This window comes from Moschus berezovskii, chromosome 9, assembly GCF_049115385.1.
Source record: "Moschus berezovskii isolate FMDL1 chromosome 9, NW_MosBer_1.0, whole genome shotgun sequence".
NCBI classification, from domain to species: Eukaryota; Metazoa; Chordata; class Mammalia; order Artiodactyla; family Moschidae; genus Moschus; species Moschus berezovskii.
This window is the reverse complement of record NC_142468.1, coordinates 16,665,114-16,808,918: the sequence shown is the minus strand read 5'-3', so window position 1 is coordinate 16,808,918 and position 143,805 is coordinate 16,665,114. Positions and strand designations below refer to the sequence as shown.

The 143,805-nt window shown below is 47.5% G+C and overlaps 1 protein-coding gene and 1 pseudogene across 2 annotated transcripts; one reads left to right on the top strand and one right to left on the bottom strand.

Annotated features, from left to right (window-relative positions):
- The window catches only part of LOC129563296 (glutamine synthetase-like), a 22,012-nt pseudogene extending 19,855 nt beyond the window's left edge, over positions 1-2,157 (bottom strand).
- Positions 2,158-63,897: 61,740 nt separating this feature from the next.
- JDP2 (Jun dimerization protein 2) lies at positions 63,898-107,355 on the top strand. 2 transcript variants are annotated; one of them, XM_055435902.2, is made up of 4 exons: positions 63,898-64,098; positions 75,472-75,695; positions 98,645-98,749; positions 106,314-107,355. In XM_055435902.2, the coding sequence occupies exons 2-4, from the start codon at positions 75,495-75,497 to the stop codon at positions 106,497-106,499; spliced, it is 492 nt and encodes a 163-aa protein (XP_055291877.1). In that variant the 5' UTR covers positions 63,898-64,098; positions 75,472-75,494; the 3' UTR covers positions 106,500-107,355. The 2 variants fall into 2 exon arrangements, with proteins under 2 accessions (XP_055291877.1, XP_055291876.1); XM_055435901.2 differs by lacking the exon at positions 63,898-64,098 and adding an exon at positions 65,024-65,249.
- Positions 107,356-143,805: the final 36,450 nt, after the last annotated feature.

Genomic DNA, 143,805 nt, shown 5'->3' with positions numbered 1-143,805 from the left:
AAGCAAACTGATATAAATATAAATAAATATAGAAGTTGGCCTTTTATATTTATATTCATTATAAATACATTCACTGTATATGCATTATATTTATTCTAGCTCAATAAAATTGGCGTTTTATTCTAAGGTGAATTAATTAATTAGTTTAATTAATTAACTGAATTTATTAAATTCTAAGGTGAATTTGTTCCCACTTCACATGAAATTAAGGAAGCCTTATGTATGGTATGGGGTGTTTGTAAGGGGGTGGGTCTAAAAGCGGGGTCTTTGAGGGAGCCAGGAGGGGCTTGCTCACCTTTGCTTGGAAACTCAGCCTGGAAACGCTTGGCAGCCACAGCATCTTGTTAGTAAGGACAGCTCTTAACTATGGATCGAGTTCCTGTTTGGAGTCCTGCTCTGGTTAGGGTGGGGTGGTGGGCAGGAGGAGAGACCAGTTAGAGGGATTCATTTTTATAGGTCCCTCTCCCTCACTCTCTCATCAGCAAATACAAACAGATCCGTGCAAGACCTGTGCGCTTCTGGGAGATGTCTGGGGTCCCCGGCAGAGGGAACATTCACCCAGCACCTACTTATTGATCTGCTGTTATATGTGAGGCACTGGGATTGAGTCTTCTTGGGGGCCACCTGTATGCCCTCTTTCCTCCCCGTCATGGGAGCAGAAGAAAGTGACAGAGAAGACACAATCACGGCTGTTTCCTGCCCTCTCACCCGATGACTTACACAGCCCTGCAGGTCACGTGGAGCAGGGCAATGGAGTTAAGACCTGGGTTTGGGAATCAGACAGACCTGGGTTCAAATCCTACTTCTGGCACTTGTGAGCTACATGATCTTGGGCAATTTATTTGGCTTTTCTAAGTCTCAAGCAAGTTAAGTCATTCTATAAATGCCAACAAAGCTCTGTATAGTCAAAGCTATGTGTTTTCCAGTAGTCATATATGGATGCGAGGGTTGGACCATAAAGAGGCTGAGCACAGAAGAGTTGATGCTTTTGAACTGTGGTGTTGGAGAAGACTCTTGAGAGTCCCTTGGACTGCAAGGAGATCCAACCAGTCAGTCCTAAAGGAAATCAACCCTGAATATTCATTGGAAGGACTGATGCTGAAGCTGAAGCTCTAATACTTTGGCCACCTGATGCGGAGAGCTGACTTATTAGAAAAGACCTTGATGATGGGAAAGATTGAGGGCAGGAGGAGAAGGGGATGACAGAGGATGCGATGGTTGGATGGCATCACTGACTCAATGGACATGAGTTTGAGCAGGCGCCGGGAGATGGTGAAGGACAGGAAGCCTGGCTGCTGCGGTCCACGGGGTCGCAAAGTTGGACATGACTGGGTGACTGAACAACAACGGCAATAAATGGGAAGTATACTTACTGAGCGCCTACTGTGTGCAAGGTGCGGGTTCTCTGCCCAAGAACCTTACAGTCTATGGGAAAGGCCAACATTCGCATATTTGTAAGCACAGACTGGGATAAGTTCTCCAAAGGGAAAGGAAGAGTCTTTCGAACTGGATAGCTGAGATCCTCATCGGGGTCATTTTCAGGGGAGAGAGCTCAGAAAAGTGCTCTTTGTGGAGCTGTTTTAAGTCAAGAACTGTGGGAGGAGAAGGTTTCAGGATCAGTGTGGGAGAGAGCACTCCTGCAGAGAGCAAAGCATCTGTCCCCCTCCAGCAGACGAAACCCACCCCCCAGTCCCCTTAGAGCAGAGGAAACCCTTCTGAGCTAAAAATAAACTTGCTGAGCCTCGGAAAATCCTGTCACTGCCCAGAGACCCCCCCCCATCCCCCCACCCTGAGAGACGACTCTGTGGCTTAAACCCTCTGGGCTGTGCCCCACACAGGATGTATGTGGCTGGTGGTCCTCAGACTGAAGCCCCTGACTTCCCTGGCTAATTTTGCCCCCCTGAGAGCGTGTCTCCAGCAAGGCTGGGCTCCCAAGCTGGGCGCCCGCCAGTCAGTCTGGCCAGGGAAGGAACTATTTTGGGAATTTTTATGATGGAACAATATTTTTTTGGTAAACAAACCGAGAGCTGTTAAACAGGGACGGTCACCCCCTAGCTTTTGGTTCACCTTTCTCCGTGTGGAGCTGTCACAGAGGCGGCCCTGTCCAGTGGGGAGAATGTCCCCAGGGCTGCCGACCTTCAGTGCCCACCTCGACATTTCTCTTGGATTAATCAGCTATGGCAATTGGGAACACTGCTCCCTCCCCAAGTCCTACATCAGATTCTTTGAAAACAAAAGCCCTTGGTGTGGTCTTGGTAGTGGAGGCGGGGCCCACCCTGATTAACCTCTTAGGGCTTGAGGATGGCCTGGACTCCAAAGTTAGCTTTGGAAGGGATCTCGGAGAACATCTGCCATTCCCCCATCCCACCCACATCAACAGGTGAAGGAACCAAGGCCCAGAGAGGGAAGACTGCTTCCCCAAGGTCACAGAGCTCATCAGCTGCAAATGAGGTGGGAGTCCCAGACTCCAGACTCTGAAGACTTATTCTCTTCCTTCAGGAACAATAAAGCAGAACAGTGGTCAAGAAAAGGAAAGGGTAGACTCCAAATTTGGTATTTTGTAGAGAGCCTACAAACTAATACATGCATCAGTTCAGTTCAGTCGCTCAGTCGTGTCCGACTCTCTGATACCCCATGAATCACAGCATGCCAGGCCTCCCTGTCCATCACCAACTCCCGGAGATGGACAAACTTATGAACATCGAGTTGGTGATGCCATCCAGCCATCTCATTCTCTGTCGTCCTCTTCTCCTCCTGGCCCCAACCCCTCCCAGCATCAGAGTCTTTTCCAATGAGTCAGTTCTTTGCATCAGGTGGCCAATGTATTGGAATTTCAGCTTTAGCATCAGTCCTTCCAATGAACACCCAGGATTGATCTCCTTTAGAATGGACTGGTTGGATCTCCTTGCAGTCCAAGGGACTCTCAAGAGTCTTCTCCAACACCACAGTTAAAAAGCATCAATTCTTCGGCAATCAGCTTTCTTCACAGTCCAACTCTCACATCCATATATGACCACTGGAAAAACCATAGCCTTGACTAGACAGACCTTGGTTGGCAAAGTAATGTCTATGCATTTTAAAATGCTATCTAGGTTGGTCATAACTTTCCTTCCAAGGAGTAAGCGTCTTTTAATTTCATGGCTGCAATCACCATCTGCAGTGATTTTGGAGCCCCAAAAAATAAAGTCTGACACTGTTTCCCCATCTATTTCCCATGAAGTGATGGGACCAGATGCCATGATCTTTGTTTTCTGAATGTTGAGCTTCAAGCCAACCTTTTCACTCTCCTCTTTTACTTTCATCAAGAGGCTTCTTAGTTCCTCTTTGCTTTCTGCCATACGTGTGGCGTCATCTGCGTATTTGAGGTTATTGGTATATCTCCCGGCAATCTTGATTCCAGCCTGTGCTTCTTCCAGCCCAGCGTTCCTCATGATGTACTCTGCATATAAGTTAAATAATCAGGGTGACAATATACAGCCTTGACGTATTCCTTTTCCTATTTGGAACCAGTCTGTTGTTCCATGTCCAGTTCTAACTGTTGCTTCCTGACCTGCATACAGGTTTCTCAAGAGGCAGGTCAGGTGGTCTGGTATTCCCATCTCTTGCAGAATTTTCCACATTTGATTATGATCCACACAGTAAAAGGCTTTGGCATAGTCAATAAAGCAGAAATAGATGTTTTTCTGGAATTCTCTTGCTTTTCTATGAAATGTACTAAGTTTCCAAGCACTGACCCCTACCCTCAATATCTCCTGGGAGAGGACTCTTCTTATTCCTGAGGACCATCCCTTTATTCCAACCCTGAACTCATCTGGGATGGCCTCTTCAGGCACTCATCTCTGATGGACTGCTTGGGGACTTCATCACTGAGGACCCTCTCCTTGATGCTGAGAGATTATCCCTGACGAACTGTCATTCCTCCAGCAGCTCCATCATCTCTTGCTCTGCCCTCGTCGCTCCCAAGCATCCATAGCTGCCTGGGTCCTATTTTCTCAGACTGGGCTATGGCCATTTTATTGTTACGGCTTTAATAGCTGTCTCTTATCTAGCCAGGCCCTGAGATGACTCTTGAGAGTCCCTTGGACTGAAAGGAGATCAAACCAGTCAATCCTAAAAGAAATCAACCCTGAATATTCATTGGAAGGACTGATGCTAAAGCTGAAGCTCCAATACTTTCATCACTAGATGCCAAGAGATGACTCTTTGGAAAAGACCCTGATGCTGGGAAAGATTGAGGGGAGGAGGAGAAGGGGGCAACAGAGGATGAGATGACTAGATGGCATCACCGACTCAATGGACATAAACTTGAGCAGACTCCAGGAGATGGTGAAGGATAGGGAAGCCTGGCGTGCTGTAGTCCATAGGGTTGCAAAGAGTCAGACATGACTTTTAGCAAGTGAACAACAGCAACATTTCATACAACAGCCATGCATGGTTTGGATTATTTGTCCCACTTTACAGAGGAAAACGCTGCGGTCCAGATAAACCCAAGATCACATGAATGATGAGTAAGTAATGCAGCCAGGACTCACCCTAGCTCTTTCTGACTCTAATCCTTCAGCTTTCCCCACCAGACCGCCTCCAGGTGTGAGACAGAGTCTGGCCCGGACAGTGGCAAAACCACGTGGCAGAAAGGACTATGTTTACAAGCTCTAGTAGATCAAATGCTGGAACTGGAAAAAAAAGGACAAATAGAACATATCACCTAAGTTTTGAGTCTTCAGTTTGTCAGAAGTCTTCCCCTTTTGAGTAGAAACTCAACTCAATCAGCTTATATAAAAGAGAGCTTACCTTCATTTGTGTGCCTAGCAAGTCTGGGGTTACTTCTGGCTTTAAGAACAGTTTGCTTCAGCATAGTCTTTCTCTGCTTGGCTTGTTCTTCAGACGAGCTTTCTCTGCATGATGTTATCAGTGGTTGCTGGAGCTCCAGAATCAGGTAATCTCAGCAGATAAGGGACCATTTCTTTCATAGCTTTGGGAAGAAAATCCCAGAAGGATTCCTACTGGCTGGCTTGGGTCACGTGCCCATTCTCTGAGCCAATCACTGTAGTCAGGGAGATGGAGAAAGAATGTGCTCTTTATAGGAAAACCAGTTGAGCTTTGGTGTCTGACTAAGGGGAGAAAAGGTTTTGAGAGACAGAAACAACAGGTAACCTTAGGCTAGGGGACGGGGAGAATGTTGACACCTTTTACAGTCAGCGGAAAAAATCAGGAGGAAGGATTACTTAGGAGTAACAATACTAATTGCTGCTGCTGCTAAGTCACTTCAGTCATGTCCGACTTTGTGTGACCCCAGAGATGGCAGCCCACCAGGCTCCCCCACCCCTGGGATTCTCCAAGCAAGAACACTGGAGTGGGTTGCCATTTCCTTCTCCAATGCATGAGAGTAAAAAGTGAAAGTGAAGTTGCTCAGTCATCCGACTCTTAGCGACCCCCGTGGACAGCAGTCTACCAGGCTCCTCTGTCCATGGGATTTTCCAGGCAACAGTACTGGAGTGGCTTGCCATTGCCTTCTCCGATACTAATTGCAGCAACAGTAATAAGCAACATTTATTATAGCTTAAGGCTTCCCTCGTGGCTCAGTGGTAAAGAATTTGCCTGCAGTGCAGAAGCTGCAGGAGACACGGGTTGGATCCCTGGTCAGAAAGATTCCCTGGAAGAGGGCATGGTAATCCACACCAGTATTCTTGCCCGGAGACTCCCCATGGACAGAGGAGCCTGGCGGGTTATAGTCCACGGGGTTGCAAAGAGTCGGACATGACTAAAGTGACTTAGCACACATGCATGCACACATTATAGCTTACAGAGCCCTTTCACATACCTCCTCTAACCCTGAAATGAAGGCAGAACAGCTGTTGTTCTTGACCTCATTTCACAGATGAGGGGACAGGTATGGAGAGGATAAAGGATGTGCTCAAGGCTGGCAGGAGGCAGGTCTGGGTCCGATGGTGGACTCATGCTCATGTTATCTGAATCTCAGCTCAGGAGGGGAGACAGGCCGAGTGTGAAGTGCTTGGTGTCCTGAAGACAGATGCTACACTCAAGGGGACAGGTACACCCGACCGTGTCACTTTGGGATCATTTAGCTTAGCTGATCCCCTGCTAGGTATTGCATGTCGTGTGGGCAGGGACCTTATCTGTCTAACTCACTGCTCTACCTTAGTGCCAAGCACTGTGCTTGGTACCCAAGATGCATTAAGGACAAAGTGATCCAGTAGCAGCCCTGCTGATAATTTGAGTCTCCCTGGGAATGGAGGATGGGGACCAGAGCTGCTGGTTAAGGACTGAGACTTGGGGAGTCAGTGAGAGGAGAAAAAAGGAGTGGGAGCCTAAAGTGTAGCATGGCTGGCCCCAGCTCCAGACAACCTTCGCCAAATGCATCACAAGCCTCCATCTGCTGGGCAGACCAAGCGGGACATATGGGACTTACAAACTCCGAAAATCCCGTTGGTGCAGCTGGACTGAATTGGCAACCATGTGTTGTGCCTTCTGGGGCATGTCTTTGCTGCACCTGATAGCATTTCTCCTTAATTAAGCTCTAGTTAAGTCAGTCAACTCCATGTATTGAGCACCAACTAAATGTCAGGCATTGTGCATACATTGTACGCCAGGTGTATGGTGGAAAATGACACAATTTTAAAAGTCATTTCAATTAAGTAATTAATTTTTCATTTATAGGCTGTGCCATGCAGCACGTGGGATCTTAGTTCCCCAACCAGGATTCGAATCCATACCCCCTACATTGGAAAGCAGAGTCAATCGCTGGATCACCACGGAAGTCTCAAGGGCTATTTTAAGGGCCACTCATTTGTTTAGCATCCATTATTTTCCAGGTACTATGTTAAGCACTGGGTATACAAGACTTGGTGAAATTTTTATTCTAGATAGGGTGGAGTGACACATTTATGCCCAACTGATCACAATACAAACAATGTAATAGAAGATGGGAAGGAGGCAAAGTTTGAGGACTAGTTCAGGGATCTCCACTTTATCCTTAGATGCCCTGCTCCCTTGGCAGGGAAATCCTTGCCTGGTATGTGTCTATATCTTGCCATTCAGTCATCTATTGGTTTCATGCTCTGTCCTCTGGTCAGCATGTCCTGTTTGTGTTTGTTGTCCTAGTGGGCAAGGCCAGTTTCGATGCATTTGTTGTGTGTGTGTGTGAGCCCATAGCTCCAGGATAATCAGCGTTGCTGAAACTTAGCCCTCCCTGAGCTTCCCTCATCTGCCACCTTTAGGGTTGCCCATAACATACGCACTGGAGTGTACTAGTTGTCAACTGATATCTGATCCCCTTTGTTCGTTATTAGAACTGAGTGTGAACCGGGCGCATGCTCCCTTTGCTACTTGGTATGTCCATTAAACTCTTGGCCATAAAAGGAATGCATGACCCTAAAAGGAATTCATGACCACTCCCCTGCCCTTTCTACCTTCCCTCAGCGGGGGTGAGTATACTGGAGAAGCCATCTTGGACTTGGACACAGCAATGGAAGTTGTGTTGAGGGTGGCAGGATCACCTAATGGCCTGGACCAGCTGTCTGTGTGCTGGGGCAGTTGTCAGCATCTTCATAGCAGCTTGTTGTTGTTTGTTGTTCAGTCACTCAGTCGTGTCTGACTCTTTGTGACCACATGAACTGCAGCACACCAGGTTTCCCTGTCCTTCACCATCTCCTGGAGCTTGCTCAAACCCATGTCCATTGAGTCAGTGATGCCATCCAACCATCTCACCCTCTGTTGCCCTCTTTTCCTCTTGCCTTCAGTCTTTGCTGGCATCAGGGTGTTTTCCAATGAGTCAGCTCTTTGCATCAGGTGGCCAAAGTATTGGAGCTTCAGCTTTGGCATCAGTCCTTCCAATGAATATTCAGGACTGATTTCCTTTAGGATAACAGCTTAGTCTGTACCTAAATACATTTAGTAGAAGGAACCTTGGACAACTAGTTTTCTTTGTGTTGTGGTCATGCACAATTCACCTTATGTTTCTAGGCCTCAGTTGCCACACTTGTCAGATGGGAATATTAAGAACCGCATCCAAGAGCCACAGATGTGGTTGTGATTTGGAAAGTGAAGGAGCAAGGCAAAGGTGGGTGGGGAGCATTCTCAGGGCAAGTGAGTGATCACAGTTTATCACTCAGTCATTTCCTCTTCAGGAGTTTTTGAGAAGCTCATTTAAACTTCTGATCCAACTACACAGAGCTGAGGAAGGCCCTGTAGGTGTTCATCATCTGCCTAGAATAATTCTCTCCAAACTTTAAACTGCTCAGAAAACACAAAGTTTGTCTTGGCTGAAATGGGCCAGACCTAAGGAAGTGATCTGGGTCAAAAAGCTTTTACACAATTGTAAGTAATAGGACATGCTGAACCCAGTTGAACCTCATTAAAATGCCATGGTGGGTTGAGTGTTTATGTTTCATGCTCATGATGTTCGAATGTTTAAACTCACATGAAAAGCGTCAGCACCGAGATGAAATAACTGGCAGGGCCTGGGCCACTATTTCAGAACGAAGGGTACTTGATGGTGACAGCAGTGTTGACAGAACTCACGGCCTCTGAAGTACATGGAGGGCCCCAGCTCAGATGGGACCCATGCTCCCCACTCCGCTAACCCAGCTATTAACACGATTTGCTTTTTCTCATGTAACCCACTGCTGGGCACCGCTGCTTGCTGCGCAAAGGCCGGTTGATTTATGATAAACGAAGGACAGAGTCTGTGTGATTTGGGATTGGCAGGCAAAGAGCAGAGTGTAGAGGTTGGTTGGAGAAATTGATTAAAAAAGGAAGGCTGTCCAGGAGAGAAATAAGACAGTGTGTTTGAAAAACTGGAATTCCTTCAATATCAACTCCTCACAGTAAGAGAATAGTATTCAGTTCAGTTCAGTTCAGCCGCTCAGTCGTGTCCGACTCTTTGCGACCCCATGAACCACAGCACGCCAGGCCTCCCTGTCCATCACCAACTCCCGGAGTTCACTCAAACTCATATCCACAGAGTCGGTGATGCCATCCAGCCATCTCATTCTCCGTCTTCCCCATCTCCTCCTACCCCCAATCCCTCCCAGCATCAGACTCTTTTCCAGTGAGTCAACTCGTTGCATGAGGTGGCCAAAGTATTGCAGTTTCAGCTTTAGCATCAGTCCTTCCAATGAACACCCAGGATTGATCTCCTTTAGAATGGACTGGTTGGATCTCCTTGCAGTCCAAGGGACTCTCAAGAGTCTTCTCCAGTACCACAGTTCAAAAGCATCAATTCTTCGGCTATCAGCTTTCTTCACCGTCCAACACATCCAAACATGACCACGGGAAAAACCATAACCTTGACTAGATGGACCTTTGTTGGAAAAGTAATGTCTCTGCTTTTTAATATACTATCTAGGCTGGTAATAACTTTCCTTCCAAGGAGTAAGCGTCTTTTAATTTCATGGCTGCAATCAGCATCTGCAGTGAGTTTGGAGCCCAAAAAAATAAAGTCTGACACTGTTTCCACTGTTTTTCCATCTATTTCCCATGAAGTGATGGGACCGGATGCCATGATCTTCGTTTTCTGAATGTTGAGCTTCAAGCCAAACTTTTCACTCTCCTCTTTCACTTTCATCAAGAGGCCTTTGAGTTCCTCTTCACTTTCTGCCATAAGGGTGGTGTCATCTGCATATCTGAGGTTATTAATATTTCTCCTGGCAATCTTGATTCCAGCTTGTGCTTCTTCCAGCCCAGCATTCCTCATGATGTATTCTGCATATAAGTTAAATAAGCAGGGTGACAATATACAACCTTGACGTATTAGGTTGGCCAAAAGGTTCTTTGGGGGTCGTAAAACAGATTATGGCCTGATCACGCATTCTGTTCCTGAAAAAAAGAGTATGAATTGTCCACTGTGCATCGGGATCCTGTGTTATTAGATTCTGGGATAAAATCCCTGGCCTTATCTTATGGAGCTATTTAAAATGATAGCTATGGGAACTTCTCTGGTGGTCCAGTGGTTAAGAATCTGCCTTGTAATGAAAAAAAAAAAAAAGAGAGAGAGAGAATCTGCCTTGTAATTCAGGGGATGTAGTTTCCATCTCTGGTTGCGGAACTAAGATTCTCACGTGTCGTGGGGCCACTAAGCCCGCGCCCCACAACAAGAGAGAAGCCTGTGAGCCACAACGAAGAGCCCAAGTGCCTCAACTAAGACCCAGTGCAGCCCAAAGAAATAAAGATACATAAATATTAAAGAACAAAATAATAGCTATGGAGCTTAGGTAACAACAGGGAGAATGCTTATGATGTAAATTTAGCGAAAAACGGAAGCATCGAAATTTATGTACAGTGGGATGACCACTAGGTTTGTTTTAAAAAGGTGGCTGCAGAGGAGAATGAGGTGAGAGGAAATACGGCAAGGAAGTAATGACTGCATGGGGGCGGGGTGGAGTTATGGCCAACCTGTCTTTATTTTCCTAACTTCCTATACAGTAGTCGTATTCCATTCATAAATTTAAAAGCGTTTTGTTTTTTAAATAAGAAGGGACATTCTCAGACCGAGTGATCCTCCCGCAGTAACCACAGGTCCAGCCAGCCTTAAGGAGTACTTCCCACCAGACCTATCGACTGACGTTCTCCAGGTGTCAGACTCTGCTCCTCGGAGTCTGAATCATAGACGTGAAAGTTTGGGAAGGGTCCGGACATGCAGAAGGGCACCCCTCTTCTCAGTGATGGCAATTTCAGCAGCTCTCCAGTGGAAACAGAGACGCCCCCAATCCAGCACCTCACGGGGGCTGGTCCTCGGCACCCGTCCACTCAGGGCACGAGATGAAGGACTTGGCTGGCTTCCTGCCTTGGGGATGATGGGCCAGGCACTGCCTGCCAAATCACAGCCAGGCACTCAAAGCCAGGCACTCACAGCTGTGCCTAGCCCCCTCCCCCCTCCAGAGAAAGTGAAGGTTCCCTGTGCCCTCTCCAAATAGGCCTGCCTGGGGCATGACTCTGGGATGTAGCGTAGAGTCAGACAACCCCAAATTTAAAAGAAAATTTACAAATATTTATTCCATGAACTATATGCACATGGTTAGAAAAATGAAATGGCACAGAGGGCTTCTAGTTAACAGCAGATCTCCATTCCACTGTGCCTTGGAGTCAGTCTTGTCCCTTGGAGGCGATGGCTTTTAACTGTTGTGGTTCTTGGTTCTGTCAGTTGCCTTCTATCTCTAAGTAACAGAATATACCAACCCTGCTGTATCCTGGCGGTTCTTGAGGGGACTTCACCTCTTGTCTCCCTGCTCGGATGAAGCAGGATTTAGCTCATCCATATGCATGGGTGGACACTGAGACAGGTCATCCAGATGCTGTATGATCCCTACAAAAACCAACTTGTAGGGACTTCCCTGGTGGTTCAGTGGTTAAGACTCTGTGCTCCCAGTGCAGGGGGCATGGGTTTGAATCCTGATCGGGGAACTAAGATCCCGCATGCCACATGGCCAACAAATAAATAAATAAATAATCACACACACACACACACACACAGAGGACCCACTTGCAGCCCAGCCACATGAATAGTGGTCCACCAGCTGCCAGCTCCTTTAGGATCAGTTTCAGAGGAACACAGCTGCCTTGCCCAGGCCACACCTTTCTGCAGCAGCCTGTATCCAGCACATCACATGAGAGAATAAGGCCAGGCCATTTCTGGTCAACGGATCAAACGCTGAATGCTCACTTCTGTGCTCTGAGTTGGTGGGAGGAGGCTTTGTAGGATTTGCATTGCAGTTTGACTTGTCCCTCTGCCCAACCTGCTTCCTTCCCACCTGGTTAGCTGACATTCGGTCCATGCCAAAAGGTCCTTGATATTTGATCCTGTCAAACCCCATGACATGGACCACATATGTTCATGGATGGTCTGGCTAGGACCAAATCCCAAGGACCTCATGGCATGGACCAGATGTCTGTGGATCAAACGTGCTATGGACGTTCTGGAGAAGGCCCAATGCCCTGCATGATCCCACTCTTTTTGCAGGTGTCTATCGTAATAAGCGTTGTGTGTCTCTGATTATCTCAGGGTCTATTTCCAGGGGCCTCTCCTGTGACAACTGTCCTTGTCCCTCTCTCGGATTTTCAGAGTATGTCAATTTGTATGTACAGTGTCAACTTAGCAGGAACTCTTAATATGTTTCTCCCAATTCCCTCCCCGCATCACGGTTCCAAATTAGGATTAGTCATGCAGGACGTTTGCGCAAAATTTTGGAAGGTGGAAGTGAGGCAACAGCCGTTTTTTACTCTCTGAAGGTTGGCACGGGGCCAGGTGCCATTGCAGCTCCCGCCTGTCACTGACAAGCGGCTTACTTCATTGGTCTGCTGCCTGAGGTTCCTCCCACTCCTTCCAGGCCTCCTTCAGCTCTTCTATGACCTGGGCTGGATGCAAGTGCAGCTCCATGGCTGGGGCACCCGCTTATCCAGAAAGTCACCCATATCATGGCGATGGGAGGTGGAGACAGAAACGGGCTCCAGTTTGTCCTTCTCCTTTGCGCCCATCTTTTCCTCTCCACCGCTAGTCCTGCTGACCTCAGGTCCAGCACCAGACACAGAGCCAACAGGTTTACACAGACTGTTTAGTCAGGTCCCATGACTGTGTTATCCCCATAACAGTTCCTTTTTTTTTTTCTTGAATTTTAACTCATGCAGTCACTAATTCTAGTTCCCCTGTTGATAACTTTGTTTCATTAGCTCTCAGTTGTATTGGACACATTACCCTACAAGGTAGGATGTTGGCATTACCATCCTAGTCTTCCCCCCTCACCTCTTCTATCAGCGAGTTTTAAATTTCTATATTTGTCAAGTGTGGTAACATTATGTCCTGTCCCCAAACCATAGTGGCCCTTTCCTTTTTTTCTTCATGGTCCATTGAAGACCAATAAACAGTGACTGGAATAGCATATTTTGTGTGGGTAAATGGGCCCAGGGCCTGGTGATTGTAAATGATCACATTTCTTTTCCTGTGTATCCAAGGGCGGACCCCTGTGCCACTCCAAGGGCAATATCCTTAGCCCCAAGATCAAATAGACTCTCCTATGTTATGTGCCATGTGCTCAAATGCATCTTACCTCTTACGTTGCTTTATTTTTGGACCATGACTTACTCTTCTTTAGTGGTTGGTTTTTCACTGAACTTTTGATTGCTTCCTTTTTTCTCTTTGGGTAAAGAAAGCTAGGTTTTTGCCATCTTGTTCCAATTTTATCATCTAGATTTTTACTAATTTTATGTGTTTCTTGGATCCATTCTATTCTTCTAGAAATCTTTCTCCTTGGGACTCCCTGACATTTTATTGAACACCGATTTCTTTTGAGTACTGCTAAACAGCTGACTTCTGGGCTCATTCCACCACTTCTGAATTCTCACATTATCCTTTTATTGTCTTGATATTCACTTCACTTTTCCTGGAGAACATTCTCGTTTAGTTTATCTGTAAGGTGCACAAGAAGGAAATATCAGGTATGATTGACCCTTGAACAACATGGGGAACAGGGACCTCAACCTTCCCTGTGGTTGAAAATCCACATATAATTTTACCATCAACCCCCTGCATCCACAAGTTCAACCAGCAGTTGTGTAGTACTACAGAACGTATTCGGTGAAAGAAATCTGCATTTTAGTGGACCTGCACATGTGAAGTCAAGTGGGCCTTAGAAAGCATCACTACGAACAAAGCTAGTGGAGGGGATGGAATTCCAGTTGAGCTATTTCAAATCTTGAAAGATGATGCTGTGAAAGTGCTGCACTCAATATGCCAGCAAATTTGGAAAACTCAGCAGTGGCCACAGGACTGGAAAAGATCAGTCTTCATTCCAATCCCAAAGAAAGGCAATGCCAAAGAATGCTCAAACTACCGCACAATTGCACTCATCTCACACGATAGTAAAGTTATGCTCAAAATTCTCCAAGCCAGGCTTCAGCAATATGTGAACCGTGAACTCCCAGATGTTCAAGCAGTTTTTAGAAAAGGCAGAGGCACCAGAGATCAAATTGCCAACATCCGCTGGATCATGGAGAAAGCAAGAGAGTTCCAGAAAAATATCTATTTCTGCTTTATTGACTATGCCAAAGCCTTTGACTGTGTGGATCACAATAAACTGTGGAAAATTCTGAAAGAGATGGGAATCCCAGACCACCTGACCTGCCTCTTGAGAAACCTGTATGCAGGTCAGGAAGCAACAGTCAGAACTGGACATGGAACAACAGACTGGTTCCAAATAGGAAAAGGAGTGCGTCAAGGCTGTATATTGTCACCTTGCTTATTTAACTTCTATGCAGAGTACATCATGAGGAACGCTGGGCTGGAAGAAGCACAGGCTGGAATCAAGATTGCCAGGAGAAATATCAATAATCTCAGATATGCAGATGACACTACCCTTATGGCAGAAAGTGAAGAGGAACTCAAAAGCCTCTTGATTAAAGTGAAAGAGGAGAGTGAAAAGTTGGCTTGAAGCTCAACATTCAGAAAACAAAGATCATGGCATCTGGTCCCATCACTTCATGGGAAATAGATGGAAAAACAGTGGAAACAGTGTCAGACTTTATTTTTTGGGGCTCCAAAATCACTGCAGATGCTGATTGCAGCCATGAAATTAAAAGACGCTTACTTCTTGGAAGGAAAGTTATGACCAACCTTGATAATATATTAAAAAGCAGAGACATTACTTTGCCAACAAAGGTCCGTCTAGTCAAGGCTATGGTTTTTCCCGTGGTCATGTATGGATGTGAGAGTTGGACTGTGAAGAAGGCTGATTGCCAAAGAATTGATGCTTTTGAACTGTGGTGCTGGAGAAGACTCTTGAGAGGCCCTTGTACCGCAAGGAGATCCAACCAGTCCATTCTAAGGGAGATTGATCCTGGGTGTTCATTGGAAGGACTGATGCTAAAGCTGAAACTCCAATACTTTGGCCACCTCATGCGATGAATTGACTCACTGGAAAAGACTCTGATGCTGGGAAAGGTTAGGGGCGGGAGGAGAAGGGGACGACGGAGAATGAGATGGCTGGATGGCATCACTGACTCTGTGGACATGAGTTTGAGTGAACTCCGGCAGTTGGTGATGGACAGGGAGGCCTGGCGTGCTGTGATTCATGTGGTCGTGGAGAGTCGTACACGACTGAGCGACTGAACTGAACTGAACTGCACAGTTCAAGCCCGTGTTGTTCAAAGGTCAACTGTACCCATGTGAGGATTTAAGTTTCCAACCTCTTTGTACTTCTTTCCTCAACTGCAACATGGGGATTATGTCACCTACCTCATGGGATCACTGTGGGATTATATGCGATAACATTGGTAAAGTGCCTGATCCTTGGTGCTGAGCAAATTTTGGTTTATTTCCCTAATTAAGCCACTTTTTGGCTAAGATCTTAAAAGGCTCCCATTGCCTGTGGAATACAGTCCAAATTTTTTAGCATGGCCCAAGGCCACCCTCCATAATTGGATCCCAATTGACCTTTTCAAATTTATTTCTTATTACTCCCTTCATGTGCCTTCCACCCTGCCAAACTCTTCTCCTAGCACCTGTGTCTTCCAGCCATCGAACCTTGACTTGTGTTCCCTGTGTCCAGAAAGCCTTTCCCATAACGTCTGTATGTCCAAGCCTATTTCTCTTTTCAACCACCCTGCCACCATACATCTTCCCCTGATCTCCAGCTACAAGCAATCCAATACTCTCCCCTGGCTTTTATCCCTTTCTACTGGATATTAGAGCTGTATGGCCACACACTTGGCTGGCTGCCCGTGGACAGACCAAACCCTTTCAATACTTCTCTGCAGCTGGGGCTGCCGCAGTGGTGAATGACCCTCTTTTTGCAGGCTGGGCAGAATCCAGGATGCCTCTAGGCAACATTTTTGGAGAGCCAAAAACTACTGCTTCCTTCCTCTCTCCTGCCAGTGAGCTTTCCTCCCCCATAAACAGCCTCTCCCCACCTTTACCCCATGGAAGGGCCAACTTTCCGTTAGGGAGACCACCTATTTGGTGACATCTTACAGCCACTGGGAAAGTACTCTGCCCTTGGGAGTTAACTCCACCAACTAGGTGGTTTCCCTAAAGTAAAAGGGTTAGGTACAAGAGAATCCACAGAGTAGGGGTGGGTACCTAAGACAGATTTTTCTCTATTTCACAGCTTAGCTCTTACGTATGATGGGGCTTCCCTGGTGGCTCAGCAATAAAGAATTCTCCTGCAATGCAGGAGACCCCGGGTTGATCCCTGGGTCGGGAAGATCCCCTGGAGAAGGAAATGGCAATGGACTCCAGTATTCTTGCTTGGGAAACGCCATGGACAAAGGAGCCTGGAGGGCTACAGTCCACGCGCTCGTGAAAATGTCAGACACGACTTAGCGACTCAACAACAGTGATGGAGTCCAGCTGGTTACCAGGTGAAGCAGGAGGCTGGGGAGACGGAGGAAGGAAAGGTGACATAGGCTCTGAATTAGGGTTCTACCCATCCCATTTATGCACCATACTCTCTCCTGACCCAGGTGAGACCCTGGACAGCTCCTTGCAATATTACCTTAGAGGGAACCACAGAGAAAGGGAAATCCTTGAACTCCTCCTGCCATTTCTGCTGAGTGCAACCCCCAGTCACTTTTGTCCATTTTCAGAATGGACTTGGAAACATGAGAAAAGAAGGATGGCCCAAGCTGGTGTGCAGCCCAGGTCCTTCTCTTCAGAGCCAGGCCAGACCCCACCTTATGGGCCGGATTGCTGTGGAGGGCAGCCAGCCCTGGAGGTGCAGAAGCTTGGAGTTGTATGTTTCTGAGCAGACATTGCAGTCTATTAAAGTCTGAATTCCGTCTGGTGGTCACATCCTGGACTGGCTTCCCCATGGCAGACAAAGCTCCTTTTGTAGCCAGTGGGACCAAAGGAAGGGGGACGCCGAGCTCTTAATGTGGCCAACCAACTTCCAGCTTATACCAATAAATTTCTCCTTGGACCTTTCTGAGACAGAGCTTTGCTAATGTAGAATTGCGGGGCTTCGGGAACTGGCTGAAGTCTGACAATGCCCATGGCCCCAGGTTCTCCTTGCCCTTGGTCAGATCCAGCTCTGGGGCAAACTAGGGCTCAGGCAACAGAGTCTTGGGATCCCAGCTTTCTAATTAGGCTTCTGTGCTATGTGCCTTATCTTGGAGGAAGGCTGTCCAGGGAGCCCATAAACATGTGAATCACGGACCACAGTTTCTTGTAGCAGGAAATGTCCTCAGAGATGGCAAGCCTAACCCTTTTATTTCACAGGGGATGGGCTGTGTGGATACTGGATCTCTGTTGTCTACAGAGATAGTGAGTGGCCTGGGGCCAGAGTCCAGGTCTCCCTACTCCATATTGAGATCTTTTTGCTTACATTATATAAGACTTTTCTTCTGGAAAAGCACATGCTTCAACAAAAGGACAAGAGGAACAGGGCAATGAGCTTTAAAGAACCAACTGATGATGGTGGGAGCTAACAGAGGTGATTGGTCTTTGGGGCAGGGCTGTCCTGCTGCTGCTGCTGCTAAGTCGTTTCAGTCGTGTCCGACTCTGTGCGACCCCATAGACGGCAGCCCACCAGGCTCCGCCGTCCCTGGGATTCTCCAGGCAAGAACACTGGAGTGGGTTGCCATTTCCTTCTCCAATGCATAAAAGTGAAAGTGAAGTCGCTCAGTCGTGTTCGACACTTTGCGATCGCATGGACTGCAGCCTACCAGGCTCCGCCGTCCCTGGGATTCTCCAGGCAAGAACACTGGAGTGGCTTGCCATTGCCTTCTCCGAGGGCTGTCCTGGTCCTCCCCAAATCATGCTATGGATCCCACACTGGAGACCCGAGGGAACTGTCCAGTTCAGTTCAATCGCTCAGCTGTGCCCGACTCTTTGTGACCCTATGGACTGCAGCACACAAGGCTTCCCTGTCCATTACCAACTCCTGGAGTTTACTCAAACTCATGTCCACTGAGTCAGTGATGCCATCCAACCATCTCATCCTCTGTCATCCCCTTCTCCTCCTGCCTTTAATCTTCCCCAGCATCAGGGTCTTCTCTAATGAGTTAGTTCTTTGCATCAGGTGGCCAAAGTATTTGAGCTTCAACTTTAGCATCAGTCCTTCCAATGTATATTCAGGACTGATTTCCTTTAGGATGGACTAGTTGGATCTCCTTGCTGTCCAAGGGACTCTCAAGAGTCTTCTCCAACACCACAGTTCAAAAACATCAATTCTTTGGCTCTCTGCTTTCTTTATAGTCCAACTCTCACATCCATACATGATCACTGGAAAAACCATAGCCTTGACAGGATGGACCTTTGTCGACCAATGTGCTGTCTAGTTTGTCATAACTTTTCTTCCAAGGAGCAAGCGTCTTTTTAATTTCATGGCTGCAGTCACCATCTGCAGTGATTTTGGAGCCCAAGAACATAGTCTGTCACTGTTTCCATTATTTCCCCATCTATTTGCCATGAAGTGATGGGACCAGATGCCATGATCTTAGTTTCTTGAATGTTGAGTTTTAAACCAGCTTTTTCACTCTCCTCTTTCACTTTCATCAAGAGGCTCTTTAGTTCCTCTTCACTTTCTGCCATCAGTGTGGCGTCATCTGCATATTTGAGGTTATTGGTATGTCTCCCGGCAATCTTGATTCCAGCTTGTGCTTCTTCAGCCCAGTGTTTCTCATGATATACTCTGCATGTAAATTAAATAAGCAGGGTGACAATATACAACCTTGATGGACTCCTTTTCCTATTTGGAACCAGTCTGTTGTTCCATGTCCAGTTCTAACTGTTGCTTCCTGACCTGCATACAGGTTTCTCAAGAGGCAGGTCAGGTGGTCTGGGATTCCCATCTCTTTCAGAATGTTCCACTGTTTGTTGTGATCCACACAGTCAAAGGCTTTGGCATGGTCAATGAAGCAGAGGTAGGTGGCAACTGTGGTGTATTATAACTCCAGTAGGAGTCCAAAGACCTGAGAGCCAGGGGAGCCGATGTTGTGAATCCCAGTCCAAGGGCAGGAAGAGACCACATCAAGAGGAATGTACCTGCTCAAACACCAGGTGGAAGGAAAGGGGCAAATTCCTCTTTCCTGCACCTGCCTTCAGTGACCGGGTGAGGCCCACCCACACCAGGAGAGCAATCTGCTTTATCAGAGCTCACTGACTCAAATGCTAGTCTCGTGTGGACACGCCTGCACAGACACACCCAGAAATAATGGTTAACCAGCTCCCTGGGCACCTCCCGGCCCTGCCAAGTTGATACACAGAATTAACCATCACAGTGTTCTTGCTTTTCACCCATGTTGTAAGTTTGTGTATCCTTCTTTCTTTTTAAAGAAACCTGGATCTCAAATTTGAAAAGGAGTCAACTACAGCTCCTCGTCCCCGTCCCCTTTGTACCTTCCGTTAATGCCTAGGGCTTCCCAGTGATGCAGAGACTACTTGACTGGGAGCAAAACCGTGCGCTCATTTATGATGCAATTACAGACTTCTGAAAAGTTAAACCCCAGGTAGTTCTGCTGCTATAATAGCAAATGACTAAATTGATCAATCGTTTCAGGGGTTTATGCACATTGGGGGAGGCAATATGGACAAGTCATTAAGAAGACAGTGGACGCAGATACAGACCTGGGTTCACATCTCAGGCCTGCCATGACTTGCTGGCTCTGTGGCCTGTGTACAGTTACTTAACAAACTTGTGAACTATTTCCCCCGTATGTCAAATGGGGATAATATTAGAGGTGTCTAGGAGGGTTCCCTGGTGGCTCAGCTGGTAAAGAATCCGCCTGCAGTGTGGGAGACCTGGGTTCGATCCCTGGGTCAGGAAGATCCCTTGGAGAAGGGAAAGGCTACCCACTCCAGTATTCTGGACTGGAGAATTCCATGGACTGTTCAGTCCATGGGGTTGCAAAGAGTCGGACACGACTGAGCGTCTTTCACTTAGGAGGGTTATGTGAATTCATCCATGTGAAGTACCCGAAACAGCGTCTGGTACCTAAGAAGTGCTCCATATGTGTTCGCTGTCACTATTACTGGAGGAGTGAATAACAATCATAAGTGCTCGTTGAGTGTTTGGGTGAGGTGTTGTCGATGCCAGGAACTTTGGGAGATACGAGGGTTTATTAGAAGAATAAGATGTAGGCTCAGCTCTTGAGGTTCTCTCAGTCAACAAGAAAGACACTAACATGTCTAACAGAAGGAACACCATGCAAGTGAGATCACTAGTAACAACTGAGTTTTAAGGAAGGGGACTGGATTTCAGAAGGGGAAGAACAGAAATCAGTGCAGAACCTGAACATTCTGAGATCTCAGAGATGGGAAAATTACCTTAAGTAATTTGGGGCAGTTGGAAACTGAAAGCTTTTCTGGGTTAGAGGCCTGGTGTATGTGTGTGTATACACCCACTCACACAAAGAAAGGCCATTTGTTTTGCTTTTTTTTTTTTTTTTTAAGAAAAGAGAGAAAGGAACATTTCCAACACCTCCTTGTAACTTCATTCCACTAGGCAGCTTCAAGAATTCATTAGCACATTGGCTATGGCACTGTTGTTTCAGCCATCCCAGCTCCCAGGATACCTGGGTTTTTTTTTTTTTTTGAGAGGCCAGCTGGATCCGTTAGAGAAAAAAGGAGCCAAGAAGAGATTTCCAGGTCAGAGCAAAGTTAGGGAGTGGACAGGGGACCCAACCTCCTGATGTAGGAGGACTATTGTCCAGGGGCCATTCACATGGAGCCTGATTTATGTCTAAATATCTATAGTATGGTTGTTTTCTTAAATAATAACCAAGGAAAGGAAAGAAGGACTTCAACCTGATTTAGAATCTCTTTACTCGGTTACTTTGAGCCTTATAACCTCAGCTATTTGGAACTCCAAAAGGGATAAGTTATTCTAAAGGGTTAAAATTTGGGTGCCCAAACAAATCATTTTGATGGGCTTTAAAAATGTATGCATGCTTCTTGTCTTTGCTTAGTAGAGCATCTGGAGCATGATTTAGCCTTTTCTTGGTGGCTTAGTATGCCTACCAGAGTACTCTGATGCTGTGTATTGGATAACTTGATCCACACTAAGTGGGCCCAGATTATTATATATTTTGAACTTTATATAATTTTATTAAAAAAAAAAGACCCAACAGACTTTTAGAATCAGCTCTGGCATGTAAAAATCTTAGAAGTTGTCATTCCTGTCTTAACAAGAAGAAGAAGCTATACAAATTGAAAATCAGTGACTTTCCTTGAATATACCAGAATTGGGGTTTCAGGGCAAATTACATCCTGAAATTTGTAAAGAGATGTGAATGCAGACGAACACAGCTGGGATCAGCTTACCTGGAACAGGTCTTTCTTGAGTCATAAACTTGTGGGAACACTTTAGTGATCATTAGGTGAACTACTGCAGATTGAATGTGGACTATCATGAGAGTAAGGCATTCTTGGGGGAAACAGGGACCCCCACACTCTTGTGGGTTTTCCCTCCAGGAACTCTACCAGATTCTCACAGTGAGGAGCCAAGAAGGACCCCCTTGTGGCCCTGGGAGCGAGAGGGGTAAAGTAATCATTTTGAGATACATTCAGAGCAAACAAAGGAGACTCTCCTGGGGAAAATACTTTGCTAGAGCCTTAGGCCACTCTAGTCCCCTTTAGCCTTCCCATCTCACCTGAAGGGAAGAGGAAAAGTCACAACCAGAGACACAGGTCCACTGAAAGACTGAGCTTAGGGACTTCCCTGCTGGTCTTGTCTTGAAAGAATCCGCCTGCCAGTGCAGGGGACTCGGGTTCAGCCCCACATGCTCTGGGGCAGCCAAGCCTGTGAGTCACAACTACCGAAGCCCGTGTGCCCTAGAGCACGTGCTTCAAAACGAGAGAAGCCACTGCAACCTGCGCACCACAATTAGACAGCAGCCCCGCTCGCTGCAAGTAGAGAAAACCCATGTGCAGCTATTAAGAGCCTGTGTGCTGCAGCAAAGACCCAGCACAGCCATAAACAAAGAAATAGAATTTTTCAAAAAGACGGGGATGAACTTATAAGGTTATGTAACACTTTCTCCCTTCACAGGTCGTCATCACAGCACCTGGGCTCCTGTGTGATGACAGTGAATCAGAGCTGGAAGAACTGTAAGCTGAAGACTGTTTAAGGAGGAGGTCTTACAGAAGCACAAAGACAGTGGGAGAGACAAAGCAAGGACACTAATGAAACCCGAAGCCTCTGGGACCCAAAGCTGGAGCCCAGCATTAAACGCAGCTCACCTCCTAGCCAGATCATATAAGACCCCACACTAAAGGCTTTTTACTCAGCTCCTGTTACTGTGAACTTCATGTGTAGTTTTCAACAAAAAATTATAAGGCAATATAAAATAGATTCAAAAACAAAGCAAGCATCAGAACCAGAATCAGATATAACAGATCCTGAAATTAGAGAATTTAAAATAACTCACGTGTTACGGGCTCTAATGGAAAATTAGACAACAAGCAGCAACATAAGCAGAGATCTGAAAACTCTATGAAAGACTCAAATGGAAATTCTGGAAAAAAATGTTTGCAACAGAAATGAAGAATGTTTCTAATGAACTCATTAGCAGACTGGATTGGCTGCGGAAAGAACCAGGGAACTTGAAGATATGTCAATAGAAATTTCCCAAACTGAAATAGTAAAATCTCTAGTCAAATCCATAGAGACGAGAATGGAATGATCGGTGGTTGCTACTGGCTGGGAGGAGAGAGAAATGAGGAGTTACTGATGAGAGAGCATAAAATTTCACTCTGGAAATCTGCTGCATAACACTGGACTTCTGGTCAACAACAATACATTGTACACTTAAAATTTTGTTAGGAAGTGGATCTCATGTTGTGCTTTTAAATAAACAAGGCCAAGCAAAATAAATTTCCCAAACTCAAATGCAAAGAGTTAAAAAAACAAAAAGCCAGAACATCCAAGAATCGTGGAACAATTTCCAAAGGTTTAACATACACAGAATGCCAGAGGGAAAAGAAAGAACAGAGCAGAAGAAATATTTTAAGTGATAGTGGCCAAGACTTTTCCAAAATTAATGACAGTCTTCAAACTTCACAAGCAGATCCAAGGAATTCAGAGAACACCAAGCAGGATAAATGCTAAACATATCTACACTTAGCCAAATCTGTATTCACACTGGAGAAAATTAATGACAGGGAGAATATCTTGAAGGAAGCTGGAGGAAATACACACTTTATCTACAGAGGAACAAAGATAATAATTACAGAGGATTTCTTGACAGAACCCATGCAAGCAAGAAGAGAGTGAGGTGAAATATTTAAAGTATCAGAAACCGCCACCCCACACATGCCAGCTTAGAATTCTATATTGAGTGAAATTATCTTTCAAAAGTGAAAAAGAAAGACTTTTTTGAACAAACAAAAACTGAGGCAAAATAATTCCAGCAGTTCAGTCTTGCAAGAGATGTTAGAAGTTCTTCAGGGAGAAAGAAAATGTTATATGATCAGAAGCACATAAAGAAATTAAGAGCGCCAGAGAAGGAAGGAATGAATGAGTGTAAAATAAAACTTTATTTTTCTTACTATCTATTGATATAAAATGTAACTGGGTGGCTACAGCCTATGGATAAGTGAAATGGATGACAACAATGTTATAAGGAATGGGAAGAGAAACTGGAGATACTGTGTTGTAAGGATCCTGTACTTTATGTTAAGCACCATAGCATTATTTGAAGATGGGCTTAGATAGTTGTAACTGTATACTGTAAACTCTAGGGCAACCACTAAAAGTTTTTTAAAGAGGTGTGATTGACATTCTAAGGGAAGAGAGAAGATGGAATCATGTAAAGCATTCATCTAAACACGAAGTGAAGGCAGAAAAAAAAGGTGGGGAGGAAGAAAAGATCAAGTGTAACAAGCAGAAAACAGTTACAAGCACGGTGGATTTAACCCAACTATATCAATAATCACTTAAAATGTAAATGTTACAAATATATAAGGGAAAGGCAGAGGCTGTCAGAGTGGATTAAAAAACACACAAAAATAACACAAGACACTCTATGTTTATCAACAACTGACCTTAAGTATCATGACTCAGATAAGTTAAAAGCAAGGGGACGGAGAAAGATACATCGTACTAACATTCATCAGAGAAAACTGGAATAGCTACACTAATTTCAGGCAAAACTGACATCAGAACAAAAAAATACATCAGGGATATAGAGACACACCAATTAAGGAACCAATTGTTCTAGAAGACTTAATAGTTTTTAATGTATGTGCACCTAAAAATAGTATCAAAATATGTGTTGCCAAACTGACAGGCCTACAAGAAGAAATAAATGAATCCACTGTCACAGCTGGAGACTTTAGAACTTTTCTTTCAGTAACTGATAGACCAAGCAGGGAGAATAGCAGTAAGGATATAGTTTACCTGAACAGCACAACCAACCAACTTGATTTAGTTGATGCTTATAAAATACTCAATCCAAAAACAACAGAATACACATTCTTCTCAAGCTGACATGGAACAGTCACCAAGACACTCACATTCTGAGCCATAAAACACACTTAATACGTTTCACAGAATGTAAATCATGCAAAGTATGTTCTCAACTCACAGTGGAATTAAAGTAGAAATAACAGAATAAGAGCTGCAAAATCCACATTTGGAAATTACGTGACACACTTCTAAATAGCACATAGGTCAAAGAACACTCAAGAGAAATTTGAAAATATTTGAAAATGGAGATACTACTTATTACAAATGTGTGCAGTGAAAGTAGAGCTTTGGAAGCAATTTATAGCATTAAATACATATATTAGAAAAGAAGAAATATCTAAAATCAACAGAGTAAGAAGAGCAAATTAAACCTAACACAAGGAGCAGAAAAATAATAAAAATGACAGAAGAAATAAAGGAAACTGAAAAATAGAACAACAACAGAGAACAATTAGTGAAACCAAAAACTAGTTCCTTGAGATCATAAAATGGATAAACCTCTAGCCAGGTTAAACAAGAAAAAAAATAGAGAAGATGGAAGTGATTAGGAATGAAAGAGGTGTGCCCCTGGACATAAAGGGATAATGAAGGGATATTAAAGGAACACCATGAACAACTCCATGCTCACAAATCTGGTAACTTTGATGAAATGGATCAATTCCTTGAAAGACAAAAACTACCAAAACCCACACAAGGAAAAATAGATAGTTGAGTAGATATATCTATTATAGATGGAAGCACTAGGTTTAGATGGACTCTACCAAACATTCAAGGAAGAAATGATACTGCTGTCTACAACCTCTTCCAGAAAATACAGGCAGAGAGAACATTTCCTAACTCATTCTATGAGGCCAGCATTACCCTAAAGCCAAAACAAGAAAAGACATTACAAGAAAGGACAATGCAAGACTATAATCTTTAATGTATATAAATGTAAACATCCTCAACAAAGTATTAGTAAATCAAATTCAGTTGAGTTCAGTTCAGTTCAGTCGCTCAGTCGTGTCCGACTCTCCGCGACCCCATGAATCACAGCACGCCAGGCCTCCCTGTCCATCACCAACTCCCGGAGTACACGCAAACTCATGTCTACAGAATCGGTGATGCCATCCAGCCATCTCATTCTCCGTCGTCCCCTTCTTCTCCCGCCCCCAACCTTTCCCAGCATTAGAGTCTTTTCCAGTGAGTCAACTCGTCGCATGAGGTGGCCAAAGTATTGCAGTTTCAGCTTTAGCATCAGTCCCTCCAATGAACATCCAGGATTGATCTCCTTTAGAATTACACAGCATGAGCAAGTGGGATTTAGTTCAGGTTCGTAGGGCTGATTCAACATTCCAAAATCAATCCATGTAATCCATCACATCAATAGGCTAAAGAAGAAAAACTATATATACCATTATATTGGCTAATGCAGACAAAGCATTTGACAAAATCCAACATCCATTCATGATAAAAACTCTTAGCAAACCAGGAATAGAGGGCAACTTCCTCAACTTGATGAAGCTGTCTTTTACATTTCCTAATCACCTCCTGTTTTCTCTTTTCATTTTAAGTTTAGCTATACTCTGTGCCAAGCTTTACAACTATTCTGGCTGCAGATAAGGTAGTTCAGCAAATAGGGTGAGGGGCTGCAGTGAGCAGAAGACAGATGACAGAGTCAGAGTTAGAGTTAGAGTTTGGATCCTGGGGAGTAAGCCTGGATCCAGTATCTGAGCATCTCTCAGCTTTACATGGTTAAATAGTTTGATATTATCAGTTCAAAGATGACAGAACCCAGAGAAGCACTGTCCAGTAAAAATATGCTGTGAGCCATAGTATAATTTAAAAATTTCTGGTGGCAATTTTTTAAAAAATGAAAATAATAATAGGTTAATGCAATATATATATATAAAATGTTACCATTCCAATATGTATGCAATATAAAAATTATTCATGAGATACTTTACATTCCTTTTTTGGGAACTAAATCAAAATTCAGTGTGGATTTCTCAGTTTGAACCAGCCACATTTCAAGTGCTCAATAGTCACATGTACGGAACAGTACAGCTGTTAGGCTAGAATTAGGTTTGGCTGCTAATGTCAAAAGAGGTTTAAATAAGACAGAAGTACATTTTCTCTTATATAATGTTCAAGTAGATGTTGAGGGCTGTCCTAGATGGCACTGTGGTAATATGCAACACATATTTTATCTTGTTGCTTCTGTCTTCTCTGTTGTTGCTTTACTCTGCATTGACTTCATTTCCAAATTTCTCAACAGTCCAGTATGACTGTTTCAGCTTTAGCCAACATACCCACATTCCAGCCAGCAGAAAGGGGAAAAGGAAAGAGAAGGAAACATTGCCCTCTTATAATAGCACTTCAGAGAAGTCACATATTACTTTGACTTACATGTCATTGGCTAGAATGTAGTCACATGATCCTACCTAGCTGCAAGGGAGGCTGAGAAATGTAATCTGTATTTTAGGTGACGATGTGGCCATCTAAAATCTGAGGGGGTGGGGTGCTATGACTAAGGAAGAAAAAGAGAAAAGATATTGGGAATCAACTGGTAGTGTTAGTCCAAGACCATCCACACTAAGGAAATATAGATTAGAATGCTAACCAGAAAGCCAATTTATGAGGGGTTTATGAGACTATAATCTCATAAAGTGGGTGGGTGTGCTTGGGTCTGCTGTTACAGTCTCCTCCCAGTAGGATAATGTGATGGGCTGTTGGGCTTCCCACATGGCTCAGTGGTAAAGAATCCACCTGCCAAAGCAGGAGATGTCGGTTCAATCCCTGGGTCAGGAAATGGCAACCTACTCCAGTATTCTTGCCTAGGAAATCCCATGGACAGAAGAGCCTGGTGGGCTACAGTCCATGGGGTCGCAAAGAGTCGGGCATGACTGAATGACTAAACAACAGCACCGTGATGGCCCAGTAGACCCCCTTCCATTTAAGGGTATACTGATCTACCAAGTGAACTAAATCATTCCTGCAAGACTGTGAGGGAGCTCTCTCTCTGGGATGATGCTGGAGACACTTGGACAAACCTCTGCCCGTCAATGTTCCTTTATCTGAACCTCCTGGGGGCTCCATCCTTGTCTCGTCATAGTTTTCCACATTACAACTCTGCTTACATTAGTTACGCCTTAGATTTTTGGAGGAGATTTTGAGGAGACTCTAGCTCCTTGCTGTAGGCTTTGGAAATACTATTGTCTCATCAGCAATATTCATTCACCGGACAAGTTTTTAATCAATCACCAACTGTGTGCCAGATAGCGTATTATGCCAAGAGTGAATAAGAACCTCCTTTCTGTCCTGCCAGTGATCACAATATCTAAAGAATAGGGAAGGTGATGTTGGGCAAGGGCTTGAAAAATGAATGGGTGCACACTGAGTCCCGGGAATGAACAGGCATCTGTGATGCTGTGATTTATAATAAGAAATCTATATTTGGTCTTTGTCCGTTTCTGGCACAGAGCTCCTAAAACCCTTGGAATTTCCTAAGTGATGAGGACAACAAAGGTGTTTTTGTTATGTTAATGAGGTGACTTTTGGACGAACCTTAGGATGGGGGCTGGGTGCCAAGAGAACCAACCTTGTAACTGGAGGGTTGTAACTTTCTGTCCCAGGCCTTGAGCTCCCGGGAAAGGAGAAGGGCTGGAGGTTGAATCAACCACAAATGGCCAATGATTTAAATGGCCGTGCCTATAAAATGAAGCCTCCATAAACACCCCAAAGGATGAGGTTTGGAGAGCTTCCAGGTTGGTATGCAGAGATGTGGATAGAATGTTGCACCTGGAGAGGGCATGGACATTCTCTGCTCCTTCCCACATACGCTGCCCTCTGCATCTCTTCTATCAGGCTCTTCCCTAGTTGTACACTTTTTTTTTTTTAAATGACAAATCACTAACCTAGTGAAAATTCTGTGAGCCACTCTAGCAAATGAATGGAACCTGAGGAGGAAGTCATGGGAACCTCTGACCTACAGCCAGTCAATCTGAAGTACCTGTAACAGTCTGGTCTTGAGACTGGCCTCTGAAGCAGAGGACAGTCTTGTAGGACTGAGCCATCAACCTGTGAAACTCATGCCGTCTCCAGATAGATAATGTCAGCATTGAGCTGAATTGTAGGACACCCCGCTGGTATGGAAACCCGCCCCTGCCCCTGCTTGCCCCGCTCCCAAACACACACATTGGAATTGGTGGCAGAGAATGCAGCATCCTAGGTGGAAGGGACAATGCGTGCAAAGGTTTAGAGACATCAAAGCACAGGATAGGTTTGGGAACAGGAAGTAGCTGAGTAGGGCTTGAGGGGAGCGGGTGGCACAAGGAAGCTGCAGTGGACTCGGTGGTGGCCTCCTCAACATCCATTCCCTTTTGGTAATTACCCCATTTTCCTTTGGGTATCCAGCCTCCCTCCACTTCTCACATACTCTGGAGGAAGTTGACTCCACCTTGACAGAGGGCTGGGGCACATAGATTTAATATTGACTCATCAGCAAAATCCCTTCTTGCCTGAGAATGAACAAGATATCTAGCTCTGACCAGAGAGACTGGAGACTTTGCTGGCAGCTTCGGGAAAAGACACCGTCTTTCTCCTTCAATAGGTCATGGCGTGTGGGTGTGAGGCCAGGAATTACTGCAGCCATTTTGCCACCATGAGAGAAGATTGCCCAAGGTTTAATACAGCACCATGGATGGCAGAGAGGAAATCCAGAAAAAAGCAAGCAGGGGTGTTGCTGACATATAGAGCCATTAAATCAAACCTACCCTGAAGCCCTCTCTACCCTCAGGACTTAGGCACATTTGAGCCATGATGTGAGGGACCTTGGTGCTTTTATTCTCGGGGCAGTGGAAGGTTTTCAACCAGGGGATGAGCTGATTGAACCTAACTGGAGGACAGTGACTCAGGGAGCTGAGTGCAAAGAGCCTAGACCAAGTCCAGAAATAAGAACCTGAGCCAAGACAGGAGAAGGGGGCAGTGTGAGGGTTGCTCAGATGAACAGAGCCTACTGACTGGATTAGAGGGTCTGAGGACAAATGTGTGTTTGAAAAAGACTCTAAAACTCTTGGCCTGGAGACATGTATGAAAAAAGTTCTGCCTCCCTCACTGTAACCCGGGAAAATCGTTTCCACCACCAGACTCTTAATTCTCCTTTTTTGTGGATCTGCGCATGTGATTACAGCTCCTCATGGGCATACCTGGTTCTCTGGAGCAATCTTCATATACCCAGGGACTGGCCTGACACAAGGTTGGCACTTAATCAACCTTGAATTGGACCAAGTTGAGAGCGTAGCAATACTTGCTGAGCTAGGTGTTAGCTGCACCCTCCTCCTGCCCCCAGGGCTTAGTCATCTCTTTCATAAGCAGCCTCCAAGAGCTGCAGCCATGATACCAGCTTCCTTGTTGTTGGCAGGTGTTGGCAGCTCCAGTGCCAGCATGCTGGGGAGCCAGCCACTGGGCAGAGATAGGGCGGTGGGAGGAGAGGGCCATCAGGACTTGTACACGTTCTTCTTCGGGAGAGGTGTGTGTGCTACCTGGGAGATCTGGAACGACACCTCCTCTCCAGGAAGCAGAAACCAGGCCTCTTTCCTCTTTTTTTTCTTACCTGTTGTGTCTTGTGGCCAGAAGTACATTCATTGGCTTCCTCTGCTTCTAAAATAAATCATTTTCAGGGCCACACCCTTCCAAGCTACCCCAGGTTGGAAGGTTTGCTCCCTGGGTGTGTTAACCCCTTCCCATCCCTCCAAGCATAAAATGCTGGGTTCCACTTCACAAAAATATTAACCCCGTAGCTCCTTTCAGAAGAGGGATCTTGGTATTCCTGAAGGTCTGCTCTCCACTGTTTCCCCCTCTGCTAACAGTTCACCCCATAGGATACTGACTGTATTTGGGGATGGTCACGGGCTGTGGAGCACTGGGGGAAAGTGCATTAATCTTTTACCAACATTGTTGAGCACCCTTTCTTATTCCTTTTATGTCAACCTCCGATGGGTTTTGGGGATGCCCCTTGTTCTTCCAGCTCCAAAGTTTTCCTCATCACCTCTCCAAGATTTCAAGCTTTTCCTCTGGTCTGTTTCACCATGGAAATTCCTGGCCCCCCGACTAGTTTATGCTTTTCAGAAGGGTTCTTGAAATCCAGCTCTCATCTGCCCAGTGTTATGTTGTTTTCCCTGTCGCTATGGCAGGCATTAAGACATGCCAGGGAAGGAGGGTGGAGGGAACAAAGTGAGCAGGGAAAAGCCAGACGACGTTGGGGGAAAGCTTGATGGGCGAGTGTTGGAGGATGAAACAGAAATACGCTGAGCGCATCAAGGAGGGAAGAGGGATTCCTCTTTCCTTTTCTTCTATTTTGTTTTTGTTTTTTTGGTTTGGGTTTGTATCTGGAAGTGAGGAGACAAACATTTAGCGCTGAATTCTGCCCCCAATGCAGTCACAGCAAAAGAAATCCTCTCCTGTAGTCAGTAATCCAGAGGCAATCTCCAGACCCCAGATCTGGTAGGGAAGACTGTCAAAAGAGCTTCCAGTTACTCTCAATTCACTGTATGCATAGGCCTGCCAGGTCAGTGCAACAATGTGATCCAGTGACACCCTGAGACCCAGGCAAGCAGGCCTTGACCTTTGGTGATCCCTGCCCTGGTCTCCCAGCATTCCTGGGGTGAAACGTGGTCAGGACCAAGGGAGAAGCCCAACCAGGGTCTACACCCATGCCCATGCTTACCCTTCTAGACTTCCCTCCTGGTACCCAGGACCGCTGACTCTGCCCAAATAGCCCAAGTTCACTTCCAGGGCCCATGGGGGCCTGTTTCCCCGGTCCACGGTGCCCTGTGCAGCCAGTGGTCAAGGGGTAGCTGCTTGGGGTACAGGTGGTGGGCAGAATGTGGAGGTACAGGCTGGTATTAGGAACATGCAGGTGGTCAAGAGCCCCTGCTGAGGGTTGAAACAAAAAGGGAACAGGCCCTGGCCTGAGCACCGGAATTTTAAAAAGTAAATATTCATTTATTTGTCTGCGTCGCATCTTAGTTGGAGCATGTGGGATCTTGCTGCTTCACGCAGGCTCTTCACTGTGGTGCACGGGCTCAGCAGTTGCGGCTGGCAGGCTTAGTTGCCCCATGGCATGTGAGACCTTAATTCCCTGACCAGGAACTGAACCCATGTTCCCTGCATTGGAAGGCAGGTTTTAAACCACTAGACCACCAGGAAGTTCCGAGCCTGAGAATTTAATATTCAGGCTTGGCCTTCCAAGCATGTTAGGAAGGTGCATTTTTGATGGTACCCGGAGAAGACATATTTTCTTTAACAAGTTGTTATCTTGACTAGTAGGTTTTAAATATTTAGATACCTGGCGTGTAGGTCTTTGGATTTTTTCCCTGGTCCCCAAACCCATGAAAAAACAAAGATTTGCCTGCTTTGGATGCCTCTATTTCCATTAGTGACTCCAAATCTCTTTTTCCTTCATGTCGCAGGCCTCTGGCAAATGTCTTCATTCAAAGGTTCCATACTATGTGAATCAGTTAACAAGCTTGCCTGACTTATAGTGAAGGCAGCAGTAATGGAATTTTGTGTTCTCTCATTATTTTTTTGTGGTTCTGTAGCTCAGAAGCCCCTTTCTGAGTCTGGGAAACATCTCATTCTGCATGCATACATTTTGATGTGTTTTGATAGGGAACAGAAACGAAAATGTTAGGAACTTGCTTTGGCAGACACCACCAGTTCCTGCTTTAGTAAGAGAACCTCTGATTTTTAGCTAGGTACACGGCTACCTGGATCAAAGACTACATTTCCCAGACTCTGTTATGTTAGATTTGGCCAAAAGATCAAGTTTCAACCATTGAGCTATGAGTAATGTGTGTGTTTCAGGAGTAAACAAAGAAATCATTCTTTTTTGCCCCTTTGTCTTTCCTGATGGTTGGGATGTGGACTTGATGGCAGATGCTCAAGCAGCCATATTGGTCCATAAAGCAGTACGCAAAGGCAGAGTTGAAGGAGCTTCGGAGCACCTTGTACTCACTCTTGCCTTAAACATTTTTACATAGGGAGAAATAAATTTTGATTTTGTTTTGTAGTTTATGTAAAACTGCAAGTATTTTGAGCTTTCTATTATGTAGTGTGGAACCCAAGCCTGAATAATGCATTTGTCTTCCCAATGTTTCTTGCAGCCATAGGGCAGCATATGACTAGACTCTACCAAGGCAGCCTCTCTGGTCAAGGTAGTCTCAGCAGGGAGCTTGAATTCCTATAGCAGTGTTTGCACCCAAGTTCCAGTGCTGGGGGTGGGGGCAAAGTAGGGTGAAGTGCCCAGTGCTTGGTGGTGGCAACAGGTCCTCACTAGGCCAGTTTTGCCTCATGATTTCCAGCCCCATTCTTGGCTGCATGATCTCAAACCCAGTCTGCCAGCCCATGTGATGATTCTATAATTTTTCAATACCTTGTCAATCAATCCCCTTTCTGCTCATATCTGCTAGAGTTGGTCAGTAACCCACAGTCAAAATACTTTTCAACAATAAGAATTCACCAAGATGGTTGGTTTTTGCCATCAAATAAGTTTAACTCAGACTCAACATAAGGCACAAACCTTATCTAATAAGAATCAGAATTTTCCAGTGCCCTTGTTTCTAAAGATGCTTCTGGTGGGGGCTGAATCAGGCTCCTTAGAATGTTTGCTGTCTCTTGTTACAGGGACATGTGCCATCTGCTAGTTGAAGCTCTGGTATTTTGGGAGGATACCAGCAACCAAAATTAAACAAGAATTTAATTAAATTTAATACAAAGTTAAATTATATGAGAAGAGCAGCAGCACTTCATTTATCCAGAGGCAGGGTACACAGCAATCTCAGTTATTTGAAATACTGTCAGGAGCCAAGAAAGAGGCAAAAATAAACAAAAACCAAAAAACAGGTAAGGAAATCACCAACCACTCTCAAAGCAAATAAACAAAAAAGACCACTCACTGTGAAGAAAGCTGATCGCTGAAGAATTGATGCTTTTGAACTGTGGTGTTGGAGAAGACTCTTGAGAGTCCCTTGGACTGCAAGGAGATCCAACCAGTCCATTCTAAAGGAGATCAACCCTGGGTGTTCATTGGAAGGACTGATGCTAAAGCTGAAACTCCAATTCTTTGGTCACCTCATGCGACGAGTTGACTCGCTAGAAAAGACTCTGATGCTGGGAGGGACTGGGGGCAGGAGGAGAAGGGGACGACAGAGAATGAGATGGTTGGATGGCATCACCGACTCAATGGACATGAGTTTGAGTGAACTGCGGGAGTTGGTGATGGACAGGGAGGCCTGGCGTGCTGTGATTCATGGGATTGCAAAGAGTCGGACAAGACTGAGCGACTGAACTGAACAGTCAAAATAAATGTCACAGGATTCATCCCCTACAGCTTACATACTTACTCACCCAAACCAAGCAGACCCTTCTCCATAGCCCATTCCCCTTTGTGCAGACACAATTCAAGGGAAAATCTGGGTGAAGAATTTCCCAGTCCACAGCAGATTGGAGAGGACCTTAGAAGGGCAGGCCAGGGGAAGGCTGCTGGAGACTTGACACTCTGATAGGAATGACAAGATGATTGTTCAGTTCAGTTCAGTTCAGTCACTCAGTCGTGTCCAACTCTTTGCCACCCCATAAATCACAGCACGCCAGGCCTCCCTGTCCATCACCAACTCCCGGAGTTCACTCAAACTTATGTCCATCGAGTTGGTGATGCCATCCAGCCATCTCATTCTCTGTCGTCCCCTTCTCCTCCTGCCCCCAATCCCTCCCAGCATCAGAGTCTTTTCTAGTGAGTCAACTCGTCACATGAGGTGGCCAAAGTATTGCAGTTTTAGCTTTAGCATCAGTCCTTCCAATGAACACCCAGGACTGATCTCCTTTAGAATGGACTGGTTGGATCTCCTTGCAGTTCAAGGGACTCTCAAGAGTCTTCTCCAGCACCACAGTTCAAAAAGCATCAATTCTTCGGTGCTCAGCTTTCTTCACAGTCCAACTCTCACATCCATACATGACCACGGGAAAAACCATAGCTTGACTAGATGGACCTTGGTTGGCAAAGTAATGTCTCTGCTTTCTAATATGCTATCTAGGTTGGTCATAACTTTCCTTCCAAGGAGTAAGTGTCTTTTAATTTCCTGGCTGCAATCAGCATCCGCAGTGATTTTGGAGCCCCCAAAAATAAAGTCTGACACTGTTTCCACTGTTTCCCCATCTATTTCCCATGAAGTGATGGGACCGGATGCCATGATCTTCGTTTTCTGAATGTTGAGCTTCAAGCCAACCTTTTCACTCTCCTCTTTCACTTTCATCAAGAGGCTTTTGAGTTCCTCTTCACTTTCTGCCATAAGGGTGGTGTCATCTGCATATCTGAGGTTATTGAGATTTCTCCTGGCAATCTTGATTCAAGCTTGTGCTTCTTCCAGCCCAGTGTTCCTCATGATGTACTCTGCATATAAGTTAAATAAGTAAGGTGACAATATACAGCCTTGACGTACTCCTTTTCCTATTTGAAAGCAGTCTGTTGTTCCATGTCCAGTTCTAACTGTTGCTTCCTGACCTGCATACAGGTTTCTCAAGAGGCAGGTCAGGTGGTCTGGGATTCCCATCTCTTTCAGAATTTTCCACAGTTTATTGTGATCCACACAGTCAAAGGCTTTGGCATAGTCAATGAAGCAGAAATAGATGTTTTTCTGGAACTCTCTTGCCTTCTCCATGATCCAGCGGATATTGGCAATTTGATCTCTGGTGCCTCTGCCTTTTCTAAAACCTGCTTGAACATCTGGGAGTTCACGGTTCACATATTGCTGAAGCCTGGCTTGGAGAATTTTGAGCATGACTTTACTAGCGTGTGAGATGAGGGCAATTGTCCAGTAGTTTGAGCATTCTTTGGCATTGCCTTTCTTTGGGATTGGAATGAAGACTGACCTTTTCCAGTCCTGTGGCCACTGCTGAGTTTTCCAAATTTGCTGGCATATTGAGTGCAGCACTTTCACAGCATCATCTTTCAGGATTTGAAATAGCTCAATTGGAATTCCATCACCTCCACTAGCTTTGTTCGTAGTGATGCTCTCTAAGGCCCACTTGACTTCACATTCCAAGATGTCTGGCTCCAGGTGAGTGATCATGCCATCGTGATTATCTTGGTCGTGAAGATCTTTTTTATACAGTTCTTCTGTGTATTCTTGCCACCTCTTCTTAATATCTTCTGCTTCTGTTAGGTCCATAACATGTCTGTCCTTTATCGAGCCCATCTTTGCATAAAATGTTCCCTTGATATCTCTAATTTTCTTGAAGAGATCTCTTGTTTTTCCTATTCTGTTGTTTTCCTCTATTTCTTATTTGATCACTGAGGAAGGCTTTCTTATCTCTCCTTTGGAACTCTGCATTCAGATACTTATATCTTTACTTTTTGCCCTTGCTTTTTGCTTCTCTCCTTTTCACAGCTATTTGTAAGGCCTCCTCAGACAGCCCTGTGGCTTTTTTGCATTTCTTTTCCATGGGGATGGTCTTCGTCCCTGTCTCCTGTACAATGTCAAGAACCTCCGTCCATAGTTCATCAGACTCTATCTATCAGATCTAGTCCCTTAAATCTATTTCTTACTTCCACTGTATAATCATAAGGAATTTGATTTAGGTCATATCTGAATGGTCTAGTGATTTTCCCTACTTTCTTCAATTTAAGTCTGAATTTGGCAATAAGGAGTTCATGATCTGAGCCACAGTCAGCTCCTGGTCTTGTTTTAGCTAACTGTATACAGCTTCTCCATCTTTGGCTGCAAAGAATGTAGTCAATCTGATTTCGGTGTTGACCATCTGGTGATGTCCATATGTAGAGTCTTCTCTTGTGTTGTTGGAAGAGGGTGTTTGCTATGACCAGTGCGTTCTCTTGGCAAAACTCTATTAGCCTTTGCCCTGCTTCATTTCGTGCTGCAAGGCCAAATTTGTGTGTTACTCCAGGTGTTTCTTGACTTCCTACTTTTGCATTCCAGTCCTCTATAATGAAAAGGACATCTTTTTTGGGTGTTAGTTCTAAAAGGTCTTGTAGGTCTTCATAGAACTGTTCAACTTCATCTTCTTCAGCATTACTGGTTGGGGCATAGGCTTGGATTACTGTAATATTGAATGGTTTGCCTTGGAAACGAACAGAAATCATTCTGTCATTTTTAAGATTGCATCCAAGTACTGCATTTCGGACTCTTTTGTTGACCATGATGGCTACTCTATTTCTTCTAAGGGATTCCTGCCCACAGTAGTAGATAAAATGGTCATCTGAGTTAAATTCACCCATTCCAGTCCATTTTAGTTCACTGATTCCTAGAATGTCTATGTTCACTCTTGCCATCTCCTGTTTGACCACTTCCAATTTGCCTTGATTCATGGACCTAACATTCCAGGTTCCTATGCAATATTGCTCTTTACAGCATCGGACCTTGCTTCTATCACCAGTCACATCCACAACTGGGTATTGGTTTTGCTTTGGCTCCATCCCTTCATTCTTTCTGGAGTCATTTCTCCACTGATCTCCAGTAGCATACTGGGCACCTACCGACCTGGGGAATTCCTCATTCAGTATCCTATAATTTTGTCTTTTGATACTGTTCATGGGGTTCTCAAGGCAGGTATACTGAAGTGGTCTGCCATTCCCTTCTCCAGTGGACCACATTCTGTCAGACCTCTCCACCATGACCTGTCCGTTTTGGGTGGCCTCACACGGCATGGCTTAGTTTCATTGAGTTAGACAGGGCTGTCGTCCATGTGATCAGATCAACTAGTTTTCTGTGATTATGATTTCAGTGTGTCTGCCCTCTGATGCCCCCTCGCAATACCTACCATCTTATTTGGGTTTCTCTTACCTTGGTCGTGGAATATCTCTAAACAGCTGCTCCAGCAAAGCGCAGCCGCTGTACCTTACCTTGTACTTTGGGTAGCTCCTCTTGGCCACGCTTCTTTGCGTGGTCGGTTGCGCAGCCGGAGCCAGCGTCTCTTGTTATTACTTTGTGTTTAAGGCAGAGACACACCTGTAAGAAAAAGTAGACAGGAGAGCACAGGACGGCCCCTGAGCCCATTTAGTACAACAGGAACAGTTCTGTGTTACAGTCTAGTCCAAGTACGGGGTGGTTGGTAGTGGGTGCTATGGACTAGTCGACTGTTTGTGTCCCCTTAAAATTCATATACTAAATCTTAAGGCCCAAGGCCATGGGGTTAGGAGGTGATTGGGTCATGAGGGCAGAGCCCTCAAGAATGAGATTAATGCCCTTATGAGAGAGGCTCCAGGGAGATCCCTGATACTTCCACCACATGAGGCTACCATGAGGGGGTCTGCAACCAGGAAAGAGTGCCCTCCCCGGCCATGTGAGCACCCTGGTCTTGGATTTCTAGTCTCCGGAACAGAGAAGCAACTTTCTATTGTTTATAAACCATTCAGTCCAAGGCATTTTGTTAGGCAACTTGAATGGACTGACACAGCACAATTCATGAAAACACTGGGCATTGTGAAGAGTCAGGGAAAGTTACAAAGTGGGCCAGTATCCAGTGTTGGTGAACATGTGGAGCAATAGGAATTCCCCCACCGCTGGTGGGAGAATGATCACTTTGGAAACTGGTTTGGCGGCACCTTGCAAAGCTAAGCACGGGTAGAACCCTTGACTCAGCAGTTTTCCTGAGTAGGTATAGAGGGAACCCTGGCACACAGTTGTGGGAGACACATGGCAGGAAATTCAAGGCAGCATTGTTTGTAATAGTATTCAGAATCCCTCACATGCCCATCAAACAGTAGAGTGAGTAAATGCATTGTGGTGTTGTCTGAAGTGGAATATTATACAGGAGGGAACACAAACTGCAGATGGTGATATGGGTGAATCTAAAAAACACAATGTTCAACAAAAGAAATAACCACGAGATAATACGTAAGTAAGGTTTAATTAATATGAAGTTCAAGCACAGGCAAAATCGATTATATTGTTTGAGGCTACATTCATATGTGATAAAACGATAAAGAAAAGCAAGGACATGATCAACACATAACTTGGTGTAGTGGTTGCTCTGATGGGGAAAGAGGAAGCCCTAATAGTAGTGTATTCTTTTCCTTATCATGATGGGTCCATTGGTATTCACTCAATTTAAATTCTTTAAACTGTACATGTGTGCTTTATTCACGTATGTGATATATTTCACCAATTTTTTTTTTAATAAGCAAGAAAAAAAGCAAGAATTAGGTTCTGTCCAATTTATTCTGTTGAAGAAGGCAAGATAGCATTTACTAAGATTAGAAACATTTCCACCAATAACTATTAAAAGAAAAACACTTTGGGGCCTTTGGAGGGCTACATTTCAGTGATCTGGAAAGTTCATTTACGTGTGACAACTGATCGGCTTCTTTTCCATACAATGAGGTACTCTGGTATTGACCTGGAGTCCCATCTCTTTTCAAGTGACTTTCTGATTTCCTATTGGCTGAGAAAGAAAAGAGAGGACAGCCTTAGTGGGGGCTCTTTAGTGGAACAAAGGCTCTTCACCAACCTGCTGTAAGGCTGCCTTTTGGCCTCCTTCCCTCTGGCCACCTCCCCATGGCGTCACCTGGGAGCCTGTTACAAATACAGAATCTCAGGCCCCACCCTAGACCTACTGAAGCAGAATCTTCTCATGAACAAGATCCCCAGGGGCTCCAAATGCATGTTGAAGTGTGAGAAGCACTGTTCAGGTCAAGACCATGACCCGGGACCAGATCCTCTGCTCTTCATAATTTTAGGAAAGCCTGCTCTTTAAGCAGTCCCAGCATGGACCCTCCCTGTACTGAATTCCATGCTGCAGTAAATAGTGTTCAGAAAAATTCGAATTCGTTCATTCCAGTAATATTAGGATGAGCCTTATGAAATTGCTATTCAAAATGGCTGAATATTGTCAGTTTGATATGGTCTAGCTCTTAATATGTATTGAACTCCTATTTTGTGCCAGGCACAAAAGCTAGATATTGGGGAAATGTTAATCAGTTCAGTCAGCATCAGTTTAGTCGCTCAGTCATGTCCGACTCTCTGTGACCCTACAGACCGCAGCACTCCAGGCTTCGCTGTCCATCACCAACTCCTAGAGCTTGCTCAAACTCATGTCCATTGAGTCAGTGATGCCATCCAACCATCTCATCCTCTGTCATCCCCTTCTCCTCCTGCCTTCAATCTTTTCTAGCATCAGGGTCTTTTTTAATGAGTCAGTTCTTTGCATCAGGTGCAAATATTAATATCTTCTGGCAAAACTAACCTTGGTCGCTGCCCTCATAGAGCTTACAGTCTACTGGGAGAGATGGTCTTTAATGTAAAAGTAATCCACTTGAATAGATGGAAAATCATTTTCACCTTGTAATCGTTACACAGTTGAGGTCCCCGGTGCATGCACTGTCATAAGTTGATATATTTCAGGGAGGGGGGTGGTCAGAAGAGGTCTCTCTGGGGAGGTGTGGCTGGAAGTGAAATCTGAAGGGTGAGGAGGGGATGAAAATGAGGAGCATGCAGACTCAGGGAAGATGATTCCAGGCCTGAGACACAGCGGGCCCAAAGGCCTTCTGTAAATGATGCGGTGGTAGGTAGAGTCTCCCCTGCCAGCAGGACCCAGCGGCCAGGGCTAGAGTCCCTCCTCTTCTAAATGATCTTGCCAGCAAGGTAGTGGAGTTTGTCCACAGCAGCCTCCTAGGCTTTCGGCCTCCTGCAGCCTCTGTGTTTCAAGAACCTGCCAGTGCTTTCTCTCCCCCGTGGGAAAGGACTGGTGGACCACGCTTTAATGGTCTTGCTAGTCAAATTTACTCACTCGCATCTGTGTGGGCTGCTTTTGATTCTTCTTGTTTGAATAACCTTTGGTGGCCTCGGGGAACTTTTTTCAGTTCCCTGAATGCCGGCGATGACCTGTCTTGCTGCCAGGACTTTGCACATGCTGTTCCCTCTGCCTGAAACTGCAAGAGCACTGCCCTGCCTCCCTCCACTCCAAATACCTGGTTCACTCCCAGTCATTTTCAGCACCACCCAGGAAGTCTTCTTCACCCCTCCCCCCCAAACTTGGTGCTATTCCCACAAAGCTTTGCACGTAGATGTGTGTCAACGGCTCGTCACCCCCAGCATCAAGTCTGATATGACTCATCAATCGTCTCCAGCCCCTAGCCTAGGGCATAGTAGGTGCTCAGCATTCACTTGTTGAATGAATAAATGGAAACATTGTATTTAATCTGATGTACAGCTGTGGCCTGTGGGTTGGCTTCCTCAACTGTCATCTCTTCAGTTCTTTCTTTCTTGCCTGCCTCTACTCTAGAGGCTGGTTTGCTTTCCCATCCTCCCTAGGACATAGAAATGACCTTGGGACAGTCATGCCAATAAGATACCTGATGGGGATTTCTGGGAATTTTCCCCCTTGTTTGTGAAAGGAACTCCCAGCTGGTGCTGGCTCCTTCTTCCTGCCTGGAATTGAGCTGTGATGTTTGGAGCTGCAGCAGCCATGTTTTAACCATGAGGGAAAGGCTAATAGATTCAAAGAGACAATAGTCTGGAAATTGCTGAGCCACAGTACCAGAACAGTGGCTACTTGTCTCTAGATTTCTCCATATTTAAGGAAAATGAATGCCTATTTAGTCCATTGTTAGATGGATTTTCTGATAGCTGATAGCATGCCTGATAAAATTTGTCCTGATGGCTGTCAGCAGGGATGGAGGGAGAAGAAAAAAACAGTGGGGAGAACTCTTTCAGCCATCTCAGACCCTGTGGAGGCCTGTTGGGAACAGGACTTCTAAATCAACAAATATGTCTGGAAGGGTGTGGTCCAAGTCCATTTGTGCTGGCTATTAGCAGGATCATCAATTCTGTATATTGTCACCCTGCTTATTTAACTTATATGCGGAGCAATGCTGCATATATGAGAAATGCTGGGCTGGAGGAAGCACAAGCTAGAATCAAGATTGCCAGGAGAAATATCAATAACCTCAGATATGCAGATGACACCACACTTATGGCAGAAAGTGAAGAACTAAAGAGCCTCTTGATGAAAGTGAAAGAGGAGAGTAAAAAAGTTGGCTTAAATCACAACATTCAGAAAACTAAGATCATGGCATCCGGTCCCATCACTTCATGGGAAATAGATGGGGAAACAGTGGCTGACTTTATATTTCTGGGCTCCAAAATCACTGCAGATGGTGACTGCAGCCATGAAATTAAAAGACGCTTGCTCCTTGGAAGGAAAGTTATGACCAAGCAAGACAGCATATTAAAAAGCAGAGACATTACTTTGCCAACCAAGGTCTGTCTAGTCAAGGCTATGGTTTTTCCAGTGGTCATGTATGGATGTGAGAGTTGGACTACAAAGAAAGCTGAACGCAGAAGAATTGATGCTTTTGAACTGTGGTGTTAGAGAAGACTCTTGAGAGTCCCTTGGACTGCAAGGAGATCCAACCAGTCCATCCTAAAGGAGATCAGTCCTGAGTGTTCATTGGAAGGACTGATGCTAAAGCTGAAACTCCAATACTTTGGTCACCTGATGCAAAGAACTGACTCACTGGAAAAGACTCTGATGCTGGGAGGGGTTGGGGGTGGGAGAAGGGGACAACAGAGAATGTGATGGCTGGATGGCATCACCAACTCGATGGACATGAGTTTGAGTGAACTCCAGCAGTTGGTGATGGACAGGGAGGCCTGGCGTGCTGCGGTTCATGGGGTCGCAAAGAGTCGGACACGACTGAGCGACTGAACAGAACTGAAGCAGGTTCTATGGAACAAGAGGGAGCACACGGCTCTCCTGAAAATTGAAGGGTGTATATGCTCTAGATGAAACTAAATTCTTTCTAGGCAAGAGATGTGCTTATGTATACAAAGCAAAGAACAACAAGTAACTCCTGGTGGAAAACCTAGCAAAACCAGAGTAATCTGCGGAAAGATACTTGAGCTCATAGAAGCAGTGGCATGGTTGGTGCCAAATTTTGAAGCAGCCTTCCTGGCTAAGGTCTTTGGACACAGAATCTGTGTGATGCTGTACCCTTCGAGGATTTAAACTTACTGAAAAGTGAATAAATATAAGTGTGGATTTGTAAAACAAAACCACAGTGGGAAGAGTGCAGTCTTTATTTTGTCAAAGAAGGAAGTTAACATTTGTTGAGTGCCTGTCAACAAATAACCAGTGATCTGTCCCTGGTTATTACACTAGTTGCTTCACATCTGTGACATTTAACCTCACAGTCCATCCAAGTAGAAGTATCCTCTCATTACAGAGATAAGACAATGAAGGCTCACGACCCATGAATCACCTTGGTTGACAGTGGTAGGTCTGGGGTGGGGCCAGGCTCTCTCCGCTTCATCCTGCTGCTGCCCTGAAGAGGAGGGTGATGGCCTTAACAAAGTCAGGCAAGTGTCACGGGGACTGGGGGTACCTGGGGGTTTGTCTCGACCTCCCCTCCAGTCGACTAGGATTCCTCTAGCTCAACATCCTCTGTGTCCAGCAGCAGCCCTAGCTTTATAAATGTCAGTCCATTTATGGTAGAGATGGTCATACCTCACTAATTTTAAAACAGTCACTGCCACTGCCAGAAACAGGTCCTTTGTGTACAGCTCCAGTGTTTCCCTCAGCAGGCCTTGGGTCTTGGAGGTCCTCAATGCCTGGGCAAGTGGTTCTGACTGCTTCCCCTTCTCTGTCCTCACAAGTACCTCTTCTTTCTCCCCAACTCTAAGGGCCTCGTGCTTTCCCAGTCACTCCTCCTGAGAAAAACAAACTTGAAAGCATAACGGCATCAAAATGTTGTCTGTTTAACTTGTTCCTTCTTTCAGGCCCCCCTTCCCCTCATTGCCTATCCCTGGTAGCTGGACATAGTGTTACCAATAAACACCCCAGCCCAGGCTTAGACTGTCAGAACTGGGCTTTGGCTGCACAACAGTCTCCTTTTCTGGTCCTACTTCAGGGTTTGAGACATTGTGCCAGGCTTTGTACTAACAGCCATATGACTTAAGATTATGACCCCATTTTACAGACCTGGGAACTGGGGCTCCTGCCCAAAGTCATATAAGTGAAAGTGAAAGTCACTCAGTTGTGTCTGACTCTTTGTGACCCCATGGACTATACAGTCCATGGAATTCTTCAGGCCAGAATACTGGAGTGGGTAGCCTTTCCCTTCTCCAGGGGATCTTCCCAACCCAGGGATCAAGTCCGACTCTTTGCAACTGGATTCTTGAACAGCTGAGCCACAGGTAAGTTCCAAGGTCATACAGGGAAGACTCAAATTCAAACCTGCTGGACATTAAAACCTCAGTGTAGTCTTCCTGGCAAGGGTGTTTCTCAGCTGGTCCCTTAACCAACTCCTTCCTACTTCCCACCACCACTCTCAGGGAGCTTGAAGACTCCTCATTAAGAGATTTATTCCTTAAGCCTGAAAGCATTTTGATTTTCAACGTGTGTGCGCTAAGTCGCTTCAATCATGTCCAACTTTTTGCAGCCTTAAAAATGGTACCCTACTAGGCTCCTCTGTTCATAGTCTTCATTAAAATGCAAAAGCCCCTGGAAATTATAGTCCCCTAAGCCTTTATTTTACAGCACTGGAGTAGGGAGCATTTCATGGACAGGTCCTGTGGGAGGACAAGGAAGGGAGGGCCTGGGGATGGGGAGGAGGGGGCAGGATCCAAGTGTCTAACTGGTTCAGGGTCCCTTTCCCCTGGGCCTTGGTGAGCCCGAGGTTAGCTTCCTTCTCCCCTGAGTCCCAGGGGCCCCAAGGGTGGTCAGTTCCAGCGAGCTCCTTAGTGAGACCAGTATGCTGAACACCTTCATTGCCTCTAGTAGTCTCTATGGTTTCCAGGAGCCCTGAGCTTGGAGTGCTGCACAGAGAGGCAGGGCTGAAGGTCCACGCTCTCTCTCCCAACTATGGGACCCAACTTGTGCAGCTCAGAGAGCCAAGGTTCCTGCAAGGTAGGTGTGAGTCTGTGGTGTGTGAACACCTCCCCCGTGGGGAGGGGTTCAAATGCTTCCAGCCCACTTGGCCCCTGGGTTGTCGTGGCAACCAATCTTGCCTTGGTCTGGGTGTTTCTGATGGCAAGTCTTCCTGGCTGACAGAGCTGATCCAGGCTGGGCTGAGAGCCCCTGAAGATGAAGGGACCATTGCATTTCTGGCTTTGACACCTCAGGCTTCCAGGACTGAGCCTCAAGAATCAATATTTTTATTTCTGGCTCAGCGCGGAAGTCTCTTCGCTGACCTGCAGAAATTAACCTGCCCCTCCGCATTCTGAGTCAGGACCTGAAAGCAAATGACAAATGTCCCCTGAACTGGGAATATCCCGTGGACTCCTCTTCACTGTCTCCCTCCCCTTGCTGCTGTGGTACTGGATCCACTGCTCTCTCTTCCTGCATATTTTCAGAAAACAGGAGGCAGGTTGTCCTAATAAGAACTGAGGAGTAGTTCATCAGCGTGCCAGGCATGGAGATCATACTTCACACGCCTCATTTACCCTCAGTATGGTCGCAGAAGGTGCAGACGAGGACTCATTTTACACTCGAGGGCACTGATGTGGGGGAGAGTAAGTGGCTTGCCTGGGGTCATGGAGCCAGGCTGTAACAGAGGCTGGATTGGAGCCCAGTTTGTCTGATTGTCAAGCCTGTGCTGGAACCCCGAGCATGCTACCTCCCAGTATCAGTCCTGAGAGCACACAGCGGGGAAGTACGGGCTACGGTGAGATGTATACACAGTGAAAGTGTTAGTCGCTCAGTCCTGTCTGATTCTTTGTGACCCCCTGGACTTTAGCCTGCCAGGTTCCTCTGTCCATGGAATTCTCCAGGAAGGAATACTGGAGTAGATTGCCATTCCCTTCTCTAGGGGATCTTCCCGACCCAGGGATCGAACCCAGGTCTCTCGCATTGAGGGCAGATTCTTTATCATTGGGGCTACCAGGGAAGCCCCAGAGCCGCAAAAAAATAAAAACGCGGCCCAGGATAGAGGGTCCCTCCCTGTCACTGCCATTGAAAATCATCATGTCTAAGTGTAAAAGAATCCCTCCTAGGATTCAATGATCTAGAAGAAATATCAAACTGACTCCTAAATTAAAAGTTCACATTTTGTTTAAAATAGCAACACAGTGATTTCCATGCTTTTCAGACTTGCAGTGCTCTGTTGCTTTTGTTTACTTATTTTATTATCTAAAATATTTTTAAATTTTATTTTTAGTTTCTTGCAAAAGCCCTCTTAGAACATCAAATCTGGGAGCTTTGTGGGTTGTTTTTTTCTTCCTGCATTGGCATCACTCACAAGATGAAAAAGAGGGGAAAAACTATCCATAGTTTTCTTTTGTGGAGGGGAGGGAAAAGACATGAGAAATTCATGCAATGTGCATTCGGCTGGAGAAAAAGGAAAACCTGAGTGAGCCTTGAGCCTTGCCAGGAGATACATTTACTGTCTCATTGCAGAGTGCCTGCCGAGGTCCCTGGAGAACCCAGCTCTCTGTCCCCAAATTCTGCGCCCCCTAGCTCCACAGTCAATGCTGCTGTCCACTTTATTATTGTAAATATTCCTTTTGTAAAAGGGCATTTTTCCAGTGGCTCAGTGGTAAAGAATCTGCCTGCCAATGCAGTAGACGTGGTTTTGATCCCTGGTCCGGGAAGATTCCCTGGAAAGGAAATGGCAACCCATTCCAGTATTCTTGCCTAGAAAGCCCTATGGACAGAAGAGCCTGCTGTGTTACAGTCCATGGGGTGGCAAAAGACTTAGTGACTTAGTGACAGCAAAAGGGCATTTATCTGTATATGAGATTCTGTTTTAAAATGTTTGCTTTGGAGTCTTCAATGAAACCCTTAAGATAACTGGAGATGCCTAAAGATGTTACCTAAAATAAGCAGAGCAGATTAGCCCACGTGTCTGCTTTGTGAACATTTATTGAGCTGTACTTAATATTTGTGTGCCTTTATTGTTCATGTGTTATGTATGTTAGCCGCTCAGTCATGTCCTACTCTTTGTGACCCCATGGACTATAGCCCGCCAGGCTCCTCTGTCCATGAAGTTCTCCAGGCAAGAATACTGGAGTGGGTTGCCAGTTCCTGCTCCAGAGCTGTGTGTTACAGTTCAATAAAAAATTCCCTTCAGTATCAGAAAAATAAAAGAGTGAGGGCTCTATCTGAATGGTGTGCAAATTAGAACAAGTGTGTGGGCGTCTGTGCGCTCTGGTTTTTGGTAGAGCTGATGGGTTCTAATTTGGGGCCTCACATACAGCTCTCAGGACCTCTACATGGTCCGCGCCACTGTCACACCCTGTGAAGAGCTTCCTCTTAGCAGCCTTCTTCTGGGGGGGCGTCCCACGTCTCTACCTTTTGGCTTCTGGGGGCTCAAAACACAGGGTTTGCACAGGGTCGAGCATAGAGACCTCGGTGCCTGTTGCATGCAGTTAGGTGGCTTTTATTTGCACAGTGGTTCCAGTATATACTAGCTGTGTGACCCTGGGTGAGTTTCTTAACCTTTCTGAACCATGTGCGTGCATGCTTAGTCATTCAGTTGTTATCTGACTCTTTGCGACCCTATGGACTATAGCCCACCAGGTTCCTTGGTCTAAGGGATTTTCTAGGCGAGACTACTGGAGTGGGTTGCCATTTCCTCCTCTAGAGGATCTTCCCTACCCAGGGATCAAACCTGTGTCTCCTGCTTCTCCTACATTGCAGGCAGATTCTTTACTGCTGAACCACCAGGGAAGCCCCTTCAGTTCAGTTCAGTTCAGTCGCTCAGTCGTGTCCGACTCTTTGCGACCCCATGAATCACAGCACGCCAGGCCTCCCTGTCCATCACCAACTCACGGAGTTCACTCAAACTTATGTCCATCGAGTCGGTGATGCCATCCAGCCATCTCATTCTCTGTTGTCCCCGTCTTCTCCCATCCCCAATCCTTCCTAGCATCAGACTCTTTTCCAGTGAGTCAACTCTTCGCATGAGGTGGCCAAAGTATTGGAGTTTCAGCTTTAGCATCAGTCCTTCCAATGAACACCCAGGATTGATCTCCTTTAGAATGGACTGGTTGGATCTCCTTGCAGTCCAAGGGACTCTCAAGAGTCTTCTCCAGTACCACAGTTCAAAAGCGTCAATTCTTCGGTGCTCAGCTTTCTTCACAGTCCAACTCTCACATCCATACATGACCACAGGAAAAACCATAGCCTTGACTAGACGGACCTTTGTTGGAAAAGTAATGTCTCTGCTTCTTAATATGCTATCTAGGTTGGTCATAACTTTCCTTCCAAGGAGTAAGTGTCTTTTAATTTCCTGGCTGCAATCAGCATCTGCAGTGATTTTGGAGCCCCAAAAAATAAAGTCCGACACTGTTTCCACTGTTTCCCCATCTATTTCCCATGAAGTGATGGGACCAGATGCCATGATCTTTGTTTTCTGAATGTTGAGCTTCAAGCCAACCTTTTCACTCTCCTCTTTCACTTTCATCAAAAGGTTTTTGAGTTCCTCTTCACTTTCTGCCATAAGGGTGGTGTCATCTGCATATCTGAGGTTATTGATATTTCTCCCGGCAATCTTGATTCCAGCTTGTGCTTCTTCCAGCCCAGCGTTCCTCATGATGTACTCTGCATAGAAGTTAAATAAGCAGGGTGACAATATACAACCTTGACGTACTCCTTTTCCTATTTGGAAGCAGTCTGTTGTTCCATGTCCAGTTCTAACTGTTGCTTCCTGACCGGCATACAGGTTTCTCAAGAGGCAGGTCAGGTGGTCTGGGATTCCCATCTCTTTCAGAATGTTCCACTGTTTATTGTGATCCACACAGTCAAAGGCTTTGGCATAGTCAATGAAGCAGAAATAGATGTTTTTCTGGAAAAACAGAGGAACCAGAGATCAAATTGCCAACATCCGCTGGATCATGGAGAAAGCAAGAGAGTTCCAGGCCTCCTACTTTCTTCTTTTACAGATGGAGGGGGGGAATACTGTCTGCATTGTAGGACTGCATAAGGAAAGATTAAATAGGATGCTGCACCTGAAGGGCTTAGCCCAGGGCTTGGTGTACAATGAACTAACACCAGGTATGGAATCCGTACATCTGGGGATGAGGCTCAGACATCCAGTTTGGTTTTTTTTAACCCTGCAGGTGATGTTTCTGTACAGTTAAGGTGAAGAATTACACTCTGGCATGGCCTCTGCCCTCACCTGTTGCACCATGGAAGATCCAAAACATTAATTCTCTTCACTGGCTCCAAAATCACTGCAGATGGTGACTGCAGCCATGAAATTAAAAGACGCTTACTCCTTGGAAGGAAATTTCTGACCAACCTAGATAGCATATTAAAAAGCAGAGACATTACTTTGCCAACAAAGGTCCATCTAGTCAAGGCTATGGTTTTTCCAGTGGTCATGTATGGATGTGAGAGTTGGACTGTGAAGAAATCTGAGTGCCGAAGAATTGATGCTTTTGAACTGTGGTGTTGGAGAAGACTCTTGAGAGTCCCTTGGACTGCAAGGAGATCCAACCAGTCCATCCTAAAGGAGATCAGTCCTGGGTGTTCATTGGAAGGACTGATGTTGAAGCTGAAACTCCAATACTTTGGCCACCTGATGCAAAGAGCTGACTCATTTGAAAAGACGCTGATGCTGGGAAAGATTGAGGGCAGGAGGAGAAGGGGATGACAGAGGATGAGATAGTTGGATGGCATCACCGACTCAATGGACATGGGTTTGGGTGAACTCCAGGAGCTGGTGATGGACAGGGAGGACTGGCATGCTATGGTTCATGGTGCTGCAAAGAGTTGGACACGACTGAGTGACTGAATTGAACTCTTTTTAGAGACTAGAGCAGAGGGCAGAGGGGCCTGCCCTTTGGAAAGGGTGTGGTGATGCCAGAAGAAAGTAATTTCTTTCTCTCCTACAGAAAGTCACTGACTGTGTGTCAGGTGAGGTTTGAGGGAAAGATAGATGCCCAGGAGTGACTCCTGTCTTTAGGGAGCTACCTGCTCACAGAGGAAATTGTCGGATGACACATACCATCAGTGAAGAGGCACTGAACTCTTGGGCTCTGGTTCCAGCTTTGCCCCATCTGAGTGCCTCTGGGACTCATTTGTTATGTCTGTAAAGTGAGGAGGATGGACTGGTTGATTTCTGAGGTCTTTCCATCCCTGACATTCTATGAATCGACACTTTCATCCTTAAAAATGCTATATGATAAAACTCAACAATAGAAAAGCAAACTTGATTATACAATAGCCAAAAGCTCTGAATAGACACTTCACCAAAGAAGTTATGTCACAATTAACAAAATAACACTACACATTTATTGTGTGTGTGTTAGCTGCTCAGTCGTGTCTGACTCTTTGTGACCCCCCTGAACTGTAGTCCACCATGCTCCTCTGTCCATGGAAATCTCCAGGCAAGAATCCTGGAGTGGGTAGCCATTCCCTTCTCCAGGGGATCTTCCCGACCCAGGGATCAAACATGGGTCTCCTGCATTGCAGGCAGATTGATTACTGCCTGAGCCACCAGGACACACTTATTAGAATGGCCAAAATCCAAAATACTGATGAACTCAAATGCTGGTGAGGACATGGAGAAATAGGAACTCCCATTCATGGCTGGTGGAAATCAAAATAGTACAGTTTGGTGATTTCTTACAAAGGTAAACCTACTTTTAGCGTATGATGCAGCGATTGTGCTTCTTGGTATTTACCCAAATGAGTTGAAAACATATCTGCATAAAATCCTGCAAGGGGGGGCTTCCCTGGTGGCTCAGTGGTAAAGAATCTGCCTGCCAATGCAGAAGACACAGTTCGATCCCTGATCTGGGAAGATCCCACGAGCTACTGAAAAACTAAGCCCATGAGCCACAACTATTGAACTCGTGCTCTGTAAAGTCCAGAAGCCACAATACTGAGCCCATGGGCTTCAGCTACTGAAGCCTGCTTGCCCCAAAGCCCATGCTCCACAATAAGAGAAGGCACCGCAATGAGAAGTCCACACCACACACTGCAACTAGGGAGTAACCCTTGCTCGACCCAACTAGAGAAAAGCCTGTGCAGCAACCCCAGCACAGCCAATAAATACATACATTTCTTAAAAGCCTGCAAGCAAATGTTTACAGCAGCTTTATCCATAATTGCCAAAATTAGGAAGCAATCAAGATGTCCTTCAGTAGGTGAATGGATAAACTGTGGTATATCCAGACATTGGACAGTTATTCAACATTCAAAAGAAATAAGCTATCAAGTCATGAAATGACATGAGGAAACTTAACCAGTCCATTCTAAAGGAGGTCAATCCTGAGTGCTCATTGGAAGGGCTGATGTTAAAGCTGAAACTCCAATTCTTTGGCCACCTCATGCAATGAGTTGACTCACTGAAAAAGACTCTGATGCTGGGAAGGATTGGGGGCAGGAGGAGACGGGGACGACAGAGAATGAGATGGCTGGATGGCATCACCGACTTGATGGACATGAGTTTGAGTGAACTCCGGGAGTTGGTGATGGACAGGGAGGCCTGGCGTGCTGTGATTCATGGGGTCGCAAAGAGTCGGACACGACTGAGTGACTGAACTGAACTATTAAAAATGTGAATCTTTTTTAAGAGTTGATTTCATTTCTTTGGCTGTTGCCACCACTGACCATAGCAATTCCTTGTACTCAGGAGAGACAATTAGATGTCTGACAGAATGGAACTTCTCTTTACTGTATGTTGGTATAGAAGATCTTTTTCAGAGCCAGAGCTTTCAAGCCCACACATGCTCTGAGGCCCAGAGAAGATGCTTCTTAATAGGCCCAAAGCAATGCATCAGTCAGGGAAAAACAGCAAGGTACCTACATTTCAGATCCCCTGGTGGCTCAGCTGGTAAAGAAACCACCTGCAATGCAGGAGACCTGGGTTCAATCTCTGGTTTGGGAAGATCCCCTGGAGAAGGGAACAGCTACCCACTCCAGTATTCTGACCTGGAGAATTCCATGGGCTGTATAATCCATGGGATCGCAGAGTTGGACATGACTGAATGACTTTCAATTTCAATTACCTACATATGAAAAAGCAGAGACATTACTTTGCCAACAAAGGTCCGTCTAGTCAAGGCTATGGTTTTTCCCGTGGTCATGTATGGATGTGAGAGTTGGACTGTGAAGAAAGCTGAGCGCCGAAGAGTTGATGCTTTTGAACTGTGGTGTTGGAGAAGACTCTTGAGAGTCCCCTGGACTGCAAGGAGATCCAACCAGTCCATTCTAAAGGAGATCAATCCTGGGTGTTCATTGGAAGGACTGATGCTAAAGCTGAAACTCCAATGCTTTGGCCACCTCATGCGATGAGTTGACTCACTGGAAAAGACTTTGATGCTGGGAGGGATTGGGGGCAGGAGGAGAAGTGGACAACAGAGAATGAGATGGCTGGATGGCATCACCGACTTGATGGACATGAGTCTGAGTGAACTCTGGGAGTTGGTGATGGACAGGGAGGCCTGGAGTGCTGCGATTCATGGGGTCGCAGAGAGTCGGACACGACTGAGCAACTGAACTGAACTGAACTGACATTTCATTTGCCTGAGTGACCTGGCAGATCCCCTAGTCTCCATTCTTTCCTTCACCAGCCAGACACTCTTCTGTCTCTGATATCACTCTGGGGAAGAAAGCTCTGTGTTAGAGTAACAAAGGTTGGTGTTCAAGCTTGAGGTAATTTTATCATCTTTGACCATCGTGAAAACCCTTGAGTACCATGACCTTTGAGGGATTAGTTGAGAACAGCTGATGAACTTTGACATTTTGTCACATACTTTTAATGCATTTAATGTTTATTGGATATTCTCCCCAATAGCTCTATTAACATAATTGAATTTGGAATTTACACATGTGCTTTTGCACTGCAATTAGGATTGCTTTTTAAAGGACCCAAGAACTTTAAATGATATATATTGCTTTCGGATAGAGAATGAACTAGGTATTAATGTAATGAAGATCAAGTAGTATACACAGTAGTTGACTTCATTCAAAAAGGGTCACTTAGCCACAGCCTGTAAAGAAATCAAATAAGTGCCCCTAATAGGCAACTCCAGCCACTTTCCCTTCCATGAAGATCCACTTGCATCACCATTTCACTGGTAGTGATAATTGTGATATAGGCATCTATCTCATGGGATGTTAAAGTCTGCCAGGGGCTTGCCTGAACATTAAATTATTTCCTTTGACCCTCACAACAGTCCTTGTTAGAGGAACCAGAGGCTCTCGGAGACCAAGGATCCCACTCAACTTTTTCAGTTGGTAAGAGGTACCGTTTGGACCCAGTTCTTTGGCTTCAAAGCCATGCTCCACCCTTTAAGTTTTAACACTTTCTCCCTTTGCTGGAAGTTGCATGTCTAACTCCCCACCTCTACTTCTCAGCTGGTAGAGCTTCTGCTTAGCTCCGGTACCCGTGCAGCCTCCAAGAAATGAGGCCCATCACAATCAACCTAGCACCCTGGCCAGGGATTGGTCTAGAGGTGGGCGTGTGACTAAATCTGGCCAATGAGATGCAAGGGGGGGGTGCACCCTCTAAGAAAGTGGTTTTTCTGACCTTAAAAATTGAGTGCAGAAGAAACCATCTTCTTCGATTGGTGGGCAGCGCGCTGTCTTTCCGCCGTTTTATTTTGATTTCTGTTTTACTGCTCATGACGTCTTTTAAAGAGCACCTGGCTAACTTCCTTTGACTGGGCCTATGGGCCCCGGCTCATCTCTGTTGACACAGAGACTGAGTCTGGGATGTAATGGCACCTGGCTACAGTCCCACACCAGTCCAAGGCAGGGAGCCTTCCTCCAGGGAGAGGGTGCAGCTGTCCCTGCTGGATGAGCCTGGCCAAATGGGAGAATGTGTGGAGTCGGGTCCACCAGTTGCTCTTAGAGGAGGCTGGCAGCCAGCCCCCTGACCACACATGTGCTTTACTTTGATGCTTCAGTAACAGTGGTGGGGGAAGGGTGATAGGCAATGGTGCCTCCGTAAGGGAGCTTTCTCTCTGAGACCATGATTACTAAGCCCTGTGGCTTGGAAAAGCTTTTTCTTCTTTGAGAGGCCAAGTCCCAAATGAGAAACCTCCAAGAACCAGGAAACTAAGCTTTTGCACATAGACATTAACCCCCTGGCAGTCCAGTGGCTAAGACTCGGTGCTCCCGATGTAGGGGGCGGGGGTTTCAACCCTGGTGGAGAGACTAAGATCACAAAGGCAGATTCAGTTCAGTTCAGTCACTCAGTCATGTCTGACTCTTTGCGACCCTATGGACTGCAGCATGCCAGGCCTCCCTGCCATCTCCAACTCCCAGAGCTTACTCAAACTCATGTCCATTGAGTCAGTGATGCCATCCAACTATCTCATCCTCTATTGTCCCCTTCTCCTTCCTCCTTCAATCTTTCTCAGCATCAGGGTCTTTTCAAATGAGTCAGTTCTTTGCATCAGGTGGCCAAAGTATTGGAGTTTCAGCTTCAACATCAGTCCTTCCAATGAATATTCAGGACTGACTTCTTTTAGGATGGACTGGTTTATCTCCTTGCAGTCCAGGGGACTCTCTGCAAAAAAAAAAAAAGAACATTAACCCCTTAGTTCCTAGTACCTTGGCCAGCTTCCAAAATGGGTTTAGTAAATCTTAACTGGATATGTAACATTAACAGCATAGAATGATTACATGGTGTTTCTGTTTTCAGAGTGAATCTTCTATTGCTTCCTTCATTCTTCTGTGAGCTCCTGGAGGAGGGCATGGCAACCAACTCCAGTATTCTTGCCTGGAGAATCTCCATGGACAGAGGAGCCTGGAGGGCTACAGTCCATGGGGCTGCAAAGAGTCAGCCATGACTGAGCAAATAAGCACAGTGCATAGCACGTAGGAAGCTGGAGATAGGTGAGCCCTGCTCAAAACCAGGTCTCTGGGCTCCCTTCTTGTTGCTTGAGCAACAGACAGTCAGAATGGCCCCTGATTTAGAGTGCTGAGATCCCTGAGATCCACATGCCCCATGTCCAGCTGGCTTCACCACCCTTGTCTATTTTGCTTCCAGGCAGTCTTCACTGCTGCCAGTATCTTGTCTTTTTAAGAAAGGTCCAAGCTCTTCTCCCATGCAAGCAGCACCCTGAGCCTCTGACCCAAGCTGGGTTCAGACCAAGGCTGGACACCTTGTCAGGGGAGATTCAAACTATAGCATCCAAGACCTCCCTTACTGAGCCCTTACTTGTGCTAATCACTGTCCCAAGGGCTTTGCAGGCAGTAACTCTTTGAATATTTATATATTTAAATCTTTATAATACCCCTATGTGTGTGTGTTAGTTGCTCATTTGTGTCGACTCTTTGCGAACCCATGGATTCTAGCCCTCCAGGCTCCTCTGTCCATGAGATTCTCCAGGCAAGAATACTGGAGTGGGTTGCCAGTTCCTTCTCCAGGGGGATCTTCCTGACCCAGGGGCTGAACCCAGGTCTCCCACATTGCAGGCTGATTTTTTACCATCTGAACCACCAGAGAAGCCCCCAATACTCCTATGGGTTGGGTATTATCACACACACACACACACCCCATTTTAATGATGATGGAATCGAGCACAGAGCCATTAAGTAACTTGCCCAAGGCCGCACAGTTAGTGTTTATCAGAGACCGGGACAGTCTGGTTCCAGAATCTAAGCTCCTTGCCACTTGCTCTACTGCACTGCATGATGCGCTAAGCTTTGAAGATCAGATAAGTAGATGAAAACCTTGTGTCTGGATGGTCACAGGTGACACCCTGAGACCTCAAGATGATGAAGAGGTCTGGAAGAGTTAGGGCTGGGCAGTGGAGTCTGAGGAGACCCCCTGGAGCACTGAACCTGTGACCAATGGGAGAAGGGAACAAGTTCCTAGGAAGCTTTTGATAAGACACCTGCTCCTGTGATGAGAGGAAGAGGCCTGGGGCACCAGGCTGATTTGGAGAAGAGGCTCTGACCAGGAAGAGAAAGGCTGGTTTCTCTATCCTGTAACACCCCTTCATTCTCCTTTGCACAGTTGTAACTATTTAGTTAATTAGCTAATGACTTATTCACCAAAGAGCTGGACCAGCCTGGTTCACAATCGTATCGCCACAGTCCTGCACATGGAGTCAAATATTTGTCGAGTGAATGAAGGAAGGAGGGAAGGAATGAAAATCCAGCCCTGTGGTCTGAAGCATGCTTTCAGTCAGAGCGCTGGGGAAGGCTCCCGAAGGGGAGGGCACAAAAATAACAAGCTGGCATTTGAGGAAGTATTTGAAGGGAAAGGCAGGCTTTAAAAAGGAGGAAGGAGAGGATTAGGGAGGTATATTTAAGAGATAGAGAAACACTGGCGGGAGGCCAGGGTAGGGAAATGTGGGCATAAAACCTGAAAGGGAGCCTGTGAGCCTGGCCGGGGCTACCAAAGGCGCCTTGTCCGGAGGACTCCTCCGGCTGCAGGGCGAGCGGCCCCCCTCAGAGCCTCATCCTGCGGCCAGCCCCACATGTGTCCTTCTAACAGCAGTGAGTTCTATTTAATAACTGTAAATGTTTTCTCCTCCTTGCCCAGGGACAGCACCCCCTCCCCCGCCAGGTTCCAAGTGTGGGGAACTCTTCTGGTTCCTGGGTTGAATTTCTGTGAGCTTGGCCTGGGGACAGGTATGGAGCTCTCTGGAAGGCACCCTTGGGCCAACTGAGGGCGGGGTGCTTAGGAAAGCAGGTGGCAAAACCTGGCCTGGATTGCCTGGAGCTGGAGAAGCTTTCCTAGAAGTGAAAAATCTCATCCCTCCCCCTACACTGGGGCTCACACAACAGCCCAGTCATAGGACCCCCCTGCCCTTGGCTCCTTCCCACACCTTGGTCTGCCACACCACCAAAATTGTTGAGTGTAAGAGGAAACGCCACCTCCCGCAGAAAACCTCGGGGACTTTTTTTTTTCCCCTTCGATAAACATTTGCTGAAATAACTTTTTTATTGGTGGTTGTTTTAAAACACAGAGCATAAAAAGAGTCCTGAGAATTATTCCCATCATAACTTTTGTTCAGCTGGATCTATGTCATCAGCGTGAGCCTCAATTTCCTCGTCTATAAAATACAGCCCCTTCCTCACTTAAATATTCTACGAGTGTGTGCTGTATGAGGAGTGACTGATCTTTCACATTCTGCTCAGCCTCTGTTTGATGAATATTCCTTAAGTGCTGGGAGCCCAGAGTGCTTCTGACATTATTGGAGATACAAAAGAAATTATATTCTGACTCTTGCCCACCACTTATTTAAGTGGCCGTTAAGTGCCAACCTCAAAGTCAGTATATGACAGGTACTATAGGAGTTTTAGAAATGTAAGATATCCCTGCATCTCAGGTAACCTCAAGCACAGTGGAATGACATTGTGTGTATGAAATAAACAGAACACTTTTAGGGACTTCCCTGGTGGCCCAGTGATTAAGAATCCACCTTGCAATATAGGGGATGTGGGTTCCATTCCTGGTCAGGGAACTAGGATCCCACATGCTGCAGGGCAACTAAGCCCGCAACTGCTGAGCCTGCAAGCCACAACCAGAGAATCTGTGTGTCTCAGTGAAAGATCTGATATGATGCAACTAAGGCCCAAGGCAGCCAAATAAACAAAAAAAATTTAAAATAGAGAACAATTTAAAATAGCATGTGATTACTGATAGATGGGTGGGGATATGCTACTCAAGGTTGACAGAGGGAGAAATCTCTCTGGGTTTGACAAATCTAAGAAGGTTCCTTAGCAATAGGGCTTGGGTTGGCTAAAACATAATGAGGATGGTGGTAAAGATGATAATGACGAATATAAGCAACCTTGTTGAACTCCGCGTGTGGAAGGTACTAATAATAAGTATTACATTGAATCCTCACATCAACCTTCTAAAGTAGGCACTATTATTGTCCCTATGTAGCAGACAGGGAAACTGAGGTCCAAAGATTTTATGGAGGAATTTGACCAATCTGTAGTAACACTTTGTAGGTATGAAGGGACAGGGATTAAGAAGAAAGGAAAATGTGAAGAAGGATCCTCTATCTATCTAGAAGCAGCATTCCTTGGATGCTAAGTGGAAACATTTTCATAGCATAATGTCAATGCTTTCAGATTAAACTCCTTCTTTTAAAAATGACTTGAGGTCTCTAGAGTCTATATCCCAATATTTATAATGTACTTTCCAGATCTGAACAAGTACAGAGGACTCATCTCAGATCTTCTCTATGTTACATGTGACCATACTGACAACCCATTTTGGCTTTCATGGCAGTGGGGAACCCACTCCTGTGTCAAGGGAGACGAGATCCGCGGAAACTTGAGGTTCTGTGCTTCTGGGGGTACTCTTTGTCTGCTAACTTCTTTGCCTCCTCTTATAGCCCCAGTTTGTTAATTATCATCATCTCCTAAGACTGAGTCCTAGGCCAGCTTCTGTTTACTCATTCATTAACTCAAATTTGTTAATCACCTACTATCTGAAATTCAATATTTCTAAAGATCATCTTTAAAGGAGTTTGGGGATTCTACCTACAATCCTGGTATCAACTTCAGGGAGCACCTATATAAGCATGACTTCCACAGTGGCATCCCCACATGGACCTTTCATCTTCTCCCAGGTGTTTTCAAGACATGTGCTGAAACAGAACATTCTGGGAGCAGAATGCATCAGCTCCTCCCTAGATCACTGAAGTCCTAATTTCCCCATTTTAATGAATATCATCCATCTTCCTGGTCCTCTGTTCTGTCGTTTTTATGGGCAAGGATGATATCTTCTTTTTGCTTTGCCCCCTCAAATAGAGTGGCATATAGTGTATGCCTCCTAGCAAACATTCAAACAAAGGTGTCTAAATTATTTAAATGACTAACTGATCTCTGAACTGTAATAAGACAGCTCAGTGTAGTTCTGTATTTGGTCTCAGGTGGTTGACTGGCAACTCAAATTTTCTTCTTAAATACTTCAGCGATGAATACATATACGTACTTATATATGGGAAATTTAAAAAACTTTAAACCAGACACACCCCACCCCAAATCACTACCATGTAGACTTCTCCTCCTACCCTAAGGAAGAGAGTGGAAGGCTCACTTCTCCTGGTCTCTCCTGTAGATATTTCACTGAGCCAGGGAAAAGTAGGAGGAAGAAATTATCATAAACAGGTCTCTGTATTTTGTAGACTATATAGCAGCCAGTCTCAACTTCTTGTTTGCTTTTATGATACCATCCTGCCCTTCACCTAAGAACTCTCTGTGGCATTTTTTAAATTTAGCTAATTTTTTAAAACCTTGTGTTTGGAAATTTTGTGATAACCCCAGGGATCACTAGGAACACTGAAAGACTGATATTGAGGTTGGTTTTATTTATGCCAGGAGCTGCAAAATCAAATGCTTGCAGAGGCCAGGCAAGCCATGTATGCCCCAGCAGGCTGGGTAGAAACTGTGGCAAACTGGGGTGTTTAAGTCCCATCCAAGGGGGCAGCTTCACGTAGGCTGCAGCTCATTGTTGCCATTAGACAGTTCATGATGGGATATATATTAACCGTTCACTGGTACATGGTTCTCTTCTTCTCCTGGTACATAGGAGGACTGAATTTCTCCACCTCTTTGACATTAAGAATGGCCATGTGTCTTGTTTTGGCCAAAGAGGTGTAAACTAAAGTGAGGTATGTTACTGCAGGAGGAAACATTTAACTGCTGCTGCATGGCCTTCTCCACCTCTCTCTCTTCCCATGCCATCTTGACCGGGGACACATTTGCTGATATGGAGGTGCCATACTGAGCCATTACCTGCAGGACAGCTGCCCTGAATGTCACCTCAATCCACAGTGCTCTTGTGCAGTAAGAATCAACTCTTCTCACGTCAAGCCACTGAGTTTTGGAGGATGTTTACTACTGCAGCATAACCTGTCCTAACCTATATTTCTGTTTTTGGATTTTTTTTTCCAGGAAATAGCTTTTTATTTTCTGTTGGAGTACAGTTGATTAGTCATGTTGTGTTAGTTGCAGGTAGACAGCAAAGTGGTTCAGTTATACATGTATCTATTCTTTTCCATATTCTTTTCCCATTTAGGTTGTTACATAATGTTGAGCAGAGTTCCCTGTGATATATAGTAGGTCCTTCTGATTATTCATTTAAAATATAGCAATGTGTACACATCAATTCTAAATTCCCTAAGTGTCCCTCCCCCCATGCCCCTCCAACCATGTTTGTGCTCTAAGTCTGTGAGTCTGTTTCTTTTTACAAACATATAAAATTTTATTTATTTTTTCCTGGCTGTGTTGGGTCTTTGTTGCTGTGCAACTTTTCTCTAGTTGTGGTGAGTGGGGCTACTCTTTGTTGTAGGCTTCCCATTGCAGCGACTTCTCTTGCTGTGGATCTCGGGCTCCAAGACATGCAGGATGCAGCAGCTGCAGCCTGTGGGCTCAGGAGTTGTGATTCCTGTGCTTTGGAGCACAGGCTCAGTAGTGTGGTGCACGGGCCCAGTTGCTCCACAGTATGTGGAATCTTCCCGATTGAACCCGTGTCTCCTGCATTGGCAGGTGGATTCTTTACCGCTGAGCCACCAAGGAAGCCCAAGTATATTTTTTAAACTGATTATTATATGTTACCTTTGATTTTTTTCAAAAGCACAGAAATCGAGATTTTTGAAATCTTCAATAAGTTAAAAAAAATAAAAGGAGTTTAAGGTTGAGCCAGCAAAGCCAAATTCACCCTGGCAGCTGCGAGTTTGCAATTTTTGGTCTGTACAGTTTGAGTAGAGAATGGAACAACTAATGAATGATTTTTCTATTGTGCAACCATCCTGTCTGAACTCCTGCGTTGCTTATATCAGTGTCACTCAGTAGCTTTTAGTTACTCTTGGTCTAGCGGTTTGTTAGTGTTCATGTCATCCTCCCTAACTAGATGGGAGGTAGGGACAGGTGAGGAATCACATCTTAAACTGTGTGTACCTCACAGGCACAAAATATAATTTCAATAAATTCTCAGCATGAAGACTAGTTAATTGGTTGTTTACTCTGAATCACCACTTCCTTCACTAACAGTGGAGGAACAGGTGTGGGCAATTAATTATTGCCCACTTTTTCCTGTTTGCAAAGAGTTTGGGATTCATCAGGGCTTCCCTGGTGGCTCAAACAGTAAAGAATCTGCCTGCAATGCAGGATACCCAGGGTTCGATCCCTGGGTTGGGAAGATCCTCTGGCGACAGGAGTGGCTATCCACTTCAGTATTCTTGCCTGGAGAATTCCATGAACATAGGAGCCTGGCAGGCTACTGTCCTTGGGGTCGCAAAGAGTGGGATATGACTGACCAACTAAGCACACACAGGCTAAGATTCATCAGTGTCCTTTAAGCTTTAAAACACAACACCTAAATAAGTCAGAAAAGCAAAACAAAGTATATTAATCAGGACTTTTCTAGCTGCAAGGAATAGGAAACCTAAATTCAGACTGCCTTAGGTAAGGTATAATGTACAGCTTTCTACAACTAAAAATGCCAGAGGCAGGAATAATGTCAGGCATGGCTGGATTGAAGAACTCAGACAATGCCACCTGAACTCGATCTGTTTTGACCTCCATGGCTTGGTTATTCTCCTCTCTGCTCTTCTTTGCATTAGCTTTACTCTCAGTAGACTCTCTCACATGGTAGCTTCTGGCAGATTCATGTCCAACTTTTGGTAGCTTCTCTTCCCAGCAGGTCCACAAAGTTGCTAGTCTCATCAGGCTCACTTGGGACACGTTGCAGGCTCTGAGGCAACGCATTGACCAGGGCTGGATGCATTAACCAGGACTTTTTTAGTTGCAGGGAATAGGAAGCCTAAATTTAAATTGCTTTAGGCTGGGTCACTTGTCCATCCCTAAGAGCCAGTGGTAGATCAGTTCCAACAGCAAGGCAAGGAGAAGCAGACCGTCGTGAACATAAATGGGCCAATCCAGAGGCAGTGACTATGTAGAGGAGCCTAGTAGGGGACCATGTGGCTGGAGGTCTTAAAATTTTAAAAACATCCATGTCAAATGATGGAGGAGACCAAAGATGGGCTCGATAAAGGACAGAAATGGTATGGACCTAACAGAAGCAGAAGATATTAAGAAGAGGTGGCAAGAATACACAGAACAACTGTACAAAAAAGATCTTCACGACCAATATAGTCACAATAACGTGATCACTGACCTAGAACCAGACATCTTGGAATGTGAAGTCTAGTGGGCCTTAGAAAGCATCACTACGAACAAAGCTAGTGGAGGTGATGGAATTCCAGTTGAGCTATTTCAAATCTTGAAAGATGATGCTGTGAAAGTGCTGCACTCAATATGCCAGCAAATTTGGAAAACTCAGCAGTGTCCACAGGACTGGAAAAGGTCAGTTTTCATTCCAATCCCAAAGAAAGGCAATGCTAAAGAATGCTCAAACTTCTGCACAATTGCACTCATCTCACAGGCTAGTAAAGTCATGCTCAAAATTCTCCAAGCCAGGCTTCAGCAATATGTGAACCGTGAACTCCCAGATGTTCAAGCAGGTTTTAGAAAAGGCAGAGGCACCAGAGATCAAATTGCCAACATCCGCTGGATCATGGAGAAAGCAAGAGAGTTCCAGAAGAGCATCTATTTCTGCTTCATTGACTATGCCAAAGCCTCTGACTGTGTGGATCACAATAAACTGTGGAAAATTCTGAAAGAGATGGGAATCCCAGACCACCTGACCTGCCTCTTGAGAAACCTGTATGCAGGTCAGGAAGCAACAATCAGAACTGTACATGGAACAACAGACTGGTTCCAAATAGGAAAAGGAGTGCGTCAAGGCTGTATATTGTCACCTTGCATATTTAACTTATATGCAGAGTACATCATGAGGAACGCTGGGCTGGAAGAAGCACAAGCTGGAATCAAGATTGCGGGGAGAAATATCAATAACCTCAGATATGCAGATGACACTACCCTTATGGCAGAAAGTGAAGAGGAACTCAAAAGCCTCCTGATGAAAGTGAAAGAGGAGAGTGAAAAGGTTGGCTTGAAACTCAACATTCAGAAAACAAAGATCATGGCATCTGGTCCCATCACTTCATGGGAAATAGATGGAAAAACAGTGGAAACAGTGTCAGACTTTATTTTTTTTAGGCTCCAAAATCACTACAGATGCTGATTGCAGCCATGAAATTAAAAGACGCTTACTCCTTGGAAGGAAAGTTATGATCAACCTTGATAGTATATTAAAAAGCAGAGACATTACTTTGCCAACCAAGGTCCATCTAGTCAAGGCTATGGTTTTTCCTGTGGTCATGTATGGATGTGAGAGTTGGACTGTGAAGAAGTCTGATCACCAAAGAATTGATGCTTTTGAACTGTGGTGCTGGAGAAGACTCTTGAGAGTCCCTTGGACTGCAAGGCGATCCAACCAGTCCATTCTAAAGGAGATCAATCCTGGGTGTTCATTGGAAGGACTGATGCTAAAGCTTAAACTCCAATACTTTGGCCACCTCATGCGACGAGTTGACTCACTGGAAAAGACTCTAATGCTAGGAAAGGTTGGGGGCGGGAGGAGAAGGGGACGACCGAGAATGAGATGGCTGGATGGCATCACCAACTCTGTGGACATGAGTTTGAGTGAACTCCGGGAGTTGGTGATGGACAGGGAGGCCTGGTGTGCTGTGATTCATGGGGTCGCGGAGAGTCAGACACGACTGAGGGACTGAACTGAACTGAACTGAACTGAATGGATATTATAGGGAGATGGAAGGAGTTAAAGACCTCCAAGTTACCGCTTGCTGCCACCCCTGTAGTGTGTTTTATTTGTGAATGAAGCAAAGGCCCAGTTGGCCTGCCAGTGGCCCAGTCAACCCTGGAGAGGACTGCTCTAACCACACACACTAATTATTAGTCCCACACATAGATAAGCATCATTGAATCAATGGACACGAGTCTGAGCAAACTCCGGGAGATAGTGAAGGACAGGGAAGCCTGGCTTCCATGGGGCTGCAGAGTCAGACATGACTGAGGGACTGAACAACACATAGATTAGTTTGTTTTTCCAAAGTCTCAGATGAAGACGCACAGTGTAAATTCTCCCTGTTCAGTGTTTTCTTCCATATAACTGTCCAGACTTCAGTCTCGGGGAAACACATAAGCTGGTTTCACAGTACCCAGCTTTGATCTTTATGCTATAGTAAAGGTGTAGTTGACCTTTCTGGAGCTGAGAGTCATGTTCTTTCACAAGACTATCAAATTACCACTCATTTTCCACTGTACCTTCTTTCAGGGCCTTACTTTCTTTTTACTTGCTAACTTCAATGAGGGAGGGAGCTGTCAGTGAAGGTGAAAATGGTCAGTGTCATGGGGATTTGCTCTGTCTTTCCCACCATAAGACCAGTTCTCTGATCCAGAAATACTTTCCTGCACTGGGGCCATAAGGAGAATAGGACCTCACTGTCCTCCTGTTGAAGAAACCTGCTCGCTTGCTCCCATCTGTCTCAAGGCTTGTTGTTTCTTTCGCTCTGAGCATCTGCACTCCAAGAAGGCATGAACTTTTTCTTTCACTTCCTTTCTTTTGCGGGTGATGATCTGACATCACCCTGAGAAGGAGGCTGAAGGTCGCCGAATATAAACACTGTCACTCCTCTCTGGCTGAGGCAGAAAGGCAGAGGGTTGAGTGAGCACCCAGGGGTCTGGAGGAAGGGGACAGAAACCACGATGCCAAGGGCTTGGGCGCCACATGCATGCTTGAGGGCTCGGCGTCTCCGTGCCTTTATACACTGAAGGCACCCGGGAGGACACATTTCCTCTGGAGTCACCCTTAACCATCTGCCACTCTAGGAGGATGAAGGTAGGAGTCCAGTTGGCAGTGGAAGTTGTCATGGGGAAGAAGGCCATGTGGGGTGGGCTGAGGGCCGGGCTGTTCACAGGAGTGTCCCTGGGCAGAAAAGAAGACTACGGGGCAGACTGTGGTCAGCCACTGGGAAAGGGCAAGGGGCTCAGGTTGCTGCCCAAGGAAGGTAGGTCTCTCGCAGTGAACCACCACCCTCGGGCTTAAGGACAGCTGAAGTGGGCTAGTGGGTCGGGGGGAGAAGCACCCAACAAATGCCTTGGTCCTATGCCCCTGCTTCTGTAGAGAAATGAAGCAGGCTTGCGAGATATTTCCTCACTCACTTGCTGAAGCTTCCAAGGATGAAAATGTGTTGAAATTCCCTTTCTGTCTCTGTCTCTCTCTGGGTTTGGAAAAAAAAGAGAGAGCTAAGGATTGAGGAAGATGGTTCAACACAGGCTACGTCTGCTCTCCAAGGGGCTCTGGATCGTCCCGCCGCCGCCTTCTCGGTTCTCCCGGGCAGAGCTCGTGTCTCGCGGTGGAAGCCGGGCGACGGTGCGCGGGGGATGCTCTTACATAATCGCCCGGCCGCGTCCTGCTTCCTCGCGCGCGCTCCTGCACCGCGCGGGCTTGGAGAGCCTGGGGCGGAGGCGGGGGCGCGATGGAGCCGGGAGGCGCTGCGGGGCCGCGGCCGCCCCCGCGGGGCGAGAGGAGCGGGAGCAGCTGCGGGAGGAGGGCGCGAGAGGCGGCGGGGAGGTGAAGGTCAGTGGGTGTGAAGCGCCCGACGCACACCGCCCCCCCGCCCGCGGTCCTCCCCTGTCCCCTCCTTCCCTTCCTCTCCGTCCCCCTCTGACGTCTGGAGCTGGCAGCACGGCCGGTTCCGCATTCCCGACCCCTCCCCGCCGCCCAGGGGCCGCTATATAGCCGGGGCTGATGCAACCCGTCCCGCCGCCCGCCACAGCCTGCGGGAGGGACGCTCAGCGGCCGCGACGGAGGGGGGGCGCTGCAGCGGCGGCGGCGGCTGGGCTGGCGCCGCGGCGGCTCCCGGGCCGGGACGGGCCTGGGCACCGGGCGGAGCTCGGCGGCCGGGCGGCAGCGGCGCTGAGCGGGCACGGCGCCTGCGGCCGGGCCCTGGCCCCGGGGGCGCCGCCTCCGCCCGCGGCTTCTGCACGGTGGGTGCGAGGGGGCGCGGGGCGGGAGGGCTCGGTGGGGCGTGCCGGCCGCGGGCACCTGGGACGTCCGCACACCCCACACCCCCAGCGCGGGCGGAGCGCGCCAGAGCCCCCGGAACCCGAGCCCCGCGGGGAGGCTCCCGCAGCCTTGGGAGCCCGCGCGGCCCCGGCGAGGGGGCGCTCTGCAGCCCGGACCCGCTCCCGCTGAGCGCCCGCGAGCGGGTGGCTTTCTCTTTGGTTCCCGCCCTGGGACGGGAGGCTCCGTCCGCTCCCGGGACGGCCGGGGCGCTCTCTCTGCCTCCCTCCCGCGCGCTCCTCCCCCGTCCGTTTTGCAGGGAGGTGCTCGCGCGCGGCGGGGAAGGCGGGTGAGTGGGGCGAAGACTGCCCTGGGGTGGAGTGGAGGGTTGAAGGCCCGGGAGGTGCAAGGGTGCCGGTGGTGGAGGACGACAGGGACCTGCTGGCGAGTCGTGCCCGCCCCTGCCTTCTCAGGGAGGAAGCGCGGCTCCCTGACCTGGAGGAGGGCGCCGACAAGGGCTGGGCTCTCCATGCAGTGAAGAGGGTTTCTCTCAGGGCCATTGCTAGGGGATTCCCTCTCTCGGAGGGGGGCGTTGGGGGAAGTCTAGGGGCGGCCGGGTCGCCTTTGGGCTCCCCCAACTGCCAAGCCAGGTTACATAAGGAGTCAAGCCGGCTGCGCTAGGTAACCAGCCCCTCCTCTCCGGCCCAGCCCAGTTTAGACGGCTCTCTCCTGCCTTGCCCCTCAAAAGAGCCTGAAAGGTTAGGACTTAACACCGCCTGGACTCCTGATCCCGGGGTTGCAGTCCCAAGTTTTGCCTGGGTCAGTGGTGGGGTCGGGGGTGGGACAGGGAGGCCCCCTGCTCTTCCGCAGGGAGGATGCGCTGTCCCTGCGGCTGAAGATGTAGAGGCTGGTGGAAGAACTCGACTGATCCCTTGGGTCAGCTGGGAGGGCAAGGTTGCCTGACCCTTGTCCACTGTGCTCCACCACCCCCTCCCGACTGGCATTTAAGACACTGGGCTGTGGCCTGACCACACGTGCTCAGAGCAGCTGGGTTCAGATCTGCTTCTCAAAAAAGAGTTTGCGGACCGGTGTGTGTTCCCAGGTTTAAATCTTGGTGAACTGTCCTCAGGGTCTTGGTTTGGGGAACATGAGAAACTGGAGCTTGGAACCATGCTTGGGAGCCCGCTTGTCCTTTTTAAGGCCTTGCAGAAAACTGTGTTCACATGTCATCTGCCTTCCCCCAGGGTTTTTAAAAACACCTCCCATTGCTTTCATCTTCTCTGCCAATCTGGCTGCAGTTTGGATGGATGCCTTATCTTCCTTCACAGGTTTCTAGGGGAGAGTTTAGCCAGGTATCAGGTGTGAGCATGGCTCTGATTTTATATAAACCCGACGACCAGGGAAGAGAAACACGATCTGTTCTCAAGCCTCGGGCTGGTTAAGATTTCTCCTTGTTTAAAACACGGAGAATGGATTTCTCAAAGACTCTTCTGTTCCCCTTCTACTCTGGCTTTGGTTCAGAGCTGTAGGTAGCCCCAGAATCTTCTTGAAGAGCTGAGATTTGAAGGGCAGCTAGAAGGCATGGATTGGTTGAGATGGGAAAGAGCCTGCCTGCAATGCAGGAGACCCAGGTTTGATCCCTGGGTCAGGAAGACCCCCTGGAGAAGGGACTGGCTACCCACTCCAGTATTCTTGCCTGGAGAATTCCATGGACAGAGGAGCCTGGAGGGCTACAGTCCATGGGGTTACAAAGAGTCGGACACGACTGAGCAACTAACACTTTCACTTTCACTCAGAAGGCATGGATGTAGAGGCTTCTGACTTTTTTCCTGGGTTGGTTGCAGCCACCTCCAAGGAGATGTGTTGATAACTGGTGACAGTGTCCCCCAAGGAAGAACTTGAACAAGAATCTCTCCATTCACTTGCTGCCTAGCTTTTGCAGCCACCAGCATCTGTCGTTGCCTCTCCCACCTGTTTGCAGGATGTGTAGGCATCTTTTCCAACCTGCCAGACCCTTGGCAGAACCCTGAGACCGGCTAGGCTCTCCAGGCCTTGTTTGTCATGGGGTTGCTGGGGTTGCAACGGGGCTGTCTCTGACACAAGTGTCTCTGTTTCCAGCTCTGCTCTGGAAAGAAGGGGCCAGTGCAGACTCTAGGTTGGCCTGCTCTGTGTTCATTCAGGCCCAGCTCAACTTGAGCAGTCAGAGCCAGGGCTGAGGGCAAGCTACATTCTTTTCCGCTTTTCTGCTGCAGGATGCAGTTTGCTTTTTTTCCATGTGAATGAATTATGTTGGAAACCGAAATGGGAGGAAGAGAAAACTAGAGTATGTATGGGTATGTGTGTGTGCATACCTATATAGGCAGGGGGAGAGCAGCGGGCACATTATTTTTCCATTTTCCTTTAATTAAGGCTCTGTGGAGGTGTGTTTGAAAACAGAGGGTCTCCTATGCCTTCGAGGAGGGTGAGAACACTGTTTTGGCTGCGTCCCGGGCCATATGCAGCGTATGGTGGCCAATGAAACTGGGCCTGGCTCATTCTGTTGCTTGTCTTGGCAGTAGGTTCCGTGGCTTGTGTTACCAGCTCTGGAACTTACAGGCTGCCAAGCTCTGTATGCCTGTGTGTGTGTGCGCACACATATGTGTGTGTGTATTTGTGTGTGTGTGTGGTTTGGCCTCTCGAAACTCAGCAGAGACAAATGCCTTAGCGACCCAGGGTTGGAATTTTCGGCCTGTGTTTCTTTACACTCATTGCTGGCTGTGGGAGGCCCGGCCAGAGCCCACCATTCTGGGCTGTTGTTTTTTTTTTTCCTCTCTTTTTTTTTTAGTCTGTTTTCTTGCTCCTACCCATGAGATTCCATTTGTGGAGCTCCATTTCTAAAGCTTTAACTGGCCAATGGCATATTTTTTTAAAAAAGGTCCGAAAGATCGGTCACAGGCTGTGTGTGTGTCTGTGCTGTGTATCATAGTATGTATCCTATGTGTGTGTGTGTCTGTGCTATGTATCATAGTATGAACACCGAGGAACAAGACAGGGTGAGAAGGGAAGAGAGTCTAGGAGACCCAGAGACAGTTCCTTCTCAGCTGCTTCTCGCTGCTCAGAATAAGGATCCAGGCAGAAATGACTTACTGTGTATTTATTGAGCACCTACATTAGGCAGGAGAGAAAGCCAGGCTTATAGGCAGGGCTTGTCTAAAGTATTTCCCTGGTCTCCGGGGAGGAACCTTTCTTGGGGAGATACTATCGTTTCTTTCATGGCTGGGTTGGTTATGCAGGGCTCACACTATGTCAGGGGCTTCTTCTGACACCTACCACCCCTCATTTTTTCTTAGGAAGATCTGAGGAGTGACCCCTTCTAAGCAATGCAGGGGTACAGTGAGTTGAAGGACACAGCAGATGCTGGCCCTCTGCTTCTGGAGGTGGGCGTGGAAACCCACCCACGGGAGCACCCTGTTGCCAGTGATCTATGTAGCAGTTGTCCTGGCCTGCAAGATGGAGAAGCACTTAGGAGAAACCGAGGCAAGGGGCAGGTGCTCTCATTTCCGCACCTTTGTACCCAGCCCCGATCTGCCGCCTGTTGTTTCTCTTCTCCAGTAACTGCCTGGACGCAGGATGGTCCTGCTCTCTTGAGGTTTCGAGTTGGGAAGTAGAAGAGCAGAGAATCCTCTGGGCTGGGCCGGGGGTGATAGTGGCGTGGATCCTCTTCTTGGCCGTAGGATAGGGAGACTGGTGTTGGATGGGAACTGGGAACAGTGCAGAAGGAACCTCGAGGGCTCACCCAGCACTAGTGTCGCTCCAGGAAGGAAGGCGCGCGAAGCCACACTGACGTCACGCTCACAGGTGCTGTTCCAGGTGCTTTCCAAGTGTTAACTAATTAAATCTTCTTCTCAGCCTTACAGGGAATGCAAGGTGATTAGTCCCACTGTACAGCAGAGAAACGGAGAAGGCAATGACAAGCCACTCCAGTACTCTTGCCCAGAAAATCCCACGAATGGAGGAGCCTGGTGGGCTGCAGTCCATGGGGTCGCTAAGGGTCAGACATGACTGAGTAACTTCACTTTCACACATTGGAGAAGGAAATGGCAACCCACTCCAGTGTTCTTGCCTGGAGAATCCCAGGGACACGGGAGCCTGGTGGGCTTCCGTCTATGGGGTCACACAGAGTCGGACACGACTGAAGTGACTTAGCAGCAGCAGCACAGCAGAAAAAAGGGAGGCACAGAGAGGTTAGGGAACTTGCCCAAGGTCACACAGCTAGTAGGGGCAGAGCTAGGATTCATACTCAGATGGTCTGGCTCTGGAGTTTCCACTTTTAACCCGCCTCACTCTTCTGCCTGCAGAGCTGAGCCAGCCGTCAGAGATGGTCTGCTGCTGCTTGCCCGTGTGCTCCATCTCGGAGCTTTCTCCACCTTTTCCTTCTTGTCTCCTGGATCTCCTTGTCTTTTGGAAGCTGGTTGGCCTGCATCATTTCAGATTCCAGGAGAGGGGTCATTCCAGATAGCTCTTTAGCTCCAGGAACAGATTTGGTGTTTATTTCTCCAAGATTCATGATTATTAGTGCTGTGCTCTGTGATGACTGGCCTGGCACCTTTCTGCCCTCTTTGCCTCTTACCCCCTGCCATGGGTCTGCCTTCCACAGCTTCCTCCTGGGAATCTTCCCAGGCTCCAGCTCCCAAGACCTCCAAGTCACTCTTGTTGATTTCAGTTGCCAGCTGCTTGCTCTCGACTTCTAACCCCACTAGCGCTTCTGGGGTCTGACCCTATGAACTCCATTGTTCCTTGACTTACTCTCACTCACCTCCACTTTCTGCACCAAGCCTTGGGCCAGTGGCACTCATTTGCACCCCTATTTCTGGCTCCCGATGCCTGCCCAGGCCAACTATTTGCTTGGAAGGGAGCTAACCCCCAGGGATTTTAGAGCCATCCTTAAACTTTCATTTTTATGGGCAGAAAGTTCATGAGGCAGATCCTAACTTTCTCTTAACCTGTCTTTTTGGGGAAAAAAAAAAATCTATCTTTGCCACTTTAGATGGAGATGCCAATTACTGGGCACTTTCTAATAAGAATAGCTTTTCAGAAGTTGGACCCATTAAAGCAAGACTGTTGTTTATTTATAGATACTCCCATTAAAAAAATACGATAATATCTTACAGGTTTACATACAGTAAATAAGAGAAGAAAATAAGAGGGAAAAACTTATCTCTACACTTCCTTCTTTTGGCTGGAATGCCTCTTCATAATGTCTCCCATTAGGGCCCATTTTTGGAACTTGACGTGTTTTGTGGTTTTTCTTCTACTGGTATAAGGCAGTGCCCCCAAACCATGTGCCTACAAGTCCCTGAGGAAGTCAGGATAGAGACATATCAGGTCTTTTCTTTAGGTTCTTCCCCCCTTGGATCCACCTGGTCCCTGTTTCTTTCAAGCTGGCTTTTAGGGAGCTGCATCAGACCACCCCGAACCTTAGGCTCAACAGCAGCTTAGGGTCCACTGTGACCTCCAGAGTGTTTTCTGTCTCATTTATGCCTTGCTTGTCTGTCTCATCTTGGATCGACGCAGCACCCAGTTCTTCTCCACTGGCTAGTTTCCAGGTCGTTCCTGGTCAGTGTCCCAAATTGCCAAAATCTTTTTTGGATTCTTGGCCTGTCTTTTGAGGCACAGGAGCTATTTGCCAATATGGGTCTTCTGCCAGCATATAGGGTTTGCTCTTTCTTTATGCAACCCAGTTACTAATGAGACATGGAAGGCATGGAGGATCTTTATCTTCCATTTGGACCCCTGGGCCCGCAGGGCAACACTCAGTTCTTCCCTTAAGTCTCCTGCTGTGTAGTTCTCCTTTTCCCACTAAATTGTTTATGGAACAACCAGTCTGGGAGATGATTTCACCTCTTGTCATCTTCTGTCTTCCTTGAAGTGGGTCAATTCCTCCTGACTGTTGTGGGTTCCCTGCCACCCCACTCCCCCTCCTACACACACACACCTTCTAGTCGATCCCTGCTGCTGCTGCTAAGTCACTTCAGTCGTGTCCGACTCTATGCCACCCCATAGACGGCAGCCCACCAGGCTCCTCCGTCCGTGGGATTTTCCAGGCAAGAGTACTGGAGTGGGGTGCCGTTGTCTTCTCAGAATCGATCCCTAAATCACTGCAAATTGTTTTAGTTTTCAAATCGCCCAAGTTGCCTTTCAGCCAGGGCTCATCAGCCAGCTCTTTCCAGTTAATGGGGATCCAATTATGAGAGGCAGCTGCTCCAGCTCCTCCGTCTCTGCCCCCGCTACCGCGCCCCTGGAGCCATGTAGGATGACTTCTCGCTGGTGGATGTCAGCTGTTGTGGTTGTCTCCTTGGAATGGCATGTGTTAAGGACTTTGTGGTTTGTATCTGAGCATTTAGGGGCGCCCTTGAGGGGAAGGGCAGGAGAGGGAGATTTTGTTTCTTTCGCTTCTGCAAAGGCAAGCCTGGTGCCTTATCCCCCCGAGTGAGGCTTGTCCTTGGGGTGGGTTCACAGGGGAGCAGGAATGGCAAGAATTCATGGGGCTGCTGCTCCCAGGGGGTGCTCCCTCTGGCAGGGGGGGTTCTCACGGTAGCAGAGAATTCATTATACTTTGGGATCATTTGTTAGTGTCTCATTTATACCATCTGTATGAAAATAAACAGAAGCTGCAAGCTGAGCCTATCGTTCCCGGAACACAGAGGCGTCTGGCTTCCATCTCCTGAGATGGCTTAGACGAGGAAACATCCAGGAGCCTCTGGCGGATTTTTCTTGGGGGCTACTGTGGGAGCGAATGGTCTGGAGGTGGATGACGAGCGTCTAAACCTCCAGAGACAGATCCTCACCCGACTCACTGAATTTGGCTCCCCCATGAATGTCTCCTTCGTTTGTTCAAGTATTTGTGGATTATCCTTTCTGTGCCATAAATGATGCAGGCATGGGGTCCCATGGGGCAACAACAGGCATGCCTGTTGCTCACCCTCCACTGGCTAAGTGGCCACATGGCACATTTTGCCACATGTGTGGGTCCTTACACTCCAGGGAGGTTCTGGGGCTTCGCGCCAAGGAGAGGACCTTGCACTCTATTTTGCTTTGCTCCACACCTGAGGCGTGGTGCCTCCCTCCCCTGTTAGGGGTTGGTGTTCAGCTGAAGCACCAGGTGTAGAACATTTTCAAGTTTCCCATCCCCTGTCCACTTTGTCCTGCTCAGTTAAACATCCTTCCTGGGATTGCTGACTCTTTGTAGCATCTGTTCAGGCCTAGAAGGGGCACTGGGAGTGGGGGTTGGCCGTTGTAGGGTTTTATTTTTTTTCTTTTCTGAGAAGAAGATATGAGTTTCCTTTGTCAGTTTGGCTCAGGTAGCCTGAAATTGGGTTTCCCAGGCGGCACTAGTGGTAAAGAACCAGCCTGCCAGTGCAGGAGACGTCAGAGACGTGGGTTCGATCCCTAGGTCGGGAAGATCCGGGTATGGTTTATCCAGACAGGAGTGAGTTCTTATACTGGCCCTTTCTTATTCTCCCTGGAGGAGTCCCCAGAAGACGTGTGACTCACCCACTGTGCCCTGGAGCAGCCTTCTGGCCTGGCAGCCTGCTGCCCCCTCTGCACTGCAGGCCTGGCTCCAGAAGGTAGAAAGTGAAACTGTTAGTTGCTCAGTCATGTCTGACTCTTTGCAACCCTATGGACTGTAGCTGGCCAGGGTCCTCTGTCCATGGAATTCTCCAGATAAGATTTCTGAAGTGGGCTTCCATTCCCTTCTCCAGGGGATCTTCCTGACCCAGGGATGGAACCTGGGTCTTGCACATTGCAGGTAGATTCTTTACCATCTGAGCCACCAGGGAAGCCCCAGAAAGGTGGAGGGAGTGACTTTATCACCGAACCTGGATTCCAGTCCAGCTCAGGCCTAGGGAGGGTCACAGCATATTGACCAATCACATATAAGAGGTCCCAGGGACTGTTTCTTCTATGTCTGGATTTCTGCCTAGCCTGCCAAGTAGTTCTTTGGGGAACTTCTCAAACCTGGATCTCCATGGAAAGGAGAGTACAGGGTCCTCTGTGCAAGAGAATGATCCTCCACTGTGGGCTGATGTCTGAAAATCCACCATTAGAAGCTCATTCCTTCTGCACTAACATTTCTTGGACCACCAGAGGGGAAATAAAAAGGGTGGGGTGAGAAAGCTTTGGTTCTAAAATCCAGGGCCCAGGAGTCCAGCTCTGTCCCTCTCTAGCCATGTGACCTTGGGCAAGTCATTGAACCTCTGAGCTTGTTTCCTCCTGTACAAAATGAGGATGTGGTTTAGATGAGCACAGGGCCTCCTCCAGCTCTAAGACTATAAATTGATGTGAATGAGCCTGGGTGCTGAGGAAGGGGAGAAAGGATGTTGGGTGGGGAAGGGGGTTGCTGAGAGTCCAGGTGTGGGAGGCAGAGCAGGTAGAGCACAGAGGAAAGAGCCTGGGGCCCAAGTGTAAACTGGGATGCGAGGCGGGGCGCTGTGTGCAGAAGGCTTCACAGCAGATGCGGCTGGTGCTGAGGATGAAATAGCAGGTCTGTTGTCTGCTCACAAGGGCCTTTCTTTCAAGAAAGTTGATGTCCAATGGAAGTCTTGGTGGTTTCAGGGTGCAAATCACCAACATGTTTTTCCCCTCAAAGTGCAGAACCAATTGAGAAAGAAACACAGGATTGGCTAGGGAACCAAATTTCACCTTTAGAAGTGAAATGGAGATGGAGAAAGTGACTTGGGCTCATGACCCGAATGGCCTCGCTAATATGCTGCTCTCGTTGAAATCTAGACATGAGAACCTGAATGAAGGCAGCCAATGTGGGTCACCCTCCCGGGCCACTCTCGTGGGAGGCAGAGAGACCCAGAGAGCGTGGCCACGGGAATAACTGCCCAGCAGAGGAGTGAGGTCTGATGGACGTCCTGTCTTCCCTGTCTCGCTAAATATACCCCCGCCATGGGAAGAGAGGGAAGGTAGAGAGATGGGCCAGAGCTTCCCCCACCCCGGGATTTCCAAGACAGATGAAGTGTTGATTTGATAGCCCTGTGCAGAGAGGCAGGAAGGGGACGGGGGGGTGGGGGGGTGGGGGTGGGGCGGGGAGAAATGATTTTCTTTACAGGACTAGAATCCAGAAGCAGTTTTGTACTAAAATACTGCTTACAAGGCTGCCTAGAAGCCAAGAATGTGTACAACTGATCTCCATACTGTTCTCAGTGCCTCTCAGCTCCTAGTAGGCGGTTGACAATTGGATGGATGGATGGATGGTTGAATGGATGGGTAGGAGCCCCGTAAGTGACCGGAAAGTCTGGCGTTACTGGCAGACAGAGTTTCTTCGCTGCCATCTGTGCCTTGAAGTGATTGCTTCTTATCCATGAGCTTCCCCCAGTGAAAGGAAGGAAGAAATAAGAATTCCCTTGGTGCTGACCTGTCTAATTTATGTCTTTCTTTCATGCCTGAATTTGTCTTTCTTTGCACACCTTCTGAGTCTGGAGGAGCTAGAATATGTGTGTGTTTAGAGAGTGAAGAGTCCGGGGAGGACTTTTCTTGTCCTGGGCTCCACGGGGAAGCACATGCTAATTAATTCCATGTCCTTTGCCTCGGTCGCTTCCTCGTAGACGCCAGGTGCACGCACTCACACACACACACTGTTAACTTCAATTTGCTTCATCTCGTATTCAGGGTGTCTTAACAAGTAGGCAGAATGGGATGTGTGATTGGAGGGGAGGCACCATGCCAGCCTCAAAATAGCTCCCTCTTAAACATGTGCAAAGGTGCTTGATGTGCCTCCATTCTGATCCATTCCCTTCGGAGGCAGCGAGCTGCAGTCTAAATCCCGCTCTACCAGTTTTAAAGTGTTCAGTCTGGAGTGAGTTCTCTTTCTAAGCTTTCCTTCTTCCTTCATGTCCTGGGCTCTGACCTAGTCTTTAGGGGCTGGTGGAAGGATGACCGCAGTGCTTAGCACAGAGCAAATGCTGCATCCATGTGGCCTCTGATTGGGTTAAGCATTGCCTCGGTGCCAATGATAACCTTGGTGTGAATTGATTGATCCAGTTTCTCTTGATAACAGAATGGATGTAAGGGCAGGAAGAGCAACTTGGGGTGGAGAAAGGGTTTAGGGGGACACTGGTAAAAGAAAGGGCAGGGTCCCAGCCAGACTTGGGACTTAAGCCACCCATGGAAGCTCTCATCCGGCTGACCGTGCCTGTCCTGTTCTTCTGTCCACTCCAGGCTGGACTGCCACTCCTCCTGCTATGATGCCTGGGCAGATCCCAGACCCTTCCGTGACTGCGGGCTCTCTGCCAGGGCTCGGCCCCCTGACCGGACTCCCCAGCTCGGCTCTGACTGCAGAGGAGCTGAAATACGCCGACATCCGCAACATTGGGGCCATGATTGCCCCTTTGCACTTCCTGGAGGTGAAACTGGGCAAGAGGCCTCAGCCCGTGAAGAGTGAGGTGAGCCAGCCTTGTTTCCCCAGGTGGGATCTTGGGGAGGGTAGGATACCTGGGTTAGCATCCCAAAGTGAAAGTGAAAGTTGCTCAGTCATGTCTGACTATTTGCGACCCCCATGGACTACAGTTCATGGAATTCTCCAGGCCAGGATACTGGATTGAGTAGCCTTTCCCTTCTCCAGGGGATCTTCCCAACTCAGGAACTGAACCGGGGTCTCCTGCATTGCAGGTTGATTCTTTACCAACTGAACTAGCATCCCAGGTCTAGCCCTAAACTCGCCATGTGAACTAAGCTTTGCTGTTTAATATGGGGTCTGAGGACCAGTAGCATCCATGTCACCCTGGGGTTGTTAGAAATGCAGAATCTCAGGCCCCACCCCAGATCTTCTGAATCAGGACCTGTATATTTAACAAACTGCCCCCACCACACACACACACCAGGGTATTCATGGCCACATTAATGTTTGAAAAGCATTGGGCTAGGTCAGGATGCTAAACCTGTCTCTGGTTCTTCAAGGGGCACGGGAAGAGTGATTAATCATGAAAGTATTGAATAATAACATTTGGCCATCATCTGGAGTGTTGCGGGGGGCACTGGTCAGTGGAGACAATGGAAATGTACACATGCTTTGAAAAGTATATAAGGCAAAGCCAATATTGGGTTAGTTTTAAAAAACTGTTATCATTGGTCACATCATTGTCTTTATTGCTCTTGGCTCCAGGCTGGAGCTGAGAGCAGGAACTTGGAGGAGGGAGTGGGCTCCCTTCCCAAAGCGCGGCCAGAGCCAGGCCTGGCCTCAGTCGCCCAGCGTCTCCCGCTTAAGCTGGTATTTGCAGAGGGCCCACCATGCAGCATGCCTTCCTCAGGTCCCTTGCAGCTGCAGTGCTCATGAGCTTTCCTTGTGGAACAGCAGCGTTTCCCTGGGGACTAGTGAGAAGCAGAAGTCCCCAGGGTGGGTGATCATCAGTGCTGGGCACGCCCCGGGTCACTGCCCCAGGGCTGGCGATTTGTCCAAAGGCCTGCCTCCGTGAGATCCCCATCAGGGCCATGTTTTCAGAGGCCAGACTGAGTAGCTGCCCACCTGGAAGGGAGAAGGAGCTAGTGGTGGGAGATGTGCTAAATGTGCTAAAGTCGCTTCTGTCATGTCTGACTCTTTGGCAACCCCGTGGACTGTAGCCCACTAGGCTCCTCTGTCCATGGGACTCTCCAGGCAAGAATATCGGAGTGGGTTGCCATTTCCTTCTCCAGGGGATCTTCCCAACCCAGGGATCGAATCTACATCTCTTGTGTCTCCTGCGTTGACAGGTGGGTTCTTTACCACTAGCGCCACCTGGGAAGCTGGAGAGGTGTCAGATAGCGGGGTCGGGTGGGGAAGCTGAGTGTCAGATGCTGGGCCACTCTCGGGGAGGGAGTATCCAGAAATGTGCTCCGGGATGGGGGCTCGTCCTGTAGGATGGAGCTCACAGGGCTGGGCCTCCCGGAGAGGGAGACTCTAGGTGGAGAAAGGTGTCCGGGTACCGGCGGGGGGAGTTGGATATTTCATGCTTCTTTTGCTGTGCCCTCTGTCTCCCCCAAAAGCACCATAAAACTGCACAGAAGATCTGCTGGGAGCTCGGCTGGCGGGGGCGGCGTGCTGGCCGTGGCTCTCAGGTGTGTTTGGTTTGGCCTGCACCGTGTTTTAAAAGAAGCTGGAACCAACCTTTCACTTGAAAACTTGGATTTTAACCTTTCATTACAAAATGGGGCAATCTGGCCACACCGGGCCCTGTGCTGGCGTGGCCATAGCTCCCTGAAGGGACCCTCTTCACTTTCCTCTCTCTCGTCTCCCACGGGCCCCTGAACCTCCCTGTTAACTCCCGATGATTTCGCTTCCCCTTGTTGGCTTGCCTTTCACTGCTGCCTGCAGCTCTCATTTACCCTGGGCTACGTGGCCCCTGCTGTAGACGTTTGTACAGGAGAAACCCGGGTTAGGTGCCCGGTAGCAGCTCCCTAGAGATTGTTGATGCCAAGATAAGAGTGGATGGTGGTGATATTCTTCTAAATTGACTTTGTCCGTGTGTGGAACACACTTCCTGGCTTAATCGCTGCTCTGCATTCTCCATAGAGAGACTTGTCTTGGGTGGGTTTTTTGCTATTTCACTTCCCCAGGCTCAGAACTTGAAAGCTTCCATTTCTGGGTCATTCCACAGTATTTAAAACCATTTAAAACCAGTAGCTGAGCAGGGGGCACTGAGGCTGTTGGGGTTGATGAAGAGCCAGGTGCCTTGGTCTCTGAGATCTGCCCTGGGGGGCGGTGGGCAGGGGCTGAGTTACCACTCTTCCCTCCACAAAAGGCACCAGAGGAGCTTTCTTTTTTGGAAAATGCCTTTATTTGGATTGCATATTTTTACATTTCACAGCCTCCCCCAATTGGTGGCATATGCCCTGTACCTGACAGTGACGTGCTGTCCTCCCAGGCACCCACGATATGCACCATCCAGGCTGTGAAAATAACAAGCCTTTTTTTAGGGTGTATTTGCATGTCCTCTCCCCCGCTGTCAGACTGCAGTGTTGCGGGGGCGATGAGGCCAGATGGAGGAACACAGAGGCACTGGCGTGGAGGAAGGTCAGCCCTGTGCCGGGAACCGACCTGCGATGCGCTGGGTCAGACCCAAGGTGGGTGGGGGGTCCCTTCTGAGAGCAACTGAAAAAATAAAAGGGGTTGAGAGAGAACCTTGCCACTGGGAACGTTATATCCTGCAGAGTCATTTGCATATGGCACTCTGCCTTTGGTGAATTTTCACAGTGGCACTTTGGACTCGTAAAAGTTTCTTGAATAACCATAAGATACGAATTCACATCTGTGAAGTGTTTAATATGTAGCAGGCCTTTTGCTAAGAGCTTAACACGTACGATCTCTTTTGTTCCTTAGCCGGTCCTGGTGACTCGATTCTCCTCCAGTTTAAAGAAGAGGAATTTGGGACTTCCCTGGCAGTCCGGTGGTTAGGACTCCATGCTTCCACTGAGGAGGGCCAGGGTTCAATCCCGAGTCAGGGAACTAAGATCCCTCAGTCCAAGAGGTGTGGCCAAAAGGAATTTTTTTTTTTTTTTAATTTAAAAATAAAAAAATAAAAGAAGAGGTAGTTGAGATCCAGGGAGGAGGAAGTCGAGTCACGCAGGGATGCACAGCTGGAGGATGGCAGAGCTGGAGCTGCACGGGGAAGACGCTGCTGCTGTAACTGGTGGGGTGCACCAGGCATAGCGCTGGGCACGCTCTGCGAAGCGTCTCACCGAACCCTCTTGAGAACCCTCTTGAAGTCATTATTACTGCTGTTGTTATCGTTATGCCCACAGTACGGATGCTGTCAACAAGTCTTGGGGACATCCAAGGTCGCGCAGCTGGGAAACAGGCCCAGGCAGTCTGGTTTTTCAGCCAAAGCTTTGACCTCATGCTCTGCTGCCCTTTGTGCTTTGCCTGCCTTCCAGGCTTCTAATCAGTGCTCTAGCGGGCTGGGGAAGCAGATGAACCTGGTCCCAGAACGTTCCATCATTTTGATGACGTGGCCCGATTAGCGCTGAGCCCGGCAGTTCTGCAGCCGTCTCATCTCCCAGGCCCCCAGAGAGTGGACAGGCCGAGCCGCTGTGCAGGCAGCTCCGTCCCAGCCGGCTCTTGGGCTGTCCGCCTTGTGGAGGCCAGCAGCCTCTTGGGCCATGTCCAAATACACAAAGCAGTTGCGTAAGAGAAAATCGGAGGAATTAAGTTAAAGGACAGGTTTTGTAATGATAAAGTGCTTTGTGCTGATGTTGTTATTATTATACGGTTGACACATCATGTGAAACTATTTTGGTGCCAGCTACTTGCCTGCAGTCCATTTGTCCAGTGGATACTTGCTAAGCACCCACCGCGTGCCAAGCACTGGGCCAGACACTGGATACTGAACCGTAAGCCAAGTAGACAAAACCCACCTTCTCTTGGACTATATATTTGGAGTGGGGACATCCGAGAATAAGCAAATTCACATACAATATAAAAGGCCAGGTAGTGGTCAGTGTCATGAAGACAAATTCAGTAGACCAAGTGGATGGCCAGTGGTCAGATTGCATGTTGGCTAGGGCATGCGGGCATGTTATATTGTGACGTATGGCATTTTTAGAACTGATGCTTCTTTCTTGCCTCTTTGTTCTTTTTTCCTTTTCAGTACTCCTTTTCAAGGCAGCTTTGCTCCCTGGCTTTCTCCAGAGCTTTCCTTCCTTCTTCCATTTTTTTGTTCTGTTGCCTCTTAAAGCTGGACTCCTCCACCAAGCACTATCTATTGTCCTGAAGGTCTCGGCCTTTCCCAGCTGGGTCATCTCTGAGTGGGCTGCTCTGGTTGCGGTGGCCACACCCTGCCTCTGGGCCTGGAATGCATTTCCAGTAGTGAGGGAGGGAGACTGGAAGCCCTGTCCTTGCACCTCCGCCCCCCCCCCCCCACCAAGCACTGCTTTAACAACCTGCTAGATAGACCCCTTCACCCTCTGTGCCACTCTGGGGTGCTCTAGTCGGGACTCAAGTTCATGGGAGGTTAGCCTGGATGACCTTTTAAGAAAGAGATTGCAAACTGTCATTCCATGGGCAGGAGTCAGCCTACAGATGAATCTTGTTTGGCCTTCACCGTGTGGGTTTTTTTCTTCCTTCCTTTCTTTTTTTTTTTTTTTAATTGAAAGAGTTGCTATATTTAAAAGCCAGGAAATGTGGACTTTTTAGCTTCTTTGAAAAACCCAGACTATGTGGCCCCTCTAGGCCCATACCCTTATATGCACCAGGAAGCTGGAACTGAGTAGCAGACGCTCACTGTGTTGGCATGTGGGCCTCGGTTCTCCGCAGTCCCCACTGCCCGCTATTGCCTTCTACCCAGCCCATTTCATACCGTGTCACCAGCCTGCTTTTGAGCTTGTGTCCTGTGTTTAGGTACCAAGGATGGAGACTACATCTTTCATTCTTTTTTATTTCCGCCAGACAGTGGACAGTGCCTGGCCTATGAAAGTGTTAGTCACTCAGTCATGTCCAACTAGTTGTAACCCCATGTACTATAACCTGCCAGGCTCCTCTGTCCATGGAATTCTCCAGGCAAGAATAGTGGAGTGGGTAGCCAGTCCCTTCTCTAGGGTGTCTTCCTGACCTAGGGATTGAACTTGCGTCTCCTGCGTCACTGCAGGCAGATTCTTTACCACCTGAGCCACAAGGGAAGCCCACCTGGTCTATAGATTGTATGTTAAGACATGCTTGGTGGTTTGAACATTAATTAGCTGTGTTGACTCGGCAAGTCACTTAACCGTTCCATCCCTTAATTTCTATATCTCCCAGTTCTTACTTCCAGGCATTTGTCTGTTTTGTTTTTTTTTTTTTCTGTTTGTGAGCATAAGGAACTTCAGGCTACAGGCAAGATGACACAATGAAAATCAAAGCAGCCATTCCCAAACTTGGTTGATCATCCAAACCACTTGGAAAGCTGCTTACGAATCCAGATTCCCAGACCCAGCCTTAGGCCCAGGTACTCAGAATCTCTGAGGGTCCAGGGAATCTGTGTATTTAGAGGGTCCAGGGAGTACTTGGCTACATTTGGGAACCTGACTTTCTGTTTGTACTTGTACTCTTCTGATTCCCTAGGAATCAGGGTCTTCATTCCATCATGGTCTGCCTTTCCAGCACAGAGTCCATGTGGTGACTAGATCCTTATCCTCACCATCTTGAATGCAGGAGAGGAGACTTACCTGTTTGTGGATTTCACATTGGTCGCTTCCCAACTTCTCTAGGGGACCCTTGAGAACATTTAGGTGGTTTTCCCCTTTGGAAGAAGTGGGACTTTGAATCAATGAACTATCATGTGGTCTTAGAAGGTGTGCTCACTCTTAAGAGTTTGCTCACCAAAAAGACCAAAATGTTCATCCATGTTTAGCCTGGGCAAAAAATTGCCCCAGACCAGCTGATGTGCTGGGTAAATGTTGGCCTAAGCATGCTTGTGTTTTTAGTGATTTAAAACATAAAGGCAGCCCACTGACATTTTTTCGCAAGCCTTGCATAATTGGTTTTTAATTTGTGGCTCTTTGGAATAGCGTTGGCCTTCTTCCCTCTGACTCAGATGCTTTTTCTGTCTCGTACTTGCTTGGCAGAGAGATCCAATCTGTCCCTTCTTGGAATAGAATCTCCCAACTCATCTTTGAAATCCTAAGTTTCCACTTTAGTTCCGTCACTCTTTGTTAGCACATTTTCCAAAGCTGTTAGCTTCCCTCCTCTTTAATCATTGAATTTGAGGGCGAATGAGTGATAGCTAAAGATAGCCATGCTTGTGTTTAACTTTGGCTCCTGTGGTATTTACTCTTATTTCATACCATAACCTGAGCATTCACAAGGTTCCAAACTTTTTTTTTCAAACTTTAAACTTTTAATTTACTATTGGGGTATAGCCAATTAATTATGTTGTGGTAGTTTCAAGTGGACAGCGAAAGGACTCAGCCATATATATATATATATATCCATTCTCCTGCAAATCCCCTTCCCCTCCAGGCTGGCACATAACCTTGAGCAGAGTTCCATGTGCTTGTTGGTTATCCATTTTGAATATAGCTTCCCAAACTCCCTAACTATCCCTTTTCCCCCAGCAACCATAAGTTCATTTTCTAAGTCTGTGAGTCTCTTTCTGTTTTGTAAGTACATTTGTATCATTTCTTTTTAGATTCCACATATAAGGGATGTCATATGATGTTTTTCCTTCTCTGTCTGACTGACTTCACTTGGTATGACACTCTCAAAGTCCATCCACATTGCTGCGAATGGTATTATTTCATTCTTTTCAATGGCTGGGTACTATTCCATTGTATATATGTACCACATTTAGGTCGCTTCCATATCTTGGCTATTTAAACAGTGCTGCAATGAACATTGGGGTGCATGCATCCTTTTGAATCGTGTTTTTCTCTGGATATATGCCCGGGAGTGGGATTGCAGGGTCGTGTGGTAGCTCTGTTTTTAGTTTTTTTAACGCACCTCCATACTGTTCTCCACAGTGAAAGTGAAAGTCACTCAGTTGTGTCCGACTCTTTGTGACCCCATGGACTATACAGTCTATGGAATTCTCCAGGCCAGAATACTGGAGTGGGTAGCCTTTCCCTTCTCCAGGGAATCTTCCCAACCCAGGGATCAAACCCAGGTCTCTTGTATTGCAGACAGATTCTTTACCAGCTGAGCCACAAAACGAACTCAAATGGCTTACAGACAAATATATGTATGTGAAAATCGCTCAGTCGTGTCTGACTCTTAGTGACCCCATGGACTGCAGCCCCCCAGGCTTGTCTGTCCGTGGGATTTTCCAGGCAAAAATACTGGAGTGGGTTCCCATTTCCTCCAGTTCTCTGTAGTGGCTGTACCAATTTCATTCCAACTAGCAGTGTAGTAGTGTTCCCTTCTCTTCATACCCTCTCCAGCATTTGTTGTTTGTGCATTTTTTGATGCTAGACTTTCTGATTGGTGTGAGGTGATATCTCATTGCAGTTTTGATTCCAAACATTCTTTTTTAACATCAAGAGAGTGTTATCCTAGCACCAGGCCCCTTGGAGAGGTGGTGGTGGGGATATGGCTGGATCCGTATGTTCTTAGCAGAAATCAGACACTTCCGAAAAGTTCAAGGAGTCCCATGGTGCCTTCTTAGATCTCTGCCTTGAGATGGGGATAATAACAGCTCTTACCGTCTAGTGTTGCTGTATAATTAAGTGAACTAATGCAGGTAAAGAAGTGCTTCACATAATGCCTGGCACTTAAGAAAATACACAACAAATGTAAGACATGACTGCAACGACTTTTCAAATGAGTCAATCAGGCAAGTTAGTTTTTATCATTGATTCAAAAATTGATTCTTGGGCTTTCATTTGCTTGTGGTATTTTACCCTTGGAGGTGGTGAGTGGCCTGAGTGTTTGGAGGTGTCCAGGTGTCAGGAGAGTGGGGCAGCAACCTGGCTTCCTAAGCAAACAGGCTGCTTCTTTGGCTTAGAAAGAGCTTTGGGCTTGGGTCCAAGCTTCCGGCTTCAAAACTGGCTCCATTGCCTACTCCCTGGACAACTTTGGACAAGTCAGCTGGTCTTTTTGAGTGTAGTTTCCTTGTCTGCAAAAGGAGGAAACTAAAACTCTTGAGATTTCATGGTGAACTTGAAGTGAGGTACTGTGTGTAAAGAGCCTGACTATAGTCATCACACCCTTGCGAAGTGAAATTGCTCAGTTGTGTCCGACTCTGCGAGCCCATGGATTATAGCCTACCAGGCTCCTCAGTCCATGGAATTTTCCAGGCAAGAGTACTGGAGAGGGTTGCCATTTCCTTCTCCAGGGAATCTTCCCAACCCAGGGATCAAACCCGGGTCTCCCGCATTGCAGGCAGACGCTTTACCGATAGTCATCACACCCTTACATCACCTTTATTAGGCACTGAGTCCACTTCTAGTGAATCACACTAGAGTTTCTGACAGCAGGGGTCTTTCCAATCAATATGTTGTATCCATGACCACGGGTTTCAGAGAGGCAAGCCGACCTTCCTGTTTCTGGTTGTTTATATTGTTCAGACACAGCCAGAGTTTTAGTAACCATCACACACTGTGAATGAAAAGGCCCTTCAACCCTCAGATTTCCACTAAGTTGCCCTGAGTAACCTCTTATCTCATTTCCTGTGGTGTTAAGGGCATTACTAGTTTCCCAAGAATCCTCGGTATTTTTAGCAGCCCTATCAACACTGGTCATCTTACATCGGTGTCCCCAGACCCGCTGGCAACATGGACTCAGAGTTGGGAAACTGAGTCCCCTCACGGGTCCTCCTCTGGTTGAACAATTCTAAAAGTGTAAAAGTGAAAGTGTTAGTTGCTCAGTCGTGTCTGACTCTTTGCAACCCCATGGACTGTAGCCTTCCAGGCTCCTCTGTCCATGGAATTCTCCAAGCACGAATACTGGAGTGGGTTGCTATTCCCTTCTCCAGGGGACCTTCCTGACCCAGGGATTGAATCTGGTTCTCCTGCATTGTGGGCAGATTCTTTACCACCTGAGCTGCCCTAACTGAAGCCAGCCAGATCTCTTTCCCCTCTGCTGTGCCCCAAAGATACAAGACAACTTCAGTAGACCTTGAGCTCAGAGACCTGGAAGGACATTGGGGCAGGTTCGGGCTGGCTGCAGAGATGCTTGGAGTGAGGTTGATGGGCTGAGAACCCGTGCACATGCCGGCCTCTGTGGGGCTCATTGGCTTCGCTCTGCTGTTTGACTGCAGTGTCCGCCTTTACTGAGCATGGTGCACACACATGTCCTGGGTGACAACTTCCTCTGTGGCTTGCCTCCATGCCCCTTCTCCCTGTCTCTCCCCCAAACCAATCCCAATACAGAACCTTGGCTCTTTGGAAGCCACGTAGCCAAGCAGGACTGCTGATTGGAGCAGTCTGGCTCCAGAGAGGTTACTAGACATTTGAGCTTCAGCTTCCTCCCTGTCTCACAAAAGACACAAAAATTAACTCAAATTGGATCAAAGACCTACTGTAAGAGCTAAAACCACAAAACTCTTGGAATAAAAAGCCACAAATCTGTGTGACCTTGGATTAGATGTGACACCAAAAGCACAGGCAATGAAAAGTAATTTGGACATCATCAAAATTAAAAACTGTCGTGCTTCAAAGGACAAAAAGTGAAAAGACAATCCACAGAATGAGAACTTTTGCAAATTATAGACCTGATAAAGGATTTGTATCCAGAATATATAAAGAATGATTAAAATTCTAATTAAAAGACAAACAGCCTAATTAAAAAAAAAATGGACAAAGTATCTCAATACACATTTCTCCAAGGAAGATATATGAATAGTTAATAAGAACATGGAAAGATGTTCAACATCATTAGCCATCACAGAAATGCAAATCAAAATGAGGTACACAATGAGGTACCACTTCACACTCACTAGGATAACTGTAATAAAAAGGACAGATAATGACACGTATTAGTAAGGATGTGGAGAAGTTGTAATCCTCATACACTGCTGTTGGGAATGTAAAATGGTGCAGATGCTTTGGAAAACAATCTGGCAGTTCCTCAAAAGGCTAAAAGAGTGTTACCATGAAATGAAAGTGTGTTAGTCCCTCAGTCGTGTCCGACTCTTTGCAGGCCAATGGTCTGTAGCCTGCCACTCTCCCCTGTCCATGGGATTCTCCAGGCTGGAATACTGGAGCGGGTTGCCATTTTCTTCTCTCTGTGACCCAGCAGTTCCACTCCTAGGTATATGTGATGAGAGAAATTAAAACAGAAACTTATACAGGAGTGTTCACAATATCTCAAAAGTGGAAACAACCCAAATGTCCATTAGCTGATGAATGGATAAATGAAATGTGCCATATCCATATCATGGAATATTATTTGGCCATAAAAAGGGATAAAGTACATACCACAGCGTGGATGGAACCTTGCAAACATTACGTGAAAGAAGCCTGTCACAAAAGACCACATGTTGTGTGAGTCCATTGTTATGAGATGTCTAGAAGAGGCAAATCTATAAAGACAAGAAGGAGAACTGGTTCCCTGGTGCCTAAGGTCGGGGGAGATGGGAGAAGTTGGGGTGATGGCTCAAAGGTGTGGAGTTTCTTCTGGGGCTGATGAGAATGCTGTAAAGTTAATTGCGATGGCTACACAACTTTGTGAATCTGCTCAAAGCAATTGAACTGTGCACTTTCAGTGGGCTGAATTGTATGGTATGTGTGAATTTTATCTCAGAACTGTTGTAAAAATGGGCAAGCATAATATCTACCTCACTTGGGTACAGGGAGGATTACAAGGGATAATGTGTGTTGATTGTAAGCATGTGTGATGCGGTGATGCCACAGCCGTGACGCCGCACAGTGTGTATCGATGCTCTGGAATCAGTAGCTATGATGATTAACACCCCCCACCGCCCCTTTTAGGCCAACAGTGGTGAAAAGCCAGGGTCTGGTTAGGGATATTTTCTCCTCTCTCTCTTTTGTTGCTTGTGGCCCTGCAGAAGCAATGGAGCAGCCTGGCAGGGTTTTGTATGGAACTTGGGAGGAAATATGGCGTAATCCTGCTTACTCACTAGCATCCCCTGGAGAGTGTTTTTTTAAAAAAAAAATACTGAAATTCATCCCAGTGATTCTAGCTCAGTTGGTCTGGCAGGTGGTTCTAATCTGTAGCCATTGGTTGAAAGCCATGTTACCTTATAAACCGGCCCAGGTCTTTGAAGGAGTAAGGACATTTGCCTTCAGGACAGAAGGATCACATGAGCAGTGGATTTTATGGTTTGAAAACTGCTTTACATAGATTATCTCCTTTGATCTCTTCAAAAACCTTATGAGGTAGATGTTTTTTTAGTACCACTAGTTGTTAGGGAACCAGCAGCTCAGAGAGATTAACTTGCCAGAGTCTCATTTTTAAGGCATAATTTTATCTATTTTTTTTTTTTTTTTAAAAGCAAGTTCTACACCCATGCTCATACCTGTTAATGATCAAATCTGACACTTTGGAGAGCATTGCCAAGGTGATATCTGGTGCCAGGTGGGTCTGTTTTGTTCAGAACAAAGCTCTTTCTGCTACTTTACTGCTGAGCCTTGAGAGTGCAGGGCAAGTTGGAAAACCATTATTTATGTATCTATGTGTGTGTGCCTAAATAACACATACACACCCGTTTGCAACTACCGATTTGTGTGTAAAGGGGAAACATAAGACAGGAATAATTTGGATCCTGAATCCAGCAGAAACCTGCAACTTTCCTCCATAACCTCTGAGTTAAAGATTTTGCATCAACCGGAACTCATCTTTATATTCTTATTGAATGACTCTAATAAGTATATGGTACAATTTGAGCCCCTTAATAAAATACCACCTTTATCAGTTTAGTATATCGTTGTTGTTGTTCAGTTGCTAAGTCTTGTCCAACTCTTTGCGAGCCCATGGACTGCGGCACACCAGACTTCCCTGTCCTTCACGATCTCCCGGGGTTTGCTCAAACTCATGTCCATTGAGTCAGTGATGCCATCCTGCTTTCTCATCCTCTGTTGTCCCCTTCTCCTCCTGCCTTCAATCTTTCCAGCATCAGGGTCTTTTCCAATGAGTCAGCAGTGTTCAAAGTCAGGCGCGCGGACCCAGTGGCATCTGGGAGTGTGTGAAAAGCACAGACTCCTGAGTCTCACCTTTAACCTACTAAAGCAGACTCTCTAGAGGGTGGAACCCTTGAATCTGTGATATCAGAAGCCCTCCAGTGGGTTCTGATGTTCTCAGAACTGAACATCGTTTCCAGTTCTGACTGGTGATGGTTCTTTCGGAGAAGGGCTACCAGGGCTTGAAGCCACATTTTTCTCCAAACCTATCTCAAGTTTCCTGGAGGAACCTGCATGCCATCATGTGGTATCTGAGTCTGTGTAAGGCAGGGTTGTTCTCTGAGTCTGCAAACACCTTAGCATTTCCAAAGCAGTTATTTCCAGGTCTTGAGATGCTCCTGCTGCCAGCATTCACACTCAAAGGGACTTCCCAATTAATTAAGCTGCTGAGCTTGTCAATAGGCCAGCTCCTTTATTGTTGTAGAAGGGAAAGAATCAGATACACTGTTCTGATGCCAGAGGAGCCTTCACTTGCTGTATCTGGCCCAGAGTTCTCAGCAGCTCTGGGCTGAGAACTGGGGAGGGGGTGCTCTCTGCTCCCGTTATCTGTCTAGATGTTCCAAAGCCCCGCCTTCGCCCGCTACGAACTTTAACTGCAACCATTCCGTTGCAAAAGTCATGCGTGGTGAAATCACCCTTCCATGCTCCAGGTCAGGCATCCCTGGCTGTGAGTTCCTTTGACCGCTGTCGTCTGGATGGGATTTTTATTAGCTGGCTTTCTGTTCCCTCAAAGTAGAGGTCTCCGTTTCACTCAGTGATTTGTTATCTGTGCCTCGTGTCTGAAAGAAATTGGCTGAGATCTGTACTTCAGCTGCACACCCTGCATACAGATTAAACGGAACTGCGTTGGTGGAGGATAATTAAGCCGAGGACCTTGTTTTTCACCTTCATGATGAAAGACGAATGACTTCCAACGCTTAATAGGATGATGGCACTTGAAATGTTCTTCTACTTTGGCCAACTTGGGACTTTCAGAACAGACCTGTTCATAAATATTCTTTGCAACAGCTGCATTTTCATTTAGACTGTCATTCAGTCACTTGCAGGGGCTCTTGTCTCTCTTTTTTTTTTTGCCCTGTGCAATCAAGGTATATTACACAGGCTCGTTGTTGTTGCTATTGTTAAAGACCCAGTTTCTATTGTATGATTAACTCTTTTTGCAAAGAAAATGGATTTTCCCCTGTCAGGTATATTCTGCTTCTGACCATTCTTTTGGGGGTGGGGAGAATCTCATGTGTGGAGGCCACTATTTCTCTCCTTTTCTCATCTTTTTGAAGTGAATGTCAATTGGGCCAGAAAACCGATTGATTGCCTAGTGGGAAACCAAACCTCCCTAAACCATAAATATGAAACAGGCCTGGAATAGACAGATTTCAACAGAAAAAGAGCCATCATTCTTCAAATAGCTCTTGTCCGCAAAAGGATTTCCCAGCAACCTTTGTCCCTTTTCTCTTCCTCTGCCTGAGCCAAGGTGATTTTTGCCTCTATCTCCCAGTCTCCCCCTCCTTTCACAGTAACAGAGTTTGCCCTTTGCTCAGCAGGGCCATCCACAGATGGGTGCCACCCTGCCCGGCCAGCTATTTCAGGCTTTGTTCCAAACACAATGCTGCCTTTTCTTAGCGGTAGAAACAGGCTGTTCTCCACTGCTTTTGAGAGAATGGTCCTTTCCTGCTCTGTGCATATAGACCAGCCTCAGGCCTTCGGTGGCCTATTTTTTTAGAGGTTTTCTTAACCCTGGAGAAGGCTTAGACTGAGGCCCCTGAGGCAGGGGTCACGAGATGCTTCCTCTTACTGAGATGCAAGACCTCAGAGAAGTCTGTCTGATTGGATCCCCTATGGCTCTAATGCAACAAGAAGAATAGGAGTGGCCTCTCGTTCCCTAAAGGAGGTATTCCCCGCTTCTTTCCAGAAAGCAGTGGGCTTCTGGGTGGTCTCACCACTGTCTGACCCAGAGACCTGCGTGGACTCACTCTGCTTCCCTGAACCTGAGTTCCCAGGCCTCTGGATGCGACAGCAATCAAGGATCTCTAGGTCTTCGTTCCAGAACCTCAGGATGGAGAGTAGCTTGCTGCCTTGCTATTCCCCATGCTTTCCTGCAGAGGCCCAGTGCCCTGAGCAGTCACCTCTCCACCTGCGCTTGCCCCCAGCCAGGAGAGCTGAGTGCAGCGAATTGGCAGGTGCAGCCATTGCCTCTGCCAGCTCCTGTTCAGAGCCTTCACCTGGTGGTTGGCTGGGCTGGAGCTTTGAGCGAGCATGGCATCCAGATGTGTGGGTTTGCTTATAGGTGAAAGTGTTGGATTACAGCCTGACACTGCGGGCAGTTGGAAAGGGCACTGGGTTGGGAGTCAGGAGTCCTGGGTTCTTGTCCAGGTCCCCAGCTCTGGGGATCAGGCCTCCCTTAAGCAAACGTTTATTGAGTGCTACTGATGGCCATAAACTCGACAAGGTGCGGGGCACACAGAAAGTCAACAAAATATGGACTTTGCCCTCACGGAACTCTCATTTTAGTGGAGGCAGAAACTGGGGCTAGAATACAGCACAGTACAGGCCAGGAAAAACTCAAAGTTCTATGGAAGCCCAGAGCAGAGGAGCACCTCCCCAGCTTGGAGGGGAAGAGAATCAGGGAGGACTTCCTGTAGGAGGTCACACTTGAACTGAATGTACAGCAATGAAAGTAAACCAAGGGGACAGCAGAGGCAAAGGCATGAGGCCAGGGAAGTGTGAGATATAGTAGAGGCTCAGTGTTGCAGGACTAGGGTGTGTAGGATAGGGATAGATGGGAGGCGAGACCAGGGCAGGTAGGGCCAAGTCACTGGGTGCCTTGTTGGGTGTATTAAGGAGCTTGGACTTTATCCTGAGGGTAATGAGGAGCCCCTGAAGGTCAGTAACTGGACCAGATTTGCATTTTAGAAACTCCCTTCCAATGGCTGGAGTAGAGGATGGTTGTACATGGTCATGAGGCCTCCCAGGAGGTGGAGCAGGAGAGAGAGATGGAGCGAAAGAGAGATGAGGGAAGAGAGAAAACCTGGAAAGGCAGGGGCAGAGGGTGGAGAGCAAATCTGAGGACAATAGAGGCTTGTCTGGTCAAAACTGGAGATAGGGGAGGGACAGGGGAGTGGGTGTGGCCTGTAAACGGGTGGGCGATGGTGCCAGCTAGGGTGGAGAAGAGAGATGAAGACCAATTGAGGACAGTCTCGATTGAGCATCCAGCAGATAGTGGATGTTTTGCGCTGAAAATAAAGACTTGGTTGGCATTCGAGAAGAGGTGGAGGCTGAAACCACTCAGTGCATATAGAGGGTCCTGGGCAGGGGGTTGGGCAGGGCCCGCAGCCCCTGGCTCCCAGCAGCTGTGTTTATGTGGGAGAATGTCTGGTATGTTTGGTATCTGGGTGTTTACTTCCCAGGGTGCTTGTGGGTCCCTGGTGTTGAAATGTGGCTCCTCCACGGAAGGGGGAGGGTCCCAGCGGGCATGGCCAGGGCTCGACTTGGAGGCATGAGGGCGGTCACTCCGGCCTGCCCACTGACAACTTGCCTGCTCTGAAGCACCCCCACCCTGCAGTCGGCCCCCCAGGCTCCTTTTATGCTAGGTTCTCTCTGTGTGGGAGGTGGGCCTGGGGCAGCTCTGGCTTCACCTAGAAAGACGGGGAAGCTGGAATTTTCAGAGCCCTTCTTGTGTTCCCAGCACTGGGATGAGACTTAAGTCGTCATGGCAACCCTGTGCAGCAAGGCTCAGTGCCCTCCTTGTACAAGTGATGCTCAGAGAGGCTGAGTGACTTGCCCCGGAGTACTTTAAAAAAAAAAAAATTATAGAAAATTTTATTCAACATATAACATTTTTCAGCATAAAAAGGCAATATACTGGACGAGTTGGTGTACAGAGCTGCTAGGGTGGACCCAGGCCTCTCAGACCCCAAAGTTCATGCTCACAACCTTGATGCCCCAAGTCTCAGATAAGCCCGCTTCTCTCTGCCTGGGAGACAGTTTTCAGTCTGAGATAAGTCTTTCAGCCCTTCACTACTCTGCTTAGCACTGGGGGTTTGACTTGATTTTTCCCTCTCGGTTTTGGCTGGGCACCTGCTTCATTGTCCTTTTCTCTATTGCTTTGTCCGTGTGAGAGTTGCTGTGTTTGCCGTGCCTGGGGTTACCAAGTGTCATTGCTCTTTTTCATCCTGTCTCTTTGCGGGTCTGCAAGATACATATTTGGAAATGCTTATGAAATGTCAGGATTCAAAATCACATCTGGGTGACTTGCCGCCATGTGAGAGCCACGTGGCTGGCAGCCGGGGCCTGAGAGTCATGACTGGAGCGGGATGGGCTCCTCTCCTGTAAACTGTGCTGCTTTCCTGCTACACTGTCGTGTTAATTGTGCAACAAATATGCTTTACTTACAAATACCCAGGCAGATATATGAACTAGATAGCCAGTGGGAATTTGCTGTGTGACCCAGGGAGCTCAGCCCAGTGCTCTGTGACAGCCTGGAAGAGGTGACATGGGGAAGGAGATGGGAGAGGGATTCGGGGTGGGGAGGGGATACAGGTATACCTGTGGCTGATCCATGCTGTTGTATGGCAGAGGCCAACACAGTATTATCCTCCAGTTAAAGCAGATATCCTTCGATTAAAAAAAAAAGAAATACCCAGGCAGGAAAAAATAAAATGGTCATTTTCCTCACAGTTAGATGCTTAATAGTTCCATCCCTGGGCATGGAGCTGAAAGGGTCAGTCAGGGTCTTGTTACCCAGACCACCCGCCCTTCGAAGGGCAGGAGATGCTCAGGCCCTCGGCCCCAAAGGCCTGGATTCGAAGCTGTCACTGCCCTCTGGGCAGCCTTGATGTCTTGATATCAAGCTTGATACCATGAGTTTGCGCATCCGTGAAAGTGAGGAAGATAGTAGGCCTGTCCTGCTTAGTTTCCTGAGACCATTTAACCCCCAGGGCCCTGAATCCCCAGGGTTTCCTTCCTGCTGAGGTGACCCACCTCTGTTTGCTCAAGAGCTCTTCTGCATCCAGGCTCTGCCGCTTGCCCAGCTGTTGTAGAAACATTGCTCCTGGATAGGCCTTCTCTCCTGGATTCCTGGGGACCACCCTCTGTGCACCTGGCATCACCTGACTTCACAAGAGCGGGACCCTGGTGTCACATACATCTTTCGCTGGCAAGAGGCAGAAACCTTCTCCAGCTCCCTGCAGGCCAATGGAGGAGTTTCCAGGGTAGATTCAGACGAATACATCACGGACCCCGAGGAGATGAAGCATAGTCAGGCCTCTGCAGGGGTGGACTCAGCGTTCCTGTCCGTCTGCTGTCTGTCCCGTCGGCCTGTGGCCACGCCTGTGTGTTTCTCTTTGTGGCTGTGCCCCGTGCCCTCTGTCTCTCTCTCCACCCGTCTTGTCTCTCTGTGTTCTCTACCTTTTCTCTGTCTCTACTTTTCTCTGTCTGGAGCTGCCTCTGTCTCTCGGGGTTTGGACAGGATGCGGCAAGCCAGATGCCCAGGGCGTGACATTTAAGGAGATACCCACCCTCAGGTGCTGACCCTGCCCTGGCACAAGCTGCAGAGTTGAGCACCTCCTTAAATCTGTGCCTGGGCCCCTTGCTCACCACACCCGGTCCAGGCTGTGCTTCTCTCTCTCTCGCCCATTCCCTCTCTGTCCGACTCGCTCCTATAGCCAAGTGTCTGTTTCTCTCTTGCCGGGTGGTCTCTGCTCATCTCAACACATCAGCAGTCTGACCCTTCTGCTTCTCTGGGTTGAAATCGATTGTCCAGCCTGCATGCCCCCCTGGCCCAGCAGTTTAGTTTCAGATTTCCTGTTGGCGGATACAGCCCAGCTCAGGTCAGCCACTCATACCATGTACAGTCAGCTAGAGCAGGGGCCAGGGTTGCCCTGGGCCTCCTCGAGGGGCTTGAGAACAGGCTGTCTGAGGAGGGACTGCACAACAGTGAGGGCCTCCTTGGCCGTGATCCGAACCCCCAGGTCTGGCCCTCCAAGGTGGAGGATGGTGCAAGGGCACCCCCATCACTGCCAGAACACAGACCGCTTTGTCCTCGGGCCGTCCTGGGAATTAAAGAAACCCAGAGCCAGAACCCAGCTGGAGGACAGGGAACGATCTGCTTATTCCACCCGCCTGCCCCTCCTCACCCCCACCCCGACTATGGTTTTTCAAAGTCTTGAAGCTCAAGCTGCCTCCTCCTCAAACATGCTGGATCCTCCAGCTGTGTCTGCAGAAAAAGTCATCATCTCCCGTTCAGGGTTCCGGTTTTAGATGTTGGAGCCGTGTGCGGTGAAAACACGGCGCTGTCTCTCACCCACGCAGGACCAGATGCCTAGAGGATCCGGGGAGCGTCTAGGAGAAGGCAGCGGCCTCAAGCCTGGGGAAGAAAGAGAGCCTGGGGGAGGGCTGAGCCGGTCTCCAGACAGCTCCAGGCAGAGGGCACAGCCCATGCAGGCCCTGCGAAAGGAGCCAGAGTGAGCCCATGGGGACAGAGGGGCCCGAGGGCACTGCCCAATCCTTGTCTTCCTTCCGGCAGGAACTCAGCATCTCTTTTCTCCAAGCCCTCTGGGTTGGGGGGCTGGGGGGCTCTTAAAGAGCTGCAGGAGGACTGGGGGGAGATGCAGCACAGTTTCAAAGGGGAAAGTGTGGTGAAGGGGCTGTGCAGCCATTTCTCACTGTATTGGGTCGTGCGAGCCAAGGCAGGACACAGGCATGGGAAAGGCCCAGGCATGGGCTTGGAAGCCAGCAGTGCTACAGGTGCCAGGGGTTTGGGGCTTAAGTACACACAGCCTGATGCTTTCAGGTCCTATTTGGGATTCGTGCACTCGCCACAGTCATAGGGAGCTTCCCTGATATCTCAGCTGGTAAAGAATCCCCCTGCAATGCAGGAGACTCCGTTTTGATTCCTGAGTTGGGAAGATCTGCTGAAGAAGGGACAGGCTACCCACTCTAGTATTCTTGCGCTTCCGTTGTGGCTCAGCTGGTAAAAAATCCCCCTGCAATGCGGAAGACCTGGGTTTGATCCCTGGGTTGGGAAGGTCCCCTGAAGAAGGGAAAGGCTACCCACTCCAGTATTCTGGCCTGGAGAATTCCATGGACTGTCCATGGGGTCGCAAAGAGTCAGACACGACTGAGCGACTTTCACTTTCTTTCACTTTCACAGCCATAGGCGGCCTGCACCCCAAATCTTGACTCTGTCTTCAGGTCAGTATGTTTCTGGGGAAGGCAGTACCCAATTCCCAAACTTTGGTGGCCTCCTGCAGACAGAAAGATGAGGCCATCCCTGGTGGAGAAGGCTCCTTAGAAGCCCTGGAGCAAAGGTTATGCAGATACAGGCCATAAATCACTTTTGTAATTGTAGAATTTAAGCCTGTGGCCTTTTTCTCAGAATTCAAGCCTGTGGCATCTTTCTCTGGAATCTTTTATTCCGTTCATTCATTTGACCAACATTCACTGTGCCCCTCCTAAGTGCCATGTTCTGTGCCAGGTGCTGGGGTGACCTGGGTCCCCCGTCCTCCAGACTAGCAGGGAAGGCAGCTACCTACAGAAGCTGAGAATTACGGTGGGGTGTGATGGAGGTTCTTCCAGCAGGGAACTCAAAGGGCTATAGCACTGAGAAAGTGGTTCATTCTTTTTCTATTTTTTCAACCGAACTTTAGACTTTTTATTTTGTACTGGGGTATAGCCGACTAACAATTTTGTGGTAGTTTCAGGTAAAACAGCAAAGAGACTCAGCCATACATATACTTGTGTCCATTCTCCCCGAAACTCCCGTCCCATCCAGGCTGGCACATATCGTTGAGCAGGGTACTGTGTGCTACACAATAGGTGCTTATTGGTTATCCATTTTACATATATCAGGGTACACACGACCATCCCAAAGTCACTAGCTGCCTTTACCCACTGGGTACCATAAGTTCGTTCTCTAAGTCTGTGAGTCTTTCTGCTTTGTGAGTAAGTTCATTTGTATCATTTCTTTGTAGATTCCACATGTAAGGGATGGCATATGGTATTTCTCCTTCTCTGCCTGACTTCCTTCACTCAGTATGACACTCTCTGTGTCCATCCATGTGGCTTCAAATGGCATTATTCCATTCTTTTTAATGGCTGCGTAATATTCCATTGTATGTATGTACCACATCTTCCTTATCCATTCTTCTGTCCATGGACATTTATTTTGCTTACATGTCTTGGCTCTCTGGAGGAGGGCATGGCAACCCACTCCAATATTCTTGCCTAGGGAATCCCACGGACATAGCCTGGTGGGTTACCATCCCTAGGGTTGCAAAGAATTGGATATGACGGAAGCAACTGAGCATAGCACAGCATGTCTTGGCTATCATAAACAGTGGAAAATTAATTCCACCTAACAGCAGTTAATTCAATCTGGGGAGTCAAGGGAGCCTTCCTGGAGGAGGTGGCATTTGCTCTTGAGGGTTGCAAGAGTTAACCAATAGGAAAGGAAGGTTATCTCAGGAGGCCCTGGCAGACTTGGAGGAGGTGAGACATTTGGAGTCTAGGGTGAGGGTAGGAGGGGACCGATGTGGCTGCAGAGGGCAGGAGGAGCAGCCCCCCGTCTGGGTGCCATCCTGGCTCAACTGATCTCTTAAACTTCCAGCGCTGAGCCTCTTTGCATCTGCTGCTAGTGTGGCTTCCACTGGCTTCCAACTTTATGGAGGATGAGGCCCCGCACAGGGGTGGGGGAGGGAGCCGGCTCTTGGGGGACAGAGGCTGTATCTCCCAGGCTCTGCCAGAACCCAGGGGTTGCTCTGGGGGAGGGGCCAGAGGCCCTGCCTGCCTGGCAGGGCCCAGGTTGCACACATCACCTTGGCAGTTTGTGGGCAAACCCTCTAGGCCGAGGGGAGGTTGCACTGCCAGCCACTTCCTCCAGTTCCTTCCCTCTGCCTGTCGTCACGGTTACCTCGGCCTTGTTGGGGGTGAGGTAGAGGTTGGGCGGAATCAACTTTGTCCGGGTTTCTATTTCCCCAGATGCAGGTCAGCCAGAGGAGCTGTCACTTCTGGTTCGGTTTCAAAGGAGGCCAAGGGGCTGGGAGGTGCTTGGGTGCGGCCGTGTTGACAGGGCATGTCTCCAGCCAGCCTCCCAAGCCGGGAGGGTGTGGGTCAGGGAGAAGCTCCAAGGTGGTGGACCAGGAGATGGGGCGGCCCCTGCCAAGGCCTGCGCCGGGGGCCGTGGGTGCTGGTCTCCGGCTCACCCCTTGGTCCTGAGCTCCCGGAGCATGCCGGGAATGCAGGCAGAGAGGCTGTTTATTTTCCTGGCCTGAAGCCCTTTCGGGCCAAGACCTTGTTCCAGGCCTTAGGCTGCCAGAAGCACCCCCACTGGCTCCAGAAGTGAGAGGGTTGGCAGGCCCAGGGCTGCCTGACGACTTCTTCAGTGGCCTCGGACTCTGGGCCATGTCCAGCCCGGCCAGTCCTGTGTGTCCTCCAGAATCCCCTAGCGGGCAGTGGACCATGAGAGGCTTTATGTCCGAGTGCTCCTGATGGGCTGGGACTGTGGTCAAGATCAGGGCAGGTGAAGTCAGAGAAATCGGAGTGGGAAGCCTGACTCTATCATCTCCTTGCTGGAGGGCCTTGGGCAACCTGAGCGGGTGAACCTCAGTCTCACCGTCTGTGAAATGGCGCAGTCATAGAACTTCCTCATCAGACTGTGAGTGTGAGGATTATAGGACCTATGTTGAAAGCATTGAACAAAGAGGGCAACAGATGGCAGCTCTTGATATTATTAATAATATTAAACAGTAATAACCGCAGCTCTGAAAGTCCATGTTGGGGGGCAGTGAGCCTCTTCTTTCCCATTCAGTGGGCCCTGTTTCACACATGGTAAGATTCCTAGTGTGTGTGTGTGAAAGTCACTTAGTCGTGTCCGACTGTTTGCGACCCCATGGACTGTACCCAGGCTCCTCTGTGGAGTTCTCCAGGGCAGAATACTGGAGTGGGTAGCCGTTCCCTTCTCCAGGGTATCTTGTTGGCAAGATCAACCCAGGTCTCCCGCATTGCAGGTGGATTCTTAACCAACTGAGCCAGCAGGGAAGTAAGTCCAGAGACTCGGAAGCCTTCTCTGCCTATGTCCTGAGAAGGGCACTTTGGGGAGCCCCTGGGATCTTTGGGTGCAAGTGGGTATCCTAGGGGAAGAAAATGCAGCAGCAGAATGCACGTGTGCTCAGATGCTCAGTCGCATCTGACTCTTTGCCATCCCAGGGACCGTAGCCCACCAGGCTCCTCGGTCCATGGAATTCTCCAGGCGGGAACACTGGAGTGGGTTGCTATTTCCTTCCCCAGTGCATAGGCAGAGGGAAGGACGAACCTGGTGAGGGGTGGGAGGACTGCTCCATCATCAGGAGAGAGCTGAGGGTTCGGAAGGACCCGAGAGGGAGGACAGGGAGTGTGAATGGGTGGAGCCGAAGGTAGAATCAACACTCACGCTCAAGGTGTTTTGAAAGGAAATGCCTGGGAGTCACTGGCCTGGAAAACAGTGCCCAGAGGCCAGAGAACAGACTGCCTGTTGGGTGTCACCTCTGAGTGAGGCGATCGCCAGGCTCCAGGCCTCCTGAACTCTGGCAGAACCCACATGGCCCTGCCCTCCTGGGGCGCTGACTCCTCCCCGGGATGCCTACCTGCTCCGCAAGCATCCTTGGGGCCAGCTGGGAACCGCTGCATCCCGCCCGCTGAGAGGCCAGTGGGCTGGCAGGGCGGCTCACTCACGGCGGGATGTGGGTTAGGTCGTCCGTCTGTCCATCTGTCTGAGTCTTGGGAGGGCAGCCGGCCACCAGGCTTGCCTCGGTGTCTCATCCGTGGCTCTTTGCCCCCACAGCTAGACGAGGAAGAGGAGCGGAGGAAACGGCGTCGGGAGAAGAACAAAGTTGCGGCGGCCCGATGCCGGAACAAGAAGAAGGAGCGGACGGAATTTCTGCAGCGGGTGAGGGGCGGCGCCCAGGGTGCGCCCAGCCTTGTCCGTTAAGGGCTTGTATGCTGTAGCCTGGGAGACAGCATCCCGGGTCTGCGGAATCGATGCATGCTCAGTGGCGTCCACCTGGGCGGCCATGACCCCTCTGTTCCTACCCCCCACTCCTATCCAGTGCCCCTCCCTGAGCTGAGATGACCCAGGGGGCAGCCTGATGAGAGGGCAGCCTGATCGCAGGAAGGCCAGAGCCGAGGGGAGGAGCCAAGTTCCCCACCTCCAGCTGAAGTTTAGATCCTCGGCGCTGAGGGGCCCAGGTGGCCCAGGACAGATACTCCCATGCTGGTGCACCGAGGGCTCCCAAACTTGTCTGGTGTGGGTGCAGATGAAGTCGGTGATAGCTCCCTGCACAGGGACAGGGCATGCAGCCATGGGGCAGAGAAAACCCCCTTCCTCGAGTGCAGAAGGCTCTTCTGGCCCTGACTCCCATCAGCCTGGACTCAGTCCCACTGTAGCTGACATCCCCCCATCGCCCCCAGCTCTTGGCTGCTGCCTCCAGGACCACAGAGGTCAGCTCTGCACGCCGAGGCGAGTGGAGGGCTGCCTTGCCTCATGGCCCTTAAAGCACGCCCGTGCCCTTTCATTTGGAATGTGTCAAATGGCGTTTGTTCCTTCTTCTGTCCCATAGGATTTCCCTCCTGTTTCTGTTTTTCAGAAATGGTTGATGACTGTGAAGGGATGTGACCGAAATGCTAACCGGTCCCAGCTGGTGGTCTCCAGCCTCCCCACTCCCAATCTGTTGTTGGTTTCTAAATAACAATAGTGACACTACACAATAGTAAGGTCCTGGGTCAGGCTACCTTCTCCAGTGAGCAGCAGTTAACAGTGGCTGCTGACGTTTGTGAAGTGTGGCCCTGTGCAAGGCGCAGTGTGTGTTTTATTGGCATCATAGCTGTATGAGGTAGGGGCCTGTGTTATTCTGTCTGCTGACGGGGACACTAAGGAAGGCACGGGGGTTAAGTGACTTGCCCAGGTCACTCAGCAACGACCTGGGAGACCTGAGATCCGCCCTGAGGCTAACTTGAGAGCATCTGTCCTCAGCACTCTGCTCTGCTGGCTCTGATTCATTCACTCCTGGGTTTGTTCACTCCTTTGTCCATTCATTCTTCTGCTTGTGTGTTGATTTGTGGACAAGCAGTGTTGAGCATATACTGAGTGCCTGGCCCGGTGCTCCGTGTGCTGGGACACACCGGTGACCTAGGAAGGACGAGTCCTGGTCCCTCCTATGGGAGCTGGAGAGACGAGGCCAGGTTGGCCTGGGTTTTCTCTGGAGATCGATGGGCCTCTTCTCATTCTTGCAACAACCAGAGAACAAATCGGAGGTCACGGATGTCAGCGCCTTGGGGCTGTGTGTGCACCTCCGGCTGTGAGCGTCTCAGCAGGGGAACGGTCAGTATAGGCGGGACTTAGACTCTGGAGCTGGAAGCACCTCGGAAGGGATGGTGGACTGATGCCAAGAGCGAAGGTTTCAAGAAATTTCTAAGACATCGGTCTCACATGAGCCTTTAAGATGGATGGAGTGTCACACACCTCATTTCCAGCCCTGAGAGCTTGTGGAGTTGGGCGGGGCACAGAGGGAACACTCATATTCCACCCCTTCCTTCCAGGGCCTGGCAGACAGCAGGCAAACTGTGCCAGTGAATGCACACCAGTGACACACTAGTGTCACCAACGGTCAGCGCCAGATGAGCGGGCAAGCTGCTCTGCGCATTCCAGTGACATGGTCTGAGCACCTACTGTGTGCCAGGCATTTCCTGGGTCCCGTTTATTCTCATTCCACTGAGCACCCTGCTGACCCCCCTTTTAGACACGTACCTGTAGCACAGAGAGGTCAAGATCCTTGCCCGAGGTCCCTGCTGCCAGCGTGCGGTGGAGCCAGGGTTCATCCATCCGTCCTCAGTGCAGAGTGAGCGCCCGGCGCACAGTGGGCCCACAGGCCGTGGCTGCGGGGGCGGCAGGCGGAGAACAGGGATGGATGTGCTGAGCCTGAGGTTGGGCGAGCCCGGGGGAGGCTGTGAGCACAGATGGGGGCGGGGAGGGGTAGCTGTTCGAGTCGAGACTGCAGGACGACTCCTGATGGACGCATAGACTGGGGACAGGAGCCCACCTGGGGAAGGACAGTGCTGGGGGGGTCACCACGAGCAGCCAAAGCCCAGGCCAGAGGCCGAGGTGTTGTTTAAGGATGCTGTGATGGGGTTGAAAAGAACGCCGGTGTGGCTAGAGTGCAGGGTCCACGGAGAGAAAGGGGCGAAGAGCCTTCATGTGTGGGGTGGTCCCTGTGCCGGCTTGTCCAGGGCAATCCCGCTTTAACTAAGCCTGTTGTCCTGGCCTGGCTATTAAGAGCACCTTCTTTCACTCTCATGCCGTGTCCACCTTAGGATGAAGAAGTGTGCAGTGCCAGAGAGCCATGGGAGGGTTCCGGGAGGAGAGGGACATACCCTGTTGCTGCGGTTACAGCGAGGGGCGTGGAGGAATCCCACTCCCACCCGCTCCCCGCCCCGTCCTAGGGGCTGGAGTGGGAAGATCGGTTCCATCACTGTGTTATCCCGGGGGAGGAGAAGGCAGCTGTGGACCAGAAAGTCATGGCCTTGGGGTTTGGGAGGGGGGCCTGGGCAGTTCTGTCCGGGCCCACGCCCAGCCCCTCACCATGCTCCCCTCCTCCCCTCTGACTGTGGAGGCTGAGGCCACATGTAAGGGTTAGGGCCCAAAGGTGGAGGCTCTGTGGACAGTCTGTGCCTGATGTCATGAGTGATTCTGTTGTTGTTTATTTTTTAACATGTCAAACATATACAAGGCTCAGAGGTACAAAGGTGTGTATGTGTGCACACGCGCGCACACACACACACACACACACACATGTGTACACACTTATGGGCTTCTCAGGTAGCCCTGGTGATAAAGAACCCGCCTTCCAATGCAGGAGACGTAAGAGACGCAGGTTTGGCCCCTGGGACAGGAAGATCCCCTGGAGGAGGGCACGGCAACCCACTCCGGTATTCTTGCCCGGAGAATCCCATGGACAGAGGAGCCTGGCAGACTGCAGTCCATAGCATCGCACAGAGTTGGACATGACTGAAGCGAATGAGCACGCATGCACGCATACACACGTATATGTGCGATGTAAAAAGCCACCCTCCCGTCCTTGACCCCTGGGGACTCATATCCAGGCGAGGCAATTTCTGTGGCATCTCAGACGTCATCTGCCTCGACCAGGCAAGGCCCTGAAGGAGGCAAGAGGCAGGCCTTTGTGTGGGTCAGATCCCTTGCCCTGCAGGCCCCAGGGCCACCTGAGCACCGCTGCTGTCCATGGGCAGGAGCAGTGGCTGCTGCGGGGCCGGCCTCTGCAACCCCACTGGGCTGGACATGGTTCCCTGGGAGTGGGCAGCAGTTAACACCATCACACGCTCCCCTGGTGCGCGTTGCTCTTCAAGGCCACTCTCTTCTTGACAGCTACAGTGACTCTGGGAGGAGGCAAGGCAGCCGCATCCACTGGCTCAGATTCTGAGACTCAGAGAAATTCACACAGTGGCCGAGTCAGGATGGGGACCCAGAGCTTCCTCCACTGCCTGGCCTTCTACTCACCCTCCCCCGGGGGATCTTGCTCACAGCAGCCTAGCTGGCAAGAGGCAGAGTCAAGATTTTAATTCAGACAGGGCTTTGGGGCTCAGAAGTCTGCATCAGGCTCTTTTTTTCTTACAGAAAAAAAATGTTGGGAAGTGGAGCTGTATTTTAAGTGCTTTAGGGTAACTTTGAAAAATAAGAGAGAATCTTCATGCTGAAAGTCCCCTGGACCAATCATATTTTCTGGGCCGGGGGTGGGGCGGTGGTGGCAGGGAGGATCTGAGGCCCAGAGAAGGGAAATGACTTGGCCAAGGGCACACTGCCGGGACACCTCACCCTCTCGCCCTGTGTTTTCTCTTCTGCCTTCACTGACTGCCACGGAGGAGGCAGACCCTCCTGCACGTGCATTCATTCCATTCTGAAAGGACAAATGCTTTCATTTTCTCTAGGGCAGTAAATATCTACCAGAGGCAAAATGATAAACAAAAATGCAAGCAGAGTTGTTCACTTCCTAATTAAGGTGTGACGATCCTAGCCCATGTTGATTGAATTAATTAGGAAAGCAGATTAGGTGATTGTTGTTCTAAAACCGCAAACCACTTCTACAATCATGGCTAAAAAAAAAGATTTTTCGGAACTCAGTTTATACTTACCCAGTAAATAAGCATCGACTAATAAAACAGAAGAAAATCAAACAACAGAGCAGCTAGTTACAGCCTGGCAGACTGTCAAAGCTCAGGCATGGTGTACCCGTACATTTTCAAACCAGCAGGATGCTGTGATAAATGCTTGGGGAAGCCAGTTGTGCGCCCCCACTTGGTCTTTTTGTGTGATACAGATGTGAGGTGGGTGTGATGTCTTTTCAAGGGCGAGGATGTGTGCGCCGGCCTGCCGGACCCTGCCCCTTGCATGTCCCATTCTAACTTCCATTTCCAGCACAACCCAGCCCTTCTTCGTCCTGCCCACCGCCCTCCAGAACAGCTGCCACCTCCCCGCTTCCTTGGACCCTCCCCCATGCTCACAGGCTGCTGTCTACCCGCCACCCACTCTGCAGATGCAGGCAGTCTCACAGACCGGCCAAGTTTTCTTGGAAACAGCCTCCTCCTCTGATTCTCCTCCTTTGCTTCTTCATCCCCCCTTGCTCATGACTTAAAGCAAAAATTCCTTAAGCCTCCCTAACCCTTGGTTTACAAAGTACTTTTCCCATATGAAGTCATTTAATCCCCCATGATTATCGTTGTTTTACAGAGGAGATAACTGGGGTTCAGGTAACTTAAGAAACTTGCTCTTGATTCTGATTTCCAAACCCCGGGTCTGGCTCTAAACCCACCTTCCCAGCTTGGTACCCTAATAGGTCCAAAAGTGACATGTGGTCACCTGGGAGGATTTTTAATCTCTTAAACGCATCAGACGCTCTCCCATGTCTGCGTCCTGGTTCACTCAGACCTTGCTTCTTGAAACATCTTCCCACTGTCCCATCGACTTTCTCTGCTCAACCAGAGTCAACCCATTTCTCCAAACCCAAGATCAGACCTGGTCATTCAGCCCACTCTCAGAAAGTCTTCTAGACCCTGGAGGACTGATGGCACTTGATAAGCGCTGCCTGGCTGTCTGGATCGTTCTCCCCCTTGAGTGGAAGCTGCACACAATCCGTGTTAGGGGCTCATGGACCTTAGGGTCCCTTAGAGGGTTCACTGCACGAAGCAGGTTCTTAGCACTTGCTCCTGGGTGGGTGGATTGAACCGAGACTCCTAGAGGTGGCAGCTCAGAGAAGTTGAAGTTGGAGCTCAAATTGTGTCTCGGGGGAACCAGACAGTCAGAGACATTCCCACGGTCACCAGCTTGTAGACCCAGAGAGCAGGCAGCTAAGATTAGCCCCTACCTGCCCCAGACTCATGGTTCCATGTGGGCTATCTCCTGCCTCAGAGACTCTCTGCTTGGGGTATTAGGAGAACAGTGGACCAGTCTGGCCTGCCTCGCTCCTCGTCTCGCTGAATCCCAAACCACCCTAGCTGGCGTTTTGTATTTTCCCCCCCTGAGCATTTTTTCCTCCTTTGAGGCTTTTCTCCCTCAGCGTCTGGTCCCAAGGACTGCACGTCTCAGCAGTTCTGAGTCCCCAGGCGCTGTGCTGCTTCCACAGGTATGAGTCCAAGGAACAGCTCAGTCAGCCTGGCTGGTGTGGGGAAGACAGCAGCCCTGAGGCCAGAGGCCCTGGAGGGATCTCTGAGCCCTAGCAGGGAGGGGCCACTCAGCCCATCACAACCACAGCCCGTTCTTTGTTGGATGCGGGTTGCCTGGGCTCGGCAATGGACCAGATGCTTCTTGTGCGCTAAAGGATGTCTAGAAGCATCCCTGATCCCTACCCTCTGGATTCCAAGGGCACCCACCCTTCCCAGTTGTGACAACCCGAAATGTCCCCAGATACTGTCAAATGTCTCCTGGGAGGCAAAATCGCTTCTAGTTGGGAATGACTGGTCTCAACCTTTGCCAGCCTTTGGGTGAATTCCAACCTCCACAGTGGTTATGTTTTTAGATAGAGTCCAGGAAATACCAACTCAGGCGCTTCTGTATTTTACTGTGTTGACTCCCGAGCATTGAACTGGTGTGCCCATCATCTCTCCACATCACGAACTTGTAAGTAAGTAAGTGAAAGTCGCGCGGTCATGTCCGACTCTTTGCTACCCCATGGACTGTACAGTCCATGGAATTCTCCAGGCCAGAATACTGGAGTGGGTAGACTTTCCCTTCTCCAGGGGATCTTCCCAACCCAGGGATCGAACCCAGGTCTTCCGCATTGCAGGTGGATTCTTTACCAGCTGAGCCACAAGGGAAGCCCAAAAATACTGGAGTGGGGAGTCTATCCCTTCTTCAGCGGATCTTCCCAACCCAGGAATTGAACCCAGGTCTCCTGCATTGCAGGCAGATTCTTTACCAACTGAGCTCTCAGGGAAGCCCCATGAACAAGAAAACTCCCCATAAATCAAGTCAACATCCCTTCCTCACCCTGGAGCCTCTCCAGTTGAACTGGAAGTTCTCTGGAAATCTCACTTGAGGTTGTTTCAAACCACATTTTGGACCCAGAAGGATGACTGTTGATTGCCTCCCAGTGAGCAAAGATTCTAGCTAACAGGGGATAAGGAAGAGACTGCTTAAATAATTACAGACCGATAACCAGGAAGCACATGTTTTAGGAGGAATTACATGACCACACTGGGCTTGTGGATGCCACAGGCCAATATATCCCCAACATGCATTTATCACACATAAAGCACTTTCTGTGGCACTGCCGTTGTGGGCCACCTCTAACCCCTCTGTGGACCCTCCGTGCATCTGCTCTGGGTCCACTTGGCCTCCAGTCTTCTCCCACCCTTTGTTTCTTGTGCAAAGGCCCTGAGGCAGGAGAGTGTTTGGCATATTTGAGCAACAGCAAGGAAGCCACTGGGCTTCCCCGGTGGCTCAGTGGTAAAGAATCCACCTGCCAATGCAGGAGACATGGGTTCAATCCCTGGGTCAGGAAGATCCCCTGGAGAAGGAAATGGCAACCCACTCCAGTACTCTTGCCTGGAGAATTCTATGGACAGAGGAGCCTGGCGGGCTACAGTCCATGGGGTCGCAGAGTCGGATACGACTGAAGCAACTAAACAACAGCAACACAAAGGAAGCCACTGGAGTGGGTTGAGTAGGGGATAAGAGGTGGGACATGAGCCAGGCTGGCTGCAGGATAGACCCTGGATCCATCCCACTAGTAACACAGGCTAGTGTCTGTATGACGGGCAGGACCTGAACAAAGTCAGTTACTCCGGGGGACTCCGTAGCAGATTCCGTGGTTCTCCAGGGGGAAACTGACAGAAAATAGACAAAGGCCAGCCTGGAGCGCCCTGTGACTCCCCAAGTGGAGAGCTTCTCCCTGGAGCTGGTCCCCACTGAGAGCTTAAAGCCTCGTCTCTGTTTTTGCATGCAGGAATCTGAGCGGCTGGAACTCATGAACGCTGAGCTGAAGACCCAGATCGAGGAGCTAAAGCAGGAGCGACAGCAGCTCATCTTGATGCTGAACCGGCATCGTCCCACCTGTATCGTTCGGACCGACAGTGTCAAGACACCCGAGTCGGAAGGCAACCCTCTGCTTGAGCAGCTTGAGAAGAAGTGACAGTGGGCTGGGAGAAGGAGAACAAGGAGGAGGAGATGGCAAGAGGGAGGAGGAGGAGGAGGGCACCAGAGGGCTCTTCCTTGGTGTGCGAGAAACTTTACACCGGAGGCTCAGCACAGCCAGGAATTGGCTGGGCCTTTTTTTTGTTTGTTTTTTTTGTGAAACTCAGATCAGCCACACAAGGGGAAGAGCCGGCTGATGAAACCCAGAAGGACCAAGCGCTGAGACCAAAGTAGACTCAAGGGTGGGGCTGTCCCGCTGGGGCCCAGCTCCAGAGAGACAGGACAGAGGCACCCGGGGCCGGAAAGCAGCCTCAGGCACTTCTCTGGGCTCTCTGCCAGGTACCCACCCCAGGGACCTCTGAGCAGCCAGGAAAAGCCATTTGTTGCAACCAAACGCGCGGCTGAGGATTGAACCGAGTGACACTGCCATCTGCCTGCCGATCCTGATGCAAGGCTGGAGAGAGAGGGTCGCGATGTGGGGCCCGGCGGGGCCCTGCTGGGGAGCGGCAGCTGGGCGCACCCTGGCTGGCCCTGCTGGAGTTTGCTGTGGGCACGAGGCGCAGGCGCCCTTCCAAAGCACATACTCACTGAATGTTTACAGACTGGCTGTCCTGGCAGGGCTTTCAACTGCACATGTTTTTTATACTTTCTTTTTTTTTTTTTTTTAATATTTTTTACAAAAAGAAAAGATTTTATACAAGCAATATATATATGGATTTCTATAGTCACTCGATGTGATACAGTATAAATATGCTATGGTTTGTTTGTTACGAACAAATATCCAGCAGTTATGGTCATTGTGTGTAACTTCTAAGTACTGTAGTCTCTGGGTATTGGGGGTGGGGGGAGGGGGTGGGGTGTGTTTCCATCCTGGTAAACCCTTCATAGTACTCAGTCCTGTATCACTCAGTAAACGTTGCTCTTACTTACCCAGCCACCTCTTGTAGCGTCTGCCTGGGGAATGGGGGTACAGGGCACACTGGGTCACCTGTGGTATGCAGTGTCAGAGAACATTTGGAGCATCTGTTGTGGGCCCTTGGTTTTCACAACAACCCTTCCCAGGTAAGTCTTTATATGCCCATTTTACAGATGAGGAAGTCGAGGCTCAGAGAAGTTATTATATGTATACACAGTACTTCATTTATTCACTCAACACATGTTTCCTAAGTGCCAGCTGGGAGTGTGCCAGGTACTCTCACAAGGCGCTGAGTAGTCACTGGGCCCTGCACTTATGGATGGTCATGTATGTGCTCCATACACTGTTCATTTTCACAACAGCCTTGACAGGGAGCAGCAATGGTCCCAATTTGTAGATGAAGAATTAGAGGCCCAGGGAGTTTAAAACTTGCCCTGCTGAGGACTGAACGGAGTGACTAGCACATATAGTCTCAATCACTTCTCTCAAAACATGAAATAGGCATCGTTGCCCTTCATTTTGTAAATAACTGAGGCTCAGAGAGGGTATGTGTCTCATTCAAGGTCACCCAGCTAGTGAGGAGCAGAGCTGATGATTGAACTTTGCTTCCCAAGGCCCGGGACTCTCCTGCTGTGGCCAGCTAATTGTGTGATTGCCCTCGTGAGGGAACATCTCACCTGATTAGAACAGGAGGCCTAGGAGGCCGTGGTTACAAGGTCAGTTTCTGGGAGGGCTGGATGGAGTTCCAGGCTGTGCCACGGTCGTGGAGTGGACCAGTGATGTGAGCAAATGGTGTGGCTGTCTCAATCACGCCCTCACCTTCACACTTGAACACCCGCCCGGAAGAGCAAGAAGGACTCGTTGCCATAGGCAAGAGCTGCCATTCACGTGGCACATGGTGGCTCACAAGGCGCTTTTATGCTTGTTACTCATCTAATATTCCAGCTCTAGAAGGTAGATGGAATAGGGGTTTCAGTTCCATTTTAGCTGTGCAAGCTGAGGCTTACAAAAATTAATGTTTGAAACTTCCCTGGAGGTCCAGTGGTTAAGATTCTGTGCTTTCAATGTAGGGGATGTGGGTTAGATCCCTGGCCAGGGAACTGAGATCCCATATCCTGCATGGTGTACCCAAAAAAACCCCAAAATAATGTTTCTGCAGCTGGAAACAGGTAGAATCGGGAGCTCTTCTACTTCTACTGTGTGTTCCCTCTCCTCTGTCACTGGGGCTAGATACCTAGTTGCTGCTGGTCAGGCTTCATGTCAAGGACAGCAGTGAGCTTGGGTTTCTTCTCACGTCTTAAATGAGAACTTCCAGGATGGACAGGAGCCAAGAATAGGTCATGAAAATGCCTTTGGTCCCTTACTTCCTCGGCTCAGGTCCCTCCACCCAACACACTTGGTGGACCACCCCTACCCACCCGGCAACCCGCTCCAGGCTTCACCTTAGAAGCAGGGCCTGTCAGCTCCCTGGCAGTTGTGGTGGCACACAGTAAACCCCCAGGCTGTAATCCTTTGACAGTTGCCAAGCCTTGAGCAAAACAGAGACGTGGACTTGCAGGCCCCTCACATGATCCGGTGCCCGTTCCGGCAGGACCACCGCCCACCCCTGGCTGTGGTTCCTCTGTCCTGCCCTGGGAGCTGCCAGCCTGTACTTACCAGCCTGTATCATCCTTCACCTCCGAGGACAGGCTGTCTCCCAGAATCAGTGACCCGTGCTGTGCTGAGACCCACCCTTCCTCATCAGGACCCCTGCTCCCTGCTGTGGGAAGCCAGAAGTCATAGTGGTCTGTCTCTTAAAAGCTAATGTGCTTGGGTTTCCTGTGCATCTGGAGTGTTAGATGTGCTACCGTGGCCAGTCTGTATGACTTTGTCAGGAGGTACGGACCATCGTCCCCATGTTGCAGATGAGAAAAGCGAGGCGCAGAGAAGAAGGAACTTGCCAATGTTCACAGTCCTTTGAATGGCAGAGCCAGAATGTTCTTACAGTCTGACTCCAGGTGTAAAAAGCTGGACGGGGCTTCCCCCTGGGGGAGATGCTCCGTGTTTGAGCTGTGACCTCAGTTTTGTGTGCGGAGGCCAGGAAAGATGGCTTGGGTTGAGGATTCCCAGCTCTCAGACACCCATCTCCAAGTGTAAGTACAGAAGACCCACTTTAAAGGCTAATAGGTTCACAATCCAATCTTCTACTGACTAGCCACGAGCCTTAATTTTCTTATCTGTAAAGTGGGAATAGTAACAATCTAAGTCGTTTTTTTTTTAATAGGGTTGTTGTCGTGGTCAAATATGGAATGCATGTAAAAGTGTTTTCAGAAACACAAAGCTCCACAAAGTGGTAAGTCTCTTGTCCTCTGTTAGCATGAACAGTTGTTAATTACCACACAGTACAAATCACTTGAATATCTTTTATTCCCTAAAGGTGACTGCAGTGTTAGTGTTCTGGCCATGTATCCAGTTCCCATAGCAATGGACACTGGGATACGAGAGTTTGCTCGGCTCCTGAACAGTCACAGCCAGCTATATTGGATTCATCATCCTTTCCCTGGGCTTTCTTGTGCCTTCCTGCCCGGTGGTCATAAATGAGATGTGTACCACCTCTGCCCTGGGCAGCCTGAGAAGGATAAGACCCATTAGCAGACGGGCAGTAACCAGTAGTGCTGGTCAGGATTTAAATTAAAGGGAACTAACCTGTGCTGCCAGTGGGAAATTGGTGTGACTGTGCAAAGCAATTTGGCAATAACCGGTGGCACTAAAGCTAAACCCATTCTTTGACCTAGCAGTTTCCCTTCTAAGTGTACATTTTTGGAAGAACTCCAGCATAGGGGCACAAGGAAAAGTACAAGCACATTCACTGAAGCTTCATCTGTATTTAAGGGAAGCTGGAAACAACCTAAATACTGATGAACAGAAGAGCAGATAATCTGTGTTTTCATAAAGTTGAGTATTGTTCTGCAGGTAACTAAGAAGGATGTATCAGAAGTATGAGCATCAGTGTAGATAAACCTCAGAAGCACACTGTTGAACTTGAGGATGGGAAACAAGTTGCAGAAGAATATATGTGGTGTGCCATTTACGCAAAGTTTCCAAACATGGAAATTGATCCTTTATTGTTTATGGGTACACATAGATCTGGGTGATAGAGCTGTAAAAGCTTACATAGGAATGCTATCAATATCAAAATCAGTAACAGGGAATTACTCTTGGAGAAGGGGAGGAAGGGGTTTGGGATGGCATCTGCAAGTCTATAGAGGACACTGGATTTCAGTTGTACATGTAACATTTCATTAACTTTAAAAAATCTGATCAAATGTAGAATAATGTTTGCATTTGTCAGAGATGGGTGATGGGCACACACATGTGGGTTATCTTTTCCACACTGCTCTGTATGCTTGGTGTATTTCCTAGTTAAAAAAAACAAACGAACAAGCCACAAACAACACCAATAGAAGGTTTTGTTTTTCCATCCTTTCCTTGGCAAGCTCGGGAAATAAAAAATCTGAAATTACAAAGCCGTAGCAGCATATGCTCTTTGAATTTATGCAAATTTTAATTGCATGCCTTGAGGGGAAGTTGATACAAAGCGTGTGATTTGTTTAGCTGGCCCTTCTAGTTAATAAGCCGTGTGCCTGGTGGTGAGGGGGCCCCGGGGTGAGGGCACCTTGGGGATTGTTGATCTGCACCACTTTAGTGAGTCCTGGTACTTTTTCTCTACATAATGAGCCGTGGAACGCATGTTCAAGGTTAATTTGGACTCTAACTTTTCTTGTTACGTTCCTGAATTTTCAACCCAATCCCTGTTTAAAATGGAACTCCACCTTTAAGGGCAGCTTTAAAGCAAAGGGGGAGACTTTGAAAGACCCAGTTGTCACAGGGTATTGGATTCCTGTTGCTGCTATGACAAAGTGCCACAGATTTAACACAGATTTTAGTATCTTAGAGCTTTGAAGGGCAGAAGTTCAAAATGGGTCTCGCCTGGTTAAAAGCAAGGTGCCAGCAGGCTGCATCCTTTTTGCAGGCTCTGGGGAAGTCTATTTTCTAGCTTTTTCCAGTGGGTAGAGGCTGCCCACCTTCCATGAGCTCGTGGCCCCTTCCATCTTAAAAGCCATCACTGGCTGGTTGAGTCTTTCTCCTGTCAGTCACTCTGATGCTGACATTTCCTCCTCCTCCCTTCCATCTTTTAAAGATGTTTGTGATTATATTGGGCCCACCTGGACAATGCAGGATACTCTTACTTTAAGGTCAACTTTAAATTTCATCTGCAACCTTACATTCCCCTTGCCATGCGACATAACATATTCAAAGGTTCCGTATTTGGAAGGCATTATTCTGCCTATTACAATAGGAATCTAAGAGTTGAAGATTCTAAACGTCAGCCCTCCTCCTTCCTTGGCAAAGAGAGGCTGTTTTCTCTGTAAGTGCCATAAGGATGGTGTCTCTACACAGGCAACCCCAGCGCCTGGCACCTAGAAGCAGTCCTAGAAATCAGACCCTCAGGGACATTTAGGATGGGATATTCAAACCTGAGTCTATTTGCAGTGACAGTCAGTGGGGTGGCGAGAATCCCTGACCTTCTGTAGTTCCTCAGACTCTTCTGTGTGGATCGAGATGTCACATGTGATACAGATAGAAAGGCAAGTGATCTCTGGGGCAGGTGGATGGTATGGAGTTAAGTTAGAAATTTCGAGTCAGTTGCCTTTTGTTAACCATTTTGAAAGCCTCAGAAAAAGAAAATATAAAGCTTGAGTTCAGTTCAGTTCAGTTCAGTTGCTCAGTTGTGTCCGACTTTTTGCAACCCCATGGACTACAGCACGCCAGGCCTCCCTGTCTCTCACCAACTCCTGGAGTTTACCCAAACTCATGTCCATTGAGTTGGTGATGCCATCCAATCTTCCTCTGTCGTCCTCTTCTCTTCCTGCCTTCTATCTTTCCCAGCATCAGGGTCTTTTCAAATGAGTCAGCTCTTCACATCAGGTGGCCAAAGTATTGGAGTTTCAGCTTCAACATCAGTCCTTCCAATAAATATTCAGGACTGATCTCCTTTAGCGTGGACTGGTTGGATCTCCCTGCAGTCCAAGGGACTCTCAAGAGTCTCCTCCAACACCACAGTTCAAAAGCATCAATTCTTTGGTGCTCAGCTTTCTTTCTAGTCCAACTCTCACATCCATACATGACTACTGGAAAAACCATAGCCTTGACTAGACGGACCTTTGTTGGCAAAGTAATGTCTCTGCTTTTTAATATGCTGTCCAGGTTGGTCATAACTTTCCTTCCAAGGAGCAAGCTTGAGTTAGGCAACTATAAACTCAAGATGCGCTGTGAAAACCAGAGTGCATTTTTTGGCAGTATTTAAGGAGACACTTGTCTTAGTCACACTGTGCCAAGAGTCAGGCCCAGAATCTAACGGTAAGGGTGGCAGACCCATTAAGAAAAACCAATGTCATCCTGGAACTTGCAACCCCTTCCGGTACTCTTGACTGGAAAAATCCCATGGATGGAGGAGCCTGGTAGGCTACAATCAATGGGGTTGCACAGAGTCAGACACGACTGAGCGACTTCACTTTCACTTTTCACTTTCATGCATTGGAGAAGGAAATGACAACCCACTCCAGTGTTCTTGCCTGGAGAATCCCAGGGACGGGGGAGCCTGGTGGGCTGCCATCTATGGGGTCGCACAGAGTCTGACACGACTGAAGCGACTTAGTGGTAACAGCAGCAGCAGCAGCAATGTCCATCTTTGAGAAATTTTCAGTCTCAAAGTCAGGATGCTAAAAGGGAAAAATGTAGAACCTTGAGACCTGAAATGGGGCCTTTGGATAAATGAGACTCTGAAACTCTAGAATCACTTGAGCCCTCTGGACTGGCAGAAGCAGTCTCCTGCCCCTTAAAATCCTTGCTTGGAGACCATGGAAAGATTTCTCGCAGAGCAGCATGATGTTTACCCTCAAGATCCACCTCTGCTACACTCATTACTGCCAGGCAGATAAACAAGGTCACCTCTCAGTTCAGTCCAAGCAGGGGAAAAACAGTCCCTGCTCCAGAAGGACATCACTTATCTGTTGAAAGAACTTCAGGGCATGGCTGATCTGCATTATCAGGCATCAGCGAAAGACAAATAAGATTGGTCGGGTCTTTATAAGTGATTTGAACAGCCACACGGGCATGACTCAGCCATTCTCTCCCTCTCCAAGACTGCCTGTGTCTATCCATACATACAGTACTCTTTTTTCCTCCTAATAAATATTTGTTTCACTAAAAAAGAGAGAGAGAGAGAAGAATGATTAGGTCTTGAGGGACCCAGAATTTATCTGGGAAGGGGATAATTTTTTTACATGGAAACACTCACCTGTGACCAAGGTTCAGTGCCCTGGCATTGATGCTGGAATGTATATTAATACATTACCGGTATGGCTCCTCAAAGCTTTTACAAGATATGTACATGCATGCTAAGTCGCTTCGGTCGTGTCCAACTCTGTGTGACCCTATAGACTGTAGCCTGCCAGGCTCCTCTGTCCATGGGGATTCTCCAGGCAAGAATACTGGAGTGAGTTGCCATGTCCTCTTCCAGGGGATCTTCCTGACCCAGGGATTGAATGTGCGTATCTCATGTCTCCTCTTTGGCAGGTTCTTTAACACTAGTGCCACCTGGGGAGCCCATAGATGATATGAACCTACAGTAAATGAGGAAGAGATGCTCACTTGCCTTGGCAGAGAATTAAGGAAGTGTCAGAAGGTCCTAAGGTCCTGGGAGGGGGCCGTGGTCAGATGAACTGATCTGCCATGGTCAGATGGATTTGTTCAGAGAGATATCACCTGACCATGCTTCTCAGGAGGGCTGGAACATCACTAAGATAGTGATGACATACTGGAGAGGGGGGCCACTGGCATCTTGGAGAAGCCCTGAACTGGCCACCTCTATAGGCCAGGCTGGATAACAGGAGATGCTGCCATAGAACTGGAGTTCCCTAGTCTCAGTGGGGATTATGGAATTCCAGAGTGGCAGAGGCCAGATGAAGGCAATTAACTGGTACCATGGATGGCAAGAGCCTCATGTACTTTCTAGATCTAAGTCAGTTCCCAGACCCAGAGCCCACTGACTGGGGTCCCCTTGAGGAAAACCCCTATGTTACCATCACATGTATTCAATAAACATTTTCCCAATCCTTCCTTAAAAAGTAAACTCTACAGGGGGGAAGGGGATTCTCACATCTCTTGAGGACCATTGACTCAATCCCAGCACCCCCATTAAAACTAGAGGTATGAGATGAAACTGATACCAGGACACCTGCTATCACACTCTTCTAGCTGGAGATGGATTTACGGAGTACAGGAGATAAGAAATGCCCTGGCCCATATCTGCCTCCAGTGGGTTTTTGGGCCCACAGACCCTTTTTATGGCTCTTTCCCCAGCTCCTGCCTGATAAAGAGTGTTTTGGTAGGAAAAACTGAATGGGGGTGCTTGAAACTATAGCATCCCCAGCCAAGATAGAAACTCAGAAATGACACTACATCCTAGGTGCAACTGCAGGCAAGAGCACCACCAGCAAAGACTTAAAGGATGCAAGGGGGTGGGGGGTGGTTTATATCATATTCTTGTAGAATTCACTTGTTTGATCTCTGTGAAATCAGACGGATGGTGGTAAACAGTGTAAATCTTACCAAGTGGTATTCCATCCCACAGCTGCCATGCTTGGGGTGTTACCACGATTAGAATAGGTTACACTGCTCCTGGTCTTTGGTAAGTGAAAGTGAAAGTCGCTCAATTGCAAAGTCGCTCACTCTTTGTGACCCCATGGACTGGAATTCTCCAGGCCAGAATACAGGAGTGGGTAGCTGTTTCCTTCTCTAGGGGATCTTCCCAACACAGGGATCAAACCCAGGTCTCCCATATTGCGGGCAGATTCTTTCCCAGATTAGCCACCAGGGGGAGCCCGAGAATACTGGAGTGGGTAGCCTATCCCTTCTCCAGCGGGTCTTCCCGACCCAGGAGTCGAACTGGGATCTTCTGCATTGCAGGCAGATTCTTTACCAACTGAGCTATCAGGGAAGCCCCAAGCAGCTGTTAATTGATAAATGTATTCTACTCAATTCCCATCAATAAGCAAAATAAATTAAACCAGCTCACTTTTACAGGAAAAAGGCGGAAGTGCCCATGTAGTGTCTAGCCCAAGGGCTATATTAACTCTCTTGCCCCCCATCAGAGTATCAGCCACAGGTGCTTTGTTCCCCTTGTCATTCCAGAGCGTCCAGTTGCTCCCGTTATGTGGTTGGCACAGTGCTGATGGGACCTGCAGAGCAGACGATACTCTAGACGCCATCGTAAAGTGCATGAGCACCGGAGCATGGGAAAGAGTCCCGTTGGTGAGGATTTAGGGACCTGCATGTGGGTGGTGTTTGTAAGATTTTCTTTTTTTTTTTTTTTGATGTGGACCATCTTTAAGTCTGTACTGAACTTGTTTCAGTCTGTACTGTACTTGTTTAAGTCTGTACTGACTTGCTGGATCATGGAGAAAGCAAGAGAGTTCCAGAAAAACATCTATTTCTGCTTTATTGACTATGCCAAAGCCTTGACTGTGTGGATCACAATAAACCGTGGAAAATTATGAAAGAGATGGGAATCCCAGACCACCTGATCTGCCTCTTGAGAAACCTGTATGCAGGTCAGGAAGCAACAGTCGGAACTGGACATGGAACAACAGACTGGTTCCAAATAGGAAAAGGAGTACGTCAAGGCTGTATATTGTCACCTTGCTTATTTAACTTATATGCAGAGTACATCATGAGGAACGCTGGGCTGGAAGAAGCACAAGCTGGAATCAAGATTGCCGGGAGAAATATCAATAACCTCAGATATGCAGATGACACCACCCTTATGGCAGAAAGTGAAGAGGAACTCAAAAGCCTCTTGATGAAAGTGAAAGAGGAGAGTGAAAAGGTTGGCTTGAAGCTCAACATTCAGAAAACTAAGATCATGGCATCTGGTCCCATCACTTCATGGGACATAGATGGAAAAACAGTGGAAACAGTGTCAGACTTTATTTTGGGGGGCTCCAAAATCACTGCAGATGCTGATTGCAGCCATGAAATTAAAAGACACTTACTCCTTGGAAGGAAAGTTATGACCAACCTTGATAGTATATTAAAAAGCAGAGACATTGCTTTGCCAACCAAGGCCCGTCTAGTCAAGGCTATGGTTTTTCCCGTGGTCATGTATGGATGTGAGAGTTGGACTGTGAAGAAAGCTGATCGCTGAAGAATTGATGCTTTTGAACTGTGGTGTTGGAGAAGACTCTTGAGAGTCCCTTATACTGCAAGGAGATCCAACCAGTCCATTCTAAAGGAGATCAATCCTGGGTGTTCATTGGAAGGACTGATGCTAAAGCTGAAACTCAAATACTTTGGCCACCTCATGCAACGAGTTGACTCACTGGAAGACTCTGATGCTGGGAAAGGTTGGGGGCGGGAGGAGAAGGGGACGACCGAGAATGAGATTGCTGGATGGTATCACCGACTCTGTGGACATGAGTTTGAGTGAACTCCGGGAGTTGGTGATGGATAGGGAGGCCTGGCGTGCTGTGATTCATGGGGTCGCGGAGAGTCGGACACGACTGAGCGACTGAACTGAACTGAACTGAACCTTGAAACCAGTTCTTTAAAATGTATAAAGGCTGCACTTGGTGATGTGCAGATATCACCAAGTATTATGCTTTGGTGTCTCAGTCAAAACTTGAGTTTTAGTATCTTGATACACTGTTTTCTGAGTTAATGGGTGCATTCGTGCTAAGTCGCTTCAGTCATGTCTGACTCTTTGTGACCCCATTGGACTGTAGCCCGCCAGGCTTCTTTTTCCATGAGGATTCTCCAGGCAAGAATGCTAGAGTGCGTTGCCATGCCTCCTCCAGGGGATCTTCCTGACCCAGAGATCAAACCCATGTCTCTTATTTCTCCTGCATTGTCAGGCGGGTTCTTTACCACTATGATTATAAAGTTAAACAGACTTATGATTATGTAGCTGTGAAAAAAAATTATCAAAGACTTGTCTGGTGATCCAGTGGTCAGAACTCCAGGCTCCCAATGCAAGGGGGCCTGAGTTTGATCCCTGGTCAGGAATTAAGATCCTGTCTGCAACAGAGCATGGCCGCACACACTAAAAAACAGATTGCCCCAGAGAGTATGACTTCACAATGAACAAAGGACAGATATTAATGTTTATTGAGTATTTACCATGTGCTAGCTTCTTGTTATAATTTTAAGTTGCATTTTAATGATGAGGAAACTGAGGCAGTTAGCACCACCAGATTCAATCACAACAACAATTTATTGAGCCAGGCTGGAAAACAAATAGGGACCTGATGGAATCCCTGCCTTTAGGAGGTTTCAGTCCTCTGGGAAGGTGGCGGAGGCAGGTCTAGGGCTACAGGTAGGGAGATTCTGCCTTGGGTCAGGTGACCCTTGGGTCTGTGCTCTTTCCTTCTGAGGGAAAACAATACCCCGTTTTGGCTGAGCACGCATCTTGGTTTGGTGACCGTTTCATCATTTTGCTCCCCCAAAGGTAGTTCTCATTTCAATGCTTTAATCTTTGACAGCAGTCCTGGCCTCTTTGATCCCCAATGGTCAGCCAACAGGGAACACTTTCTTCTCAGCCATCTGCTGCTCTTAGGTGACCGAGGGGCTACCAGGCAGCGGTGGCTGTGTCCTTGGGGCGGTCGTTCCAATTGGTGTCCATTCCAGTCCCTCAATCCAGCTCCTCCAGTCTTTCCTGTGAGAAGTACCACTGACACACCAGCTGTGGTCCTCACAGATGGTTCAAGCTCCCCAAAGGCCTCAAATCCTTCCCTTCCAGCCCTATTTACTATGGTATTTATAGTCCAAATGTGAAGGGTATTAATTCTCCTTCCCCATTTTTCTTTGCTGGGAATAAAGAGTCAGTCCACCCTTCTATTAAGTGAGATTTGCATAACACTGCCTGGGAAGAAACCTCTTCTGGGCCCAGGGACCAGAGCCTCTGAACTCTCAGTCTTTACACCAGGTTTCTGAAAAAGCACTGTTCCTCTTTGAAGGCACAGGGGAGACTTCCCTCAAATGCTTTCCCTTCAAGTAGCTGAAACTTTGCATTTCTAAGCAGCTTCCAGCCAGAGCTCTAGAGAGTCCCTTTCCTCATTACAAAGGGAAAAAGAAGTCCAACCAAGGTCACCGCTGTGGGTCTCCTGAAATAAGCTCAAGTAAAACATTCAGCTTCTCAGGGAACTGACTTGGAGGGGCCTGGTCAGGTACAACCCCCACTTTCTGCATCCGGTAAGTGGAAGGAGAGGCAGCCCCTCTCTCACCCTCCATCCCTGACTGCATGCCGCCACCACGGAGTAGCTGACCCACAAAGGTGCCCTGGAGTCCAGTTTCTGCCCCTCCTACATACTGAATAGCAGTTTTTTAATTAGGCCTTGAGAAAAAAAAAGAAAGGGATGGGGAGGAGATTCTTTCTTCATATACTGTAGATAAAAACAATGAATGGAATTTTAAAAATTAGTTACAGAAATACAAAAGTTCAAAAGTGTAACGTGTAGGCGTGGATTCCTCCTCACTAGAATTGGTTCTCATCCTCTAGTCAGGCAAGAGAGGCTAAAGTAAGTCATTCCTGTACATCGTTATCTTCTTTCTTAAACATTTACTTGAAAAACACGGAAGTGAAAAATGGCCTCTAATTTTTATTTATGTATTTTTATTAAAGTATAGTTGATTTACAATGTTGTATTAGTTTCAGGAGTACAGCAAAGTGATTCAGTTACATCCACGAATAAACATATACTTCCTTTTCAGATTCTTTTCCATCTAGGTTATTACAAGATATTGACCATAGTTCCCTATGCTATCCAGTGGGCCCTTGTTGTTTATCTATTTTATATATAGTAGTGTGTGTATATTGCTCCCAAACTCCCAATTTATCCCTCCCTGCCATCTTTCCCCTTTGGTAATCCCCTTTGGTAAGTTTGGTTTTTGTGTCTATGAATCTGTTTCTATTTTGTATATCGGTTCAGTTCAGTTCAGTCGCTCAGTCGTGTCTGACTCTTTGCGACCCCATGACTCGCAGTATGCCAGGCCTCCCTGTCCATCACCAACTCCCGAAGTTCACTCAAACTCATGTCCATCAAGTCGGTGATGCCATCCAGCCATCTCATTCTCTAGACCCATGGTTATAAAACAACACTATTGATCAGTACAGTTAATGACCTGAACGTGGGTCTGTGCTATGCGCAAACGTCTCATTTCAGGAAATCAGTCTGTGCCAATTCCAGTCCTGTTGAAATTTACCCTCACAAAACAAATACTCCATTCAACCGTTCTCAAGTTGATGGGTATGTAAGCTAGTCCTCTACCCCATTCCATGCCCCCTCCCACTGCTACTATAAATATGGCCACAGTGAACATCCTCATACATACACGTCTACACGTATCATATGTTTGTTTCTATAGCATACAGTTCTCAAATGAGGATGCTGCCATTCACGTTCCTTTGCCCTTGTTTTTTCTTTAATATTTATTTATTTATTTGGTTGTACCAATGTTAGTACAGCACGTAAGAGCTTCATTGTAGGATGCAAACTCTTAGTGGCACCATGTGGGATCTAGTTCCATGACCAGGAATTGAACCTGGACCTCCTGCATTGGGAGTTCGGCATCTTAGCCTCTGGAGCACCAGGGAAGCCCCTCCTTCACCCTTCTTGATCTGTCTTTCCTGTCTTTTTTCCCTGTATTTTAGGAGGATGGGGACTCACTGTGTGTCACTACTGTACTCAGATGCTCACATTCCTGTTAGGGTTTTGCTGTACTCTACAGTGTTGGAGAAGACTCTTGAGAGTCCCTTATACTGCAAAGAGATCCAACCAGTCCATTCTAAAGGAGATCAATCCTGGGTGTTCATTGGAGGGACTGATGCTAAAGCTGAAACTGCAATACTTTGGCAACCTCATGTGACAAGTTGACTCACTGGAAAAGACTCTGATGCTGGGAAAGGTTGGGGGCGGGAGGAGAAGGGGACGACAGAGAATGAGATGGCTGGATGGCATCACCGACTCTGTGGACATGAGTTTGAGTGAACTCCGGGAGTTGGTGATGGACAGGGAGGCCTGGCGTGCTGTGATTCATGGGGTCGCGGAGAGTCGGACACGACTGAGCGACTGAACTGAACTGAACTGAACAGATTCCCTAAAGTGCCAGCTTCAGCTTCAGCTCTCTGTACCTTCACTGGGATCCTGTGTCCTCTGGCTTTCTGCCTTTCAATTCTCCTACCTTTTTTCCTCCAAAGAATGTGATTACTTCTCTCTGGGGTTGGGGCTCTCTCAATCTCTCTGCACAACAGAAGGGATCATTTCTCTGAGGCTTTTTATTATTTTGAAAGCAGATTTTCCTGACAGAACATACACCCACAGGCATAAGCCTAAGGAAAACAAAACTAATCTATCTTATGTGAAGAAAGCTGATCGCCGAAGAATTGATGCTTTTAAACTGTGGTGCTCGAGAAGACTCTTGAGAGTCCCTTGGACTGCAAGGAGATCCAACCAGTCCATTCTAAAGGAGATCAATCCTGGGTGTTCATTGGAAGGACTGATGCTAAAGCTGAAACTGCAATACTTTGGCCACCTCATGCGATGAGTTGACTCACTGGAAAAGACTCTGATGCTGGGAAAGGTTGGGGGCAGGAGGAGAAGGGGACGACAGAAAATGAGATGGCTGGATGGCATCACTGACTCTATGGGCATGAGTTTGAGTGAACTCCGGAAGTTGGTGATGGACAGGGAGGCCTAACGTGTTGTGATTCATGGGGTCGCAGAGAGTCGGACACGACTGAGCGACTGAACTGAACTGAACTGATATGCTAATTAGCTGCTGTAAGAGGTAATCGCTCAATCTCAATGACTTAACAAAAGGAGAGCTCAATTTCCCTCTTCTCAGCCCACATGGCTACAGAGCTCTCTATACCCTGCTCAGGGATCCAGTTTCCTTCCTTTTTGTGCCCCTCTCTTCCTCTAGGAAGAGAAGCCCTCTCCACTAAGGGCTTCCCTGATAGCTCAGTTGGTAAATAATCTGCTTGCAATGCAGGAGACCCCGGTTTCATTCCTGGGTCGGGAAGATCTGCTGGAGAAGGGATAAGCTACTCAGTCGAGTATTCTTGGGCCTCCCTTGTGGCTCAGCTTTATCGCCTGCAATGAGGGAGACCTGGGTTTCATCCCTGGGTTGGGAAGATCCCCTGGAGAAGGAAAGGCTACCCACTCCACTATTCTGGTTTGGAGAGTTCCATGGGCTGTATAGTCTATGGGCTTGCAAAGAGTCAGACATGACTGAGTGACTTTCACTTTCCACTGAGCTAGCAGATAGAGAAAGAAAGATAGGGGAGGACCACACAAGCCTGAATGTGCAGCAAATTATGGTGGTTCAAAAATATATCCGGGAGTTGGTGATGGACAGGGAAGCCTGGCATGCTGCAGTCTGTGGGGTAGCAAAGAGTCGGACACGAATGAGTGGCTGAACTGACTGAACTGAAAAATACATCCACAAATTCTTTTATACTCCTTCCTTCAAGAAGTAGAACTTAATTCTCTTCCCCTTGAGGGCAGGCTGGAATTAGTGACTCACTTATAACAGATAAAATTCAGAAGTGATGCTCAATTTCAAGATTAGGTTATAAAAACTGCAGCTTCCGATCCAAGTGCTGTTACTCTTTCCCACCCTCACTCACCCTGGAGGAAGCTCCTTCTTAAGCAATTCCGTGGAAATGCATTCATTGAGGAACGGAAGCCCCCTGCCAACAGTCCCGTGAGTGATCTCATGAGTGATCTTGAATGCAGAAGCCCTAGTCAAATCTTGAAAGACCACGAGCCAGGACCAACCAGCTAAGCCACTCCTGAGTTTCTGACTCTCAGAAACTGTTTGAGGTGAAAATTATTTGTTGTTTTAAACTGTTAACTTTGGGAATAATTTGTTATAGAGCAAATAAATAGCTTTTTAAAAATTGCTATGTCTGGGCATACTTTGTTATGCAGCAATAGATGACTAATACACATATCCACCTGCATTGCATTGGCCAGAACTCAGTCACATGGTCACATAACTGTAAAAGAGGCTTGGAAATACAGTCTAAGTGCGTCCCCAGGAGAAAAGAGAAATAGATTAGCTGATTTGTGTCTGTTATTTCATGGAACTTCTGGGATTCCTTTCCCACTTGGCAAAGACAAAAGTCAAGTCCATTAACTCCCGGGTCATGACAAGAGCCAAAGGTCTCACTTTTGACTACTCGTTGCTTGTTTCACGCACATTACAACAGCCTTTGCTGTCTAGAAGAAAGTAAGGAATGTTAAATTCAAATTTACATTTCACTGTATATAGTTTAATTTTAGACCAATAATTTGAATGCTTTTGTTGACTATTTTTCTTAAAGATTCTACAAAGTTGTTTACAAAAACAACTGTATTATTTATGATCTCAGTGTTGCAGGAATAAATATGTATTTATATGCCATAAAGAAGAATGGGAAGAAAATATACACAACATTAAACAGCGTCATTCCCACGTGGTGAGATGAACACTGACTTTCACTTATTTTGTGTGCATGTGTATTTGTATTTTCCAATTTTTCTAAGATGAAGATATGTGTGTTATTTTGCAATCAGAAAAGATCATTATTATAAAAAATATAATTATAAAAATAAAGATGATAAAAACAATATAAATAATTATTACAAAAAGCCAATTCCTCTGTACACGTGCGTGCATGCTAAGTCACTTCGGTCCTGTCTTACTCTTTGTGACCCCATGGACTGTAGTGGGCCAGGCTCCTCTGTCCTTGGGCTTCTCCAGGCAAGAATATTGGAGAGGGTTCTGTACGTGTGAGAGTCACACAGAGTGAGCAGGCTGCGGGGGTAGGAATGCAGATGAGAAGCACTTGATCTGTTCCGGGTTGAGCCTGGGCCACACTTGGCCTCCAGGCTTGTCAGTTCCCCTACCACAGGGAGACCTGAGCGAACCAGCTTCCCAGGGTGTCTAACCGCTGATTCACTGGGGGACAATCACTATTGTGCTTGATGTGGTCAGATTATTCTCTCTGCCTAAACTTTCCCCCCTTCATGAATGGAAAGCATTTGTCTATGAGGAATACTTCTTCCTAATGACTTCCTGTCTCCTGAATTTCCCAGCCACCTACTCAGGAACAAATCTTTGTTTCAGTTTATCAGAACTGCATTGAGAGGTGGCTTCCTCTGGGCCGTGTATTCCTTAGGTAGCTGCTTCTTTCCCTGTTTTGTCTGCCAGGCTCTGAGCTCCACATCACAGTGAGAGGCATGGTTAAGATCATAGGTTCAGGGGTTTAAACACACACACACACTCACACACACATTGCCACTTGCTACTGTGTGATTTTGGACAAGCCACTCAACCAGTTAGCCTCAGTTTCTTCATCTGTAAAATGGGGCTAAAACCCTTCATAACTGATGTCATACATTTAAGGCCTTTAGAACAATGTGCAGCACACAGTAAGAGCACTGTAAATGGTGTGTGTAGGAATCATAAAATTAGACAGGATTCCTTCTTCTGTGGGGCTTACAGCTTAATGGGAAGGACAGACATGGAATACATAACTGGAGGCGTGACAAGTGACTAAAAAGGAAGCGGGAGTAGAGTCCGGTGTCCCAGGAGGTAGGGCTTATCAGATGAGCCTGTCTTCACATGAAGAACCAGGGGCTCAAGAAAGCTGAGTGCCTTTCTGCAGATCACTCTCCTAGCTACACAGTGGAGCTGGGGTTCAAACCTGACCTGTCTCACTGCAAGCCCTTGCACTCAGGGCCACCATGTGACATTCCTGGGTAGAAGGCACTTTGCCTCTGCGGGCCCCCTCCTCCAGTAAAAAAAAGTTAAAAATTCTCTGTTTACAACTCCTTTGATACAAAAACAAATATAACCAGGACAGCATTATATTAATTTTTCTTTTCTGATCTTAAGAGGCATTAAAACACTTTCAGGGGCTCCTAAAAGTATCATGAGCTGCAGGCACTGCCCACGCTGCTTTATCACACAAGCTGAGTATGATATGATATGATTCTGGGCCTTCAAGGAGCTTCCAGTTCAATGGGGGCTAGAAAAACAGAATGACTAATATTAACAGTAATTCTAGCTCAGATGTACTGAGTGCTTGCTTATCTCATTTAAGTCTCGCAATAACCTAAGAATTTGTAAATAATATTATTTTTCACTTGACAGGCGAGGAAATGAGACCCAGAAGGTTGACATCACTTGGCCACAGTGATGAACTTGTCGGGGATGAGGCAGGACTCCGAGCCAGGGCTGAGATCACGTGTCTGTTTTCTCCCCTGTCTGTAGCCCTGCTCCCCAACTGCAATGGGGATGGCAGGATGAAGGACCCGCTGCAGCAGAGATGCCAGCAAAATGCTCTAACTTAATGCTGCGTGCGTGCTGACAGAGCAGGGGAAGGGCCTGGGTGCACTGAGGTCTGGGGGAAACTGCCTCTGACCGTGGTTTCTCTGCTCAGCACCCAGGCGTCCCCAGCTGCCAGGCAGGAAGCCTCTTTCCTTTCCTCCCTCTGGCAACCCCCTCTGCACCCCACTCACCCCAACTTGGCTTGAATCAGGACTGAAAAATTTAACAAACACCTTCTAAGCTGCGAATGTGACCACAGCGGATCCTAGAGGGCAAGAAAGACACACTGGAAGGCTTCCACGGGTGTGAGTAGGATGGAGAGTCAGGGTGGGACCCTCCAGGCTGTACCTGGGAGCCAGTCAGGTCACTCAAATAGGAGAGAATGATGCCAGTGACCAGGATGTTTCTAGCTCACAGAGCCTTTCCTCCAGTGGATTTTGTGGGTTTTATGAAGACCTTTGTGAGATTAGTAAAACAGATAATATTAAATATATTTATATATAAATATCTAAAATTAATATAAATATTAATAAATAAGTATTAATATATTAAATATATTTATTTATTTTGACCACATCACGTGGCTTGCAGGATCTTCGTTCCTCAAGCAGGGATCAAACCCAGGCCCTCTACAATGGAAGCACGGAGTCCCTAAATATATATATGTTAAATTGGATGAAAGAGTCCTCAAATTCTACAGTGCTTTGCAGTTGTGATATTGTATATTATTGCATAATTTGACCTTTCCTTAAAATCTGGTCATGGCTCCTGGTGGCCTTGCTTGGCTTGGCATTCAAGGTGCCCCTCCTGGCTCCCTCTTGTTCTGTGTTCTCTCATCCTGGGCTCCAGCCAGACTAAAGAGCAGTTGCTTCCCCCCAAAACTATTCCACCAATTCTTCCCTTGGTCCTTCCCCAGGATGCCCAGGGTTGTATGATGACATGTCCGAGATCTCACGATCAGGAAGTGAAGTTGATTCAGAACCAGATTGGTCTCATTCCAAAGCACATGCCAGAGAGAATTCCCTTAGGGGCTCAGCGGTGTCCCGATTCCTGTGAATGAAGCAAGTGTTAGAAATCCAGGGGTTGCGATGCTCCCTCCCTTCACCTGGTTAAACACCTGTGTCTTCAGACTCAATTCAAACCCCACTGCACTTTCAGTGGGTTTGTTGGCTGTTGACGCTCACTTAATAACCATCAAGGGGGTTGCAGAGTAACGATGCCAATGAATTTTTTTTTGGGGGGGGCAAGAGATCGTCACACCCAAAGGACAAACAAATGGTGTAGAGGTTCCGTGTTTGGAGAGAATGGGCATGTCTGTGGCTGCTGCCTGGACCCCCACCACACGGTGCCTCCGTCTGGGTAAAAGGGTGACGTGCTGGAATGGAACAGGGAAGTGGGAACTCAAACCTGTCACTCCTTCACATCTTCCGTGTGACTCATCTTGGTGAAATTCGCGAAGTCTGAGCACCTGTCATCGAGGGGAGTCTCGAAAGTGCGGCGACTCCCCTCCCCGAACATTCAGCGCGCTTACACCCGGGCTGTGAAGGGACAAGGCTAGTGACTGGTGGGCCTCAGATGACGCTGGTCCTGCTCCAGCCGTTTCTCACCCCTCTGCTCCTAGGGGCTCACACGCGAGCGAGTGAGACACACTTGGCCACAAGATTGACATATGTATATACACACACACAGTTTATTTTTCTTGTTGAGTTTAATTTTTTTTATCTTTAATAATGATTTTACACATTTATTAGCAAAATATTTAGATCAGAGCTGGTTTAATAGAAATAAAATGTTCTTAATCCATCTTATTTTGAAAATTTCTTGTGGAGTTTTAAAGTGGATCTCTAACGCTCGTATAGTTATTTACTTCATTGCAGTGGTCTGGAACCAAATCCATACTATCTCTAAGGTATGCCAGTATACTGACTGATACCAGTTTCATGAAGCCAAAATATATGTAAATGCATATCTTTATCTGTATGTAAATCCACATCGATTTCTACGTCTATCCAGAAGGATATCCTTAAAATACTAACTGATGGCAGTTCTCTCCAGATGGCGGGATTGTAATGGTTTGATGGACATGTTTCTGTATTTTCCAATTTTTCTGCCTTTCAGTTCAGTTCAGTTCAGTCACTCAGTCATGTCTGAGTCTTTGCGACCCCATGGACTGCAGCACACCAGGCTTCCCTGTCCATCACCAACTCCCAGAGCTTCATGTCCATCGAGTCGGTGATGCCATCCAGCTATCTCATCCTCTGTTGTCCCCTTCTCCTGCTCTGCCATTACCATGCATTAGTTACATGATCTGAAGAACAAGTTCAAAGCCCAATCTCTTTTAAACAGCTGGGATTCCAAGTTTAGGGGATGCTTCCTAGATGATAGATGAGGACCTTTTTTCATTTTTCTTGTCTATCTCCATCCTCCAAAGATGGTTCTAGAAGAACCCCAAATGGGCCTCTGCTGTCTTTGACCAATGTCTTTGCTGCCCTCTGGTGGTCATTTAAGACCTCAGCAAGTCCAATGAGCAAATCCTCTTAGTGGGTTGCTTCTTCAGATTTTGCTTCCCTGACAGCTCAGTTGGTAAAGAATCCGCCTGCAATGCAGGAGACCCCAGTTCAATTCCTGGGTCAGGAAGATCCGTCGGAGAAGGGATAGGCTACCCACTCCAGTATTCTTGGGCTTCCCTTGTGGCTCAGCTGGTAAAGAATCCACCTGCAATGTGGGACACCTGGGTTTGATCCTTGGGTTGGGAAGATCCCCTGGAGAAGGGAAAGGCTACCCACTCCAGTATTCTGGCCTGGCGAATCCCATGGGCTGTAGAGTCCATGGGGTCGCAAAGAGTCAGACACAACTGAGCGACTTTCACTTTCACTTTTCTTTAGATTTGCCTTCTTAAGTCCTGTTTCTTAGAACTGTTTTCTCCCCCCGGAGGTTGGGCATTCTTATTAAACTGGATGAGATTTGTTCCAGTGTAAGCTTCTTTAAAGCTCTTGTGAAAATATCGTTTTTGTTAAAACCAAAGCCCCTCGGGCTTGAGGGCACAACCAGAGGGCTTGACTTTCTTCAGTGGGAGGGCTTTGGTGCACACTCACCTGCGGCTTTCTGACAGTTGATCGAAGCAGCATATGGTTTTGGTCAGTATCATTCCTGCAAAGCCATGGGCACACCTGCTGGTACACAGATGGATGGCGCTTCTCACGGTCCGAGAACGCCCTGTGCACAATCACAGTAAGTAATGGCTGGTTCCAGAACCCCAACTGGGACGCTTTGAGATTGTGTGGCTTTAAGCAAATTATGTCACTTCTCTGTTCCCCCATCTGTAACAAGGGAATCATGACCACACCCTCCTGGATTTAAAGCCCTGTTCTATCACTTACCCCTTGAACGCCTTACTAAACATCAGTGTAACTCTATGTCCTCATTTGTAAAACGGGGGGGAAACAGAATCTACTTCATAGAGCTGGAAGGATGGAAATAATTAATGCATCTGAATGATTAGATCAATGTCTGGGACATAAATGGTTCTCAGTAAATTTTTATTATTGTTGTTGCTATTACCAGTTACTAAAGCATATTACTAGTTAAATGTCATTCTATGAATGCATACAGCTAGTAGTAAGGGATTTATTATCTGATAAGTCTTTTATGTCTTAGAAACCATTCTAGGGACTCTCTATTTAATACTCATGCAACCCTTCAAGGAAGGTGTTATTATCTTCATTTTACAAAAGAGGAAACTAAGATTCGCAGAGGTGAGGTAGTTCAAGATCACACAGCTAGGAAATATGGAACCAGAGTTTAATTTCATTCATTTGGTTCTGGAGCTCAGAACCTGTCTTTCCTGTCTATTTGCTTGACATCTAGGTAAGGTGGCTTCCAAAGCTACCTTTAGGCAGCTTCCTAAGGTAGCATGTTTTACTAACATGTCTTTCTGGAGTCATCAGTCAATTCATTCACTCAGTCGTGTCCACCTCTTTGCAACCCCATGGACTGCAGCACGCCAGGCTTCCCTGATCATCACCAACTCCCAGAGCTTGCTCAAATTCATGTCCATCAAGTTGGTGATGGAATACTTGATTGTAAGTTAGGGTGACGCCAGTTGCTGTGACAGATAAACCCACATCTTTATGGTTTGTGAACCAGGAATGTATTTCTCAAGAACGCAATAACTCCTGAGAGCATTCCCATTTGGTGGCAGGCCTTCCATGTGGTCATCAGGGACCCTGGCTCCTTTCCATCTCATGGTTCTACTCTCCCTGAGGACTTTGGAGTCCTCTGCATTTAGCTGCTGAGTGACCAAAGAATATGGATCCGGCCCGGAAGTGGTACTTTTCAACTCTATCCGTATTCCATTTACTTAATGCTCAGTCTCCTGGTCACTCTTAACTGCAAGGGAGGCTCGGAAGTGTAGTCTTGCTCTGTGTCCAGGAAGGGGAGGAAACAACCGGCCCATCACTCTCTGCCATACCTGGCTTATGTCTTAAACAGCCTTGAGGTCTTGGTTTAAATTTCAGTTGCTCCAGTAAAAAAAAGCTCCTGGCTTTTCAAGTCTGGATTGAGTGCCTCTGCTCGGTACTTCCTTTCTTGTGTCATCTGGTGCATGAATGAACGTTCTTTAATCACCTGTCTCCCCATGGTCCTTTGGGCTGCATCCTGCAGGGCTCGTCTCCACCACTGCTGAACCCCTAGCCCTTACATGGAGTTGGCACAGCTCAGGCGCTCAGTAATTGCTGAACGGATGACCTCTGCCGCAAATAGCTGAGAGGGCAGAGGAAGTGGTTGGGAGTGGTCTCTTGGGCTCCCCTCTTCCCCACCTCCACCCCACCCTGTGCCACTGAGTTTCAGAATCATGGACTGCTCGTCCCGGAACAGGGGGTTGGAAAGCCCTCTGAGGTTGAGGTTGGGGCGTCTGGGCTTTAAGAATGGAACTGAGACACCAAGTGTGGTCACAGGTCATCTGTGCCTCTGCACCTGCCCCCAGGGAGGACCCCACGCAGGCATCTCCTCTCGCACTTGTACCCCAACAGGGCCTGGCTTCGAGTTTAGGAAACAAACCACCGCCACAACGATAAAACAATGCAGCGCATTTAGCTAGTTGTTGACGATTTATATCCCACCACTTCCCAGAGAACCTTGCAGCAGCTTACAAAATGAATACAGTAAGAGAAAGTAACCTGAATAGCAGGGAAAACCTAGTCCTGGTGATATAAAGTCATCGAAAATGTGATCGCTCCAGGCAAAATAAGATATGTGGTTTTTTTTCCCTTACAATCCAGGTCTCTGTTTTGGGACAACATTTAGAATTTTTAACTTTTGGGTTCTGTTCGTTCTCCTCTCCCCCTCACTGTCCCTTGGTGTCTGCTCATGATAAGTCTTGGCCTGTAGCTGAGGCTGGGATCCGGGAGGGGACTGTGAGCAACTCAGGATTCCAAGCCCCTCTTCAGCACCAACCCCTGGAGCTCATCCCCACTTCTATTCCCTGCGACAAGCCCCACTTCACTGCCTGGCTCTAAGATGAAGGAAGAAGCGATGGGCAAGGAGAGAGTCCTGCCATGCTGTTAAGAGTTCTCAAATGAAATGAAAAACCCAATTTCACAAGACATTAGGGGATGGTCGGGCAGGGGGATGGACAAGAGTGCCGGCCTGGCGCCCGCTGGCTGGTGGCCTTGGCAAATCACTTTGTGCTTCTGAGTCTCTGTTATCTCGTTTGTGAAATGGGATCACTGACCCTGGATGCCCTGGGTGGGTGTGAGAGTCGGACGACACAAAATGGCCTCAGAGGGGCAACTTGTTTTGCGAGGAGCCCCTTAACAAGGGCAAGTGCATCAGGTTATGCTCTCAGAACCTGCCATGAGCTGGGGTGCCGGGCGGGTGGGGGCAGGGGATGGATGGGACCATGGGGTCACTTGGCTAGGACTTTTCCTGGAGAGGAGGTCAGAGAAGTCTTATGATGCCCCAGGGGAAGCTGAGTTCTGGGGAAGGGGTCCACAGTTCCCCCATGATTTCTCCATTAAAGTGTGTCGATTATAGGGACCTCCCCCCGCCAGGTTGCCTCTGGGATTGGGGGACTGAGCTTTGCCTCTGAGCCCAGGTTCCTGGAGGCAGGAAGGAGCGGGAGGCAGCCTGGAGCCTGGGCCGAAGTGAGCCTGGGCCAGTGGATCTGAGGGAGGAGGGAGACAGTAGGCCGAGGCGCACCAGGATCCCAGGAAGATTTGCATTCCAGAAACTCCTCTGGCCCGCACAGGCTGATTCTGTGCCGACTCACAAAAGGGAAGCAAAAAAAAAAAGAACAACAAACCCTAAGTTCCAAAGGAGCAAATTTCCAGTCAGTTTTAAAAAGAACCAAAGCCAATCTGCGCTGGAGAAGGGGTTTCCCCCAAACTCTCCCTCCATAAGAGGCTGAGAAAGTGCTGGGAGGTTGGCATGAAAGGATGGTGGGGAGGGGAAGGGGCAGCTGGAATGGGGGCACTTGTCACCAGGCTGACAGCCCATGACCCTCCCCCTCAGGTTTCCTGGCTCCATCACCCCTAGGGTGTCTGAAATCAACTTCCCCATCCTGGAGTAGAGCATGTCACTGTATGAAAACAACAGAAAAGTTTATCAAAGAGGAAAAAAATCCCCGTCATCCTATCACCCCCATCAAATCAACTGTTTTCATCGTGGGGGGCTTCCTTCCATCCCGATCTTCATAGTTTAATCACAGATCTACTGCACTTTTTCCTTTCTTTCTTAACATGTGTGTCACTAAGCAAGTTTCAGGACCTTCTCTGGCAAAGAGTGATGCTCTCACATCTCACATCTCACAAGTGATGTGAGTCTTAACCGAGATTATGGCTGTAAAGTGCATGGTAGACAGTAGGTGCTCAGTAATTGGGTCACAGTGATTATTTCTGGTTTTCATTATAAGTTCTGCGCTATTAGAAATTCTGAACTCTTTATATGTGTTAATGAGATAAAGGAGATTGGAACTATGTACTTATTTTAAAGGAAGGATGGTCACAACTTTAAAGATTTGCCTTTAAAGACTTGCATCAGCAAGTGCCTGTTCTGGTACCTCTGAGGTCTTTTCTGGCCTGAGTGGATGGTAGCTGGCCATGCTGTTGCTGCCTTTTTAAAATATGGATTCCACTCCCCACTCCTCTGATGATCTGAAAAGCACAAGGTCCCTGGAGATCTCCGCTCAGGTGTCTCTACTCACTGTGTGTTCTTGGAGAAATGACCGTTATCCTTTGGTGCAGGGAATTCGAAGTGCTGGGCTCTTCATCATGCTGCAGAGAAGGGGCGGTGCTGGGAAGCTGTTCACTGGTGCATCTCTGCATAGATGAGAGCCTGAGCTGGGCCGTGGGCTGCTGGGGGTACTTTGATTTGAAGTGTGGCTTTGGTGAGCCCAAGGCTCCCAGGATTTGTGCCTATTGCAGGCGTTTGTGCTGTCATTTCCAGCCCACCTTAAGGGAGAATGGGATTACAGGTGTGTCTGCAGGATAATGGGAGGCAATAGATATGTATATACAAGTAGATATGAAATTTAAGACTCAAGATAGTTAACCCAAAGTCTCTTTCCTCTTGGGGTCTCAGTTCTTTCATTAGCAAAATTTAGTCTGCAAAAATGACCAGCCGTGGAGTTAAATTATTCTTGGCTCTAGGAAGGAATTTGGAGGTCACTGGACATCTGCTCTCAAGACTTGTCACGTGATGTAATTAACACCTCTTCCAAATCTAAGTCTGGGGACTTCAGAGAGGCCAGGGAAATTTGGTCCAGGGCTTCATCAATTCAATTCTTTGAACGAATGCTGTGCGCCTAGACCATGCTGGGTGCTGCCGTGAGTGCCAGGGATGACCGTGATCAGCTCCCACCCTTCGTGGGCACACAGTTGATTTGGGAGAAGAGGCAGGATGTTGCCTGTGGCTGTATTAGCAATGGCAATGGCTGCCATTCAACTAGAGCACCCAATGTAAAAATCTCGTGGAATTCTCCAAAACGTTCCATAATGTATATATCGGTAACATCCTCATCTTTCGACTGAGAAAACTAAGGTGCTGAACTACAGAATCATTTGCCGAAAGTCACATGGCTAGCCAGGGGTGGAGCTGTGATTCAAATCAGTCTGTCTGACTCCAGATCAACACCACCCCTCCCCCAACTTTTCTTTTTTGGGTGGGAGGTTATAGTTGTTAACTGAAATAAAAACGCTCAATGTAAAAGTTGTGGGTTAAGTTTTACTCGGGGACTTTCTGAGGACTATAGCCCAAGAGACAGCCTCTCAGGGAGCTCTGAGGAATTGCTCTGAAGAGGTTAGGGAGGAGCCAGGATATATTGATATATGAATTTTTTGCTGGAAAAAAAATGTAGTCAAATATCACAAAATTTCTGCTAACCACAAAGAAGAAGCATCTCATGTCAATGATTTTAGAGCTTTTCTATGTATGGGAGGATGCAAGAATCTGGAGTCATCGAAATTTTTCCTTAAATATACATCTGAACTATCTAAGGGTTGATACATACAAAACTCGGAATACTTCCTGCTTTTCTCCGTCCTGAATTGCCCTCAGGCTGTGCCTGATCCTTGTAGAACAGGAGTGGCGGGCAACCTTTTTTTTTCCTTCTACGTAGTAAAACTTTCCTGATTTCTTTTAACATAATTTCTCATGAAGTGTGTGCACAGATGGACATAAGAGATAGCTCAAATCTCGATGTAGAAGGGTTTCCTTTCATACTTATCCTCTCAGTAGAGTTTCAAGGCCTCTCCAGTTTGCTGACATTTGACACCTTGAGATTTTTATCTACAGGCTCAGAAAGTAGCAACATCATCAGTCTATCAAGACCCAACGGGGGAATTCCCTGGCAGTCCAGTGGTTAGGGCTTCGAGATTTCACTGTCAAGGCCCTGGGTTCAAACCCTAGTCGAGAAACTAGGATCCCACAAGCCACACAGCTCAGCCAAAGGAAAAAAAAAAATCCCGGGAAGACCCAGCTGCGTGAGGTGGCAGCAGTCACCACCCGGAAGACTTACGACAGCTTTATTCCTCTGTTTCGGATTTCAGTGCCATTTTCTGCTTCTTTACCTCCTCCCCGCTTCCTTGCTTCCTCCTTCATCTCCTCCTCCCCCTTCCTCCTCCTCCTCTTCTTCTGTAAAGTCTCAAGATATTTGAAAATACTTAGGATTTCTGTTCCAATTTCTCTCTTCATGCATCGAAGTAGTAGATGTTGGCAGATTTCTAGTCCCACAGCAGCCCAACCGGTCACATGCTATCAGAGATGGGATTCTTTAACATTACCATTCCAAGTTTGACAACCACCCTGGTACCAGCATTAGAGGCTGCAGGCTTCAGTCAAGATCCCAGACGTAACTGTGGAACCACAGATGCTCCTTGGGTCATCCATGTGCTCCCAGGTGCGCGAAACTTCTGGAAGTGGGGCAAAGCCAGCAACACCTCAGGAAGCAGCAAGTCCATTCTAGATCATTCTGCAAGGAGAAGAGACGGTAGATCACGGTAAAAGTCTCATCCTCAAGACCCATGCATTTTTACACCTTGAAACAGCTCACAAAATGACAATTAGAAAAGGGACAGTGTCACAGAGACATCATACTTCTAAAGAAGTTCCAAGCAGTTGAAGATGAAAAATTTCATAAACTCTAGAAGCTCCTCAAAGGCTTCCCCTCAGCAGATCGAGCATCCTCAGCCCATAGACGAGGCAGCTGAGGCTGGACGAGTGATGCCCTCAAGGTCACACAGCTAGTTGCTGGCAGAGGCAGGACCCGCTGCCTGGTGGCTGATGTTCCGTGCTTGGTTCTCTCTGTCCTACCACCCCATATCCCGGTCTACACAAAGGAGGGGTACGGAAGGCTTCACAGGGGAGGAGAACGTGACCTGGACCTTGAGGGATGCATGGGGTGTGGGGGCGCTGAAGAGGGGCTGGACTTCCTAATGCCAGTTTTAGGCTCCTTCGTGGCCTTGCTGATTGAACCGTTAGCTCCCAGATGTAGGCATTTGTCTCCTCCGCTTTCTGCTCCATTTCTGTGTTCCTGGTCGGGGGCTGGCACAAAGAGACTGTTGGAGAGATGGATGAGGCCAGCTTCTCCATAGCCACTCAAGATCCGACTCCGTATTTTAAGAGAATTGCTGAAGCACTTGGCATTGAATAGAAACTCAGCTTATATGTCCTTTCTGCTCCCTTCCTTCCTTCTGATGGATGACTCTTTGGAGAGTATGTGCCTAGCTCCAGTCTCTGAGAGCCATCCAGCCTCCTGGCCCCCATAGGAATGGGCCCTGGGAGTCATATTTGTAAGACCACTCCCTGACCGTGTGAGTTGTGAGTGACTGGGAGACACAGGGGTGGTCCCCAGACTCAAGTCGGACCTGTGTGAGCCTCTCTCCCAGTTGGGAATCACAACTTTGAGGGCCTCCTCAGGCTCCCCTGCTTGTTTCCTCTGCGGCAATGTTAACGCAGGAGCTGGGAGACAGCCAGCCTCAGACACAGAGAAGGCTGGTGCAGAAAGGAGGGAGATGAAGCAGATGCCAATGGGGCAGAAGTGCCAAGAAACCCCAAGACCCAACAGCCCTGCACCTGGGGAGGCCCCTGCCCAGAGGAGGCCTTCACCTCTTTTGAAGGCCCCTCCTCCAGTCACAGGAGAAGGGCTGTCTGTTGCCTGGAACCCTCACCGTGCTCTGATGTTATCAAGTTTCTGCAGAAGGGGCTCATGCAGCCAGTCTCTGACAGGGGAAGTCCTCGGTTGTGCTTTGTGCAGAAGGAACCACACTCCAGAAGGGGGGCATGTGGTTGAAGTGGAGGAACTTTCTTCTCTTTCTCAAAGGGAGACCCTTGGCTTGGTGGTCTCAATTTGACTCAAGTTCCAGAAGGAATGGGACTCTGGAGAAGACCTGTTTTTTTTTTTTTTGGCTAAGTCCGTGGTGTGAATAGGAAAAGAGAGACCCCCAGTGGTCACTTCAGCCATTGGGCTAGGTCCTGGAGACCACAGACCAAATAAGAACTTCCGGCCTCGTGGTTAGTGAGTGAGGCAGACATGTGGATAGAATTTCACAGCAATGGGAAGAGATGTTAATGCCGTGATAAAGAAATGTAACCGGGCAGGGACGGTCCTCCAAGAATATCCAACACGGGGCATCAGAGAGGGTTTCCTGGCAGGGATGATAACCAAGCAGACGCGTAGGGGTGTGTAGGAGTTGGCCAGGTCAGCGGGGTAAGGGACAACCCAGAGGAAGAAACAAGAATAGAAGAGCAGAGCCGAGAAAGAACGATGTCTGCCGAGAAGTACAAGTGAAGTACAGCTGGAAGGTGAAGTCCCCAGGGTCTAGCCAGAAAGCTTGCTGGAAGGAGGGTGACTTTTCATGAGGAGCTGGGGCTTTGTTCTGCGGAACTGTGATCTCCGAACCTTCTTGCCGCTGTGCTTCATCTGTTGATTTTCTTTTGAGCATCTAAAAAGTTTTATTTTTTATGTTAAATGGTTTGCAAAGTGATATTGTATATTTATTTACAAAAGAGATACTTGCTCTGGTACTGTAGCCAATTTCCTTCTGACCTTTTCTGGGGGGTAAAAATAAATACACGTAGAAATTCTAAACTCCTCTCCACACCTGGGAGCGCACACAGGAGAACAACTCTGCAGATGTGACCAGGAGCCCGTGGAGGGTTTGGGGCACCGTGCTTCTCCTCGGAACCAGCCAGATGTGTGCCTGCGGCTGACCCAGCCACAGCTGACCGCCTCTGTGCCAGGTGACTCAGATCAGGAAACCTCAGCCGTAGGCCTGGGCTCTGTGTTGCAGTCTAGACTTCTAGAAACCCTTGTGCCTGGTTTTCCTAGTCTGAATTTCTGGACGTGCATATCACCATGACAGTCTTGTTTTTCTTTTTCTCTTTTGAAAGTTAACTGAAAGCTGAACTCTGTAGCTTGAGGGCTGACAGCCGAGAAGTGTAGAGGTCACCTAGACTGCTGTCTTCCTGTCTGTGCTGTGCTGTGTTTAGTCGCTCAATCGTGTCTGACTCTTTGCGACCCCATGGACTGTAGCCTACAAAGCTTCTCTGTCCATGGGGATTCTCCAGGCAAGAATACTACATTGGGTTGCCGTGCCCTCCTCCAGGGGATCTTCCTAACTCAGGGATCGAACCCAGGTCTCCCACATTGCAAGCGGATTCTTTACCGATTGAGCCACCTTTCATTAGCTTTTCTTGCCTCTGAGAGTAAAGACATTTTTTTTTATCTTTTCGTGTATTTATTTGTTATTTCTATATTGTTTCTTGGTGAAATATTATTTCAAAACCTCAACTGCCACCTCTCTTTTATTTTATTTTTTAGTATTTTTATAATTAATCAGTTTATTTTAACTGGAGAATAATTACTTTACAATATTGTGATGGTTTTTGCCATACATCAGCGAGAATCAGCCACAGGTATACACGTGTTCCCCCCATCCAGAATCCCCCTCCCACCTTATTCCTCTGGGTTGGACTAGAGCACTGTCTGGGTGCATTGAACTTACACTGGTCATCTATTTTACATATGGTAATGTACATGTTTCAATGCTAGTCTCTCAAATCATCCCACCCTCGCCCTCTCCCACTGAGTCCAAAAGTCTGTTCTTTACATCTGTGTCTCCTTTGCTGCCCAGCATGTAGAGTTGTTGGTACCGTCTGTCTACATTCCATATACAATATTTGTTTTTCTCTTTCTGACTTAGTTCACTCTGTATAATAGGCTCTAGGTTCATTCACCTCATTAGAACTGACTCAAATGTGTTCCTTTTTATCACTGAGTAATATTCCATTGTGTATGTGTACCACCACTTCCTTATCCATTTATCAGCTGATGGACACTGGGGCCTCACTTTTTCTTTAGGGTTGAGCTCCTTCAGATGCAGAATGGCATCTCCCTGAGTTCTTTCTGGGGCTTCCCTGGTAGCTCAGCTGGTAAAGAATTCATCTGCAATGCAGGAAACCCCAGTTTGATTCCTGGGTCTGGAATATCCACTGGAGAAGGGATAGGCTACCCACTCCAGTAGTCTTGGGCTTCCCTTGTGGTTCAGCTGGTAAAGAATCCTCCTACAATGCAGGAGACCTGGGTTCAATCCCTGGATAGGGAAGATCCCCTGGAGAAGGGAAAGGCTACCCTCTCTGGTATTCTGGCCTGGAGAATTCCATGGACTGTTATGGATGGTACAGTCCATGGAGTTGCAAAGAGGCAGACACGACTGAGCAACTTTCACTTTGAGTTCTTTCTGAGGACTCCAGGAATAGCTGTGATAGCTAAACAAGAGCATAGAGACACCAACGCCACTGATACAGGTGGCGCGGTGACCACGTGTTCTGTATGAATGCCTCTTTATATGGCCATCATCTCTTCTGACTCTCCCAATAAATCCCCAAATGGCTACTCTGATGAGCCCCACTCTACAGACGAAGCAATGGGCCTGGGAGTGGCTGACTCCTTGAGTGTCTGTGGGGACCTGGGATAGTCAAGGTTCCTGACTCCCAGGCTCTGGGTACTCTTCCTATTGATAGGAGGGTCAAAGGCCTGGGCTTGGGACCCTTGTTTTCTGTCCTCATGCTTTTACAAGTTCCTATCATTTTAGGTTCTGCTAAGCAAGCCAGGACTAAACCAAGTCAGATGAAAAGAGAACTCATAAAAGGATGGCCTGATGGTATTTACTCAGAGCTGTAGAACAAAATATAGTTAAATAAATTAAAAGTTGAAATGGTAAAATTTTTTTTAAAAGTATAGATTTATTGTGGTATACTGATACACACACAAAATCGTACACATTTAAGATAAACATTTGAATGACTTTGGACATGTACCAACACCCATAATACCATCAACCACAGTCAAGATAATAAACATATGCATCACCTTCAAAAGGCTCCTTGTGTCCATTGGCTTTGTGTGGTCTGTGTGTATGTTAAGAACAGTTAACATGAGACAAACTCTCAACAAGCTTTAAGTTCCCAGCACCCACTATATCTTTCCCTATAGACTCTGGGTGGTACAGCAGGTTTCAGGACTCACTCATTGCATCTATCTGTGACTTCATATCCACTGAACAACTCTCCATCCCACCACCCCCCGCCCCCGGCAACCATCAATCTATCTTCATCTTAAGGAAATAAAGAAATAATTAAATTTTAAAAAGATTTTAAACTGAGGGCACCTTGTAAAACCTGGTCATTGTATGCTTCCCTGGGAGCACCTTCTGACCAGGAAGGATGTGGGAAAGGCCATAGGATCGGTTCAACCGTTGGAAGGAGGTAAACAGAGAAACTTCTTCCTTGCAGTTCCTAAGGTAGGGGTAGAGGTTCCTACAGTGGAGTTTTTGCACTGCCGCTCCTGTTTTTAACTACCATAAAAAGGGCTCATATACAGGGTCATAACATTTCAAACAATTTAAAAAGGGTAAAAAAAATGTGCATGTTCTCCGCATCTCCATGCCCACCTCCGGGCCTACTCTCCGGAGGCCAACGTTTGAAATCACATCCAGGTTGTGTGCTTCCAATGGTTACATTCAGAATTCAAAAGTACGCTTATACTTCCCTTTCTCAATGTTATCGACTTTAAACGTTACTTAAAGAGCCCCTCACTTTAAATAATGCGGATACTGAACACTGAGGAATTCGATAACATATCACCTCATTTTTCCCCCTCCCAATTTTTACTTACATTTTTGTTTTTAGTCTATTGGTAATCTTTAACACCTGAAACAATTTACTTAAATCTGTATTTCTTGGTCTGTCACCTTTTATCGTGTCTTTTTCATAGTATCTCCCACTGATACTTAAAAGTCACTTAAAATTCATTTCAATGGGATTTTCCTGTCAAGCACCTGGGCTCAGTCCATCTTGGACCAGAGGTGTAAGGGTGTTTTGAAAGTAATCTTTAGATAATAACTGACTTGGAAAGCCCACTGGTACATCTATTTTCTCAGCCCCTAAACCTGATCCTACCATGTGACCACATGGCTCTACTGCCCAGTAGAATGAGAGAGAAATCTTTCTTTGCATCTTCATAGATGGATCCTTGAGGGTGATACAAGCACAGAGGGGCTGTTACATGTTCTTTTTAAATCTTTTTGTGCATTTCTTTAATATTTTATTGCATGTTGCCTGTGGTGGTTAATTTTGGGTGTCAGCTTGACTGGATCATGGGATTGGAGGATGGGGGAGGATCTGATATTCAGTCAAACAATATTCTGGGTGGTTTTGTGAGGGTATGTCTGCGTGGGTTTAACAATTAAAGCAATAGATTGAATAAAGCAGATTGCCCTCTGTTGAGAGTTTAGGTAAGTGTCTCCATAAAATTGCTGCCTCAACATTCTTGGCCAAGTGGCCTGTGGGGGCCTTGAACTAACACTAGCCCCTCAGGCAAGCTCACGCCCTAGAGAACAGCCCACAGAGTCAGAAGTAAATGTGAATTCCTGATATGACTCAACAGCCCTGTGATTAACAGTCCCTCTCAATCCACCCCTACCCAGCACCTTCCCTTTGTGTGCCCCCCTTAGATAAGACCCCCACACAGCTTACCAAAACCCTGCTTTTTTTGGTTTAAGTTGACCAATCAAGCATTAGCCTGGGGGCCCCAAAGCACTGCACCCAAGGACTCTAATGTAGGCATGGGCACCGAGTTCTGTGACTCTCTCTGTTTGCACCTGCCTTGACCTCCTCTCCAGGTGTGCCCTGTGCTTCCTCCTGGACCTGTGAGTAATGAACTTCCCTATTTCAATTTCTCTTGTGGTCTTTTGTTGAACCAGGGCTAACCATCCTGCCCCCAGTGCTTCATTTAACAAATGTGAATTTAATAAAGTCCTAACACCTCCCTAGAGGCTTTCCAGGTGGCTCAGTGGCAAAGAATCTGCTTGTCAATGACGGAGATGTGGGTTCGATCCCTGGGTTGGGAAGATCCCCCAGAGTAGGAAATGGCAACCCTCTCTAGAATTCTTGCCTGGAAAAGCCCATGAACAGAAAAGCCTGGTGGGCTACAGCCCCTGGGGCCTCAAAGAGTCGGACATGGACTGAGCCATTGAGCACGCACACATACAACACCTCCCTAATTTGGTGGCCCTCACCCAGTTGAAAGCCTGAACAAATCCAAAATGTTGACCCACCATGAATACGAGGAGTTCTTCTTACTTGACTGTCTTTAAGTTAAGTCTTTTTTTTCTCCCCCCTACTTTCAGACTCAAACTGAAATATCAGGTTTTCCTAGGTCTGAGGCCTGCTGGACTTTTGGCTGAAATCATTTCATTGGCTCTCCTAGATCTCCAACTTGCCAAATACAGATTTTGAAACTTGGTGTCTATAATTGTGTGAGTCAGTTTCCTAATAATTCTCTCTCTCTCCTATATATATATATATATATATATATATATAGGTTCTGTTCTGTTTCTTTGACTAATACATTGTCCTCTTCCTTAAAAAAGAAATACAGACTGGAAAAGTGAAAGTACTGGTACTAATCACAAGAAATGCAAACCTAACTTACAGTAACTGAGATTAAAAAGTGAAAATCACTGAGCATGCTGAGAACAGCAAGTCTTTACCCAGTTAATGTAAATCAGCCCAGTGGATATTCTGTTATAAAGGGGGAAATACAAATAATTGAAGAATAGGATTGGAATGCTAGACATATAACATTGAAGATATGCATAACAGTAAAAAATTCCATCAAGAATCAATGGATAAATAAATTAATTATATACATTCATTGGAATAGCAACATCAGTTAGAAGGAACAAACTACAACTATACTCAACAGACAGAGAAAACGGACAAAGAATAGAGAAAATCAATAAAGTTAAAAGATTATTCTTTTAAAAGACCAAATAGATCAACAAATAGGGCCATCTATAGAGAAAGCAGACTAGCAGTTGTCTGGGCTTGAAGTGATGGAGACAGATGAGAGATTTGGGTAGTGATGGCTAAAGGGTACAGGTTTCTTTTTGGAGTAAGGAAAATATTCTAAAATTTACCATGGTGGTGGATGCACAGCTCTGTGAGTATGGTAAACATAATTTACTGTACATTTTAAATGGGTGGATTGTATAGTATGTAAAGTGAAAGTGAAACTGGCTCAGTTGTGTCTGACTCATTGCGACCCCATGGACTATACAGTCCATGGAATTCACCAGGCCAGAACACTGGAGTGGGTAGCCTTTCCCTTTTCCAGGGGATCTTCCCAATCCAGGGATCAAACCCAGGTCTCCCACATTGCAGGCAGATTCTTTACCAGTTGAGCCTCAAGGGGAGTCCAAGAATTCTAGAGTGGATAGCCTAACCCTTTTCCGTGGAATCTTCCTGACCCAGAAATTGAACCAGGGTCTTCTCCATTGCAGGCAGATTCTTTACCTACTAAGCTATCAGGGAATGTAAACTACATCTCAATAAAGCAGTTAAAATATAATGGCAAAATTAACATAGTCACAGATAAACAAACGCTGACACAATTTATTATTGGCAGACCTAACGAGAGTTGGACTGTGAAGAAGGCTGATCGCCGAAGAATCGATGCTTTTGAACTGTGGTGTTGGAGAAGACTCTTGAGAGTCCCTTATACTGCAAGGAGATCCAACCAGTCCATTCTAAGGGAGATCAATCCTGGATGTTCATTGGAGGGACTGATGCTAAAGCTGAAACTGCAATACTTTGGCCACCTCATGCGACGAGTTGACTCACTGGAAAAGACTCTGATGCTGGGAAAGGTTAGGGGCGGGAGGAGAAGGGGACGACGGAGAATGAGATGGCTGGATGGCATCACCGACTCTGTGGACATGAGTTTGAGTGAACTCCAGGAGTTGGTGATGGACAGGGAGGCCTGGCGTGCTGTGATTCATGGGGTCGCGGAGAGTCGGACACGACTGAGCGACTGAACTGAACTGAACTGAACTGAACCTATAAGAAATACTAAAGTGAGTCCTTCAGGCTGAACTGAAAGGGCGCGAGAGAGTGCCTGGAATCCACATGAAGAAAATAAAAAACACTGGTAATGGTAACTACGCAGGTTAAAAGAAAAAGGAAATTAAAATGGTATGTTAGAAAATATCTATCTAACCCCAAAGCAGGAAATAATAAAGGAACAGAGGCACAAAAAAGACAGAAGAACATAAGATATGTAGAAAACAAGTAGCAAAACAGTAGAAATAAATTATACTTGTCAACTCCATTAAATGCAAATGGATTCAACACTGCAATCAATAGGTAGCAATTGCAGAACGGATTTTTAAAAATGTGATCCAACTGCATGTGGTTTCTAAGAAATTCACTTTAGAGTCAAAGAAATAAATTGATTGTATGTAAAAAGATGGGCAAACATATGTCATGTAAATAATACCAAAAGAAAGCCAGAGTAGTTGTGCTAATATCAGAAGAAAAATTAAAAATTGAACTTAAGGCAAGTATTAGCACAGGGGCAAACAAAGAAGGATATTTTACAATAATAATAGGATCAATCCCTCAAGAAGACAAACCAATTATAAACATATATGCACTAACAGCATACGCCTTAAAATCCATAAAGCAAAACTGACAGAATGGAAGGGAGAAAAAGACGATTCAACGATAACAGCTGAAGACTCTAACACCCCACTTTCATTACCAGATAGACCAACCGAACATAAGACTAGCAAGGAAATAGAAAACCTGAATAACATTCTAAAGCAAGTCAACCAGACATTGACAGAAAATTCCACTCAAAAGCAGACACGTATGGTCTCTCAAGTACATCATGGAATGTTCTCCAGAATAGATCATTTATTAGGCCATAAAACAAGTCTCAGTAAAGCTATAAGGACTGAAATCATACAAAGTATGTTCTCCAACTGCAATGGATGAAATTAGAAATCTGTAAAAGAAAAAAGGGAAAATTCACATTCATGTTGATACCAAATAACACACTCCTAGAAGCGTTTAGATCAAAAAAGAAATCACAAGGGAAACGAAAAGCTAATTTAAGATGAGTGAAAACAAAACC

What these genes read in the sequence shown, in the direction of transcription:
- JDP2 (XM_055435902.2), top strand. Translation starts at nt 75,495, where the DNA reads ATGATGCCTGGGCAGATCCCAGACCCTTCCGTGACTGCGGGCTCTCTG. An exon ending in CTCAGCCCGTGAAGAGTGAG is followed by an intron (nt 75,696 to 98,644) that starts GTGAGCCAGCCT and finishes TTGCCCCCACAG; the next exon opens with CTAGACGAGGAAGAGGAGCG. An exon ending in GGACGGAATTTCTGCAGCGG is followed by an intron (nt 98,750 to 106,313) that starts GTGAGGGGCGGC and finishes TTTTGCATGCAG; the next exon opens with GAATCTGAGCGGCTGGAACT.